At 52.0% G+C, this 112,550-nt stretch overlaps 10 protein-coding genes across 20 annotated transcripts in view; 4 read left to right on the top strand and 6 right to left on the bottom strand.

The window, feature by feature from the left end:
• Positions 1-7,513, top strand: part of ANKRD54 (ankyrin repeat domain 54) — an 8,556-nt gene extending 1,043 nt beyond the window's left edge. Inside the window, exons 2-8 of the mRNA XM_054056241.1 lie at positions 318-365; positions 2,852-2,950; positions 3,338-3,409; positions 3,809-3,856; positions 3,981-4,105; positions 4,966-5,073; positions 5,775-7,513. Of these exons, the coding sequence (XP_053912216.1) occupies positions 318-365; positions 2,852-2,950; positions 3,338-3,409; positions 3,809-3,856; positions 3,981-4,105; positions 4,966-5,073; positions 5,775-5,849 (575 nt within the window). The 3' untranslated portion in view covers positions 5,850-7,513. The remainder of the gene's footprint in view (positions 1-317; positions 366-2,851; positions 2,951-3,337; positions 3,410-3,808; positions 3,857-3,980; positions 4,106-4,965; positions 5,074-5,774) is intronic.
• A 7,411-nt stretch (positions 7,514-14,924) lies between these two features.
• Positions 14,925-23,944, bottom strand: GALR3 (galanin receptor 3). Of its 4 annotated transcripts, XM_054050616.1 has the most exons (4): positions 23,817-23,944; positions 21,258-21,446; positions 17,544-17,915; positions 14,925-16,950 (listed from the first exon to the last, which is right to left on the bottom strand). In XM_054050616.1, the coding sequence occupies exons 3-4, from the start codon at positions 17,891-17,893 to the stop codon at positions 16,071-16,073; spliced, it is 1,230 nt and encodes a 409-aa protein (XP_053906591.1). In that variant the 5' UTR covers positions 17,894-17,915; positions 21,258-21,446; positions 23,817-23,944; the 3' UTR covers positions 14,925-16,070. The 4 variants fall into 4 exon arrangements, with proteins under 4 accessions (XP_053906591.1, XP_053906584.1, XP_009566741.1 ...); XM_054050609.1 differs by lacking the exon at positions 23,817-23,944 and having other exon boundaries at positions 17,544-19,249; positions 21,258-22,681; XM_009568446.2 differs by lacking the exons at positions 21,258-21,446; positions 23,817-23,944 and adding an exon at positions 19,177-19,310.
• Positions 20,405-21,264, top strand: LOC128849316 (noggin-like). Its single transcript, XM_054050635.1, has one exon. It carries the CDS (start codon positions 20,423-20,425, stop codon positions 21,176-21,178), a length of 756 nt encoding a protein of 251 aa, XP_053906610.1. The 5' UTR covers positions 20,405-20,422; the 3' UTR covers positions 21,179-21,264.
• Positions 23,945-24,035: 91 nt separating the features above from the next.
• On the bottom strand, positions 24,036-30,113 carry GCAT (glycine C-acetyltransferase). Its single transcript, XM_009568445.2, has 9 exons — positions 29,826-30,113; positions 29,612-29,742; positions 28,975-29,076; positions 28,297-28,443; positions 27,864-28,018; positions 25,834-25,916; positions 25,283-25,454; positions 24,756-24,877; positions 24,036-24,343 (listed from the first exon to the last, which is right to left on the bottom strand). The coding sequence occupies exons 1-9, from the start codon at positions 30,100-30,102 to the stop codon at positions 24,192-24,194; spliced, it is 1,341 nt and encodes a 446-aa protein (XP_009566740.2). The 5' UTR covers positions 30,103-30,113; the 3' UTR covers positions 24,036-24,191.
• Positions 30,114-32,503: 2,390 nt separating this feature from the next.
• Positions 32,504-33,470, bottom strand: LOC104065912 (histone H5). Its single transcript, XM_009568444.2, has one exon. It carries the CDS (start codon positions 33,330-33,332, stop codon positions 32,754-32,756), a length of 579 nt encoding a protein of 192 aa, XP_009566739.2. The 5' UTR covers positions 33,333-33,470; the 3' UTR covers positions 32,504-32,753.
• A 6,256-nt stretch (positions 33,471-39,726) lies between these two features.
• On the bottom strand, positions 39,727-65,611 carry TRIOBP (TRIO and F-actin binding protein). 6 transcript variants are annotated; one of them, XM_054049653.1, is made up of 23 exons: positions 65,544-65,611; positions 64,221-64,449; positions 62,772-62,905; positions 62,280-62,391; positions 61,677-61,932; positions 60,869-61,253; positions 59,937-60,069; positions 58,174-59,571; positions 57,817-57,906; positions 50,638-50,694; positions 50,193-50,261; positions 49,651-49,740; positions 48,705-48,814; positions 48,068-48,255; positions 47,697-47,851; positions 46,813-46,923; positions 44,647-44,794; positions 44,117-44,228; positions 43,514-43,673; positions 42,677-42,790; positions 42,295-42,381; positions 41,260-41,423; positions 39,727-40,520 (listed from the first exon to the last, which is right to left on the bottom strand). In XM_054049653.1, the coding sequence occupies exons 2-22, from the start codon at positions 64,332-64,334 to the stop codon at positions 41,262-41,264; spliced, it is 4,185 nt and encodes a 1,394-aa protein (XP_053905628.1). In that variant the 5' UTR covers positions 64,335-64,449; positions 65,544-65,611; the 3' UTR covers positions 39,727-40,520; positions 41,260-41,261. The 6 variants fall into 6 exon arrangements, with proteins under 6 accessions (XP_053905628.1, XP_053905608.1, XP_053905617.1 ...); XM_054049633.1 differs by having other exon boundaries at positions 47,697-48,255; XM_054049642.1 differs by having other exon boundaries at positions 47,697-48,255; positions 64,221-64,383; positions 65,544-65,570.
• A 2,796-nt stretch (positions 65,612-68,407) lies between these two features.
• On the bottom strand, positions 68,408-74,996 carry NOL12 (nucleolar protein 12). The gene is made up of 6 exons (XM_009568406.2): positions 74,841-74,996; positions 73,974-74,079; positions 73,744-73,792; positions 73,188-73,330; positions 72,127-72,227; positions 68,408-71,489 (listed from the first exon to the last, which is right to left on the bottom strand). Exons 1-6 carry the CDS (start codon positions 74,918-74,920, stop codon positions 71,318-71,320), a joined length of 651 nt encoding a protein of 216 aa, XP_009566701.2. The 5' UTR covers positions 74,921-74,996; the 3' UTR covers positions 68,408-71,317.
• Positions 74,997-76,178: 1,182 nt separating this feature from the next.
• LOC104065873 (arf-GAP with dual PH domain-containing protein 1) lies at positions 76,179-84,478 on the top strand. 3 transcript variants are annotated; one of them, XM_054085925.1, is made up of 12 exons: positions 76,180-76,270; positions 76,963-77,176; positions 78,091-78,221; positions 79,120-79,211; positions 79,301-79,383; positions 80,088-80,200; positions 80,925-81,071; positions 81,506-81,589; positions 81,940-82,002; positions 82,490-82,561; positions 83,041-83,272; positions 83,360-84,471. In XM_054085925.1, exons 2-12 carry the CDS (start codon positions 77,083-77,085, stop codon positions 83,386-83,388), a joined length of 1,140 nt encoding a protein of 379 aa, XP_053941900.1. In that variant the 5' UTR covers positions 76,180-76,270; positions 76,963-77,082; the 3' UTR covers positions 83,389-84,471. The 3 variants fall into 3 exon arrangements, with proteins under 3 accessions (XP_053941909.1, XP_009566700.2, XP_053941900.1); XM_054085934.1 differs by having other exon boundaries at positions 76,179-77,176; positions 83,117-83,272; positions 83,360-84,478; XM_009568405.2 differs by having other exon boundaries at positions 76,179-77,176.
• Positions 84,479-84,840: 362 nt separating this feature from the next.
• Positions 84,841-87,931, top strand: LOC128852092 (urotensin-2 receptor-like). The gene is made up of 2 exons (XM_054065768.1): positions 84,841-86,663; positions 86,851-87,931. Exon 2 carries the CDS (start codon positions 86,966-86,968, stop codon positions 87,929-87,931), a length of 966 nt encoding a protein of 321 aa, XP_053921743.1. The 5' UTR covers positions 84,841-86,663; positions 86,851-86,965.
• Positions 87,932-90,434: 2,503 nt separating this feature from the next.
• On the bottom strand, positions 90,435-93,959 carry LGALS1 (galectin 1). The gene is made up of 4 exons (XM_009568404.2): positions 93,824-93,959; positions 92,517-92,596; positions 91,028-91,199; positions 90,435-90,640 (listed from the first exon to the last, which is right to left on the bottom strand). The coding sequence occupies exons 1-4, from the start codon at positions 93,830-93,832 to the stop codon at positions 90,497-90,499; spliced, it is 405 nt and encodes a 134-aa protein (XP_009566699.1). The 5' UTR covers positions 93,833-93,959; the 3' UTR covers positions 90,435-90,496.
• Positions 93,960-112,550: the final 18,591 nt, after the last annotated feature.

Raw genomic sequence — 112,550 nt, 5'->3', positions numbered from 1 at the left:
AATTAAGGGGTTATTCAGGTGCTGGCAGAGGCTGCCCAGGGAGGTGGTTGAGTCCCCATCCCTGGAGGTTTTTGAAAGACAAGTAGATGAGGCGCTCAGGATTTTTGTTTAGTAGTGGACAGGTACGGTTGGACCTCAAAGGTCTCTTTCAACCTAGTGATTCTATGAATCTCCTGCTTCTCCTTCTCCATGCTGAGCCAGGACCAGCATGGTTTGGGTCCTGCACCTGGGCTCAAGTGCTAGAATGGTATGTTTTGCTAGGGAGATGTTCCTTTTTTCCTCTGTGCTTCCCAGTAATTGCTTTCTTTTCTTCATAGCTCTGAAAAGGCTGCGTGAAGCTGCCAATGGCAACGACTTGGACACAGGTAAGAAAGACTTCTGCCCGTCCTACTTGGAACTTCTTCTAGAACAGGCAGTTGTGTTGAGGACTTTTATTTTAGGAGAGGAGGAGGAGAATGTAGGAATGTGGGTGGTTTGCAGATATGGTGCTTTAGATGCTATCAGTCTAGAAACTGCTTTTCTGGAGCTTGTTTTGCTCTCCGAGCAGAGTGAGGCTGGTTATAATATTCACTTTTTAACTGCATGAGGTTCGTATTTCAAGTTTTCCAACTGGTTCAAACTAAATCAGTACTGTGCTATTCCAGCTTTTTTGGTATGTAACTTTTGCCCAATTGTAAGCAGCAAGAGAGAAGTGTTTGGTAAAATGGAATAGTTAAGTTGTTTAAGTCGTAGCGTGGGTTATGAGACAGTGTGACTCAGTAGATCAGAACCAGGACCAGTGCTGGACTCTGCCTCTCACAGTGCCTTCAGAGAAGGCTCTGTGACTGCCTTTACCTCTCTGTATTTTACATTAGGTGGGCTTTCATATGAAGTGTCCAGCAGCAGTATTGGCCTAGATCATCTGCCCCATAGCATTGTCCCTCCTTAGACTGTACTGTCCCCTCAGCTGTGCCGGCCTCACTGTTCATCGGACCGCTCTGTGAGCAGAAATAGAAACTGATTCGATTTGTAGAAACTCCCACTTTATAAAGATAGGGGTTTGTCTGTTGTACTTCACCCTTTGGCTTCACAGTACACCTTGTTTCGTGAACTGATGGATAAAATTAACCTGTGAGCATTGTTGGTCCAGAAAGGCTTGCCTTCAGTCACCATGTCAGGGAGAAAAATGAAAGAATCAGGGTTTATGAAAGTCTTGGTTTCTATCCATCTTAGAGTTTTATACCTGTATTTGATACTTGGCTTCTCCTTCTTACAATCCTGCTATGTTTTGTGTACTTTGCAACTTGAAGAAGTATCTGACAAAGAGTTTATTCTTCATCAGCAAGTAAAAGGCTTTGCTGTTGCCTGTGGTGACACTGGGTGGGAAAGGTTGTGTCATTTCCTGCTGGCTTCAGGGAAGGACCTGGTAAAGCATTCCTCATTAATGGTTCTCACTGGTGGCACTGTCAGTTTGCTTGTCTTTCTTCTGGAGCATCAAACAACCCCTGTTAATGCCAATTCCATCTTTTCAAGTCTTGCTTTCACTTCTTTACCACTCTTAAAGCAGTCGTTGTACAAGAAGAAATAAAAATGTGTCTATAATTCAATCTCTAGAAGCTGAGATGGATGGTGACTTTCAATGGTCTGAGCTGTCTAGGTTTTTTGCCTCCAGTAGTGGTTAGTCTTGACCTTTGCAGGATATACTATCAAAGATCTCAAAATATAGTGAATCAGTCAGTATTTTTAACAGCTATGGAATGAGGTTTATTTTACACACTGACTGCTATGTCAGGGTAGTCTCAAAACAACAGGAGTAATAGCCCTTATACCTAGAACCATAGATTGGTTTGAGTTGGAAGGGACCTTAAAGATCATCCAGTTCCAACCCTTCTGCCATGGGCGATTGCACATGTTGCTGTAGATGCTACTTTTATGTCCCCAATCTTTTCAGCTTTTTCTGCTCTCTGCCTTTGTTATACCAAATACCGGAGAGTCATACTAGTTTCTCTGTGTTTCTGCGTAAGCAGGCTTTTTCTCCTCATCTGAGGAAAGGAGGCAATTCAGGTTACAAGAAGTGCCAGCGGTGGCATTGAAGAAGTAGCTGGGTGGAAAAGCAGGGGGAACAAGTGTGAGTAGATGATGGTATGGCTACTCAGGCTGTTCCATTGCTTGCTTCAGTAGATTGTCTCCTAAAGCTACGTTTGCGCTGCTGCTGGTAGGTTGGTGTAGTCACCTGCCTGCTTCCCAAACAGTAGCCACTGTTAATATGGGAAAACCTAGGAGTTTCAGATGAATCAAGAAAGTGGTGTATTCAAAACAGGTGTGAAGAGGTGTTTTCTCTCACTGCATGGAGTTACACTGTGAAACTTCTCACTGCAGGTTCATATCGATATGAAAAGTTTAGACAGATGCAGAAAATGACTGTGCAAATCCATGAAGAAAGCCCATGGAGGAGTAGTAAAGACAGAATGATAATTCTGGCTTGGGAATTGCCTGAGATGCAGCTGACTAGTGGCAGTGAGTGTTAGCCCCGCATCCCTGCCATCTTCCTATACTCTTCTGTAGGCATTTGCTGCTGCTTGTCCTAGGAGCTTGAATATTTGGCTAGCTGGATCCTTAGCTGTTGCTGCTGTTGACTTATCTTTCATGGCAGTGTATGGAAGCTGGTGAAAACTGTAACAGAGAGTGGTGGGTATGCTGCCCAGGCTGGTTCTGCTAAGCCAGGATGCTGACTGGAGCTGGTTCCAATTCAGTTGCCTTGGTAGCTGGCAGAGTGTGTATTTAACCACAGAAGAGTGGGCAGCATTACCCCTTTCTGGTCAGATGCCCCTTCAACTCACCTGCTTTCTTCTCCCTTCCTTGGCACTGTTAGTGCAGCAACTCTTGGAGGATGGAACTGACCCCTGCGCTGCAGATGACAAGGGCCGGACAGCCCTGCACTTTGCCTCCTGCAATGGCAACGATCACATTGGTGAGTGGGGAGGGGGAGTTCTGTCATCTGACTTCTCTGTGGTAGAGATTTCTTGAAGAGTACTCTTCATTTTCATTAAGAACATGGCAGAGATTGCTGGTTTATGTGTGTTTTGTAGGAAAATTGGCAACTGAACTCTGGCTCTAGGGTTTGTCATGTCCCCTTGCTGAAGAGGGAGCAGCTCTAGGGCTGTAGTGGTACAGAGACATGTTCTTAGTTCCAGCTCTTCTGCATGGCTTTTTGCTGAGTCCTTTTGCACTGCTGCACAAACCTCCTTCTCCTGTTTCTGGGAGGAAGTTGATGAGCAGAAGCAGGTACTGCGTGGGCCTGTGACCCATATAGGGGCAAAAGGAAGGGACTGATGTGTCCTTGTTTCTTTGTTTCCAGTGCAGCTGCTTCTGGACCACGGGGCTGACCCCAACCAGCGAGATGGGCTGGGAAACACCCCCTTACATTTGGGTAAGTGCCACACAGATAAGCTTTGCATGCAGAGTGGTGAGGTGAACACCACCTTGGTGTTTCTTTCCTCTCCACCTTCCTGTTTCCTGTGCATCACAGTGTGCATCCCAAGCTTTGAGTGCCTAGGAGGAACTCTGCATTCTATTATCATTCCTCATGAAGGCTTAAGGGTCAGAGTTCAAGAAAATCAATTTCCCTCTCTTTGTCAACCCCAAGGAGCACAAGATCTGTTCAAGAAAGTACTCAGGCTTGAGCATGAGGCTACCCTTAGAAGCTGGGCTGTTACTCTTTCCTGTGGCAAAGAGCCCTTTGGGAAGCCGCAAGCTCTGCTCTTGAGCAGAAACTCCTTGTTGTTTGCTAGTACCTCTGAGCTGTGTGTCCTGTGTTTTCCCTCCCCAGCTGCCTGCACGAACCACGTTCCTGTCATCACCACACTGCTGCGCGGAGGTAACATTTCGTCTATAACAATTACAACTTCTCCCTTTTCCTGCCCTGCCCTGATGGTACTCCCCGGGCACATTAAATCTTGAAGACAAAGTTTGCTTTCTGTCCTTGCTCATGCATCTTGCAGGGGCCAGAGTTGATGCCTTGGATCGAGCTGGCAGAACCCCACTGCACCTTGCTAAATCAAAGCTAAACATCCTGCAGGAAGGACTCTCCCACAGCCTGGAGGCTGTACGCCTTGAAGTGAAACAGGTAAAAGAAACAGTCCCTTCTTCTGGTAAGGTGGTGCAGCCCCAGCAGTCTCCTGCACACTTTAAGGGTCATATATCATATAGCAGCTGTTTTAAATACCTGTCTGTAGAATCTTAGCTGCTCTGGGGAGAGTTTGACGTTTTCCTTCTGTTTTCAGAGGCCTTTCTTTTCCCCAGCCACTATGAATTTTTGTGGGACCTCTCTTGGCTATGATAGGCCAAGGATGCATTGAATGTCTTAATTCTAAGGCTGTATGGAGTACTCTCTTTTCTTCAACCACCAATGTAAGACAGGCGCCTTGTGGCAGGAGAGGAACCACAGCATGGGGCTGTAGCCATGGTGAACACATTCCAGCAGGGGCTTTGCATTCCTAGCGCAGTCTGCCCTGCTCCGATACTGGGAGGCATGGGATAGGAAAGCAGTCGCGGGGCTGCATCACGAATGCATGAAGTTTGGGCCTTGCTTCGGGGGCCGTATAGGAGCTACAGAGATTTTCATTTTCAGTGAACAGGGAGATGCTGCTGCACTGGGAATTCCCTGCTGGCCGTAAAGAAGAGCTTGGTGCTTTCAGGACGAGACCTTGTGCTTCTTCAGTTGCGCCTGTCTCCCTTCCATGTTCTTAAACCAGGCAGAGGGGTCATGACCAGCCTGTCTGTGGCTGATCAGTGCCTCTGGTGGCTCACTGGGCTCTGATGCCCTCTGGTTGCTTTGCATGTGTTCTCTGTGGTTCACGTACTCCGCCGTGTACTGCGGTATCAAGGCTGTGCTTGGCAATTTAACTGTAATTTACTTTTTCCTGCAAAAACGTCCCAGCCCAGTGCAGCTCTTTGGTGTCTGTCTCTTATACCTTTTGGTTCCAGATTATCCAGATGCTGCGGGAATACCTGGACCGTCTCGGGAGGCATGAGCAAAAGGAACAGCTGGATGACCTCTGTACTAGGTTACAGATGACAAGCACAAAGGAGCAGGTAGGCAGCAGTGACTCACCTGTTTGTGTTGTGACTCCTGCATTGAGAAGAATGCAACTGCATGAGCAAGGTGACATTGAAGACATGGTTATGGAAGTGTTGAAACCAAGATGATCTTTAAGACCCCTTCCAGCCCAAACCATTCTGTGATTCTAAGTGTTCTTGCTGACCTTGGGTGAAATGGGCAAGTTATGTGGTAACTCCTTGAGGCTGGAATTCAGAATGCAGAGAACATCACTGTGCCTAGCAGCTCAGCAGGGAAGCTGAAGATCATTTGGGCTGAGGGCACAGGCATGTTAAGGCCAGGATCAGCACAACCACACAGGGTTGCAGGGCCTGTTGGGTTTTTTCCTACAAAAGATTGGCCATTAGAAACAGGCCTAGAGGACGCTGATACCATTGTTGAGTTCTGGGTAATGCAGCAAGATGCTTCTCTTTTAAGGACTGGCTAAATCATGCAAGGTGGAGGTCAAGCATTGACCTCCTGAGGAAGTGGAAGAAACTTCCCTTGCCTTAGATCAGTGCTTGTTTGATTGTGAGGACAAGAGCCCTTCTACACAACTGTGGGACCAAAGGGGTCCTGTCCTAGAATAAAGTCAGAGTGGGCATTACTGGCTGTCAAGGTGCAAGGGTGTTCCCTGCTGCATGGGAGTGTCTTCTTTAGTAGTTCTTTCTAACTGCCAGCTGTGTTCTTCTGGCAGGTGGATGAGGTTACCGATCTCCTGGCCAGCTTCACGTCACTCAGCCTGCAGATGCAGAAGATGGAGAAGAGGTAATGGGATTCTGAAGCATCTTCCTGATGCAGCAGGAGAAGCTTTAGAGAAAAAAAGAGGAAGCTGGAGCTTGCTTCCCAGATTGCTGAATCAACATGTCTGCCAGCGGCCGTTTCTGCCAGATCCCCTTGCCGGTGGTGCTCAGACTGTTCCCATTGGTGCCACCACAGTTGCCTGGCGGGGAGGCAGCGGGCTGTGGATGACAGAGACAACAGAGTGCTGCAGCTGAGACTTTTGGAAAGAAAGAGCTGCTCTTCTTTTTGTCAGATGGCCTGTCACTGAATAGGATACCCCTTCCAGAGATATTTTGCCTTCTCCTAAGCACTTCAGCTCAAAGTAAGTGGTGGCCGATGCTGTGTGCAGCCACAAGCTCCGACCAATGCACTCAGCAGCTACCCAGCATCACAGATACGAACAGTCACCTTTTGCAACTACTCATTCGCATGGGGGAGAATGTGGACACCTTGGAAAACAGAAGGCTTTGTGCTGTGAGGAGAACACGCACTTAATTCTGCATGCAAGCAGCTGAGCAAACAGACTGCCTCAAGAAACACACACCGAAGCTTAATGCTCACCTTCCCCAGAGCCTGCAGTCAGAGGGCAGAGAATCTGTCTGATTACAAATGGAATACAAAGCTTTTAATCGCTAGACTAACAGCTTTCACTGGCCCCATCTTGTAAATCACTGCTGCAAGTTAGTGCTTAAATACTACAGTGAAACCCTTACAAAAGATACCCAGGTAGACAGCTAGGTCAGAGCTGCCCTGATGCAAGAATAAGGGTTGGGAGGAGTGTCACGTAATCCTTGTGCAGTTTTAGGCAGACATCATAACTGACTTGTATTTCGTATTACTGCAGATCTCAGTCAAGAGGTCCAGTTGCAACAGGAGGTGTTGTGTATTTGTCCATATTATTTGACTGGGATGGAAGTGGGTTTAAGGCTGCCTGAGTAGCACCAAACCCAGAGCTGACCCATACCATGTTTCTTGCTTTTGTTGGAGAGATGCAGCTGCAGGACCTGAAGTGCAGCGTGAGGAGTGATTCGCAATCATTGCTGGAAGCCTGAAGTGATGCAGCTATGAAGGATGCAAGGAATTGCTCTTGCTGCTCTCTTTCTTCTGCCCCACTGTGGTTAGTAATGAAGATGTAGATAGCTTTGTTTTGGAGCAGGGATCCACGAAGTCTTGTCAGTAGGACACCACCAGCACCATGGTGACGAGAAGGTGCCCAATGAATCTGAATTCCCACCTAAATGACGTGACAGGCTGGTAGCAATACCCATCCCACAGCTTGAGAATCACTGGGCTGGATGTGTTCATTCTTGGGATTCAGTTAAACCATGCAACAGCCACAGCCTGGAGCATTCTTCAGGCATCTTCAGGTCTGCATGTTCTCTGATACCTGGTCTCTTGTCAGGAAGAGGCTAAGTGAACCTCTATGGTCAAAACTGAAATACCAGAAGTGGGCCAGATTTTTACAAGGGTTCATCCGAGGGGTGCTGGAGGCCATAGCTGGGACAAAAGGTCTTGTGGTTTGGCTGGAGCTGTCACTGAATAATGATCCTTTGTTAGGATATGCTGGATGGGAAGGATACAGAGGGGGTGGGAGACAATCTGACCTTTTTGTATTTTGAACTTCAATAAAATCCTGTCAGCCTTTTTTTGGACTCCTACCATCAAGTTCTTTTCCAGAGTGACTCATTCCTCTTTCATTATGTATGTCCCTGGTACAACAGTGGACTTGGTAACTGTGGCTGTCATACCTGGTACTAAAATCAGAAGTGACAACACAAAGTTGTTTGAATTCAAAGAGCGTGTCTGCAGATCGAAGTACACAGTTGCTGACTCACCTTTTGATCATGATTCCCACAGCCAAGAAAAGCAAACTTTTGAATCTAGTTAGATGCTGTGAAACTGTACAAATAGAGGAAGGAGAATCACAGTGGGATTGCTTATTCTGGAAGAAGAGATGTTTTTCAGAGAGGCAAAGCTGCCTTGCCCAGTCTGTGCTCCTCTGTAAGTATGGAGGTGGTGGGGAGAAGGCGTCTGAACTCATGCCTTGCCCTGTGCCAAATAAAAAGGCTGTGCTGTGAAGTGTGCAAGGGGCTGAGGTGCTAGGAAGGGACATCTGGTGACTTTTGTGTCCAGTTTTACTTAATTTGCTTCTTCCCATCTTTTCAGTCTGGTCTTGATGTCTGTGTACACCAGTCTGTCACTGCTTCTGCACTCAGTGGCTTTGTTGCTGAGGAGACCATTAAGGTGCCGGAAGAGTAGGCAGCTGAAATGCTCTTTATCACTGCAGTTACCTAAGTTGATGACAATGTCTGCTAACGAGACACAGCTTGGAAGCTGTCCTCCAAATGAGGAATATGCCTAGCTGGGACTCAGAGCAAAGCTTTTAGCCTGAGCACACATGATGCTGTTTTATACAGCTCTTCAGGCCTTTGTCTTGCCTGCAGCCAGAGTTTTCATGATCGCTCCTGACTGTATGATTGGAGTGGAAATTTTGGGGTGCTGCAGCCAGCTGGGAGCATTTGTCTTGCCTCTTTTGCAGCAATGCTCTCTCCATGGGAGGTGAGGCAGCACTGGCAGTCCCCTGGAGACTGACACAATGAGCTCAGGGAAATAAAACAAGCTGGCTTGTAGGAAGTTTTGCCATTGTTTTAGTGATAACACAGGTAAAAAAGAGCAAAGGGGATCTGGTTTTCAGGGAGTAACAAAGGCATCATGTAGAAATCACCACAGTTAGTTCTGCTTTCCTGCCTCAGGGTTGAAGCACTTGGGCTGCTGAGAGCCATGTCATGTGTTTGGCACTGGACTGAGAAGTCTCAGGTTTCTTTGCGTCAGCTTGTCATGCCAAAGCCTGGACTGCCCTGCCAAGCTCAGCAACTGCATCTTGAAAGAGGGTTAGGTGCTGGGGAGGGAAAGAAGGGGAATGTGGCTTCATGCTATGACGAGAACTGTTCACTGGCACCATCTGTTTGTAATGCTTTTTCTGGCCTAAAGTTTTTGGTGTCTCCCAGCAGATTTTCCATCTACCCTTGCACCCTGGGCTGCAGATTTCCCAGTGCGGTCGATAGGTTTGAGGTTGATGCCAGCTTTCTGCATCTCCCAGAGGTGTCTGCTGTAATAATGTAGAATGGAAACAACAGCACAAGTTTCCTCCTGCTATTTATTTTGCCATTTGTCCAACCATATCCTGGGCTGCATCAAAAGCAGTGTGACCAGCAGGTCAAGGGACATGATTTTGCCCCTCTACTCTGCCTTTGTGAGACCTCACCAGGTGTACTGCGTTCAGCTCTGGAGTCCTCAGCACAAAAAGGACCTGGATCTGTGAGAGGGAGTCCGGAGGATGACAGGGAAGTGATCAGAGGGTTGTAGTACCTCCCATATGAGAACAGGCTGAGAGAGTGGGGCTTGTTTAGCCTATAGAAGGCTGCAAGGAGACCTTATAGCAGCCTTCTAGTACTTAAAGGGTGCCTCCAGGAGAGCTGGGGAGGGGCTCTTTACCAGGGAGTGGATGAGGGGTAACAGTTTTAACAGGGGTAACAGAGAAAGAGGGCAGATTCAGGTTAGATATTAGGAAGAAATCTTTTACTGTGAGGGTAGTGAGGCACTGGCACAGTTTGCCCAGAGAAGTCATGGATACTCCACACCGGAAGTGTTCAAGGACAGGTTGGATGAGGCATTGAGCAGCCTGATCCAATGGAAGGTGTGCCTGCCCATGGCAGGGGTATTGGAACTGGATCTTTAAGGTCCTTTCCAATCCAAACCATCTCTGATTTGACCCAAGACTTTTCTTCCCCCTCACCAGTGTCTAGTCTCCAAGTACACTCCATTTTCTCTCCTCATTCAGAGCAAAGCTCTGACCTTGCTGAATCCTCACCTCCAAACCCTGCAGCAGCCTCTGCAGCTATGCCATAAGATGTAACCCAAACCAGACAGGTTGAGGATCTGGTTCATCCAAGTAACCAAAAACTGAAAGCCTGCTTGTGCCTTACCAAGGACCCACAGCAGAACCACAGCCTTGAACAAAGCCTCCCAGTAAAGCTGTATAGATGTTGTTAAGCAGAAGGACTCTCTCTGAAGTGGCCACTCAACCAGACAAGCGAATGCAGAGAGCACACTGCAGTGTGTGCAAACATCAAGAATCTGTTCAGTTCTTCAGCAGCTGAAATAATTAAACTCCAGGGTATTGAGCCAACATCTGAACTCTATTACTTCCTCCACTTTTGCCTTTCTTGCATGCTCCAAATCCATCACTGTAATTCTCTGTGCTTCTAAAGAAGCCCCATGAAGCGTCTCTGGCAAACCTACCACCGTTTCATCAGCTTCCTCTGCTCGGTCCATGAGCAAGACAGATCTCCACTGCCACAGAAACGTACTTGCAGAGAGATGCCTCCTTCATGTGCTGTGTCTGGCCAGCGTGGGAAAGCAGCCCTGGGCAGCTCCGGGGCTATGAGGTGACAGGGTGGAAGAGCCAGCAGTTTTGATTAGGAAGCTGAAAGGAGATACAGCAAATAGCTCCTCTGTTTTGGGGGGTTTGTTTTTTTTTCTGAGAGGACGAGAGAATATGTGTTTGTCAGAAGAATTATATTAATCAGCTGTGCAACCTGCTAAGGCTGGTGGTGGATTAGGAGCCAGCAGCTGAACCCAAAAGCAAATAAACAGGATTACATAGCCAACAGTGCCAGGTGCCCTGACCATCCCTGTCACACCACTACCTCTCTACCTGGGAACTGTCCTGCAGTGAGCTGCTTTGGCAGGGCTGTCCTGGCTGCTTGCCAGGACAAAGCCCTGTACAAAGTCCCATTCCCATGAGCACAAGGGGAAAAGCAGGCGGCACTCAAGTCTGTTGCTCTGCCAGGGAATTAGGAACTATCCCCATAGCAGCTCTCCATCTCCTCCAGCCTCATGTGTCTGCAAACAGGGATTGACCCCCCCTCCAGGGCTGTCAGATTGCACACAGGGCTGTAAACAGGATGAGCTTCCAAGCACCTGGGTTTAACGCCTCCCAGCAGTGTTGGACCCATGGCACGTGTGCCAGGGAGAAGCTGGGCACCAGAACCAGCACACAGGTGGCAGGACAATGTTGCTCTGCAGAGGGTAGCTATGGCCAGCTGACAGGGGAGCTGGTCCCACCACTAGCTGCAAAGCCCCAACGTGCTCTCTCACCTCTCTCTTTCCCTCTGCCAAGTGCCAGTTCCTGGCACGGCTGTGCTCAGCCGATGTGGCAAACCGGTCTCTGCAGGGTTAAAGCCGAGCTCATCAGCCTGAGTGATGCAAGTAGAAAGTAAAATATAAGCAAGGAGTAATTAATTAAGATGAGAAGCTGTGAGCAGAGACTGGAGAATGATAATCACTTTGGAGGGGAGGCTGAGTGGAAAGCGGCAGTCAAGCTCCTTCGGCTTTAATTAAACCCAGCTCTGTATCAAGGACATGACGCCTTTTCTTCACCTCTGTCTTTGAACTGTGAAACCAGTTTGAGCGTGTACGCTGTTACTGGGCAGACAGGCATCCCCTGCTTGTTCCAGAGCCTTCCCAAGCCATGCTCCGAGTCTGCCCTTCCTGCTCACATGCTCTGCAAAATCGGGGCTTAACATAATACAGAGCTTAGGGATGGGAGCTGGGGCTTGCAGATGCTTTCCGTGCTAACGCATTCTCCCCCAGTTTTTCTCCCCATTTTCTCTGTCCTGTTTCATTTAGGCTTCACCCAAACATGCAGCAGTCAGTCCTGTGCTGATCCACTCCCTTTGCAAGCTGGGACCAGGAGGGGCGGGATCAAGGGCAAGCAACAGGATGGCTGCATGCAGGCAAGAACAGACAGCATCAGGCTGTCCCGCGTCGTTGCTCATCACTGCCTTTCACTCCCTCCAGTGCTTTGGGCTGCGAAGTGGGGTCTTACCCTGAGAAATAATGCAGATATTCCTATTACCTGGATGCTCCTTGCAGCCATATGAACTGGCCACCAGCCACGGCATTGCATGCAGAGGGAATAGCCATCCCTGGGAAAGCAGGCAAAGCATGTTAGACATGTTGCCAAGAGGCATTGGCTGCAGAGAAGTGACAGCCACTACAGGGGAAGGGAGACAAAGAAATCAGAAACAGGGATAGGAGACAAAGCTGACTCCAGGTGCAAAGAGCACCATCAAATACATGAATGGAAAAATAAAACCCATTTCAAGTGCAGCACTTCGGCTGGCAACCACATAGAGACAAGGGTGTCCTTGGAGCTGAGCTTTAGCGAGGCATGCAGCAGCTTCAGTGAGGGTTACAAATAGCATCACGCCTAGGAACTTCAAGAGCAGGCAGGACAAAGCAATAAGGGAAGATTTACACAAGCAGAAGCATGGGATGGAAAGATAACAGAAATAAGGTGGGGCTTGTAGCTCTGCTCACACATGCCACAGTTCTGCAAGCCCCGTGCCGTCTGATGGCCCCCATCACCACCATACACAGCCTACAGCACCGAGAGTGTTGAAGGGCAAGGATGGGGCCAAAAGTCCTTTGCTTTGGACATAGCCTCCAGCTGCCTTGTCAAGGTCCCACTGTACATGGAGACAAGCAACACCACCAGTGGCTTCTGCAGCTCCTGCTGGACTCATACCACCACCAAAAGGGCTCCACAGACTCCAAAAATGTTGCTTTTATGGCAGGCTCACATTGGCACTCAGCTCCCAACCATCAGCAGGCTGGTAGCAAATGGCTCCTCTCTACTGGCCGGCGCTCCCCAGCATTAGCTCCCTTGCTGTTTTAATTAGCTAGAAAGCAAGCAGCGCAGTCCCTGCAGATTTCCAGGCTATGGAGACTGTTGTAGTACCCAATTCTTGAGTCTCCACCTGAAGTCAGCCTTTAGGGCTTTGCCAGGAGGGATAACTCCATGCACATGTGAGCTGTGGGCAGAGGTCTGGGGGAAGTAAACCGCCGTGGAAGGAGAATGATCTGCCTTGTCCAGTGCAAACGCGTTAACTCTGAAATCTGCTGCTGCCATGATGCTGTTTCCCAGCTTCAGCATGGAAGTCTCAAAATGTCACTGCTTTCACTAAATGCTTTCTGCCAAGCTTTCCCTCTTCTACCTACTCTTAGGGCATTGTGGGTTGAAGATCTGCTTCACATTAGGAGTTACACACTCCGGAGTCACACAGCACTAATTAAATGCCATATGTAATTAAGGAAAAGGAGCGCTGTTGCAACATGTAAAATTTGCTGTAAATATTGAGCTGGGACTGCGGCAGGTCTGATGATCTGCAGACTGGACATACTGGTTCTGGCTGCAGGACTGTGGAGAAGGTTGCCAAGGAACTCTGTGGGGCCTGAACTCAGTTTAACAGGTCTGCACGTGCAAGCTCCTCTCTTTTGCTACCAACAGAAAACTGTCCCAGTGGAGTTGAGGTGTGGCCTGATGATCCTGGCCTCTCCTAGAGGGAAGTGAACCCCCTGGGATGAGGCCAGGGAGTGTGATATTAATGGAGATTTCTCCCTCACCTCTCACCATGGAGGTCCTTCCATGGGCTGGTCTCTTTCCCTTCCTCAGGGCTTGCCTGGCCATCAAAAGCAGCCCCTTTACCCCCTTCTCAGGTCTTTTTCCCCTTCTTCCTGTACTTGTCCTACAGCATCACCAAAAGCTCCCAAGCCACAGGACTGATGCTCAGGGGCTACTCCTGTTCTGGCAAACAAACCAGGATATGTCCTGCTTGCCCTTACTAGCTATGTGGCTTCTCAGTGTTTATGTCCCCATGGCAAAGCTGTCTCATCCTCACAGACGATGACCTCAGGAAGCTGTAATTGCCTGTGGCACATGGACTTGACACACTGGGGGGAGCCGAGTACCCTACTCTTTCCCTCTCCTGTCTCCACTCATGTGACATAACCGGAGCTGTGCAAAGTCAGCCACATGCCTGGGGCCAGCCTCTGCCAGGCGCCATGGCATGTCATGGCATCGCAGCCATACAAATTCCACTGGCTCCGTCTCTCTCATTTATGCTAGACTGATCAAAAGCTTTGCTTGGGTGGTGTTTTTCTGGGCTTCTCTGGCAGCCTGATGATGCAGAAAAACACAGAGAAAGATGCCCTGGGGCCGGGGTTCAACACTGCTGAGTGATGCTCCCCTCAGTGTGACACTGCTGGGATGGGAGAAGGGCCCTGCCAAAATGTGAGTCCTTTGCCAGCACATTCCTTCCCACTTCCTTCAAGCCCCTTCATTCTCCTTCTCTCTTCCTTCCTTCTGCTTCTAGCTCCTCACTTTGCCCTGCCTTCTCACTGCCACTTTCTGTTCCTGTGGAGGGCTCTTGCCATGCATTTATCACTTATATTGCCCTATCCACTTGTCCTCTCACCATCCCTCCTTTTCCCCCTCTCTACTCTGTCTTTCCCTCTCCTACAACTTTCTCTTGAATGCCAGCAGTGCTGGATCCATCCTAAAACCCTCAGCTTTGCTTCTTTTTGTACACTTCTGCAGTGTCTGCGAAGTCAAATAAAATAAATTATGCCCTACTAGTGATTAGGGAGCACCGGACTCTGGCCAGATGGCTTGTACAGCCTCCAGACCAAACTGAAAAGTTCCACTGGCCAGAAATTGTATCCAGCACACAGCAAACACAGAAGGCAAAGGAAATCACTGGGTTTTATTCAGGTCAAGCAAAGCAGCTTCTGTTGAACATGATTTTTGTCCCACCACACCATCCCTGTGGCACTTCCCGTCCTTCCCATGGTCAAGCCAGGGAGATGCTTGGCCCTGCTGCAAGGTCATGTTGAGCTGCTACCACAGACAAAGGCTCCATCACGGCTGCTTGGGGCAGCAGGGGAAAGTTTTACTTCCAGGCAGACATGGGTCCCACAGCATCTTAGAAGATGTCCTAACCTGCTGTGTGGTGTTGCACTCACGCTCTCCTACAAACCCTCTCCATCAGGTAGAAAGGGGCACTGAGGAGATAGAGTTGAACTAAGTGCACATGGGTCTTTCTCTGCCTCACCATGACTGTCATCTGGCTCCACAGGTCATTTTCCAGCTTAGCTTTCTTCTTCATTGGTGGCAGCCATCAATTCATTCCCGATCATCACCATCATGTGCAAAAAGTCACTAAACCACACACGCAGGGTTAATATCAATGAATAATATCACTGCTCAGAGACCAACAGGTCCTTCGGCCCCAGAAGGGAAGGATGAAACCCTGAGTAGCAAGGAAAGTTCAAAGAGGAGACAGGACCGCTCAGGAATCTGCAAAAGGCAAACAGAAAGTAAGCAAAAAGGCGGGTCACAAGTGGTGGAAGGAGTTGCCAGGTTTGTTCGTGAAGAACTGAGGGTGGCTATCTGTAAAGACATTTGAACTGTAAGCAGCATTAGGAAGTGGGACAGTGCCCTGCAGGGTCTGCTTGATGTAAAGCCAGGTGGGAAAAAGCTCTGGGAAGCATTCTCCGGTGGGTATTTGTGGTGGGGCAGGGTGGAAAGAGACTGGACAGACAGTCCTTTCCTCCTTGAACTTCAGAGAAGCCACAGGTCAGAGGGGTGGTACACAGAGGTGTCAGCACACAAGCCTTTCCAATCTTCACCTGCCATGGCATAAATCATTTGAGTATGACTAGCAACTGATGAAGAGTTTGCATTGTCGAGCTGTTGGCATAGACGGCTGACTTCCTTGCCCATGAGACAGCCTGGCAAAGGCCCTCTGATCTGGATGCAGGGCTCGAGAAAGGAATGGAGGTGGGTTAGGGCTGCTCCTGGACCATGGGAAAAGCACGTGTGGGCAGGGCACAGTGTTTTACTTCTTGGGGCTGGGCACAGCACCCCAGCCCCAACAGGGAGAGGTCTCCATGGGCTCTGCCCATCTCTCCCACACATGCTGTGATGTGCCCTTAATAGCCTGGATTTCCTACCAGGATGGTTTCATTTTAATTGCCTCTCTCTTAGAGTTTCAAGGTGCTGCACAGAATTAGCAGGTTTGGAAATTGGGAAATGAAGGCCTTAAATCACGTTGCAGGAACGCCGCTCAGGTCCCTTTGCATTACGTCATGTCCCTCCACTCTGCATTTGTATGGGTGGATTATGCCATTCCTACATGAATGCTCTGGGTCAGTGAGTGAAGGTGTTTGGGGACAATGGGTTAACCATTGCCACAGAATGTTTTTGTGGCTCTATTGTGTCCATTCCTCTCTACTTCCCATTATCCTGGCCATTTTGGAATTGAGTGGCTACTCACAAGCTGGAAAACAGGCTTCTTCACTTTGTTTATCTGTGATGGACTGTAAGAAAGTCCTCGGTTTCTCTTGGAGGGGTCATTGCAAGGGGATGGCCAGCTGTTGCCAAACTTCCCTCCTCCAGCTGCTCCTTCTGCACAGAGACCATGGCATCTTGTAGGTGGTGAGTCCATACTCTGGCATCACGACTGGCACCTTTAGGGTCCCTCTTCCTGGTGTTCCTCTCTGGGATCTGGGTCACTTCAGTGTTGTTTCCATAGAAACCTTTGGTGCTGTTGGTGAAACCTTTGCCCACATGGACTTTCTTTCCAACTCTCCTCTTCTTCTTCCTGGGCTTGTTCTGGAAGAAGAGGCAGGTGAAGACCTGTTTGAAATGCTTGCGGAAATGCTTGGAGATGAGGGCATAGACGATGGGGTTGAGGCAGGAGTTGGCATAAGAGAGGCAGTGGGAAGCCAGGCGGCAAACATAAGTGGCTCGGTTGAAGGGGAAATGACCAAACCAGAAGCACAGGATGACCAGGTGGTGGGGCAGCCAGCAGAGGCAGAACAGGATGGCCACAGCCACGATCATCTTGGTGACCTTACACTTGGCCTTCCGGGACTCTGAGATCCTTTCTATGGGGTCTACAGACGTCCACAGGAACTTGATAGTCCTGGCGTAGGCCAGGCTCACCACAATCACGGGCAGGAGGTATCCAAAGACAAATGTGAGGATGTCCAGAATCTTTCGGCGCCGGTCCTCCCAGATGGGGATGCAGATGGGCACCCTGTGGTAATGGACAATCTGGTAGTAACTGAGGTAAGGCCCCGCGAAGAGCAGCGACAGTGACCAGATCGCTACAATGGCCACTCCTGCATTTCTGGAGGTACGGAGATCCCTGGACTTCAGCGGATAGCGAATAGCCAGGTATCTGGTGAGGATGGGGCAGAGAAGGAGAGATCAAACATAACATGAGTAAGATGGTACCTTGTTGTCCTACTGTCCTGTGGAGCTGCTACCCTGTGCATCCCTTTGCATGTAGCCACCCATCTCTTGGTAAGGAGGGTTATGGTGAATCACATAGAGATAGGGGTCATCCCAGCTATGTGTCCAGGTTGTCCATTGCCCACCCTGCTGTGCTAGCTTGGGAAAGACAAGCAACATGCCTATGGAACCAGGGAAGAGAAGGACAGGAGCAGGACCCAGAGGGCTCCCTCTTTCTCCTCCAGGGTAGTGCATTGCTACCCTGGGATTTTGCTGTTCTTGGTTTAGCATTGTGAATACTAAATCTCAGCATGTGCCTGCACCCCTCTTTCCTAAGAGGGGACTGGGTAACCAGGCCAAGGACTCGGCTTGGTGCTGGAAGAGGGCATGAGGAGATAGGGAAACTGCCTCTGTTAGTCCTGCCTGCTCCTTACAGAAGGCTCAATAGGGCAAGGGCTGGCTTTTTTCCTATCTTTTGGCACAAGTGTGGCAAACACATTGTCCCTGAGCTGAGGGACTCAAAGGGAAGGGGACTCTTGCCTGTCAATGGAGACAGCGGCCAGGGTAAAGCTGCTGGCATACATGGTGAGGTAGATCAGGAAATGCACAGCCTTGCAGGCAAAGGCTCCAAAAAGCCACCCATCCAGGGTGTAAATGGTGGCCTGGAAGGGGACGCAGAAGATGATGAAGCACAGGTCAGCCATGGCCAGGTTAAGGATGAAGAGGTTGGTGGTGTTGTACTTGACTTGGCCATTCCGTAGCAGCACAGCAAGCACCAGCCCGTTCCCCACAGTGCCCAAAAGGAAGATGAGGGAAAAGATGACTGGCACGATAATCCCTGCAGCTCGCAGCTCCAGGCTTTCAGAGGAGGCATTCCAGCCTGCTGGCATCTCCCCATCTGACTACGTGGACCTGCACAGGAAGAAAGGAGGACACAGCATCTGTGCATGGCCATAGGCGAGGGGTCGCTGCTTGCTGTTGACCACAGTAGCCAACAGACCTCTGGTCCCAAGGCAGCCAATCCTGGCCTTTGTCTGACACACATTTTTCTCCCAGAGATGCCATTCCCAACCAGCGGGTTAAATGATGACATCAAGAGCCTCCTGATGTCACTGGCAAGAATGCTATTGAGATCAGTCAGCCCACGTCTGCCTGGCTCGAGAGTACCCAAAACCCCTTTCTCCTGCCCTCATTCATGTCCCCACCACAGCAGCTCCTGTGCTCCCAGTCTCCTCAAGGAGCCCCTGTCCTTTCACCTGGATTCCTTTATATTCCTCTTACAACCCCAAACTTCTTGGGATTGCTTGGTTTGGCAAGCCTGAATCCTGGCTGGTGTTCAACAGGGCTCAGGTGCAAAGTCAGGGGCAGTGAGTGGTCTTGGCACCTTCACCACAGGGCAGTGCCACATCTTGCAGCAGCAGCATCCCACCAGGCTCCCTCCCCAAGGGAGGTCCTTCACCTGGGACCACCTCCTGGAACTGGCTGCACTTTGCCTTTCTTGAAGTAGTTGTGCTCCACAGAGGAGAGGCAACTAAGGCTACCTCCTCCTGATCCAGAGGGGTGGTCATGGGTTGGATGGTGGCAGCTAAGAGGGGATGGGAGGGAGCCCTCAGAGCCACCTGAAACACAACACGATTATCATTGTGAAGGAACACGTTATTACCGCTGCTCAAGGTATTGTGATTTGCTGCAGAGCTTCCTCCAGCCTAAGTAACACTGCACTCAGGCCGGGAGCACCAACGGGGAGCCTATCTCCTAACGAGCCTTCTCTGTGTTGTGCTTTGATTAGAACAAACTGTCCTTCGCTAAGCAGCAGCCAAGAGGGAAAGACACTGTTATCTAGCAACTGTTGACATGCAATTAACTTGTTTTTTGGGTTATGCGAGCTCCTTCACCCCATGCTCCCCCACCCCTTAGTTCATGCCACTTCTCCTTCCCAGAAGCCATTCTCTATCACACCAAAAGCTCATCCCAGCCTCTCTGGCTCTGTGATCCCCTATGTCCTACTGGTAACCATCTGGCTCCTCCAACCAGTCCCATAGGATCTCCTTGCTGGGGCAGAGGACCCCCTATGAGCACGCACCGCACACAAAAACTGGTCCATCTTTAGGCACAAATGTGTCCCTCCTCAGAAGCCCAAGGCCACCTCTCAGTTTGGGAAGCCAGCACTCACCTCTGTGAGGAAGGGCCTGCAGCTTGCTCCGGGGAGACCTCCAGTCCAGCAGCAGTGGCAAGGAAGATGTGGGCTAATGAAGAGTTTGTCCAGGCAGTGCCTTCACCCCTACCTAGAGCTCTGCTGCCTTCTCCACCCACTGCCAGCTCTGCTTCGTCTTCTGGCTCCCACACCTATCTCTTTCCTTGTGGAGCTCCTCTCCTCTCTCTCTCTGTCTCCCCCTTTTCCCTCTCTCTGCTCTTGCTGCTGATCCATTGATCTCTGGTTGTTTTTTTTTCCCCTCTCCCTGAGATTTGGTTTGGATTTAACTCTTCTCTGCCCAGCTTTCCTGCAGGCTCAGATACTCCCCGCTCCAGTGAGGAGTGGACAGTGGAGGAAAAGCCTGCTGCCCTCCTGTGGGAGAGGGAGGATGGAGAGGGGCAGAGTCTCATGGACCCTGGAAGGCCTTGTGGGCACCCCTCGATGCTGGATGTTCAGTACCTGTTGCCCATGAATATCCCACGACAGTGAGCCTGACCCTTGTCTCATCCTTGAGATACAGGTCTAACCCTCTGGAGCACAAACAATTAATTGCTATTACTAGCTGCTTTTAATTAATTGTTAGTAGCACAGCACTGAGCAGATCAGTTCTCTCCCACAATGTCTGACCTGGTGAAAGCAGGTTTTGGGTTCCATCCAACATAGATTTGCCCTCCACCACCATTGCTGGGGTGGTGCAACGCGGAGCTGGAGGACTAGCCATTCAGGAAGGCCATCTCCAGAGGTTCAGTCTGTCACAGCTGCCCAGGAGAGCATGTATGCTGGCTTGATGTGCCGAGAGGCAGCAGCGACCCATGCAGCCCTCCTGACCCACTGCCCTGTCCACCCCTGCAATGGGACCTATGCTGAGTGTGTCTTGGTGGTCCCTTCTCGGCAAGACCCAAAAGCCACCAGCTTCCCTTCACTGGGAAGGTTCTGGATGCCTCTTCTAATGATAGGGCAGGATGTGGAGGAGGAAGACATGCCAGCCCCTTCCCCTCCACAGCAGCGCTGATGCCCACATCGGCAGCACCCCTCATCCTGGCAGGAGGGCTGGTGCAGCCTCGCCTCTCTGGCGGGACAGAGCTGGGTGTCCCTGCTGGCTCGCTATCAGCCACTGTAACCAGGGAAAAGGGGAAGGCCATGCCTTGCGACATGGTGATAACTCGGGGGATGCGCCGGAGTGAGAACCCACAGCCTGGCACAGCCCGTCACAGCACCGCTTGCCATGGAGGGACCACACAGCGGCTGCCTCCTCCTGCTCTTCTGCTTGCTCCCACCACTGGGTACCCTGGGACCACCACCAGAGGAACGCCAGGAGCCACCACTGCTGTCCAGCACCCCTGACCCTGCTGCTCACATGCTGCGTGGCCGCCCCTCAGCCCCAGTGCGGCCATACAGCCTCTCACTCTCCCCCGAGGACTATCGCTACTCACCCAAGCCCCGGCACCTGCGGCCAGGGCGGCTGCGCCGGCTGCTGGGCTCAGCCTTCGACCCCTTCTGGATGGCAGCCGAGGAGCCCTGGAACCGCAACGGCAGCATCCCCGAGGACAACCTGGAGTCCCTGAGCCGAGACCTGGCAGAAGGGGCTGGGCGCTACCGCCGCAAGCTGTGGCGAGAGGCAGAGGGGCTGGAGATGCCCACCCTGCTGCCCCCCGGCCCCGAGCTGTCCCCCGAAGTGACGAGGGCCCTGGCTCACCGCCTGCGGCAGTGGCTGGTGGAACAGGCTGCCTGCCGCCTCACCTCCACCTGGGTGGATCTGGGACCCATCTTTTGGCCCCGCTGGGTGCGCCACACCGCCTGCCAGACCGGACCCCCCAGCTGCTCCTGGCCCCCCGGCATGACCTGCCGCGCCGCACAGGTCACCCACATCAAGCTGCTGGCCTGGCACTGCTGGGCTCCACAGCGCCCTGGACCCCCACACTGCTCCTGGCGGCAGATCCCCTACCCGGTTGTGGCTGCTTGCAAGTGCTCCTGCCGCTGAGGAGGCCGCGCATGGACACCCCGGCAACTGTTCCTGCAGCCAAACAGCCTGAAGAAATGAGTAGGTTGCCTGGACTCACCTCTGGGGCCGGCGAGCCAAGGGATAAAAACAGGAAAATAAACCTCCAGAAATGAAGCAGGAAGAGGTTGCAGGCGTTACTGTTTCTCGTCAAAGGCCTCGGAGGGTAAGGGGGATGCAGCTTCTTCACTGGGTGCCCATCAGTGCAGAGGAATTAACACTGGCAGAGGTCCTTGTGCAGCGTTTATCTCTGACAAAGGATGCCAGATGGGAAAATTGCAGCACATCACAGCAGGTTCAGACCATGTTTGTATCAGCCCCAACAGTCTCAGTCCAAGCTGGGGCATCCCTGCCTGCCTGGGCAGGGAGAGAGGGCAGGGAAAGGGGATGCGGCTGGGGAAGTGGTAAGGTGAAGTGGGTTGCAGATCAAGGTGGAAACAGTGGTATTGAGAAGGGCTGGAGGGTGTCTACAGGAATAGGGGTAGATTTGGGACTGCAAAGAGGCAGCCTAGTGAGGGTAGAAGTTGGGGGTGGGCAGGGACACAGAGCTGGAAGCATTTGTGAGGGTGGGTGTGTATGGAATTGGAATGGGACAGGATAGTTCCTATGTAGAGGTAAAATGGGTGAGATACAGGAATTCCACACCTACACCACATAGTGCAGAGAGTGACAACCCAAAACCTGGGGGGAAGCCCAGCAGAGCAGTGCACAGGATGAGTCTGGAGTGAGTCAGTGAGCCTGGCTGCCACCCTTGAAAAGTAGCATCTATCTCTACGTCCCACACAGCAAGAAGTTGTCTTGCTTTCTGGGCTGAAAGCCGCAAAGAGGTACAGATGAGATCTAAGTCAGGAGGCCTTGAAGAAACAAAGAGCTGGAGGCTCTGAGAATGTAATATTAACACAGCGCCTGCAGTCAGTCAGTGAGCGCTGCATTATTCATTTCCAGTGTGCCATCACCTGACCCTCCTGTTTTCCCTGGGCTCCAGCGTTCCCTGTGCTACTGTGCAAACCGCAGTTTGCTGCAGAGCTCGGCCTTGAAGCTGGCAGAGAAGAAACAGGAGCGCAGGGGGTCAGCTGCCAAGGGGCCTGGGAGAGATGGAGGGGAGAGGGAGGTCAGGGCTCCTGGTGAAGAGAGGAGGAGGAAGGGGGAACACATGTGTGCATGCAACTGTGCGCATCACTGGGGAGGGAAGCTGCTGCTGCTCTTGCTTGTGGATGAGCAGTGAGACACTCATATGACTGCCCTCCCATTGAGAGAGAACCTGACAGCTGGAACAGGATTAAAATGCTTGGGCTGGTTGCCCTGACTGGAGCAGAGACATGGGCAAAGCTGCCTGCAGAAGTCCAGGGGAGAGGAGAAGGCATGGGCTGGGGACCAGCAGGAGGGAGGGAGGGGAGGAGCGTGGTACAGGTGTGCAATGGAGGTGTGCAAGCAGCTGGAAGAAAGGGGGTGCACATGCATTGGGCTGAAAACAGCAGCGATTCAGCTTAGGGACTCAAACCCCCTGCACCAAAGCCCATCTGGCTGAAGCTTCATCTCTTCCAGGTTGCAAAAGAGGCCTGAGGGCAACTCCCTGCCATTTCCCCAATACCAAAGGGCAATATTTTGGGAATAGGGAGTGTAAGGGAGGAGAGTTTGCAGCACCATGAGGGCCTGATGTCACGCAGACAGAACTCCATATCACACTTTATCAGCCCTGTGGAGGTGGAAAATTAAATAAAATTGGCACACAGTTGCACTACCAGGTGCTCAGACAAGGTCTGGTGGCAGCTCCACGGAAAACGTGTGTCTCCCCTGCCTTTTGCATCCCATAGAGTGCTGCAACCCTGGATTAACTTCTGCATTCTTCTGCAGTTGCTGTGGTTCAAGTCAGATACGGTATCACCCCATAGCTCATTCCCTGACTCCCTAATGGTAGGTAGCATTTTTGGAGCAGGGCTTTGCTGACATGACCCAGTGCACCGGTATCCAAGCACAGCACAGGCTCTGGGGCTGCAGGCAGCTCGTATTCAGTTCAGCACATGGGCAAACAGCAGGACACACATGATTCCTCACCTGGAGCAAAAATGATACGAACAAAGCAATCCTGAGAGATGCTCAGGACCCATTTATTCCTACTGGAGTGCTAAATCCCTAGCCCAGCATGGCTTGGAAGAATAAATTGAGATCCCAGGCTGCTGTGCATTCTCTGCTGTGTGAAATTTGCAGCTGAGAGAGGAAAATTACAGGTTTCTGCCACCTGTTCTGCCCCCAGCCTCAGCCCCAGGCAGACGCAGGCCCTCTGCCATCTTGGCTTCCCCAGCTGCCTGACAGCCCCTCTGTCTGGGGTGAGATGCAGCTCCCAGAGCAGACTTGGGAGCAGCGCAGCAATAGGAAAAGCCTTAGAGCCAGTGCTGGGGACCAAGCAAGCCTCACACTCAACATCTGAGAGTGAGGAGGGGAGAAAAGAGCATCGGAGCTTCAGCTAGCCCTTGTTCTCCTTCACAAACCAGATGCCAGTGGCACAGGTTGCCAAGGGCTTGGGAAGGGCCCCTGCCTTGGTAGGGAATTACAGCGGCAGATCTGATGGGATGCTGGACCCACAGGAGAACATGGAGGAAGAAGGTGACATCAGGCATACCATCAATCCTCCACATCCACTGGCAGGAGAGAGCAGGAGCTGCAGCAGTTTGGCATCCAGACTAATACTTCTGCGAGGACACAGCAGAGTATCCAGTTACAGTGAGAGAGGATGGGAAAGAGCTGTAGCTCCTGGACGAAAACAAGAAAACAAGAGCCAGACAAATACCCCCTGTACCACAGGGGACCTTTAATGACACAAGAGCTGGTAAGCAGTGCTGCTGTCAGCACGCTGCAAGAACCACAGCTTCCCCCATGTCTTAGATGTCTTGAGGACCAATCCTGCTTTTGACAGCGTGCTGCTCAAGCCTTTTCCCCTGGCACAGGCACTTGGTCACAAGGAGGGAAGGTGCCACAGGAGGTGTTGGCTGGCCCCTCAAGGCAGCGCTCCGTGTTTCCGTCCCACCTCGGTGAAGGCTTCCACACAGTGGTCGATGTCCTCGTCACTATGCACAGCTGAGATCTGGACCCGGATGCGGGCCTTTCCCTTGGGGACCACGGGGTAGCTGAAGCCAATGACATAAATGCCTGGGGAGGAAACGCAGAGTCAGAGCTGGTTTGGGGGTGAAGGAAGCTGAGGTGGTACTAGGCGTCAGAAAGGCCTTCAGATACTCCCCCCCGTCTCAATAACCATTCCCAGGCTTCAGGGTTTTCAAGTGGCATCTGCGCTCAAGCATGGTAATGAGGGTTAGGGCCAGTGATGGGGATGGAGTCCAACATGGCAGGACAGGAGAGCTAATGTAAACACCCCTCAAGAGAGAAAGGACAGGAAGCCAGAAACGTCTGGGGGACAGCAGGATGACATTTGCTGCTGGAAGGTACCAAATAAATAGATTTCATGCAGGAACATCCTCTGGAGGAGGGATAGTGGTGGCATCACCATCAGCTGTCCCTCCCCTCAAGGCATATGTCTGCATCCAGAACTCCCTTCCCTATTCACCTCTGTTCAGCATGTCCTCAGCCATCACTGCAGCCAACCGAGCGTCCCCGAGCATGACAGGACAGATGGGGTGGTCTTTCCCTGAGATGGTGAAGCCAGCTGCTGTCATCTTGCTTCTGAACCTGGTGAAAAGAACAAGAGGATGACTTAAACATCACCACCCCTGTCCTTGGGGACTGCTGCCTTGCTTTCCCCTGGAAGCCCTGGCCACCAAGGGCTGGCTATGGTTCTGCTCCACCATGCATCTCCTGTGCAGGGAAGGGATATCTCTTTTTGGAGTGATCCCCCCGCTATTTCCTGTTCAGGTCCATGGGATTACAGCTGCTTGAGGGGCAGATGTGTCCTAGTACACAGAGCATCCAAATGTGACACATCTGCCCACATATCTGCCTGCACACAGAAGCACCCTGCAGCCATGATTTGCAAACTACCTTCACAGTTATCACCTGGGGCGGAATAAACCCACATGAACAACTCATTCCTAACAAACCTCTCCACCTGCTCCAACCCCAACATGGTCCCCTCACCGTTGGGTCTTGGCAGCCATGGACTGTGCAATGGCATTGCTCTCCATGAGCAGGTCCAGAGCCTTGGATGCACAGCCCACCACGGCAGGAGGCAGGCTGTTGGAGAAGAGGTACGGGCGGGAACGTTGGCGGAGCAAATCAATGAGGGGTTTGGGGCCAGTTGTGTACCCGCCTGCAGATGGAGGAAAGAGAAATGGATAAGGCATCGTAGGGTGACCTGTTTAGGACCCCCCTCCTTCCCCAATAAAGCCAACCTGTCACAGCAGGAATTTCAGTACAAACCAGGCCTCAAAAATCACAGCTGATGCGCTTTACCAAGAGTTTCTGGCTTGACCCCAAAGGCAAATGCATGGGCAAGATGACAGTGGAAGGATCACATAGCAGGACCTTCCCTGACCCTGCAGCAGGGTCTCGAACTGAGCTTCATGCCACCACCAAAAGAGGATAACATGCATTTGTTACTCTGTCATTAGGCAGAGGAAGGAAACATCAAAGCGATGCTGTGGAGCTATTCAGGGCATGGAGGGCCCTGGACAGGAAAATGCCTTCACCTGCAGCTCCTCCAAGAGCTTTTCCCAGGGTGGAATTGATGATGGTGACTTTGTCCATCACTCCTAGGAGCTCATCAGTACCCCTGTAAAAAATAAGAATCTCACATTATCAGCTGTGTCAGCACACACCACTCTACAGCTCTACACCTGAAAGGAGGTTGTAGTGAGGTGGGTGCTGGTCTCATCTCTCAAGTAACAAGCGATAGGATGAGATGAAATGGCCTCAAGTTGTACCAAGGGAGGTTTAGATTGGACATTAAGAAAAGTTTCTTTACTGGCAGGGTGAAGCATTGGAACAGGCTGCCCAGGGAAGTGGTGGAGTCACCATCCTTGGAGGTGTTCAAAAAACGTATTGACATGGAACTTTGTGACGTGGTTTAGTAGGCACAGTGGTGTTGGGCTGATGGTTGGACTGGATGATCTCAGAGCTCTTTTCCAACCTTAAGGATTCTATGGTTCTATCTGATGCCTCAAGAGGAACAGAGCACCACCAGCCAGGTCTCCGGTGTCCCCGCTTCCAGTAAAGGAAGAACAACCCCCCTGTGGTAGTTCAACCCAAGTGTTAGCCTTCCTGTGGAAAAGGTTAGACTGAGATCTCCCCATGGAAGAGCATGGGTTGTTCATCCCCTACAGATGGGAGAGCACTCACACTCCCTGTATAGAAGTTTAATAGTCCAAACAGAGCACTAGCCATCGATGTAGGTCTTGCACACAGCTCTGACGTGCTACACTGTTAGCGTACACTAGGGAAAAACAGTTGCCTGTCTGGAGTAGCCGATGTTCTCTGAGGTGAGCTGTGCACTTTGCTGATGTGCTGCCCTAAATGCACAAAGGTCTAAAGCACCTTGTCAAGGTCTATGCTAGTGGAACCAACTGGACACGGCAAATATGCTCTGCAGCTTCACATCCTCCAGCCCAAAAAGGCAGGACAGAGCACAGCCTCTTAGCTGTTGGCTCCCTCGAAACGCAGTGGTGTAGACAACAGCATCAGGTTCACACTGAAACTGGCACAACTCATGAAGCACTCAGTGACAGTTCTTACTCCCTAAAGCTGTTGTGCACTTACCTCACTGTAGTCAAACAGTTGTTTTTGCAGCTGGTGGGACCACAGAGCCCAGTGGGACAGAGCAACAAGGTCTACCTCAGCTCACAGGGCAGCTATCATGCCTCAGGGAAGGAAAATTACAAGACAAAGAGACCATCCTGTGATTTGTTCCTTAGAAAGATTTAAATTTGAGAAAGCTCAGTGCAGCTACAGGGTCTGAAATATATTAAAGCTCAGCATGAGCACCTCTCTTGTCAGTGATGAAGTGACACCAGGAGTGGCACCTCTTCTCTTAAAAGACGCCTCTTGCACCATCATGAAATATTTCCATGGCCTTTGTGAGAAAACGAGGCAAGTTTTCTTGCTTAGTCCTCACTTCCTGCCCATTTCACAGTTTGATGTGAATTTGCCAGGTTCCCACATGAGATCTGCCTAGAGAGGAGAGAGCTGGAAAGGAACTCTTTGCAGAGTAATTTTTGGCTTTTTCAGAGATGGCTTTCTCCCCATCATCTCCTGCACTATCCCTCCATTGGCAAAGGGACCCATCGTTTATTCCTACAGGCGTTGCCTCACAGGGATCTCTAGCTCCGAGTAAAAAGCAGGAAGGAGCACACAACAGAATGTTTGACGCTGATGTGCCTGGACAAAACAAGCATGTAAAGCACCTCCTCTCAACAAACACCTACAGCAAGTGAACCACTTGACACCTGGCGGATCTCCAGGGTATGAAGAGAAAAGCTGCCCTTAATTAATTAAGGGCATTAATCAATCTGTGTAAACTGAAGTTACCACAAAAACCTCAAGATGCAAGCATTTGAAACTGCTATCTGAGAGGACAAGGATTAGGAAATCAGGAAGGAAGTCCATCTGCTTGCCAGGACAGGCAGAAGAGATGGTCCACCATCCCTTACAGAAGCAGCAGATACTTGCTTCAGAAGCAGCTGGGGTCAGCAGGAGAAGAAACAGAGTTGAAAAGGCCACTAACCGGCCATTGGGTCCCAGGAAGCCCGTGGCATGGCATTCGTCAATGAAGACCAGGGCATCATACTTCTGGGCTAGCTGGCAGATCTCCCTCAGGGGTGCGATGTCACCATCCATGGAGAAGGCACCATCAGTGGCCACCAGACGCAGCCGATGTTTCTGTGGGAGGGAGAGTGGCATCCCCAGGGTGAAGATGTCACCCTGAGGAGAGGGGCTGGCAAAGAACACTAGGACATAGTCCAGCTGCTGCAGAGAGTGGATGTATCTAACCGAGATGGGGGGGTTGCATTGCAACCAGCTGCTTCCCCACCTTGCCCATCCATGCCTACCTGTGTCTATTGGCAAAAATGATGCCTATGGCATGGAAAAAGACAGAGCTCACCCTTTGGGTAGCTAACGGAGCAACCTTGTGTTGGGGTGGGAGCAGACGTCTATACCTGTGCATCCTGCAGCTTGGCCTCCAGGTCCTGCATGTCCATGTGCTTGTAGCGGTACTTGTTAGCCTTACACAGGCGGATCCCATCGATGATAGAGGCATGGTTCAGCTCATCCGACAACACTGCGTCCTCTGGGGTCAGCAGGGCCTAGTCACGCCAAACAGAAAGGATCTTCTTTGCTCTGGGGTGCCAACTTATCTGATCACCTCAATCTTCCAACATCTTTCAGTGCAGAGGACAAGGCTGCGTTTGACTGCAGTTGCCATGTCTCTCCTGGCACCACTAAACTCTTCACTTCCTACCCAGCCACCTTATTCCCCAGTTTCCTTAGGCCACACTCTTGCCTGTGTCTTCCAAGCTAAAAACCTCCCTCCCCTTCCCTAGCAAGCCTGGAGGATTACCCCTTCCTCCTTCCTACGCTTCAAGGGGAACAGACCCCCGAGGAAAAGGAAGACCTTCCCAAAACCTGGGCCTGACTGGGGAAAGGGGAGGTGAGAGCTGATTAAACAGTTCTGCATGGCTCCCCAAGTTCAAGGGCACCAAGTCAGGGTTCTCCACCACCAGTCACTGCCATCTTCTCTGCAGCACAAAGCTCACACCAGAGCCTCTGGAAGACACAGCAGGAACATCACTGTCACCTCCCTCCTCCACACCTAACATCAGGAAAGCCCTACGAACCTCAAAGATACCAGCATTGGCATCAAAGCAGCTGGCATAGAGAATGGCATCTTCCCGCTGATGGAAACGTGCGATCTTCTCCTCCAGGTCCTTGTGTATGCTCTAAAGAGAAGAGAGAAGCGAGCCACATCAGTGGGGCGGCACAAGTTCTCGCTTGCCCACTGCTGTTAGCTGCTGGCAGCCAGAGCAGCAAACAGCCAAGTTTTACCCAGAGAAGGTGCGTGGGTGTGGGAGAAATTAGTTGTGCTCAGAAAGTGTTTGTGAACGCGGCCCTAAAAGGTAGTTAAGGGTTTGGAAGCCCAAAGCACAGCAGGGAGATGGGAGCAGTTCTGAGTTTTCTCCACACTTCACTGGCTGGTGCTCTGAAAGGGCTCCAGCAGGGATAAATCGGAGTGGATTTGACAGGGCCATTGCAAGTCAGACTCGCTCTAATTTTGACCTTTAATGGTGAGAAAAAGACATTCATTTCATGTTTCTTTGCTCTCTGAGGAGCTGTAATGGTTTAAGCTGGCACATATCCAGATCTTCGGCTAGCAGGGACTCGGCCGGTGGATTTTTCCACCTGGCCACGCAGGGGGCAGGCTGAGCAGAGCTCCCGAGAAAAGCTACCCTGGAGCAGGGGATGCTGCTCCGGTACCTGAGTACCGCAGATGAAACGAACGGAGCTGAGCCCGGCGCCAAACTTCTCCAGAGCCTCCACCGCAGCTCGGATCACCTCGGGGTGGCTGGAGAGCCCCAGGTAGTTGTTAGCGCAGAAGTTGAGGATCCCTGCGGGAACAGAGAGAAGGAGAAGCACGGCTTTCGCACCGGGAGGAGAAGCCGAAGAGCCCTCCCCGCCTCCCCGCACGTACCTGCTCCTCCGCCTGCCAAGCGGAGGTGGGGACCCTGGCGGGAGGCGATGATTCTCTCGCTTTTCCAAGTGCCGGCGCCTCGGATGTCATCCAGCTCGCTCTCCAGACGCCGGCGGAGCTGAGCCGCCGCCGCTCCCGAAGCGCAACGAGGGCTCCCGGCGCCCCCGATGACCCCGCATCGCAGCACCCCCACCACGCCGCCACGCCACATTGCGCTACCCCTCCCCGCCGCCAGGGGCGGGGCCGCGGCGGCCCAGAGCCGTTCGAGAAGCGTCATTGGCCGCCGTGGTCACGCCCCCTCATTCGCGGGGCGGGGATGTGGGCGGGGCTTGGACTGCGGGGGGTGGGAGCGGGGCTTTGAGGGTGCTTGGAGCGGGACTGTGGGCGGGGCTTCGGTGAATGGTGGGCGGGACTTGGAGTTGGAGGCTCACGGGGGATGGGGAGGGGCTTGTGAATATGGGCGGAGCTTCGTCGGGGCCGCGGAGAGGACATGGATAGGCTGTGGGCGGGACTTGAGGGCTCACCGGGGTTGTGGGCGGGGCATCGGTTGGGTTGTGGGCGTGTCTTTGGTTTATGGGCGGGGCTTATGTGATTTGTGGGCTGGGCTTGGGTTTGTTTGGCTGCGGCTGTGGGCGGGGCTTCATGGGATCGATGGGCGTGGCTTGTGTGTGCACGGGGCTTCGGCGGGACTGCGCGCTCCCTCAGGTCCCGGAGGCACCATGCTCTCCAAAGGCATTTAGGTTCTTCCGTGATCTGTGAGGCTTTGGTGCAAGTGTCTTAGGAACGAGAGCCCAAAGGGATTAGGTGTCTGCAGGGCAATGATTTCAGTACCCTGAACTACATGGTTTGGCCTCCTCAGTTGGCTAAAGGCTCGGGCACCATCTGCCCAGGTGACTTAGGATCATAGGATCATAGAATCATATTATGGTTTGGGTTGCAAGGGTCCTTAAAGACCATTCAGTTCCACCCCTCTGCGATGGGCATGGACACCTCCCACTGACCAGGCTGCACAAAGCCTCATCTAACCCCGCCTTGAACACCTCCAGGGATGGGGCATCCACACCTTCCCTGGGCAACCTGTGCCAGTGCCTCACCACCCTCATCATGAAGAAATTCTTGGTAATGTCGAGACTAAATTTTCCCCCTTCCCATTTAAAACCATTCTCCCTTTCCTATCACTCTATGTCCTTGTACAATGTCCCTCCCCATCTTTTCTGTAGCTCCTTCAGGTATTGGAAAGCCACTATAAAGTCTCCCCGGAGCCTTCTCCTCTCCAGGCTGAACAAGCCAAACTTTCTCAGCCTGTCTTCACAGCAGAGGTGCTCCAGCCCTCCGATCATCTTTGTTTCCACCACCTGTCACAGATCTCCATCTGGACATCGAGCCATTGACCACTACTCTCTGAATGCAACTATCCAACAAATTCCTTATCCACTGAACAGTCCACCCACCAAATCCATCTCTCTCCAATTTAGAGAGCAGGTTGTTGTGGGGGACCATTTCAAAGGCTTTACAGAAGTTCAGATAGATCACATCCATTGCTTTTCCCGTGTCCACTGATGTGGTTACCCCATCATAGAAAGCCACTAGGCTGGTCAAGTAGGACTCACTCTTCGTGAAGTCATGCTGTCTGTCTCTAATCACCTCCCTGTCCTCCATGTGCTTTAGCATAGCTTCTAGGAGGATCTGTTCCATGATCGTCCCAGGCACAGAGGAGAGAGGAAGATCATGGAACAAATCCTCCTAGGATTATCTGGACAATGGATCTGTGAGCTGCCACCTAGGAGGGTGAAGAATTTGAGCCTCTGATATTTAGGCACAGCAAAGCAAGGGGACGGGGCACACTTGGTATTTCAGAACTCTTGGCCCAGGTGATTGGAGAACTTGACATCTGAGGAGTTTAGACATCTCTAGCCAAGGGGAATTAGGCACCTTCTCCCTGAGGCTTGGATCCTGCTGAGCTCTGGCTGTCAGGACTGCCCAGCCCTGCCTGGGGAGCAGCAGGAGTCAGGCAGAACCAAGTAGGCCCTGGAGCTGTGCCAGCCCTCACTGGGCACAAATCCAAAGCCCCAGGGTGATAGTGGGACCATACCTAGCAGTCCTACCTCACCAGGTCCTGTCCTACCTCCCCAGCCTGCCTGTCAAGCCTGTCAAGCTGCCCAGTGCTGCGCTCAGGCCCCTTCCTCCCTATGAAGCCTGCTCATAGCCATGTTTGTCCTTTCTCCTGGGTGATCAACCCCCTTCCCACTTCATGGACGCTTCCAACTCCTTGAAAGCAAAGGTGGACATATCCTGGCCCCTTTCCACCATCTCTATCCCATCCCTGCCCCAAGAGTCCTTGCCACTACCCAGCTGTGCGGCTGCGGCTCCTGCAGGCAGACAGCTCCATCGCCCAGCCAGCTGGGCCGTTATCTCCAGCACCCAGCAGACCTCGCCTTGGCTCCGTGGTTGGAAGCCCGGATGGTAGAGGAGGGAGCAGGGAGCCCCTTTTCCTCTGTGTCTCTCGCAGCCATACGTTCCCGCTTCCCCTCCAGTGTAGACAGAGTCTTTGCCCAGCCTCAGCCAATACACAATCCCCCAGGAGCTGGGAAAAGATCAGGATCTGACATCCTGTATGGCCTCAACAAACACACGGAGTCACCATCACTCCCAACACACAAGAAGCAGCCCAGCATTAAAAAAAAAAACAAGACACGCACACAAGAAATTTATGAGACGTCACAATAAAAACCCAGACCAAAAACTTAAAAAATGGAACTCTCCGTACCAAAGATGTTCCTTTTTTTCTTTCATTAACTGCCTTGTTTTAGCTATTTCCAGACAAGAACAGATCAATTCTTTATAAAACACAATAGAAAGGGGTAAAAATAAAGGCAAAAGCTATTTACAGAAACCAATGGGGAGAGCACCGAAACGCTTCTAGACTTCTCACTTCTTCTTGGGTGATTTCCGGGCGCTGGACTTGGCTCTGGGTTTCGACCGCTTTGCCTTCTTGGGCCTGGATGCCTTCAGCGACTTGGCTTTAACAGTCTTTGGCTTCTTGGCTTTCTTTGGGCTGGCCCTTGACTTCTTCCTGGCTTTCCTGGCGGGAGATTTGGGTTTCTTTGATGGTGACTTGGCTTTCCTTGGCCTTGCCGCTTTCCTGGGCGATGTGGATCTCCTGGCCGCCTTCTTCTTCTTCCTGGCTGGGGACTTCTTCGCCTTGTCAGCCTTGGCCAAGCGGAAAGAGCCAGAGGCACCGACTCCTTTGGTCTGCTTGAGGATGCCGGAGGCGAGAAGGCGCCGGATGGCAAGCCTGATCTGGACGTCAGCATGCTGGCCAACCTTGTAGTGGCTCTTCACGTACTTCTGGATGGACTGGCGGGAGGAACCACCGCGGCTCTTCTCGGCGCGGATTGCAGCCGCGATCATGTCCGAGTACGTAGGGTGGGACGCCGGCCGCCGCGCCACCCTGGCCCGCTTGGGTTTGGCAGGTGAAGACGGTGCCGCAGCCGGGCTCTCCGTCATGGTTGATGCTTCACCCGACGACGCCCTGCTTGCCCCTGGTCCACGCACGGCAGGGAGAAGCTGAGGGAAGGCGCAAACCAAGCGCCCCGGGAAGCAACTGCTGGTGCCGGTGCCGCCGCCTCTGCGCCCGCGTCCGCCGCGCCCGGGATTTTAAAGGCGCGGCGCGGACCGCGGGGAAGACTGCCCCGCGCGCGCCACCCGCCCGTGTCCTCGCGTGTCCCCCCCCTCCCCCTCCCCCGCCACGCCCCGGCCCGGAGGGACACGGTGGGGGCACCGGGAGGGGACAGGAGGGACACCGGGGGACAAGGAGGAGCACTTGGGGGAACACTGGGGGGGTCACTGAGTGGGGACAAGGAGGGATGCTAGGGGACAAGGAGGGAACAATTGAGGGATCACTGGAGGGTCACAGGGGGACAAGGAGAAGCACTTGGAGGAACACTGGAGGGTCACCGGGGAACGAAAAGGAGCACTTGGGGGGGTCACTGGGTGGGGACAGGAAGGACATTGGGAGTACACTGGCTAGGGACAAGGAGAAGCACTTGGATGGATACTGTGGGGTCACTGAGAGGGGACAAGGAGGAACACTTGGAGGGACACTGTTGGGGACAACAGCAGGAAAAGGAGGGATACTGGAAGTACACTGGCTAGGGACAAGGAGGAATACTTGGGGGGATGCTGCAAGGGACAACTGTGGGACAAGGAGGGACACAGCAAGGTGCGCTGAGTGGAGGACAAGGAGGGACACTGGGTGACAAGGAGGAGCACTTGGGGGGACGCTGGAGGGTCACTTGGGGGATGAGGAGCATTTGAGGGGTCACTGGGTGGGGACAAGAGGGACGCTGAGGGGACAGTGGTAAGGGACAAGGAGGAGCACTTGGAGGGATGCTGGGGGGTCACTGGGGGACAAGGAGGAGCACTTGAAGGGACACTGGAAAGCAGTGAGTGGGGACAAGGGGGGACAATGAGGAACACTTGGAGGGACACTGCAGGGGACAACAGTGGGACGAGGAGGGACACTGGAAGTACACTGGCTAGAGACAAGGAGGAGTACTTCAGGGTACACTGCAAGGGACAACTGTGGGACAAGGAAGGACACAGCAAGATGTACTGAGTGGGGACAACGAGCGACACTGAGGGACAAGGAGGAGCACTTGGAGGGACACTGTAAGGGACAACGGTGGGATAAGGAGGGGACACTAGGTGGGGACAAGGAGGGACACTGGGGGACAAGGGGAAGCACTTAAGGGGACACTGGAAGGTTACTGGGGTACAAGGAGGAGCACTTGAGGGGTCACTGGGTGAGGACAAGAGGGGCAGTGCAGGGACTACTGAGTGGGCATGCAGGGCTCTGGGGATGAGGAGGAACACTTGGGATACAGGGTGGGAAGAAGGAAGGACACTGGGGGGTCACTGGGGAACAAGGAGGAGCATTTGGGGGCACACTGGGTAGGGACAAGGAAGAGCATTTGGGGAAAAACTGGGTGGGGAGGAGAGACATTGTGAGGGCATGGAGGAGCTAAGGAGGGGCACTTGGGGGACACTACGTGGGGACAAGGACAGACATGGAGGGGACATTGTGGGACACTGAGGAGTGCTTGGAACACTGAAGAGACAGAGAGGAACATGGCAGGACATTTGGAACAACATCAAGATATATGAAGGCACACTTGAATGGGACACTGGGGTTCAGGGAGGGATGTTTAGAGGGGACACAAGGAGTGGAACGAGGAGAAATATCAGGGAACAAGGAGGGACACTGTGGAGGACATTAGGGAGACAAGGAGGGGGACACTGGAGGAGACATTGGGAGAGACAGCAAGGAGAAAAGGGGAGAACAGAGATCAAAATAGGCTCAGGAGCAGCATCCCACAGCTGAATGTCTCTGCCCTCCCCACCAGGTGCTTGGGGTCACCAGTGCAGCCCTAGAGTGTGTGGTGGGGGTCACAATAACAGGTTGTCCTCCTTCTGGAGACATGCATCTCGTTGTGAGGGGACAGAACAGGGACATAAGGAAGTGACAATCAGCCATCCTTCACCAGCTGGGTGAGCGGTCGGCTGTTCCTGGGTGATTAAATGTAGCCACTATCAGCGTCTTGCCCTTAGATCTGGATGATGTTTTCCCCTTTATTTCTTACAAACATGTAGGCACAGCTGCCTGGTGTCCGCCAACGTGCTGTGTGGCACTCGGAGGTGAACACTGGCACCACCAAACCCCCTGGTGCTTCAGCAAGACATTAAAATACACACAGGGCCTTCCCATAACCTCCATGAGCCCTCAATGCCCAGGGGCATGAAAACCACTGCCCAGAGACACACAGATGGATAAAAATATAAATAAGCATAGAAATAACAGAAGAAATATAAAAAAATCTAAATAGGGATAGAAACAGAAATAGAAATAGAATCATAGAATCATAGGATGATTTGAGCTGGAAGGGACTTTAAAGCCCGTCCAGTTCCAATCCCCCCTGCCATGGGCAGGGATACCTCCCACTGGACTAGGTCCCTCAAAGCCTTATCCAACTTGGTCTTCAACACTTCCAGGGATGAAACATCCACAACTTCTCTGGGCAACGTTTCAGAAGCATTTGATGCCCTCTCCCTGGTATGTATGTGTACTACATGAGGGCAGCACGTCCCTGTTCTGGGACGAGGCACTCAGTCCCGCCGTGCTTTCCCAGTTGTGGCAAGAACACATCCCACTGTGGGCATCCCTTTGTGCCTTCCTCCCTGTTGTCCCTCTTTCACGTCCTGCTTCATTTGGAGAGCAGGAAGGGTTTGCAGCACCTGCAAACCACTTCATTTTATAAAGAGCAAGAAGATACTAATTCTAGGGAACAATAACCACCCTCTAATCTCCCCTAGGAGTTGTTTTTTTTTGCTTAAGACCTAACAAATACATGGCTTTCCATCCCATATGGAGTGGGTATACAGCAAGCGCTGGTGGCCTTTGTCCACTGCTTTGACCAGCCAAAGGACCTCTCATTTTTCCTAGCTGGAAAAAACCACCATGACTGGCTGCCTGCACAGAGGCAACCCAGGTGTGTGCAGATAAGGCACCATCTGCTTTTATTCGCATCCAAGTTTTTAACCGTCAGAAGCAGCTCGCTGTACGCCGGGCTCAGAGAGCAGACAAGGAGGGAGGGTGTGAGCATCAGCTCTCAGCCCCCAGGGTTGGCACAGTGCCGCGGGCTGACCACAGAGCCTCCAGCCTTAAAAACTAAGCAGCCATTATCAGGGCAGTGCAGTGATGGGGAGGCAAGATGGGGGGGAGGCAGGGAGGGAGGAGGGCTGAAGCTGTCCCTAACTTTAGCCAGCTGAAATTTAGGGGTCTAATCTCAGCCAGTCACCTGGGCAGCTCCTGCAGCCAACCAGAGCTGCTCAGCCTTCTCTGATGGGTACCACTGCCAGTGGGCAAGCACCCCTTCCCCTCTGTGCAGGGTTCTGACCCTTTCATCCAGACCAGCTCCCTAATTTTTAGCCAGTCAAAACAGGGTGAAGACTCTGTCAGGTGCTCCCAAGTGACTCAGTGGAGGAAAGGTGTACGGGTGGTCACATTTCATCAGGCTGCTGTTGGCTTTGGACACGGGGGGATCCCAGTCAAGGTAACCTCTAAGTGCCCTTCTCGATATTGGAAAGCATCCCGTGAAGTCTGCACTATTACACCGATGCATCCTTGCACACACTGCCCAGCTTCAAGAGGGGTTTTCCAGCCCCGGATGGGATGCTGGGGCTGGAGGCAGGATGCAGATGGCACATGGCCATGCAAGCCCCACTGCGGGAGCACAGCGGAGGCTCATCCAGAAGGAAAAATTATTCCCCTGGGCCACCCAGTCCCCTGTGCCCAGCTCAGACTCGTGCCTGTGTTTGTGGCCACAGGAACATGCCACCATGCCCGAGGTAGGGTGCGTTACCCTCTGTTTTGTAGGAGCAGGATAGCTGCTCTTTGGCATGCAAGCACACCGGGGCACTTTTAACAACTAATGCGAGCATCAACATTTTACTTAAGAGTTCCATTTTCAAAGAGGTTCAAAATCCCCATCAGCAGGACTTGGCCTCACTAGCACTCAGATCCAAGCACTTCAGTGCTGTTTAGTGGCAAACCAGGGAAATTAATTGATCTTCCAGCCATGCTCGTCAGATCTTCAGCCCTGATCCCTCAATGTGCAATGCAGGGCACTCAGCCTGAGGTGAAGCCGCTCAGTCAGGTCTCCACAAACGGCAGAGTGGGCTTTAATAATGTAAAGAATGGCCAAGGGACATTGCCTCTAGCTGCTGAACTGATTACTACTGTTTTAAAAAAATTATTAGCTGTTTTTAAAGGGCAGGCTTTGTAAGTGAGCTGGGATGCAGGCTGTCATGCAACTAGGATGCCATACAGCTGTGGGCTTTCCCCATGCTCGAGACTGGGATGTTTCTCACAGCCACAATTCAGCTGTGAGCAAGGGGATGGGGTACAAGCATCGCTTTGAAATGCTTTTTGGGCTCTGCGACGTGCAGTAGAGAGCTGGCCTCCCTCCGGCCATTGCTCCTGTTGCTTGCAGGCATTTCAGTCACCTCACTTCTCAGCCCACCCCACCCCAGCTCCCCTGTACCCAGGAGATAGTGATGTGGAGACAACGGGGCAACCGTATCACCCCGCTGCAGGCGAGAGGAAGGCTGCCTGATTAACACCACGCCAGTCTGGGAGGCGGCGGTCTCTCGTCACCCCGGGATGATGGGACACTCCTATCTAGTTGGCGGCTGATCTGCAGCTGCAGAATCCCAAGGAGGGGCTGCTCAACTGCATGTCGGGTGCCTGCATATTTTACCCGTGCTTACGCGACACCGTTATCGGGGTCAGCAGTCCCTGGTCAGGAAGGAAAAATAAAACATCATGCCAACAAACCAACCCAAATAAACACAAGATACCAAACCTCTCAGGGAAGGGACTGGTAAGCAATGTACCAAACACTGTGCATACCAACAGTCTGCAGCTCACCCCTTGCTCCTCCTCTGCTTGCCCCCAGTGCCCCACTTTGGGGGGCTTCCTCCCCCAGGGATGTGTGACCGTGCAGACTTTTGTTTCAGGGGTTGTTTTTTTCCAAAAACATGCAGGTACACCCCAGCCTGTGACACCATGCCCTGAACTCTGCTTTTTTCCCCTCCTTTCTTGCTCCCTACCAAGCCCCCATGGCAAGACCAAGATCTGCAGCCTGGAAGCACTTGCCTTGAGCTGCTCTATCCCCTCTTTCCTTCCTATCTCAACCCCCCAACATTCCAAATGCTTGCCCCATCTTAAATTCGATGGCAGCAGCCATGTCCTTCTGGGAAGTGGACCAAAAAGCCTGGACTCTGGGCACAGCAGGGATGGGAGATTTTCTAGGCTGAAGGCGGGAGGGCTGAGCCCCAGCCAGTATGAGCCCCAGCTCTGCATGGGTGCGATGAGGAACCAGCAGCTGAGCTCAGCACCCGGCCTCTTGCACCATCCACCACGTTGCCCAAGGACCTCACGCATGTGATGAAACCCTGCAAGTCAATTTTACCAAAATATGTGACTTAGTGAGTAGCTTGCCTTGCCCAAGCAAAGCCGTCGCTGCAGCTGTGCCCATGGAAGACTGGGTCTGCATTTGTCTTCACTCCTCCAATCTAGAGGCCACTTGATACTGCAGCAAGGTTATCACATGCTGAGCAAAGGCGTGCTGCCCTAACCCTCCTGCTTTGCAGCTGCTACCATGTCCTTACACCCTGTTCCCATCTGTGTGTCTCACAGTACTTCAGCATCCCAGTTGATGCATCCGCCACCTCCATCCAAGGTCTTCCTTGGCCCTTTTGCTTTCAGATTATCCTGCATCCAGCTCTGGCACAAACTCACAATTATGGCCCTTTCACAACTGCCAGCAGCCTCTCTGCATAACAACAGGTCAAGTCTACACTGGGATGGCGCTGAATGAGGAGCAGTCACCCCCAGATGGTCCTGCCAAAAAAAATCAATATGTTTCACCCCCAAAACAAGAGGAGAAAACCATTTGATCTCCCCCAGAATCTATATATACTGCTTACCCTGCAAGTAATTTGCAGTGCCATCTGCCTCCCCCCCCACTACTCGATTTACTAATGCAGCCCAGGCTCAGCTCATCCTCTGCCAGGCTGAAGGTCCACATGGAATTTTCAAAGTGGTGTTGTAAAACAGATTATTTCCCGCCCTAAACCCAAAGGTGTGGCAGACAGCTATCAGGATAATGGCACTGTAGGACTCCTCTCGCTCTCTGCCCAGAGGCTGAGGGTCCTCCACTGCTTTCCCTCCCTAAATCCAGAGGGAGAGAAGCAACGGGTCAGTATGTCCCAAAATCACACAGGAACCTGGAAAAACGACATCTCACCATCACTACACTGGGTTAGGGACACATTCCCTTTGTTCAATACATTTTTTTCAGCGAAAGGGGAAGATTTTATTAATTTAAAAGTTGGAGGGCACAGCAGAGCCACCTTGGAGGGGTAGCAGGTTGGTGGGTGCAGTAGCAGCTTCACAGCTCCTCTTCCCCGTAAAGGAGACACCCTGTGGCTTTGGGCTCCTTCCAATTTGGGTTCTTGAAGGAGCCAAAGGAAAGTCATGGAGAGAGCTTGATCATGTGGACTTTCGCCATGGTCTCCTCCTTCAGAAGTCCCAGGCAAACATATCCATGGCAGACTGCCCCGGCAGCTCCCTCCTATGGCTTGCATGTCCTCTCTGCAGGTCCCTGGGGGTGGTATGGGGCTAGGGGGAGTGTGGTCCTCGCCATCTGTCCCAGGGGGGCCATGAAGACATTTGGAAGGGAGAGAATACGTGCCAAAGGTGTGTCCAGGAACAACGGGGCTGGGGAGGGGTAGAAAACCAGATCCTCCTCAGGTTATAAAATGCTGGTGGTGTAATAAAAGGTTTTCCTCTCTTCTTCCCCTTCTTCCTGGGGCAAAAAATCCTCTATAAAATATAATTTTCATATATAAAATCCTGAAGAAGGTGCATGTAAGGAGCCAGTCCAAACAACGTGCTCAGGTAGGAAGGTGAAGGGCGTTCATCAAAAAAGCTTTGGGAGGGGTGTGAGGAGGTTGGGGGTGGGTGAGATTCCTCACCAAGGCAACAACAGATGGGACTGAACCTCCCCTTCCCCGAAAGTGAGGAACAGAGCGAATACAAAACAAGAACAGATAAACAAATGAAGAGCAGACCTAGAGAGAGAGAAAAACAGAAATGGTTTAGAAAGACTCCACTGAGTGCAGAAATGCTGTCCCTTCTCCTCCCCCAAGGAGATGGCTGTCCAGTGACCTGCCACAAACCCACTCATCTCAGCAATGCTCAGTGCCCACCGTCAAGTGTCAGTGGAACTGGGTGACTCCAACCCTGATGGCCATGGCATCCAAACAAAAAGTAGAAGTGCTCTGGACCATGGGACACCCTCCATCCCATCACCCTGCTTCCCTCCCCAGCCATGGCAGGAATGCCCCACGGGCAAGAGTGGAAGGAGGGCTGATTGTAGTCAAGGCTGCTTTGATACAGACCCCAAATTTCTGCACTGTGATAGAGAAACCACTTCAAAGGAGAAAGCAGCAGAAACATCAGCTATGTAGGTCATGTACAATGGCCCCCATGTTGTCACCAAAGCTGCAGGGTGAAGGCCAGCACGCTGTCGGCTCCCACCTCTAGCCTGGTTGAGCAGTGCTCGATGCTGGCTACAGAAGCATCAAGAGCAGCAGGGCAAGAAGGGATGGGGACTTTGGGAGAACGTCATGGACGCCCTCCTCCCACAGGTGCTGAACAAGAGGATGCAAGAAGCAGAGAAGAGTTTAAGTTTCAGCACTGAGCAGAGCAGGAGGAACCAGCAGCTTCCACTCCTCTGTCAAAGCAGAGCAGCCAGGCTCAGCAACCTGCACCTGAAAGGGATGTCACGGTCCACCCTCCAGTGCTCACCGTTACTCGCTGATGCTATTGCACAGCGACTCCTTCTCTTGCAGAGCTGCCATGGCCAGGCGCAGGTGCTCCTTCAGCTGCTCAATCTCTCGTTCTGAGCGCACCTTAATGTGATTCAGCTCTGCATAGACATCCTGGTATTTCCCTGAGGCAAATCTTTTATCCTGCCAGAGGAGGGAGAGGAGTCAACAGGTTTTAGGGCTGATGTTAGGGAAGGGGTGGGAAGGAAAGCCCAGCAGGAGAAGGGCCAGCAGGTGAGGGGAGAGCCAGCCCTGTATTTGAAGCCCATCCCAACCCAGGCCACACAGAAAGCATTTAGAAGAGCATGGAGGTAGCGCTTCCCAAACTCCAGGCCAGAGAGAAAGGCAAGAGTTGTTGGTCTTGCAGGGATCTACAGCATCAGATTGAGGAGGCAATATGGGCCCTACTATGGCTCATGTGGGTTTAGGCCAGATGCATGGGAAAAGTAAAATCCACCAGAGATGCAAGCCACTGAAAGGGTTGGTCCCAGCAATTTATACGACCAAAAGCTTAAACCAGAAAGTTATAAACTTCTGGAGCATCACGGACTCTCAAAGCCGCTTTCAGGTTCCCCTTTGGCAAGGGAGTTTGAAAATCCCTCTGAAGGAGCTGCTGCCAGTGGAGGGAGCAGCACACCCACCTACGGTGCCCAAGGAAACATATCAACTAGGGGACAGGGAAGGTGGCTGGGGAAGCAGAGTGCTGGGCAAGCTTCATGCCAGGGAAAGAAGAGCTCCTGGCTTGTCTCCTCTCATACGTACACACATGTGGAGAAAGCAGCAGCGAAGCCACCATGGCATTTCCCTTGTACAAGGTAAGTCTGCGCGAGCCCATGCTGTTTGGAGCATGTGGCTGCTATGTGCTTGGGAGCAAGTAGGGATGAGGTGCACAAGTGACAAGAGGGTTTGCCTGAGCATCCTATCAAACCCAGTTGAACTCTGCTGACACACAACCACGGGGCTCCTTTCCCTCCCTCTCCTGTTGCTTTCCTAATGGCTCACAGAAAACACCAACCTTTTGCACCATCTGCAGCTCCTCCCGGAGGCACTGCACCTCTTTCTTTAGGTACTGGAGCTCATTCTCCTTCACTCGCAGCAGCACCTGGTCCGGGGAGGAAGAAGAGGAACCAGAGGTGACTCAAGAGCCACTGCCTTGGAAAGGCCAGTGGGCTGCGACGCAAGCACAGCAGTGAAAAAGGAAGGAAGGGCCAGGAGGGCTGGGGCAGGAAGCAGCTCAAGCACCCCAGGAGAGCGGTGGAGGGGAAGCTTGCGTACCTCCTTCCTGCACTGGCCCTGCTGCTCCATCCGGCAGCCACGTCCCACCCAACCCAAGCCAAAATTGCCACAAGGAGGGAGACCCTGGCACAGGGTGGGGCAGCCTGGGGCCATCGCTGTACCTCCAGCTCACAGGAACTCCGCTCGTTGTTGTGCGCAGAGCGATCCCCAGAGCTCCGTGAAGAAATAAAGCTGCGCAGTTTCCCAATCTCATCTGAGAGCCGAGTCTGCAGCTCCTGTAGGCAAAACCAAAAGATGTCAGGGTAGCCATGGCACAGGCCTTTCCACTGTCCTGACCCCTCCATCTTCATGTCAGCCCCACCCCAGTTTAGAGACCCCCTTGTAACGCCCAGCTCATATGCGATGGTGGCACCTACAACCAGCAGCAAAGAATAAAGGTTGAAAGAGTTGGGCTTGTTCAACCAAGAGAAGGGAAGGCTGCAGGGAGACCTTATAGCAGCCTTCCAGTACTTAAAGGGAAACAGGAAAGATTGGAAGGGGCTGCAGGGATAGAACAAGGGGTAACACTTCTAAAAGAGGGCAGATTTAGATTAGATATTAGGGAGAAATTTTTTCCTGTGAGGGTGGTGAGGCACTGGCACAGGTTGCCCAGAGAAGTAGTGACTGCCCCATCCCTGGAGGTGTTCAAGGCCAGGTTGGATGAGGCCTGGAGCAACCTGTTCCAGTGGGAGGTGTCCCTGCCCATGGCAAAGGGGTTGGAGCTGGATAATCTTTATGGTCCCTTCCAACCCAACCCATAATACACCTAACATATTTAACGCTACAGTTAAGGCAGACCAATCTAAAGCCTCTAAGTCTTAAATAGTTTTCTTACTGATGATAAAATCTCAGAAGGGAAGAAATATGAACAAATAGGGGAGTTTTAACAGAAGGAATGTGCTGTGCAAGTGAGGAATGTGCTCCATGGTCTCTGCTGGCAGGGAAAGCGCGTCTCTTGCCTGGTTTTTCCTGAGGAGTTCCTTCCCCTCCTGCTGACAGCGCTGCAGAGTCAGCTCCCGCTCCTCTGCCTTCTGGGTGAGCTCCCCGATTTCAAGGCACTTTTGGGAATACTGCTCAGAAAGCACCTGCAGCTCCCGCTTCAAGGAATCCACGTCCAACCTGCCAAAGAGACACCAGCTCATTGCTGCCCTGCAATCCTGGCCACTGGCATCACCTCGCTCCCTGCCACAGGCAGCCTCTCTCCACATTAGTCACTGGCACAAAATAATGTCCCCTGTGGACCAAAGCTTCAATTTCCACCCTCCCAGATACAAGCTCGGTGCTTCTAGGAGCTTCAAGCCATGCAGAAGTGGAAGAGCTTTCTGTAAACAAAATAGAGGGAAGCAACTATAAGGAAAAGGGATGTGCTACAGGGAAAATTGGCAGGCAGGGAAATAAATCTCCCTTCTCTACAGCTCCAGCAGCCCTGCCATTCACCGTTGGGCACTCACTGGCCCCATGAAGGGACCTGGTGAGGTGGCAGGGGGACAGCTGGGGCCATGGCCATAGATGGGGTGCAGAGACACCAGCACAGGGTGGCAGCCGGAGAGGTAGTTTCTTACTGGTGCTGCTTCTGGAGGGCATCTGAGATCGAGCTGCACTGCTGGAAGCTTCGAGTCCTGCCCAGCTCCTTATTCATCTCCTCCCGGTGGGCCTTCTTCAGCGCCTCGATGGCTGTGGAGGAGGACAACGGGAGATGGGGGATCAGATTGTGCCAGCTCTGGCATATCTGGGGGAAACCAAGCCAGGGAACATGTCAAACTCTTAGCGACACAGGCTCCCAGACCTGTCTTCACAGGTTCCCCCTCCATCCCTTCTGCCCTTGGGGCATGCCCCACCTTCTCCACACGCCAGGATCATGCTGATGCACCGTATACTGCCAAGGAGATAAACACAGAGCAGCGTGGGAGTTCTCCTCCCTACCACCTCTGCCAGTCCTCCCTGCCTACAAGAAGGTGCTGAGCATCAGCTTCACAATAAGTTCAGCAGTGTAGCTCCAGATGATTGGGATGATTAGTTTCTCTCAAGAGACATTTTGGAGAGGTGAGAGGGAACCACTTGAAAGAGGGCATGGCTTGGTGTCCGCTCCTACCTGCTGCTGTAGCCGCAGCCTCCTCTGCCAAGAGCCGCTCCTTCTCATGCCGCAGTCGCTCCAGCTCCCGCTGGTGGTGCCTCTGGAGCTCGTCCATCACTTGCTGGTGGGACAACTCCATCTCGGCCAGGCTGCGCTCGCAGGCCTCCTGCCGTGCCAGGGAAAGGAGGGGTGAGGAACTCAGGTCCAAAGCATGCAGAGGCTCAGGCCACAACAGGCACCCGGCCAGGCTGATGTTTGGCTTTGCAAACCTCACCCAGGTCCATGGCCATTTTGAAAGAACCAAGACCACTTCAGAAGGAAAAGACCATCCTGGGAAAGTGAGGTGGCACTTTTATCACAGAACACAACCATCTGTGGGCCACACATCTTGCAAGCACCACATGTTTTGCAGAGAATGAAATGTTCCCCCTGCTCTTCTTAAAACTGAAGGAGCAAGACAGGAACGTTTCTCTCAGGCCAAGAGCTAGGAACAACACATCCAGCATCCCAGCCCAGACCCCTCCGCCAGGCTGCACTGCCTGGCTGAAGGAGATCAACAGCAGAAACAAACATCTCGATATCTGCCTTTTAAATGAAGCAGCTTCCCCTGGATTCAATGAAAACTGAGCCTCTTCTCCTGAAAAGTGACACCCTGCACTGCCCTGTGGCCTGATGGAGGCTGCCAAAGAGCCCTCTCCAAAGGTCAGGGATCCTCCTCACACAGCTCAACCTCCTTTCTCATGGCACTGAGGCCAAGGGGATGGTTCTTTCAACACCAATCGCTGTGGTTAACTGGTATTACAGCAAAGCAAGCACTTCCTACCTCAGAGCCACACCTCCACTCTCCCTGCAGATCCTGACAGCACTGCCCCAAGCTCTTTAGAATGGACCTGTTAACACCAAACTGTGCCAGAGTATTATTTCATAAAGTCAAGGTCTCCAAGATGTCAGCAAAGAGGCAAGAAGCCACTGTGTTCCCCAACAGTCTCTTGTTATCCCATTCCTTCCACTGGTACTAAGGCAAAGGCTGATATAAAGGGTGCTGCAATACACTGTGGGAACGCAAGTCTTTGCTGGCTCCTCCTCCCTGCTGAGATGGGGAAGCTGTGAAGCTTCACAGATGAACGGAAGGAGAGGAAAAGGCAAGGGATCAATTTGTGATCTGCCTACGGGCTGGCTGTGAACCTCAGCAGACAGAGAGAAGACGACCTTGGGGAAAGGCCAAGTTTGGCCTCAAATGTGAAACACTGGCCTTTTAAGCCAAGTTATTAGGAAGATAAGGTGCTACTCCTCCCCATTCCTTCTGCTTTTTTTTTGACCATAAAGAGGCCTATGAGCTGCAAATATTAAATCAAGATGACAGAGCAACTGGTAACTGGCTGGGCTGGGTGCCACAGGACTCATGGGTTTCCTTCTCTGGGCTAGGTACAGCCAAACTGCTGCAAGGGGCTTCACCAGCCCAAATTCCACCCCCTCTTTCTTCCTCCCCGGTATCTTTCAACACGTATGGCACATCCTGAAATTTGCACAGCATGGTAGAACAGCAGCCTCCCCCCAGGAAATCCCTGCGGGATGTGACCTTGCTTGCTTTGGATGAGTCCATGGCAGGGGAAATAAATAAACAAGGAGAAGTGAGAGGCTGAAGCCTGAGCAAACTCTGCTTTGTAGCTTTCCCATGTGCCTCCCAGCAAAGGAACAAGCTGTGCTGTCAAAGTGACCTTCAGGGCTCGAGTGGCTCTGGCAGGGCCGGGAGCTCCCTACGGCCTGACAGACTGCTTTTAACAAGGGATTTGGGAGTCCTGGGTAGCAAGAAACACACGTGGCAAGCTGCAAACCGCCAGGGAATGTGCAAGCAGTTTGGCAGAAATCTGCTGACCCACTCCCGAGCCAGGGATGGCTCACCCCCACGGGTCCAGGCCAGCATCGTGCCCCCACCTAAAGCAGGGCACGGATCCTGCACCTCTCCCCTAACTCTCCACCTCCTCGTTTATACTCTGGCCCTTTAAGCCCAGGCAACATGCTCCAGCCTTTATGTAATTAATATTGATTATAAGCAGGCCCAGTTAGGGTCATTGTGGCAATGCAATGATTAGCGATACCTGCCCAGCAATGAGCAGAGTCCTGGCATTTCCCACTTTGGGGCTGGGAGAGACCTCAGTGTCCCATGTCTGGCACCTCACTCACCTGTGAGATGTACCCCCGGGGCACATGGCCATCTCCCTGGGATTTCACCACCTCCTGAAGGCTCTCATTCTGGGCCCGGCAGGACTCAAGCTGTGCCCGCAGCGACTGGATCTGTGCCAGAAAAGAGAGAAAGATGCTCTGGTAGAGGTGGGAAAGTGCCACAGCCCAACCAATGTGCCACATCTGAACCCCAGGCTTAGGAATGGGGAGGACCATGCACAACCAGCAGAGATGTCTGTTTCCTAAAGGAATAACACCCTGCCAAGGGACCAAATCAGCAAAGTCAGCCTGAGCCTGATAAGCTGGGGGAGGTGAGGAGACATCCCAACTTCCAGAGCTGGATCTGAGCTAGAGGAAGCCACCACTGCATGCATAGCCGGGATCACAGACAAACACACAGCTCCTTTTAAGGGCTGGCCGGTGAAGCACTTACAGGCTTGGGAACCGCTGGAAAAAAAGAGCCTGCAGATGTACTCCCGAGAAACACAGACTCCACACAAGCAGTGCCACCAACTAACTTATCGTGGACCAAAACGTGGCTTAGGGAACCTCTCGAAGCACATGAGAGTTGCAAAACCTCCCATCCCTGGAGGGTTGTCCCACCCCTGGAGGTGTTCAAGGCCAGGTTGGATGGGGCCTTGGGCAGCCTGATCTAGTGTGATGTCCTTGCCCATGGCAAGGGGGTTGAAACTAGATGATTTTTAAGGTCCCTTCCAACCTGAACTATTCTATGATTCTGTGTACTCAAGAGTTGCCAAATGGAGCCAGAAAGGATGAACACCTCCCTGTACTGCTGCCTTGCTCTTTGGCAGAGCTTCCTGCAGCCACGCACCATGCTAAGGGGCCAAGAGAATCACAGTTTCAGAGAGGATGGATTCTCTTACCTCCTTTTTCAGTGCTTCGTTGCTGTCTCCATGGCCCCCCTTGCTCTGGTTCAGCAGTGCTGACAAGGGCACCCGGTGCATGTCCTTCAAGGGCAGGCGTTCCAGCTCCAGCCATTTCTTCTCAATCTCCTCATTCAGCCGAACCCGCTGGTCCTCTGAAAGCGGGAGAGAAGGGAGGTCCTGCTCCTGTGCCTTGCGGGAAGAGTCCCCTGCCAGGCCATCATTATTTGAGACCCTGCTGTCAGAGGTCTCAAACCATTTCCGCCTCTCCTCTGAACGGACGGCTAGATCTCGTTCCAGCTCCTCATGCCTGGGAGTTCGGTCAGAGATCCTCAAGCTCCCTCTTGTCCTCTGTGGGGACCCCTGATTACCAGGGTCCTGCGGCAAGGGAGACAGTTCCACGTAGTCAAAGGCATGGTGCTGCCCATCTGCCTTCCAGTGACTGCCCTTCAAGTTCCCCTCGGAGCCCGAGCCTGGTCGCTGCTGCTCCTCTGTCCGGAGCGAGCCCTTTTGAGAGACGCAGTTACGGAAGGAGTTCTCTTTATCGCAGTCAGAGAGCCTGAAAGCAGAGTGGTGGCTGCTGAAGGAGAGGTGCTGCATGAGAAAGGATGCCAGCAGAGGCATCACCAACTGCCTAAGGCTCAGCCCTCGCTCAGCCCAACCTTACAAAATCCCACAGTGAATGCAGAACTGGGCCTGTAGCATCCCATCCCTTGGGGAAATGGAGTCCTACACAGGGCAGGGAGAATTCATCCCCAGTTCTGGCTACACCAGCAGCAAAAGTTGCCTAAACCAATGTGGTGAGGCAAAAAGCCAGTGTGCAAGCAGAAGCCACCAGACTCTCAACCCTGCCAGTGGCTGGTGTCTCCAGGCCACACTCCGGGGAAGAGGAGAGGGACTGCTGGGCAGGCAGGGCTGATCCAGGAGTGACTGGATTTCCAGAAGAATATTACTGGGCCCTGCCGGCTAGGGGAGGGAGGAGGCAAAGCAGCACAGGGTAGCTCTTACTTGGTGACATCTGGAGCGCTGACCGGTCGCACATTCTTCCTCAAGGCCTCAATCCAGTTGCGCCGGATGCCTGAGGTCATCGCTGACAGGGTGAAGACAGCATCCTTCGTCTGCAACAGAAGCAATGGATGCTCTCAGCGCCTGGCAGAGGTGCAGGTGGCTCCCACTCACACCTTGAGACCTCTGAGCACCCACTTGCATGGGTAGTGGACAGTGCTAGAGAGACCACGTGCTGTCTCAAAGTCTCCCATGCTCTTGCAGTCAGGTGGAGGGGTGGGAGTGGAGACATGCTCTTTGCAGGAAAGCCCGTTACATGTGCCCTGTGAGACCATCTCCAAGCAAAGGCAAAAGAAACTTAGTCAGCACGTTTGGCCAGACTTGAGCTGATGCCATCCAGTCATGCAGGTGTCGGGAACTGGGCACAAGTGCTGAGGTACAGAAAGGAAACCCAGACCACGAAGTGCCCGACCCTGCATACCCGCTGGGTTTTGCGCTGCCTCAGCAGCCATCTTCCACTGCTACAGCAATTAACCAAGGAAAGCATCGTACCAGGGCCACATCCAGGGTACAGGTTGTTACGCAGAGCATGGTCAGCCAGGTTACGCGGAGATCTGCTGTGCTTACCACTCCCTCTCCGGAGCTCCAGGGAAGCTGCCTTGGCCAATGGGTCAAGTAAACACTCTCAGTGTTTAGCTTGGCTCCTGGGCTGCCTCCAGCATGGCCTTCGGCCAGCCGTGCAAAACCTCCTCCTCCTCCTTCCTTTGTGGGCAGGCAGCACTTGTGTCCCTGAGCACTGCCACCCACGTGTCACCAACCAGCCCTGCTGGGCCACCATCCCAGTGCAAGGTTTGCACAGCTTCCCTCTTGGCAAGGGCAGGGAGCATGCATTCCCACCCTGTGTCCCTTGGTGCTGCTATTCTGTGTCCACACCGAGCCAGACACTCACGTGTATTTGGAAGCCGTAGTTGCGCTGCACTGCAAACTCTGTCACATCCGTGCAGGAGCGGAGGTCGATTTCTCCATCGAGGTCGTCAGCCTGCAAGCACAGCCACCCGCTAAGACATCAGTGCTAACCTGGCTTTGAAAAAGCCCCTGTCGCCTGCTGGCACCCTAAACAAAACATGGGCCACCTCCTACTTCATCCCCCAGTCTCAGCTCCCTGGCACAGCATGGCCTCTTTTAACCTGAGGTGCAGCCAGCAGCATGGATGGAGGGCATTAGAGATGCCCAACCACAGATCTAGACTTTCTCCTCACCTCCCACTGTCACCTCACCACTGACAGCCCCCTCAGACTTTGCCAGCCCACTTTCAGACACTCATACTCTTCATCACCCCTTGACAAAGAGCAGCTCCCATCTCCAGCACCGTTCACGAGAAGAGGGTGCTGCTGATTGTGCTGGGAGCACGCTGGTCATACCAGGGCTGTGCTCCTTTCTCCCCTGGCCACAAAAGGAAAAGAGGGCTGGACAAAGGCTGGCCGCGCTTACCTCCTCCGCGTTCGAGTCTCGGTAATACCTCAGGCTCGAGTCAGTCAGCACAAACCAATGTTTCTTCCACTGCAGGCGGATCGGGCAGGGGAGGGAAGGGAAAAGATAGGAGGGAAATAGACAGGCAGTTACCAGGGGAAACATAGGAACAGAGAGGGATGCTCTGCACTGTGACCTCTCAGCCTTCTCTTTCCCCTTCTCCACGTCCCTTCCAGCTCCCTTCCAGCTCCCCCTTGTGCCCCTCAGCTGGGAGAGGGGTGCTGCATGAATGTCTGTGCCCACACACAGAGCGAGGCACCTCCACCAAAGGCTTCCTGCTGCCTTTCCCAGTGGGAACGACCCCAGTGAACGAGGGGGAAGAAAATCACTGGGGGACCTCTAGCAGCAGAGCCTGGGGGATAAGGTAGGGGCTGGGGGAAGAGGCGGACCCCTGCCTCAGGCTCACCTCTCCTGGCTCATCCAGGATGGACATCCATCCCTTCTTGAAATTGAGGAGATCCGGCTGGAGAGGAAAGGACAAAACAGAGGATTATTGTCTGGGACTGATCCACAAAAGGGCTTTTCATGCCAGGGAATGGAAGGCAAGAACAGCAGCAGAACAACAAGTGGGAATAGCCTGGCATCGCTTTCAGGGAACCCATGGGGGTGCAGAACCTTGTGGTGAAGGAAGACTGGGTTTAGGTTTTAGCAGCAGGCAGCCATTCCTGTAAGAGGAAGCAGGAGACAAGGGAAGAGGTTTGAAAAAAAAAAAAAAAATTAAAGGAAAATATGCAGCAGGGAGGTTTCCACAAAGTGCCTCAAAGGTATTTATTCAGAGAGGGGGAGGCAGGGGCAAGGAGAGTGGGCGGACAGGAGTGCTGCACTGCCATCAATGAGGCTTGGCTCGGAGATGGAGGCAAAGTCACAAAGAAGCAGACACGCCTTGTCCAAACCCTGGCCATCTGTGCCTCAGAGTTACGTCCCTCTGGTAACTTCACCATCGATCATTTATTAAAGACACGAGTAGCTCTCTACAAAATAGCCCTTATCCACAAATGTACAGGAGGAGAGTCAACAGCTGTAAAAACACTGTTGCCTTTAAATGATGTGCCCCAGGGTAGAGATAAAATCAGTCACAACCAGCACTTGATCCTCTTGGAGATTCTACCGCCTCCAAGATTTAATTATTTCTGAGATGCTGGGGGCTCCTCTCTTACTTAGTTCTTAAAGCTCCCTGGTCTTGGCCACAGCTACTGAAGATGAGGATGAACAGATCACCCTACGTTAGAAAGAAATCTCCCCCAGCTCCTCACCTCCTCCCAACCTCACAGCACCTGTGTGGCATCCCAACCAGTTTATCTCCTTCCCAAGGAGAGCTGACTCAGCGGAACCACTGTTTCTCAGCTAAACAGGCTTGAGCCGGTCCTCCTCCCAAACCAGTTGGCTCTGGAGAAGTTGCACCACCAAATAGTACAGCTCAATGCCTCCTGCCCCCAGGAAGCCAGAGTATGCTGATCTATCCTTTCTCCTGCACCTGAACCAGGCAGGGATGGTGCCAGAGAGGTGATGGTGCTGGAGCTGGACCTCCCAGCGGTCCGCACCAGACCTGTCAGCCTCAGGGAAGCCCCCAGATGTTCCCGCATGCCACAATTACCACCTGAGACCAAGCTGGCAAGAAGTGGTGGTTCGGCAAGCCAACAGCCACTCTGCACACTTGAAACAAGCCCAGCTCCCTGCTTGCATAGCCAGGCTGAGCTTTCTCTTGCTTTCATCTCCCCGAGCTGCTGCTCTTGGGTTACACCCAAGGTTAGGGGACAGCAAGAGCAGAGCATGTGCCGCCCACTCTGGCGCTCTGGCTATTGGTTCGAGCAGGCACGGGGAGTCCCGCCAGCGGGAGGGTCACCGGCTGCTACAGCTTCAGCCCTGGCCAGAAACATCCAACTGTGGCTCCAAGCTGCCCAGGAAGGGAAGTAAACCACAGTGAAAGTGCACAGGGGACTCCCACACCTCATCTCCTGCCAAGGTGATGGGCGCTGCCAGTGGCCGGGCAACAAGGGGGACACATGCATTCCTACGGACCCTGATGTCCCACCAGTCCCGCTGCTGCCCTGAAAAAAATGCCCCAGAAATTAATTCCTTCCCCACAGCAGCAGCTCCACCCTTTTTCCCGTTATCCCTTCCAATCCAGTGACTTCAGCTCCGGCTCCAAACTGGGAGCGGCGGGAGGGAAGGAAAGGAGGTGAAACGTCAAAGCGCAACCTCCTCCGCTCCCAGGACACACGTGCATTCAGCAGAAAAGAGTTGCGCAGGCTCCACGGAGGCGGAAAAACAATATAGGGAGAGAGGGAGTGACAGGACTCCTAGCTGGGGTTGTCTTACAGACAGATCAGCTGGGTCTTGTCTTACCGAGGATTTACATTCCCAAAGCATTAGGTGCCAAACTAAAAAACATTAATGGAATGTATCCTGCTGGGAAAACCAGCACCAAGTTCTGCCAGAACCACTGCCCCTGATGCAGTTCTGGGGCCATGAAATCCCCTCCCCTAGAGGGCTTCTCCCAAGCGGGTGAATGCACAGGGCTCCTGTTTCCTCCATGAACCCTGTTTTCCCTGCCACCCTGAGACATGGAGCTACAGCTCTGGAACTGACCTTGAATTATTCTCCCTGAATAGTTGAGGGGCTGATAGCGTAAGACAAGGCATCAGTTGATGCACAGAGCTTAAAGCCATCCTTCTTCTCCTCCTCACAACCAAATGCAGATTCCTCACTCAGCATTAAAGAAATCAGGATACTGGCAGAGAAGAGAGCAGGGTTCAAACCAAACCCCTTCAGAGGAAACGGCCTGGCAATGGGAGGAGGAAACGTCCAGGAAAGCTCAACCGCTGGGAGAGATCCGGAGATGCAAGGATGCAGCAGGATGCATCCTTGAAAAAATGCACAGCCTTGCAGGACAACTCCGGGCTGTGCATAGTGAGGCTTTGGCTGGGGAAGTGGCAGCAGCAATTTTACCTGGTTGCATCCACAGCCACCAGAGTTGTATGTTCAGCCCCACAGCTGGCCAGGCAGAAGCACCAGAGGGGGCCCCTAGCAGTCAGGGACATAGTGACATTTGGAAGGACTAGCTTACAACAGCAGGTTAAGGAGAGGCAGCTGCCTGCTCTGGCTGAAGAAGGGCTACAGGGGAGGTGATAACAGCCTGCAAGTATCTGAAGAATGTAAACACCAAAGAAGGAAAGGGGTTGGAGTGGGAGTGAAGAAATGGCTCCTGGATGGTACTGAGGCACTGGGATGAAGAAGCAGAGAAGAGACTGTGGCGGGCTGAGAAAGCTTGGTGTCTGAGATGGGACAGTCAGGTGTGCTCCTTCCATTGCCTCTGCCATTGCCGTGCCTTTCACTCTTCCCGCTCCCGAAAGCTCCTCAGAACCACAGGTCCTGGAGCACCGCTTCCTCTCACCTCTGAAAGATGGTGCGAGGGGCTCTCAGCTGCCTGGAAAGCACAATGTCTCCCGTCCTCCAAAAACGGAACCTGCTCCACAAGGCGTGGGCCCCAGGCCAAAACACAAAGCAAAACCGCTCCAGCTCAGTTTGGTGGAAATAAAAATTGCTCCCAGGCTGGAAGCACACATGCGGCTCCCAGATCTATATGTACTGCAAAAGCAAGGAGGCGACAGGCTCTCCCTTTCCCACCATCCTCATGTGAAACGCCGGCGGGCACAGCCTGGGCTGTCACCTCCATTACCGCACTGTGCTCAACAGCCTTCCTCTCGGGCTGGCAGACGTCCGCACTAAGGAAGACTCGCCTCAGGGGTGGGATGCTCCCTGCCCGAAACCACATCTGGTTCCCACAAGAGTTCCCCGTGCCCAGGGGGATGTGGATTTCACATTAGTGTGGTCATCAGTGTGGTGAGCTTGGCAGGCCTCAGCCTGGTCCACGCTTGCATGCTGTGTTACAGATGTCTATTTGGATGGGGTGGGGCCCACTGCTAATGAAGCCAGCGGCCACGGGGAGCCCTGAAGAACATCCCCAGCAGTGATGGAGAAGGGAGGCAAAGCCAAGGGGAGCCCAGAGAAGAGCCTGGTAGTAATGGGGAAGGGAGGCAAAGTCATGGGGAGCCCTGAAGGGGTCCCCAATAGTGTTGGGAAAGGGAAGCAAAGCCACGGGAGCCCTGGAGAGGAGCCTGGCAGTGATGGGGAAGGGAGGCAAAGACAAGCAGAGCCTGGAGAGGAGCCTGGCAGTGATAGTGAATAGGAGGCAAAGCCATGGGAGCCCCGGAGAGGAGCCTGCAGTGATAGGAAAGTATGGTAAAGCCATGGGAGCCCTGGAGGGCACCCTGGTAGAGATGGGGAAGAGAAGCAAAGCCAGGGGGAGCCCGGAGAAGAGGCTGGCATTGATGGGGAAGGGAGGCAAAACCAAGGGGAGCCCAGAGAGGAGGCTGGCAGCGATGAGGAGTGGAGGGAAAGCCACAGAGAGCCTGGAGAGGAGCCTGGCAGCAACAGGGCAGGGAAGCAAAGCCAGAGGAGCCCTGGAGAAGAGCCTTGCAGCGACGGGGCAGGGAGGCAAAGCCACAAAAGCCCCGTAGAGGAGCCCTGGAGGGACAGGGCAGAGGGACAAGGAGGCACGAAGCCTCCTCCACCGCCCGGGACCCGCGGCGCAGCAGTGCGGGGACTGCGGGGTGACCCGGCGTGGGGGGCTCGGGGGTGGCGGGGCGGTCGGAGGAGGATCCCCCACCCCATCCCCGGGTTCGATCCCCACTCACCGTCATGGCGAGGCCGGTGCGGGGCCGGGCGGCGGCAGCCAGGGCGGCTTCAGCAGCCGGGCGGCTCGGGCAGCCCCACCATCACCGCTCCCCGCCCGCCTCTCCCCGCCTCGCTCCTCTTAATTTACAAAAAAAAAAAAAGGAAAGAAAAGGAGGAAAAAAAAAAAAACCCAACCCAAAAAAAAAAAAAAAAACCAAAACCAAACTTCTCTTTCCTCCCCCTCTAAACTTCCTGGGAGGGCCCCGAGCCGCCAATGGCAGCCGCAGCCCCGCCCGCAGCCGGGGCGATGCCGCGGGACCCGCCGCGCTGTCCGGGCAAAGTTGAAGCGCAGGGAGGGACGCGCTGAGCCGCTCCTGTCCCGGGAAACAGCCCTGCTCCGGGCGGGGGGAGTGGGCTGGAGAACGGGGAGACCTTATCGCTCTCTGCAACTGCCCGAAAGGAGGTGGTGGTGAGGCCAGTGCTGGTCTCTTCTCCCAAGTAACAAGAGATGGGGGGAGAGGGAACGGGCTCAAGCTGCACCGAAGGGTGTTCAGATTGGATATTAAGAAAAAATTCTTTACTGACAGAGGGGTGAAGCGCTGGAACAGGCTGCCTAGAGAAGCGGTGGAGCCACCATCCCTGGAGGTATTCAAAAAGCGCGTATATGTGGCACTTTGGGACACAGCATCATAGAAGAGTTAGGCTTGGAATGGACCTTAAAGATTATCCAGTTCCAACCCCCCTGCCATGGGCAAGGACACCTCCCACTAGATCAGGCTGCCCAAGGCCCTGTCCAACCTGGCCACCTCCAGGGATGGGGCATCCACAACTTCCCTGGGCAACCTGTTCCACTGTCTCACCACTCTCATGGTGAAGAAATTCTTCCTAATGTCTAGTCGAAATCTGCCCCTCTCCAGTTTGTACCTGTTCCCCCTCATCCTGTCACCACAAGCTTTTATGAATAGCCCCTCTCCAGCTTTCCTGTAGCCCCCCTTCAGGTACTGTAAGGCAGCTGTAAGATCTCCTCTGAGCCTTCTCTTTTCCAGGCTCTGGAACAACCCCAACTCTCTCAGCCTGTCTTCATATGGGAGGTGCTCCAGCCCTCTGATCATCTTCGTAGCCCTCCTCTGGACTTGTTCCAACAGCTCCATATCCTTCTTACGTTGAGGATTCCAGAACTGGACACAGCATTCCAGATGAGGTCTCACAAGAGAGGAATAGAAGGTTTAGTAGGCACGGTAGTGGTGGGCTGATGGTTGGACTGGATGATAGGATGGTTTGGGTTAGTAGGGATCTTAAAGATAATCCAGGTCCAAGCCCCCTGCCATAGGCAGGGACACCTCCCACTGGATCAGGTTGCTTAAAGCCTCATCCAACCTGGTCTTGAACACCTCCAGGGGTGGAGCATCCACAACTTCTTTGGGCAGCCTGTGCCAGTGCCTCACCACCCTCACAGGAAAAGTTTTTTTCCTAAAATCTAGCTGCTTTCAGCTTAAAACCATCCCCCCTTGTGCCAGCCCTACTCTCCACGGAAAAGACACCCTCCCCAGCTTTCTTGTAGGCCCCTTTAAGTACTAGAAGGCTGCTATCTTTTCCAGCCCTAACGATTCTATGATTTTTTTCTGGCAAGGATTGACTTTAAGCAATCCTGACAAGCGTGTGCACTCAGCAGGGTCCTCACCTTCTCTCCTGAAGCTGCTCAGTTTTATCCTCCCCTCCCTGAAATGAACTCCCAAAGCAATGATCTGCAATCTTGGCAGAGGTTGTAGCAAGTCAAAGGGGGCTGCTGGTGGCCTCAGGACTCCAGGTGGCATTGGGAAGGGGAATTGCAAGAGACAGTTCCAAAGAGGGCTGCACACCACAGAATGCCAGGCTCTGCTGCATCATTATGCCAGGGTGATGCGTGTTGCCACAAACCAAAGCAAAGTGCTTGACCCAGAGCTCAGCACCAAAGAAACCTGGGATAGGTGGGGTGAACCAGGGCCAGTTGTGCAGGGGAAGCTCAGGGCTTTGAAACCCTCTCCAGCCTGGGGCAGCAAGGGACATCACCACTTTCAAATGTCAGGTTGGGAACCTCCTGCCTGGCTGCAGTTTGTCATAGAATCATAGAATAGTTTGGGTTGGAAGAGATCTTAAATATCATCTAGCTCCAATGCCCCTGCCATGGGCAGGAACATCTCACTAGATCAGGGCACCCAAGGCCCCATCCAACCTGCCTTGAACACCTCCAGGGATGGGATACCCACAACTTTCTCGGGCAACTTGTGCCAGTGCCTCACCACTCTCATGGTGAAGAAATTCTTCCTTACATCTAGCCTAAATCTGTCCTTCTACAAAGCCTAAAGTCAGGCCCCAGTCAGGGGACAACTTGGCCAAGATGACTGACACGCATGAAGGCAATGGAGGCAGGGACACGGGTTCAGTTGCTAGCTACATGGGCTCCCAGAACACTTTCTGCAGCATTCCAAAGCCGCTCTCTTGCCATTTTTGGTATCCCAGGAACACGCCCACCACTGACTGTATCTACTTTCATGCCACTAAAGCCTGCTTCATCCCTGCAAAATCCTCAGTGCCATCTTATCACTCGGCAACAATAAAGGGAAGGAAAGCAGCTACCGAGATTTTAGTACCAGGACTGCCAGTCACACTTTTCTGGCTTTAAAGGGAAAAAAAAAAAAAAAAAAAAAAAAAAAAAGGCTCCTTGGGCTCCTTGCCTCTTTTCCCCACCTGAGGAATGGATTAAGGACAAAGTGTAGTGGAGTATTAGTGAGTGTGGTAGGAGGTCACGGGAAGGCCACACCATGCTAAGCCTGCTCAAACTGAGCACTGGAGACCCAGGTGCTGCCTGCACTGACCTCTGGGAAAGGGAAGCTGATCTTCCTCACCATTCCCAGGGCCTGGCCCCTACCTTTTTGCGCTTCTCACTGGCATTCGAGTGTGGCTGTGTGCTTCCCGAGGAGCCGCTTTGTGGTGGGAAGGTGCCTCCACCCAACTGGGACTGCAAGGACAGAAAGCAGGAGCTGAAGCCACGGGGGTTTTATCCTTACCATGGCTTCCCAAACATCTGCTTCCCGGTGCAGGCCAGGGAAGAGAAGCATCCTCCCTCCTCCCAGTGCCAGGCAGGCAGCGTGGCTCCCCTGGAGAAGCAGAGGATCCAGGACAGCTAGGGTGTGTAGAATTGCAGCCCAGGGGACCCACCCGCTCTGTGCTTCCCAGTTTTATGCCTAGCAGGTTCCATATCATCTCTGGCTCCTGCTCTACTCACGTGATAAATGAGAAGCCCCTTGTTCTCCCAGTTGCTTTCCAATGGCTTTTCTGCGTTGTTTGTGTCTTGGGTGTGCTCGAGACCCTTCCAGTCATCCTCGAGCTGCTCTGTTGGACTTTCTGGCCTTTTCCAGCTGTCATCAGGCCGCAGTCTTACATCCAGACATCTAACAGGGCTTTTCCAGTTCTTTTCCAACTGGTGCATCATGTTTGCATGGCACATGGGCTTCTCTTGGCGCTTCCAGTCCTTCTCCCATGACTGCCCTTGGTGGGCATCCCCTCGACCCCTCCAGTCCTGCTCCAGTGGTCGTGTTGGGCTCATGGGGCGCAGAGGCTTGCCTCGGCCTTTGCAGTCACTGCCAGTGGCCTTCCCGGGGTGGGAGGGTGGCAGCTTTTCCTGGAGGCTCTGCCAGCTGCATTCAGATGGCTTCCCAGGACCCATGAGGTGCAATGGCTCCCTTGGCTTCACCTGTTGCCTCTCTGCCCCCCGCACCAGGCTGGGAGGCGATATCTCCTTTTGGCTTCTCCATGTACTCTCTGTACATCTCCCAGGACTGAGGGACCGTGGTGGTGGTGAGACCTCCTTTTGACTTCTCCATGTACTCTCTGTACATCTCCCAGGACTGAGGGACCGCAGCGGTGACGAGATCTCCTTTTGGCTTCTCCATGTGCTCTCTGCATGTCTCCCGGGACTGATGGATCGCGGCGGTGACGAGATCTCCTTTTGACTTCTCCGTGTGCTCTCTGCACGTCTGCCGGGACTGATGGACCGCGGCGGTGACGAGATCTCCTTTTGGCTTCTCCATGTGCTCTCTGCACGTCTCCCAGGACTGATGGACCGCGGCGGTGATGAGATCTCCTTTTGGCTTCTCCATGTGCTCTCTGCACGTCTTCCAGGACTGAGGGATCGTGGCGGTGATGAGATCTCCTTTTGGCTTCTCCACGTGCTCTCTGCATGTCTCCCAGGACTGAGGGACCGTGGTGGTGGCCCTGCCTGGCTCAGCCCAATGTTACCCAAGCCCTTCCCAAGGCCCATGGGGTACAGGGAATCCCCTCGGTTCTTCCTCTCCGGGGCTTGCCCTGTACCCCTAGCCTGCCCAGTGGTTGGGCCCCTCTCTGAGTTTGAGGGGCGGGTGTGCTCCCCTTGGCTCCTCCAGCTTTTGTCCAAGTGCCAGGGAGGACTCACAGGTTGCCCTGTCCTCCTCTCCGATTGGCGGGCTGGGCTTGCAGAGCGTGGGCTCCGTCTGCCTTTCTCCAGCAGACAACTGGGGCTGGCAGGGCACAGGGGATCCCCCCGGTTCCTGCTGGACTTTTCAGGGTGCCGAGCTGGGCTAGGGGAACGCAGGGACTCCCTGGGGTCTTTGCTGCGCTGCTCAAGGGTCCAGGAGAGCCGCTGACCCTAGGGACACAGGGAAGCAAGAGCAGGAATTCCTCTTAAAAAACCCATACCTACCAGTGAGTGGGAACAAGATGGGATTAGGGCTGGGAGACAGTTTGGTTAAATAATTCCCCAGGCAGCAATTCCATTCCCGTGCATGGAGCCAGCCCACACTGAAGAGAGGACTTACACTCAAGGAGTGAAAGAGCTGCTGCCATTTAAGAGCTAAGTGTCCCAGTCCACAGCAGGGGAAGGGCTGAGAACAGAGGGAGAGGGAAGCAGAGGAATGGAAGAGAAACACGTGGCAGAAAGAGGAAAATGTGGCAGGGCAAAACAACTCAGCTTGGGAAGTTGAGATGGGATCCCGCCGTGCAGCCAAGCCTCACCTCCCTGGGCAGGCTGGGGCTGGACTGCCTCCGGACTAGGCCGCCTTTGCTGGGTGGCACCGGGGTCTTGCCATCGAGCCGGTCCACGCGGCCTTCCTCCAGGGCCTGGAAGGCCTCCAGGGTCTCCGATTTCCTGTAGGCACACACAGTTTGTTCAGCTGTTGCCAGGCTTTGCTCGAAGACAGAGCCTCCGAAGACTCTGCTGCACCTAAGCCTGATGCCGCAGACCTCCCAGACACTGTGTGCACTGTAGCCCCTCCCTGTTCCCATCACTTCAACCACCCCAGCTTTCATGTCCTACTGCTTCATCCATGACTTCTTCACATTTTTCCTTAGGCTTTCCTCCATCTGGTCTTTCACATCACAGCCACCTGTCCAGGATGCTTCCCTGGTCCCCACTTATGCCTTCTCCTGCCCTGTGCCACTGACACTCAAGCCACTCTCACTTCTCCAGCCAACACTCAGTCAGCACCAGGTACTTCTTGGCATCCCCAGCCCTTTCCTGAGTGGTTCCTACAGTGGACCCTGGATCCCTGGGAGCCACTGATGCTAGGAGAGGGGAAATACCTCTTTCCTTCCCCCTTTCTCTGGATTGCCCTGCTTTGCAATACGTCCCACAGATTCCAGGAGGTGACTCTGAGGATGAGGAGGGTGGGCTGCTCCCTCTGCTTCCAGCAGTGCGGCTTCACTCTACCTTTCCAATGACCTCAGCTGCCTGTGTGCTGCAGTGGGGGAGCCCCACATGCTGAGTGGTGCTAAGCCTAAACCTAATCCTTGCTTTAAGGGAAATTTAAGCATAGCTGAAAGCTGAGCTTTACCATCTACTCCTGCTTTCTCCCTGAGGGACGGTGATTCAGAGGTGGGAGCCCACTGACAGCATAGAGGGAGCAATCCCCCACCCCTGACAACTGTGGAGACCCATTTTCTCTTACCTGCGTTCGGAGCCAAATATCCTCTCCACTTCCACCCGGCCGGGGCTGAGCGTGCGGGAGCTGCAGCGGTCGACAGCATCCCGCTGGCCGAGGCGCTTGGGCTTGGGCAGGTCTGCCAGCACCGTGTACTCCTGCCTCTCCAGTCCGTGCCGCCCTTCCGTGCCTCCAGTACCAGAGTGCCTGTGATGCTCCTGAACCTGGGAGCTGGTGAAATGCCCACTGCCAACCGATGGGTTGCTGCGGGCTAGCGAGGAGCTGATGGTGGCACGCGGTGGGTTGGATGCCCAGGGAGGGTTGGTTTTCTGGCGCTCCAGGGAGAAATAGCCGCTCTCTATGCGGTGCTTTGGCCAGCTCTCCTTGGGCTTCTGGCTGGCAGGACGGTGCTCTGGGACGGGGAGAAGGCCATTACTGGGGGAAGCATGAGCAATGCGGGATGCCACCACGTCCACGGCAAAGCAGGTCTTCGGAGGAGAGCTAGAAATGGTCCAGGAGGGCAGAGATAAAACCCAGACTCCCTCCAGGTGGGGTGAGAGCACTGGGACACAGCACTGCAAGCAGAGGGCACACCAAACCATGCAGACAGAAAATACCCAGGAGACCCACAGTTCATGGTCAGCACACACATCTCATGGACTCTGGGCCTCATCCCATCCACATATGCCAACAGAGGTGTTGAACGCCTCCTGGAACCAGAACTTGGTAAAGAGATGCTAAATCTAAAAAGAAATCTGCCGTGAACTTCAGAGAACCCTGAGTGAAAAGCAAGCCAGAAAAACTACCATCTCACATGGGAGCAAACCAAGTGTACCTGCTTTCAGTGGGCAGATTTCTTCCCTAAAGCCCTGGGCCTCAGTTCTCACCCAGGATCCAGAGGGAACGGGCTGAGCCCACCTGGGTCTGTCTGCCTGTGGGACTCGCGGCCACACCTCTTCCTTGTGGCCCATGTAGCTCATTATGTCTCGTTTGCCTGATCCCAAAGTGTTGTCCCACAACCAGGTCATTTCCCCCTCCTGGGAGACAAGATAAGGCAGATCTCTGCAATTGGGAACTGTAGTTTTTGTAGGCTGGAAGAAGGTAAGAAAATATACAAGAAGTCACAGCCTGTTCAGCCCAAAACTGCTCGTAAAAAGAAACCAGGAGAGGAGCTGGGTGAGCATAAGATAAGCCCAGCCCAACATCAATGGACATGGCAAGAAACAACATAGGAAAGTCCACACGGGGGAATTCAAGAGCAAATTTCGTATGCTCTTTATGGGGAGAGCCTCCTTTGTGGGGACTAAGGGTCTCAGCCGATCTTCCCCTTGCATCTCACAACCTTCTGAACGCGTCTGTCAGAAGAGGCACTGAAGGGCTGGGGAGGGGGGCGCGGGGAGACCAAAATAACCCAAACCATGAGAGATCCCCATCTCACCCTGGCAAGCGCTGAGTTGGCTTCGGCACAGGCGCTGGGGTCGGTGCCAGTTTCTCTGTGCTCACTCTCAGCTCCGGGGCTGAGTGGGGGATACCCTCTGCTCTCGTGCCAGCTGTGGGGCAGGGAGAGAGGACAGCTGGTGATCAGCACAGCCCGCAGAACCCAGGGGCAGGCGGCAGCACGCAGCCCAAGCCACACTGTCTTTCTCTCGACTGGATGGGCAGTGGCTGGCAGAGCCCATCCTGGGACCACCAGCCTTGCTCTAGAAGCAGTGAAGAGGAAGGAGACTCTGGTGGGCTCCTGACCTCTCCTGGGACAGCCAAGAGGAACTCAGTTAGGGGGCAAGGCGGGTAGGTGGCTCAAACCATTTTCCCAGGCACAAAGCATCTGGGAGAAGGCATCTGATTTCCTGCTTGGCTTCCCACTTCCCCTCCTCCATTCTTCCCACCAAGGGGGCTCGTTGGAGCAGCACAGCACCCAGCTGGTACTCACCTCTCTGTCTCCTCCACTGGGCCCACGGACACGTATACCTCGCACTGGGGGGCTAAAATGTGAAGGGCATCCCAGGGCCCGCTTGAGTCTGCATCGCTGCCAGCATTGCACCCTGTGACATCCACAACATGCTCCTGCGAGGAAGAAGGGGATGCAATTATGCCGTCAACATGTTGAGGATGAGAAGGAAGGCTGCCCTTTGGAACTGCCTGCTTCTTCTACCTCCTCCAGCAGCAGCCTGGCCTTCTGGGCTCTTGATACCGCTTCCAACACACTGTTGAGATTTTTCTCCTACTTCAGAAGCCAGAGAGACCCAGTATGCTCTTACTTGATGCTGAATGCTGCAGACATCCCAGAGACAGCACGTGTCGATGAGGGCTCAGGGAAACTGCTCCCTGCACGTCGGCATTGATGCTGCTGGCAGCCACTCTCCCTCCCCACCCAGACAGCCTGAGGAGCAGCTGAAGAGCCAAGAGGGAGAGAGATTTTTGCAGAGAAGGCTGTAGCCCCAGTTGCTGCCTCTCTCTCTGTCAGGGCTTGCAGGTGTCTCAGCATCCTCTACAGCCCCGTTACCTCCGGAGCTTATAAGCAGCAGAGGGGGAGGCTCTGGGGAGCCTGCTGTCTGAGCTGCCTTCCCTCCAGCATCTCACCCGTGCTGGGATTCGCTCAGAAGCAATGGCTCTGAACAGATCGCTGACGAAGGACCGAGGTAACATTAGAGGGCCCAGGGCCAGGGGGAGAGAAGGAGAGGGTGAGAGAGAGAGGGAGGCTCATTAATATTTCATCATTCCAGGCAGTCACTCCTGGAGGATGCCAAACAACACGAAACCCTCCGTGAACATGAAACCAGCTGTCGCCCGGTCAGAGGCAGTCAAAGAGTTTGCGCATCCAGCCCTGTGTGGAAGGACCGTGTTGGATCAAGGTATTTGTACCCCAAAGACCCATGAGATTGATCCCTCTCCTGCCCTCCCCTCGAGGAAGAGCTTGCTGCAACTTCCCCAGGGACAGCCCTAAGCCACATCTGGAGGCCATAGGGACATCCACCAGAACCATATTTTAGACGAGGCAGGCTATAAATGCCAGGAGGCTTTAAGCAAAGATTAATCCAAGGTGGGTGCCCTGCTCTGTCAGTCCTTACTTCCTTCCTCATAACTTAGCATCTGTGATACCTCTAATTTCCCTTCTAGCATCTCTTGAGCTCCTTGTACCCTTCATCCAGCCCTTCTCTGCTAAGGTGGCTCGCAGCTCAGGTCTGGGCACAGTTAAATGATGGATACCCATGCCTGGGAACTCATTCCCTCTGCAGCCATCCACAAAGACATCTAGAAAGCCCAGCTGACCCTTTGTGTTAGGGATTTCCATCTTTAAAAGGGCACACAGGGTCCCAATGTCGAACAAAGGGGTCTTAATGAAGTATTCATAGCCTCCAGGTGAGATGGAGGAGCTCACCTGGAGAGCATGCTGGTGAGCTCCTGCAGCTCGGAAACAGTGCTGGCACAGGCTCTTTGCAAATATGTTGGCTTCAAAGTTCACACAGGGCACATCATCTACCAAACCAGACATTCTCCAAAGCAGGGATGAAGAAGATCTTTGGCTTCTGGGCTGCTGGCAGCTGGAAGGAAAAGGAGGAAGGAACAGAAGCAGAAGACCAGAGCTTTTGGTTCCCAGCCTCAGGCTCCTGTGGAAGCAGGAAAGTTATTCTCAGACTGAAGGTTGCTACTCTCAGCTGGCAATACTTGAATCAAAGGGCATCCAGGTGCAAGGCCATCAATATGACCCATGTAATTATAAACAATAAAAGGGTATGCTCGGGCAGGGACTTCTTTTAGAAGGGGTAACTGCACCGCATCCTCAAATGACCGCTGATGCCCCCTAATTCAGGAGTCTCTGCAAACAGGGGGAATGATGCTCATATCACGCTGTTTTGTTTGAGAGAAGTTTTCTTCCCTCAAGCTTTCTTAAAAGGCACAAATAGGAAACCTTTCTTCTTGACTGTGTTGCTCATAAAGGGATACCTATAAGCAGCTTTGGAAATTTGGAAACTCACTAGGACATTTCCTAAACTTGATCCCACCAAGATTTGTGAGACCTGCACGACAGTTGACTGCAAAACTGTGAAGAGCAACAAGCATTTCTAGCACAGCAGCTGAGCTCCATGCTTCCATCCTGTTTTTTTGCAGGCATTCTTGCCCACCATCACTGCCTTTGTCCCACAGGGTTTGGGAGCAAGGCACTGGATTTGAGGATGTGATCTGTGCTAGGAGGGCTCTGTTTAATTTGTCCAGAGGAGGCATCAACAGAAGGACAGGAAATCAGTGTGGGATGAGTCCAGCATCCCTGATGTGAACACGCCACTGCTCCCCTAAACGTGGACACTTAATTCAGAGCAGCTGAACAAGACTACAGCTGCTCCCTAAAACATCCAGGGCCAACTGCGAATGCCAAGACGAAGCCGTAACTTTTGTTCCTCATCTCCTCATCTTGCTCATTAGCAACACAGCAAGCTGCACTACCGCCAGCCTTGCAGCCTCCATCCTCACATCAGGCCACGTTGTCTTGACTCATTCACACCAAAAGCCAGACGAGGGCTTGAGCATTCACCTGCCAGGGATGCACACGGAACGCTCCAACACCGCTGCCCACCCACTGCCTGATGGGCAAATCATTGCTTCCCCACATCCTTACTGCCGGGATAACGCTGAGATCCCTAGAGCGTCTGGCACGCGTGCATGCGTGCCCAGTGCTACCAGTGCCTCCCAGTTCCCCCAGTACCTCAGCTTCCCCACGGCTCCCAGCGCCTCGCCGCCTGCCGCGCTCCCCTCAATGACCGCCCGTGGGAACCGCGGGGCGCCCGGCACCGCCCCCCCCCCCCGCCCCCATTGGCCGCCGCGGGGCACGGCGAGGGGCGGGCGGGGCGGCCACGTGTCGGTACCGCGGGAGGGACATTGACCGGTCAGGCTGCGGGGGAGGGGGCACCGCGGCTCGTAGAGCCAGAGAATGGTCTAGGGTGGAAGGGACCTGAAAGATCATCCAGTTCCAACCCCCCTGCCATGGGCAGGGACACCTCCCACCAGACCAGGCTGCTCAAAGCCCCATCCAACCTGGACCGGAACACCTCCAGGGATGGGGCATCCACAACTTCCCTGGGCAGCCTGTGCCAGTGTTTCATCACTCTCAACGTGAAGAAATTCCTCCTCATGCCTAGCCTAAATCTGCCCCTCTCCAGTTCATATCCATTGCCCCTCGTCCTATCACTACAAGCCTTTGTAAACAGTCCCTCCCCAGCGTTCTTATAGCCCCTTCAGGTACTGGAAGGTCACTATAAGATCTCCTCCGAGCCTTCTCTTCTCCAGGCTGAACAAGCCCAACTCTCAGCGTGTTCTCATATGGGAAGTGCTCCAGCCCTTTGATCATCCTTGTAGCCCTCCTCTAGACCCATTCCATATCCTTCACAGCTCCATATCCTTCTTACGCTGAGGATTCTAGAACTGGACACAATACTCCAGATGATGAGGTCTCACAAGAGAGGAATCGAGGGGCAGAATCACCTCCCTCACCCTGCTGGCCACACTTCTCTTGATGCAGTCCAGGATACAGTTGGCCTTCTGGGCTGCGGGTGCAGATTGCCGGCTCATGTCAAGCTTCTCATCCACCAGCACCCTCAAGTTCTTCTCTGCAGGGCTGCTCTCAATCACATCATCCCTCACCCTGCATTGAAATCGGGGATTGCCCCGACCCAGGTGTAGGACCTTGCACTTAGCCTTGTTGAACCTCATGAGGTCCCTCAGAGCCCACTTCTCCAGCCTGTCTAGATCCCTCTGGATGACATCCCATCCTTCTACTGTGGCAATTGCACCACTCAGCTTGATGTCATCTGCAAATTTGCTGAGGGTGCACTCAATCTCGCTGTCAATATCATTGAAGAAGATATGAAACAGCACCAGTCCCAGTATGGACCCCTGAGGGACATCACTTGTCACAGATCTCCATCTGGACTTTGAGCCATTGACCACTACTCTCTGAATATGACCATCCAACCAGTTTCTTATCGCCTCTTCCCAACTCTACCCCTGGGATGCATCTCCTCCAGAACCACAGCATTGCCTGCTGAGGGTCTGCCACGGTGTTGCCCCAGAGGCATCATCTCTGGAGTTAGTGAACCCGAACCCTAAAGAGGTGCCAAGAGAGGCAAACATCACCATGTCCCCAGCATAGCTCCAAGAGGAGGTCATCCCTACCCACAGCACTCTCCAGAGAGGTTTGTCTTGCCTGGGCTTTACCTGCCAAGCGCAAGCCCTGCCTGAGCCTCACTATTCCTGGTGAAAAGTGTTTAACGTCTGTCCGCCATCATTCCTGCTACCATTGACTTCCTTCTCTTCCTGGTCCTAGTGAGCATTAAAGACAGTTTAATTTCAGGTTTTGTTCACCGTTGAAGGCAGTTTGCAATCCACTCTTCAAACCTGCTTTTCCCAGACAACCCCAGTGTGCTGCGCTGTGGCCAGCAGGTTGAGGGAGGTGATTCTCCCCCTCTAGTCCACTTTCATGAGACCCCACCTGGAGTATTGTGTCCAGTTCTGGAATCCCCACCATAAGAAAGATGTGAAACTGCTGTAACGGGTCCAGAGGAGGGCTACAAAGATGATCTGAGAGCTGGAGAACCTCTGCTATGAGGACAGGCTGAGAGAGTTTGGATTGTTCAGCCTGGAGAAGACAAGACTGCGGGAAGACCTTTTAAGCGACCTTCCAGTACCTGAAGGGGCTACAGGAAAGCTGGGGAGGGACCTTTCACAAGGGCATGTAGTTATAGGAGAAGGGGGAATGGCTTTAAATTGAAGGAGGGAAGACTTAGTCTAGACATTACAAAGAAATTCTTCCCGATGAGGGTGGTGAGGCACTGGCACAGGTTGCCCAGGGAAGTTGTGGACCCCCCCTCCCTGGGAATGTTCAAGGCAAGGATGGATGAGGCTTTAAGCAGCCTGGTCCAGGGGCAGGTGTCCCTGCCCATGGCAGAGTGGGTATAACTGGATCTTTAAGGTCACCCAGCTCATGCACATGCTGCAACGATGCCTCCTTTGCACTGTGCTCCCATTTTTCCCCAACTGTCTGACCATTTTTGCTCCCAGTATGGTTTTGATCCTCTGTAATCCCAATTACATTTTTACGCGTGCATGTGTGCAGAACCGTGATCTAGCCAGCGAAAGCCATCATGCATGGAAACCCCAGCATGGCAGTCCACGTCAAAGCCTCGCATCTCTCCGTGCGAGCCCTCAGGCGCAAGCACGAGTCACACACAGGTGCCCGAGGTGGCCTAGCTGCATAGCCAAGCGTGAAAAGCGTGCACAGGCCATGAAAAGAGGAACACATAGGGGAGCTGCTTTTACTTTTCGGAGCAGCGGCTAAGCTAGCACATAGATTTTTGCAGGTACCTTGTATTAAGAAGCAGCTTCCTCCTAAACAACTGGAACTCGTTTGTGAGCAGCTGGTGGGAGTGTGTGTAAAACCAACAAAAATGCTCAAATCTATCTTGAAAACAAAGGGAAGCGGCCAACAAGACTTTAAAGCCACAGCTTGGTATGAACATGAGGAGACATTTATTGTGATGGGATATTGGAACAGGCTGCCCAGGGAGGCTGTGGATTCTTCTTCTCTGAAGGTATTCAAAACCCACCTGGACACAGTCCTGTACAACCTGCTGTAGGTGAACCTGCTTTAGCAGGGGGGTGGACTAGATCATCTCCAGAGGGCCCTTCCAATTCCTATGATTCTCTGACTCTGTAACTGTGATGTGTCCAGCAAACAACGCACTAACTTGTTTGTGGAAGCTCAGATCCTTGATCCAAACTATGCTGGGGCAGCCTGACTGTGCACCCTGTGCATAACAAATGCAGCAGACTCGGGCTGAGTCAGTAATTTACATTACAAAATAAAGCTTTAATCGATCAAATGGAGAAATCAATAGCACAGCGAACAATCTCAATGTTAACACTGTATAGGATTTAGCAGTTCTGTTCTCAGTTTTTCCATATGTTTTTTTTTGTTTGTTTACCACTTCCAGCAAGAACTGGAAGAGACCTTTGGACATTTCAGCTGACACTTGAGAATGGCTTAGAAGTTATTAATGCCAGGGAAACAAACTCAAAGAGAGATTCTTCTAGATCACCTGGCAGCAAAATAACAAACACTGGAATGCTATTGAGGTCACTCTTAACATCCCAGCAGGATTATAAAGAGGTAATCCAATGCTGTCCTAACTACCATGCCAGGCTGTCTATGGGCTGCAGAAGGCAACCCAACCCACAGTTCACACTCCACACTTCAGCAGATTTTACAAACACATGAACTGCATGTTTCCTTTACAGCAGCCATTCCAGCTCCAGAGCAAACTCCTGGGGCAAGGGCAAGTGCAAGTCACCTTCTGCCTATGGCACTTGGCAAGAAACTACATCTTGGGGAGAAGAGAAAGCTCTGTAGAACCCAGATCGAGGGTGTCATATAAACTGTACTTCAGCTTTAAGCCACAGGTCCCTTGCTGTGGTACACCACTCCAAACAGAACTTCCCTTTCCTTCCCTCCTACATCCCTCTCAAACCCAACAACCACAGAATAGCTCTAGAGCATGTAACTCCCAAACCAGCACAAGAAACACTCTATGCTTTGCAAATGGCACCACTTGGAAACTTTGGATGCGTCAGACTCCTGACATTGCCCCCAAGTTGTATTTCTGGAGTTATGAAACACCCAACACTCCGAGGTGAAACAGGAGGATGGGCAAGGTCATGCATTAAATCCTGTGAGCTTTCAGGAGTGGCCTTTAAGGCAGAGCAAGAAAAGATCACCACAGGTATTGGAGGTGAGAAAACACACTACACTTTCATGATGCGACCAGGATTATTCAGAATCAGTGCCTGAGAGCACTAAGCCTCAGCCCAGGACAGGACTCAAGGAGTCCAAGCGTAGCAGGTATCAGTGGCACATGGAACAAGTGTCCACTTCCCTGCCATTTACCTTCTTTGGAGGAGAAAGGGAGGTGCAAAAGGACCCCATTCCTCACAACCATGTGTTACACAGGTCCCTCCAGAGGAACGTGCTCTAGCAGAAATTGTGTAGCTGCTATCAATGCTGAGATCAGACCCCCTCTCAAACACACTCTGAAAAACTTCTGTGTATGTGTGTGCTTGCTCTAAGAAACAATGAGAGATGCATCAGGCTGGTGCTGTTAGCTTTAGCAGCTGCTGGCCATCAGCATTGCTCTGATGTTCCTCCATGAAGCCGCAGGCACTGGTTTACTCTTCCCTCCCCCCTTTTCTGGCACAAAGAATCTACATATTCATGCACTGCTTGGTTGCCAGTTTTCTGGTGTGGGTTTTGGCCACACAGACCTTTTCTTCTTTTGTCATTTCCTTGCCAGTACACATGTGGCAAGGGAGGAGGCTTGGCTGCCAGAGGCAGAAGAGCCACCATTTTCTACAGATACTCCAAGGCAGGGGCCAGCATGCCTGGATTCACTCCCAGTTCTGCTACCAGTATTCCTCAACCACGCAAATGTGTGGGGTTCTTTTTTTTCCCCCTTCCTTGCTGAAAATATCCATACAAAAACCCATATATTGAGGTCCCAAAAAGAAAGGCAACTAACTGCTGATGACTGGCAGCAGCCCTGAGGTGAAGGGCTGCCTCTGCCACTCCCACTCTGGAGAGGGCCACACACATACACACCAAGGGCATTAGGGCATTTCACAGTTCTCTGAGCTATCACAATTAAGATCAGCACATGCAGATGAGCCATTCCTGCTCTAGCTGGTTCTGTACTACCAGAGAAAGAGCTCCTGGCTATTCCCTTTTCCTGAGCACCACTGGATTTCAACAACCCCTAAACAACAGGAATCACCTCCCCTCTTCCCAGCTGGTACTGTCATTAACACAGTTACACTGTTATGCTTCAAGTCAGTCACAAATATTTCTCTCTTAGCAACATGACTTCATAAAGATTTATTCACAAAGTTACCAAATTTCACCTGGCATGGGTACCAGTCAAAAAGCAGCCCTGCTTTTTTTCAGGTGTGGCACTGGAGAAGAAACCCATGAGAAACGATGACACCGTGTCTCCATGGAAAAAGGATTTACTGCACAGCAGAAATGCCAGGGCACTGACGCACGAGTGGAAGAGGAGCTCTTCCTAGTCACATAAATTGCCCTGATGATATGCCTGTTGCATTCAGCCCCAGATACTCTCCTTTGATAAAGCAAAGGATTAGCTCTGGAAGGGAAGGCCCAGAGACAGAAGGATTATGCCCAACAGAGAATCTGACCCCCAGCAGAAGTTAATTTAGAGACTTTGTGGCACCCAGACATGTAGCTGGAGATCACTGCAGAAATAAATGGGGAGAGCGTCTAGTGATCCTGGCCAGTGCTCAGAAGCTCACTGAACTGGGCTCACTCCTTGTCAGAGAATCAAGTAAACAAGGCCCTTGTCCACAACAAAGGGCCACAAAGAGCAGCAGGCCAGATGTGGAGTGCTGTCCCAGCTGCTGGAAGCAGTAGTTTCTCTGTTAATCTTGGTCGCGGCCCATTTTGCCTGTCAGCCTCCGTCGCTGAGTCTTAGTGGTCCGCCCCGTGCTGGATTTCTGGATTTTCTTGTGTGGGCCCTGCCCACGTTGGGATTTCTTTCCTTTTGTCTTCTTCCGGCTGTGCATATGCAGTGTGGCAGTAAGAGAAGAGATCCTGTACAGGGCAGGAAGAAAAAAATATTAGGGGACTAAAGCCTGCAGGAGAAAGGCAACATCACAGCAACAGCAGGAGAGCCCTGTGTGGCCCAGCAGGAGTGGACGGCAGCCACGGTAAGACCCAGGTGAACTTTGCTGTGCTGGGCATGATCCTGTCAGGGCAGGAAACCTGTGAGTCTGCACGTGCAATCACTACTAAAATGAATTTTCTGAGCAGTGTGCTGCCCAGCCACCAGAGAGTTAAGTAGACCTCTGAATCCTCAAAGCAGCTGTAAATCCTGGATACTGAAAAATGTGGAGAATGCCAAAGCTTTAGGGTCTTTGGACCTTCAATCCCAGAGACAAACTCTGCACCCTGCAATACACCCTTCCCTTCAGTATCGGGAGAAAGACAACGTAAACAGTTCAGGGCAAAGCCCGCCCTGCACCACACTCCTCCTCGTGCTGCTGTCACCAAGTGTCACTGAGATGGGAACGGAGAGTCTGGGACGCTCCTGTGCTTTGCCAGTGCCCTCTGCTGGCTGCTGCCCACCAGCGCCAGGCAGCACAGCATCCTCTGCCTGCAACCACATCTACGAAGGAAAGATCCTGGATGCCCAGCCTAGCAGCAAAGAATTGAATGAATTCATACATACTTTTCAGAAAGAAAGGGGTTTCTGGACTTCTTGGGCATTGCTCTTACAGGCTTTTCCACTGCTTCTTCCCCTTTCTCTTCTTCTGATGCATCGCTTTTTCCCTTAAAAGGAAACAAAAGAGAAAAAAAAATCCCTATAGCTACATTGAAACAGTTTTGCAGTTCTGGTGTTTGTGCTGCTTTCCTGGTTTCATCCTGTTTTGAAAACTATCTAGTCATGGATGAAGGTTTTCTTTTTAATTGTCCACATCCTTTACCGTCCAGATCTCAAGGTTCCTTATCGTAGCCCCTCAGAAAGGGATGACCAGTGACAAGTCCTACAGTAATCCACCCTAAGATCCAAAAATTTCAACATGATCTTAATGGCTATGCAATTGAAGTCTCAACTATGAACTGAAGTTTTCACTTTGTTTTTTCTTAAATTCTTATCAAAATTTTCAGACTAGAAGATCACCTTAGAAATGCAAAAGGTTAACACAGATACTTCCCCAAAGAGCTCAAATCCAGACACAAGTCATGAAGATCAAAAGGATCAAGTCAATCAGTGCCTAAAAGCCACTAAGAAACAAATATGAGATCCCAGCCACAATATGTTTTGAGAATAAAAGAAACCACAACTAGAACTGAATGGTTTCCTTATTTGCGTTCCAAGCACAGGATGACAGAGTCACACTAATAGTAATTTTTCCTGGACAGGACACAGGAAAGAGGTTGAGGACAGTCCATACAGCAAAGTCCAAAATCTTGCTGCTCCTGTTGTATATGCTTTTAAAATGCTACTCTCCTCAACCAGTCCTGTGGCACCTTTCACTTACACAAAGTCAGCTGGGACTAATGAAGGATGCAGAGAGGTTTGAAGTGAGCTGTTCACAGAAGGCCTTTCTTCCTCTTTAGAAGCCCAATATGAATTGTAGAGGAATGTGAAAGTTACGAGTTGCCCTTTTCATTCCTGCTCCCTGACAGCTGCACATCTTTGGGCATATTCAGGGAGTACTAACCCTATCCAAAGAGACCAAGAATGCTTACAGCTGATACAGTCAGAGAAGCAATAGGAGGCTTTACCACAGAGGTGGTCAGTCCCAGTTGGCGTGCCCCCGAGAAGTCCAGGTCACTGATGGTGGTCACCGTTACAATGTGGTTTGGGTGGTCGATGTTCACAGACTCTGTCTGCGACGTCACTAAGTGCTCCAGTTCATCAGCCTCCTCTGGGAAAACAAGAAATCCCGCACTGCAAAATGCTCAGCTTTTCACAAGGTGTGGTTGCTCATTCCTGGGGGTGGCAGACCCAGCCTTTGCATGCAGGGTTAGAGGGCAGAGGGGCGTGAACACTGGCACTACAAGCGTGAAGGACAAGCTCTTTCTCCCAGCAGAGGGGGTCTGGTTAGTACTTTAGGAAAGTCCTCCTGCTCATTTCATTCTGTACAACCCACGTGACCCCCTTCCAACCAGGGATAGAAGGAGTCACTACTCAGGCTGCAGTCCAATTTCCCAGGAGGACACACAAGGAGCTGACCCCACAGGGTGATGTGTGAGCATCCCCACTTCATCTCCCATCCCCCGGCCAAGGGTGCTGAGCCAGAGGTGCCCACCTCCCGCATTTCCCGCTGCCAGCACGTACCAAGTGCCGCCTCCCTCTCGCTCAGCATCTTCAGGTACTCCTGGTGCCGCTGTGGGAGGGAAAAGATCACTGCAGCACCCCTGCTGCTCCAGCTGCCCTGTCCCCCCACAAACAGGGCGAGGGGAGCCCCCTCACCCCTCCCGCCCCACGTTCTGCTCTGCTCCCATTCTGCCATGGCAGGAGTTGGAGACCCAGTGTGTGTGTGTGTGTGTGTGTATATGCGTGTGTACCTCCTCTTTCATCTTCCTTTGCTCCTCCTTCAGCTTCCGCTTGATCTCATCCAGCGCTGCTTTCCTCCGCTCCACCTTCCGCTTGTGGAAGCCAGTCAGGTACTCTCTGACACAGAACACCCCTAGGCGTTTAGGCACCCCATCACTGGGGGATGCCTCCCTCCCATCACCACCATAGAGAAACACACCTTGGCTTTTAGCCACCCCATCACCAGGGGACGCCTCCCTCCCACCACCATAACCATCACCACCATCATCACCACCACCACCACACAGAAACACCCCCAGTCTTTTAGCCACCCCACCACTGAGGGATGAATCCCTCCCACCACCACCACCAACACCCCATCACCGGTGAATGCCTCCCTCCCTCCCTTCCACCACCACCACCACACAGAAACACCCCCAGGCTTTTAGCCACCCCATCACCACGGGGATGCCTCCCTCTCACCACCCTCACCACAAGAATCATCATCATCCCCATTTCAAGGCCAGATTGGATGGGGCCTTGGGCAGCCTGACTTAGTGGGATGTCCCTGCCCATGGCAGGGGGGTTGGAACTAGATGATCTTTAAGGTCCCTTCCAACCCAAACTATTCTATGAGTCTATGATCACCACCATCATCATCACCACCACCACCACCACCACCCAGAAATACCCTTGGGCTTTCAGCCACCCCATCACTGAGGGATGAATCCCTTCCACCATCACCACCCCATCACCATGGGATGCTTCCCTCCCACCACCACCACCACCCCCCAGAAACTCCCCCAGGCTTTTAGCCACCCCATCACCGGGGGATGCCTACCTGCCTGCCTGCCTTCCACCATCACCACCCCCTCCCCCTCGGGACTTGCCCGCATCACCTCCGCCTCTCCTCGTCGAAATTCACCACCAGCCGCCCCTGGCGCTCGCCCGAGCCCTGTTTCTTCTTCTTGCGCCCCATGGCGATACCCCCACACGCGCTGCCGCTCTCGCCCTCCCCTTCCGCCGCCAAGAGCCGCCCCTTCCCTGTGCCGAGCAGGGATGTCCGCGTCTGTCAGCACCCGCGTTTGCAGCCTCTCCCCATCTCACAGGCAAGGTCAGGCAGAGCTGGAGCCAGCTCCAAATCAGCAAGAGATTTGGCTGTTGTGAAGTCCATAATAACATTAAAATCGGCCCTTGGAAAGTAACGGAATATGCATAAGATTTCTGGGAAAATTTATACGTTTGCGTGTGAGTGGGAAATCTGTTCTGTCCCAGCCCTTGTCTGGCTGCGCGCAATTGATGGAGATCCCTCCTTTGTGTTACCCAGCCCTGATAAAGGATGCTCGCTTTCTAAAACTCCAAAACGAGTCTTAGAGTTTATTTGCAGGCATGTTCAGTACCTGGGCAGAGCAGCCTCGGAGTGTGGGGGAGCCCCGGGGGGTCTGGGGGCTGAAAGGGAGCGAGGGCACACAGACACACATCAGTTTCTCTGCTTCAGCTGTGGGCTGGCTGAAGGAGAAGAGGTGGGGTCCTCCTTTTCAACCAGTGTGTGGGACGTGTGTGTCCCCAGTCACACTTTTGATCCTTTCCCCCTACCTTGAGCTGGGGCCGGGAGAGAGAAGCTGCTCTCGTGGACCTTACAGGTGTCTCCTTCCAGCCGTGGCATTGAATCATTAAGGCTGGAAAAGACCTTTAAGATCATCCGGTCCAGCTGTCAGCCCAACACCACCGTGCCTACTAAACCATGTCCCAAAGTGCCACATCTACACATTTTTTTGAACGCCTCCAGGGATGGTGACTCCACCACTTGTCTGGGCAGCCTGTTCCAATGCTTCATCACTCTATCAATAAAGAAATTTTGCCAATTATCCAATCTAAATTGTTCCTGATGCAACTTAAGACCACTCCCTCTTGTCCTGTGAGGCATCCATCCTGGGCTGGGCAGTGGAATTCTTCAGGCTTAGGGGCCTCCAGCTCCCACTCCTCTTCAGCTCCCTCCTGATGAATAGCTTTTACAGCAGTGCCCTGTGTGGCCAGCATAGCACAAATCATAGAATCAGACAATCTCCCACCCTAAGACCCACCCTGCCTCTCGAGTATTTTATATCTGCTTCTCTTTAACAGTGCTTGTTCCTCCAGATATTCCGCATCTGCGTTTCTTCAGTAAAGGTTTGGGAGTATATTTCAAGCTATTGTCAGTGCTTGGAGTCAGTGGCACTTGTGTTCCTCTTTGCTGGGGGATTCAAGGGACAGATCTCTGCTCTGACACTGTCTCCAAGATGCAGGACCTTGCTGAAGAAGCTCCATCCCGGGAAACATTCAACCTCAGGTTGGATAGGGCTCTGAGCAACCTGATCTAGTTGAAGATGTCCCTGCTCATGGCACGGGGGTTGAACTGAGTGGCCTTTAAAGGTCCCTTCCAACCCAAACTATTCTATGATACTATGAACACCCACAGTTTCTGTGGTCGATGGTGAAGAGAGGTATGGGCATGAGTAGGTGTGGGCATCAGGACTACTGTATTCTTGGCTGCTGGCTTGAGTCACTTTGGTTGAACTCTTGAACCTTTCTTGCCTTCTGGCCTTCACCCTAAAAATGAGGGTGACGCTTGCGTGGTGGCCAGCTGACTTTGGTGGAAGCTCCCAAAGGGCTGCGGGGGCAGCCAAAGCCAACCCCTCCAGCCCACAGAGCGTGATGGGTCCTGACATGTCCTGGCGGCCGCTAGTCCAGAGCTGCCTCGCCTTTATCAGCTCTCTTGCTGCTTGCCCTCTTTTCCTGGCCTGTCCTTTCAACAGCAGAAATGCGGAAAAACCAGTTCTGTGGTTAATTGCTGAACTTCCCTCCACGCCCATGGGGCAGGTCTCCTCCTCCTCCTCACTCACTCTCTGGGTGCACTTCAGCCTCCAGCCACTTTGGTCCTGCCTGTGCTTAGCCAGCTCAGGTGCACCTTCTGGCCTCTGTGCTCCTTCCATTAATCATATGGCTTCTCCTGCCTTCCTCTTTTTCCTCTGTCTATAAAAGCTTCTGGCTCTCTGGTGGCTCCCTCTCCCTTGGGCAACCCAGTGGGTTAGCCCACAGGTGCAGAAGGTTCAGGCAGCTGCCTTCCTGGCCCTGCCCTGCCCAAAGGGATAACATTTGGACATGATGGCTGGAGGCAACGAGAGGAGCATCAAGGCCCTGAGGGAGGTGTGGAGAAGAGTGGAAAACTCTTTGTGTGCAGACTGCGGGAAGCCAGGTGAGTCCCTGAGGGTTGCTGGAGGAAGAGTCAGAAGCAGGGAGCTGAAGCTGGTCTCTGGCAGCAGTTTGGTGCCAGCTATCTGGACTGCGCCGAAGTGTTGGGTGGAAAGGAAGGAGAGACATTGCTGTGTATATTTGCTTCTTCTCCCTGGAGGTGAGTTGGCAAGGGAGGAGGAAGAAGATGCTGCCACAGCACTGGTGGGAAGAAAGACCAGGTGAGGGTAGTGCCAGATGAGCATGAGCTGTGTATCTGCAGCATTGTGGGTTGTAGTCATGTCAGATCTCAAATGCAAATCAAGGTCATGCCCAGTCAGGACCTGACAGGTAAGCTCCTGATGAAATCCTAACTATTCCCGTAAGAAGGCATGATTCAGGAGAGCATTGTCTCCTCTGTGACTCAGCTTTGAACTGACAACCTGCCACAGGTGCCTTGGAGACTTCTTTTACTGAAGGGCTTGTCCTCTTGAAAAGGTACTGAATTTGAGGTCCTGCGAGCGATGCTAAAAGTGCCTATTGTACTCCTCCCAAAAGGGTCATGTGGAGTGTACCATCCAAGACAAACTGAGACTGAGCTAATTAGTACTGCTTTACCTTCTTAAATTTTCCCTGGAGAGTTTTGGATACAAGGCCGCTTTCCACTTCCTGAACTAAATACCGCAGGGGGGGGTTGCTGTGTTGCACTAAACACCTCCTGGAGTCTTTTCCCAGAGGTGGTTTCAGTTTCACCTTGGGTGATGAGGAGGGAGTGAGGAACTAATAGCTATTCTTTTTGCAGTCTGTACCTTGGGTGTTAATTAATCAGCTGAGAGGAAACTGTGGTCACCTTGCTCTGTGTTTCTCCCACCTGTGTTCTCAGTTGAGGCATATCTTTCAAGGGCATTTACTAGTCATACTCCTTTTTCATACCCTCAGATCCGGACTGGGCATCCTCTACTTTGGGTGTCTTCATATGCCTCAGCTGCTCAGGAATTCACCGCAATATCCCTAGCATCAGCAAAGTCAAATCCCTGAAGATGGACCACTGGGACGATGCTCAGGTGCAGGTGAGATCTTTATCCCTGCTAGCATGTCAGATGGGTTGGGTGTAGGCCACGTGCTAAGAAAATCAGCCCTTTGGACTCAGAGAGTTGGAGATTAAATCTGATATGTAGTTCCTTTGCTACTCTTGCTCTGGATACTCAAGCAGGGATAACTCACCATAAGCCACTGGGAGAGGGAGGATGCACTTGACTTATGTGTCTCTCTTTGTCCTGTTATTTTTTGGGAAGTCCAGGGCTATTCCAATGTATCTTGCCAAAGCTCGGGGTCTTTGTTGCTCCAGATTACTCGTTTCCCACTTGCCAGCATCTTCCAGCCTCAATGTCTCCTCTTGATTTCAGCAGTCCAAGGGGAAAATCTTGGGTAATTCCATGCTCTGAGAAGAGTTTCCAGATATAATGTGATCTCTTGAAGAAAACATTTATGGAAACTTGACTTCTCTACGTTACACTCCTCTCAACCCATTAATCTTCAGAGGACTGAAAAATAATTCTGGAGAACCAAAGAAAATAATCTCTATCTTGCTGCTTTTTGCAGAGGAATGAAAAGGATTTGGGGTGTCTTCCTAAATGGCATTCTGGAGCTGCTGTTGAATTCGATCTCCCTGGAGATGTGGGGTGTGGCAGAAAATCCACTGAATGTGTGTGCACCCAGCCCCACTGAAGCAACATTTATGGCACTCTGTTGATTGAGGTGCAATCAGAGTAGCTTCTGAGAGCAGACAAGACCTTTGAGACCCACTTTTCTGTAACTGGGCATTGCTGGGTTGCAGCAGTCAAGGGGAAAGAGGGTGATCTATTAGAGCCCAATGTGCATCTAGCCCTGTCGTGGGCCAGGAAAGAAAAAGGTCCAACATGAGTCAGCTTCAAAAAGAAAGCACTAACACTCTGTCTAACTCTGCAGTTTCTGGCCAAGCATGGGAATGCTGTGACTAAAGCCACATATGAAGCTCACATCCCTATTTACTATTACCAGCCAACCTACCATGACTGCCAGTAAGTTGCTGCATACAGAAGAAAAGGGGGAAGGGCAGTTCTGGGTTCCTCTAGGTGGTTTCTGAGCTACCTGTCACCTCTCTCCCCAGAGTGCTGAGAGAACAGTGGATACGGGCCAAATATGAACGCAAAGAGTTCACTGAGCCAGGAAAACATCTGCCATATGCTGATGGTAAGACCAGAGCACAGCATAAAAATATCCCTCCTACTGCAGTTCCTGGAAGCTTATGGGCACCATGAGGAGAAAGCGTCACAAACCCCACATGCAGTCCTGAGAACCTGTGGACCATTGTTAAATTGTGGGCAGTGTAGATTGGTGCTGTTATGTGTTGCTTACAAGTCTGATATGAACTAGCTGGCATTGCTCAAAGGTATTCGTTATCCTGGTGCAGGCAGACCTCTGTGGTGAGGAATTTCTGTCCTGCTGCCCGCCATCTCCTCCAACCTCTGCAGCTGTCTTTGAAATGTCACTGCCAGTGCTGTGACAGAAGGCACCAGAGCCCAAGGGCCTGCAGAGTCAAGTGGGAAGGGTTCTGGTCCCATGCCAGGGTCTGCATAGGCCAGTGCTCTGCTGTTCACTGGAGAGACAGGTCTCATGCTGTCAGAAGCGATAGTGGGAGCAGGACTAGGAGGTTGGAAGCATCTGGGAATGCTTTTGGTGACCATTTATCTGTGTTGCAAACCCAGGAACACTACCATCTTCAGTTCTAAGTCAGAGATAAGACCTTTCCTTCTCAGGTGTTTGTTCGTAGCAACAGTCCATCATGTGCTTTATCCCAGAGGTGTGGCTGGGACACCAGGCTGCATGCAGCTCTCTGGTGCCTACCATGCCTGGGTTTGGGGGGATGGTCTTCAAAGTGTTTTTTCTGCTCCTAGGGGTGAAGGAAGGCATCCTCTGGAAGCGAGGCCGAGATAATGGGCAGTTCCTGCCCCGCAAGTTCCTCTTGTCTGAGAGAGAGGGATGTCTGAAGTATTTCACCAAGCAGGATGTGAGTATGGTGGTCAACTCCCACCTCAGTGCATACTCCACCCAGGGAAGCAGGATCACAGAGGCGGTTCTATTTCTGAGGTTGCTTTGCTCATTCCAGTCCAGGAATGATAACAGAAACACGTCAGTGAGAAGAGGGGTCTCCTTCCTAATGTCAGGGTGACATTTCCCCCATGAACTGCCTTTGTGCTTCCCTACAACCTTCCCTCACTGCAGACAAAAGGACTGATCTTTCACTTTGTCCCTATCCATCTGCCCAGCTTTGTTATCCTGGATCACCCCTGGAACCAGCCTCATCCCACTGTGAGCCAGATTGTCATTTGGTTTGTTTCGAGAAGGGCTGCACTTCTGGTAGCTCATGTCCCTGAAAGGAATGGGGCAAGTGCTAATACACCATCGCAAGGGAGGGAATGGCTCGGGGTAGGGACGAGCAAGAGTGAGGGGTTTCCTTTTGAGGTCAGTCAGCCTTTTGACTGGCTCAGCTGCAAAGTCAGATGTGCTCTCAGTGTCTCACTGGCAGTTCCAGAGTAGGCACAGCTCAAATGTAAATTGGAGGGGCTGGGCCACTGTTTGGTCTCAAATGAAGGGATTGTGTGCTACAACAGTTTTTTTGGGAAGGGGCAGTTGATACCTTTACATACCTCTGATTGTCATAGTCCTAAGTCAGTAGCTCAGGTCTCTTTCCTAGGATTGCTCATAGATGACCAATGCTGTTCTGTTCCCAGGCCAAAGAACCCAAAATCAATATTAAAATAGATGTCATCAATGCTACGTTCCAGCCAGTGAAGATTGGGAACCCTAATGGCCTGCAGATCACCTACCTCAAAGACAACAAGACCCGGAATATATTTGTCTACCATGAAAGTGGAAAGGTATCTTGTTTTAGCATCAAACCCTGCAAAGCAATTGAGGTGATTCGAGAAGCTGCTGGTGTTCAATAGTCTAAAGTGCAAGTAGGAGAGGGTGTGCGTGTGTGAGCTGCTGTAGGTAACAGGGTTGGAGTTCTGGCTTCTCTCCTGTTCGTGTGTCTGTGAGAAAATGCTCCTGCAGGGAGCAGGGCTGGAGCGCTGGCTGAGTCAGTTTGTGTGGGAGGAGCTGCTGTAGAAGATGTGCAGATGTGCTGCCTGTGCATGCAGGGAATGGGGCAGCCATGCTGGCCCTGTGTGTGTGAGGGAGATGCGGTAGGTGTGGGGAGGGACAGCTGGCTGTGTTTGTAGTTAACATAGGGTTGTGTGCATCTGGCTGAATTTAGGTGGCTCACTGTTCCTCTGGCTAAGCTTTCTCTCCTGTCCTTTTCTGTTCTCAGGAGGTAGTGGACTGGTTCAATGCCATTCGCTCTGTGCAGTTCCATTATCTGAAGGTAGCATTTCCCATTGCCAGCGATAATGAGGTAAGGCAGCAGCAGAACACAGTGCTGAGTCTCCTGCTGGTACTCGATTATGTGATAAAAGAGTCTGTTAGCTACTGTTAGATCCCCAGGTACAGAATTGGAAATTGCAATATTTAGATGGAGGGATGAGAAAGTGTGTGTACAAGGGCCTGTGATGACCAAAGAACATCCAGCCTCTGCTGTTTCTGGGCACTTTGTAGGCAGAAGTGACTCCTGGCTAGGCAGTTCTGCAAACATGAATTTAAAATGCAGTTGAATTTGGGGGAATAGAAGGAAGGGCAAGGAATGAAAGCGAATAGCAAGGAAACATGGCTAAGTGAATGTGACTCTTGCCTTTTCTTTTTTGTTAGATTAAAAATCGGCTGACAAGAAACTTCCTAAAAGAGGGATACATGGAGAAGACTGGTCCCAAGGTGAGATGCTGTGGGAGAAAAAAGTCTTAACATGGACCTGCCACAGAGCCACTGACCTTCTCTACTTCAGTGTTTTTCTCCTTCTGTTTCCTCATTGCCCCTGACTCCTTAGACACCCGTGGGAACAAACAGTGTGTGTGCACCAAGGGAGAGAAAGGACACAAGTGAAAGTATATGAAGCCAGGGTCTCTGCTTTCTCCTGGAAAAAGAGATTTCACTGAATGTGTCTGTGTGTGCATGACCTTACGGGTATTTAGTGTCTAGATTTCTCCTGTCTCAACTCTGGGGTCCTTCATAGAAGTCCAAGACAGCAGCTGGCACTGAAAATCCCGATATTTATCCCCAGTCTCAGCTCAGAAAGGGTGAGGAGGAGGTTGCTGTTAAGGCAGGGGCTTGGTTCAAACCGTTGGGATGAATTTTGGGTATCCATTCGCACTGCTCACGGCAGAGGGCACTGTCACCTTACATATGTCTCTTCCTTTCACAGCAGAGAGAAGCGTTTAAGAAGCGCTGGTTTACCCTGGATCACCGCAGGCTCATGTACTTCAAGGACCCTTTGGTGAGGAGGAGATCTGACCTCTGGTATCTGCAGGCAGCAGTGCTGAAGGCAGAGTCTTTGCTCTGCATAAGGGAGGCTCGCAGGTTCCCCAGCTGCTCTGAATGGACTCTAGGTCTTTCCCTTTCCATGTCACTTGGTTCAGTATATGCTTTGTCTGTTTGTTCGCTGCCTGTGAACAATGGGAACAGGAAGGGCAGCGGTGCAAAGGTGTTGATGGGGAGGAGAGCTGCATGTGGGGTGACATAGAGAAACAGGAGCAGCACTTTCTCTCTCATACCTCTTGAGACCTATGCTCTTAAATTTTCCTGTCCAGCACTACTTTTGAGTATAGCCTGCCTGCTCTTCTGAATCCCTTGACCACTTCAAAATATTTTTGCTGCTGGCCCTCACCCACTCTCCTCCTGTCCTTGGTGCACTGCTATTATTCCCTGGTTCTTTTAGGATTCTATAAATCCCTCTCTCTCCTTCCTGATGTGCAGGATGCGTTTGCTAAGGGTGAGGTATTTGTGGGCAGCAGAGAGAATGGGTATAGCGTCCAAAAAGGATTGCCTTCAGGGACACAGGGCAACTTCTCTTGGCACTATGGCATCACCATCGTCACGCCTGACCGGGAATACCTCTTCACCTGTGAGACAGAGTCTGACCAGCTGGACTGGATTGCAGCCTTCACTAGTGTCATCAACCAGGCCATGACACCACAGGAATATGCAAGTAAGTGTCTGGATGCTGCTTCCTTACCTTCTTACCAGTCTGGTTCAGGATATTGCCCTAATGCGCCATCTTTTTCATTCACTACAGTTGAAGCCTACTTCAAGTTTAAATCCTAGGAAGCCAGGCGGAAACCCTGATATGACTCAACTCTACCTGGTCCTGTGAGACGGGCTGTCAGGACTGAAGATTGACATCAGAGAAACACAGTGCTCTTGAAGCACCCTTTGAAGCACTTTTTTTCCCCTGTAGATGGTCCACTTTGTTCTGGGGGCCAAATTAAGCTGCTTCCTTTCAAGTGCAAGATTTCGTGAATCTGAATCCTCAGTGCAACCTGCCAGTGTTAAACTGCTGTGATCTGACTGGATCTTGACAGGCCTTGCCTGTCAATCAGGTCTTGAAAACTTGGCACTTGCTGTGTTGGACATGGGACCTAGCATCACTCCTCCATGAAACTGCGGACAGCCACCTGCCTTATGCAAGAAAACAGCTGCCTGGCTGGAGCTACACTTCAGTGGGTTGCAGGGGCTGCTGGATTAGAAGAGACTGTTCCTTTACAAGAAATGGCTTCTCTGCTGGTGACAGAGATGTGAGACATTGAGATATTTAATCAGTTAGATCTGTAGTTGAGAAAGGTCACTTAAAAGATGTAATCTAACAGACAAATGTGAGGCCTGCTTCCTCCTGCCATGAATGAGCTTGAAAGCTTCTTCAGACCACGTTTGTGTGGACACCTTCCTTTGATTGCTACAGAGAAGATTAAGGGATCAGCTTGAAACAATATGTGTGGATATGTGTGTGTATGTGGATAATGAGTATGTGTGCATATAACAAAAAGCAGTGGGAAGCGGAATATTGCCCTAGGGAAGACAATGTGAGGGATATTCATGCCATTAAAGTTCAGATGTCAAATCTGAGCCTCTAGTCAAACCCAAATGAATGAGTCCTGCAGAGAGCAGCTTGTGGCATCTGATACAGAGTTCAGATTCTCTGTTGTCTTTACCAGAGCCTGCGGGTTGATGTGTGAAGCAAGTATCACCTGAGTCTCTGCTCCCTCATTCTCTGTGTCGAAGGCCTGGCACTTTCATTCTCCCCTATACATTACATTTGTATGTATACTGTATTTCTATTCAGTAGTATAAAAGGGAAGTGTGTATGCTTATGTCCTTCTAGTAACAGTTGATCCTAACTACTCAATCAACCCGTGATTCACATCTTAAAAATCATCTCTTAAAGCTGTCATGGGAGAGCTGTGTTTCACATGCTGGGAGGGTCAGCTGACTTCTGCTGATGGCTGTAGAACCTGATGTGTCTGCAGATTTACACGGGCAGTGTGAGAGCAGGCAGCTGGTGTGTTAAGGGGAGGTAACTGGAATTGATGAGGCAACCAGCTTCTAAAGAAATGAATTAAAAAATCCCACTGTAATTTATTTTAACTTCCTAAACAAGCTGAGCTGCTAAAGTATGAGGTTGTTTTTTGAAAAAAAGTGCAGGCAGTTACAGCAAGGAGCCATGGCTATTCATTGCATTTCTCCGGGCATGTGGAGTGTGAATCTTCCCATCAGAGCCAGATGGGAAAAGGCATGGTCTGCCTCTGCATCTTTGGGGACTCGTGTCTGTGCTGAGACACAGACGCCACAACCTGTTGGGAGCATCAACCTCTTGCATAAGAAGCAACATCACTTGCCCTTCTGCCATGGCACAATGGGCCTTTCCATCCAAAAGTGTATTTTCACCACAGTTTGCTGATCTCTCCCAGTATGGAGCATGACTGTCCTAAAAAATGAAAGCCATTGCAAGGCTTATGTTACAAAACTAAGTGCCTCTTGGTTCTGATAATATGGAAATGGGGCAGTCTAATCCATCTAAACAACCTGCACATTCAGTTCTCCTCTGGGAAGATGAACAGTGAGAGTGACCCAGATGTGCCAAGAGCTGATAGAGATAACCCAGAGGGTGGCCTCTCAAGTTGCCCCCATGAATGCCCTATGTTCTATACGCCCAGACTTGTGGCACAGTCATGCTGAAGCCTTGGCCTGCAGCTTATTGCTTGGGAAGGTGCTTGGATCCTACTGCAATGAGGGCACTACCAATGGGATGCTACCTTCTCCTGTTTGCTGCTAAGTTGTCACTGCTGGAGATGAGTGAAGGCATTTGATTCAGCCACAACAAAGCTGATACAGTCATGATGCAAGAGAGCGTGACTGGAGTGGCCTGAAAACCCCTGTGAACCAACACCAGAGCACATTTAGTAATGGCACATCTGTCTGTGCTCTGCAGATTCTGTCCCGTCACATCTGCTTCTTTAGATGGATGAAGCTCAGATGTGGGTGAAGAAAGATCGAGGTAGCATTGTGTGCAGAAGCATGAGAGCGTAGGTGTCATGCAGTCATGGCCCATTAGAAGGCAATGGTGCCTACCTAACAGACTCCTGCTCCCAGGTCCTGGGGGGTTCAAGGGAAGAAGGGGGAAAGCTTAGAGGAGGAAGATGGTCTTTGGGGAGATTAGAGTGGGTCTAAAATATCCAGCCCTTTGAGTATCTTGGAGCTTGCTGCTGGCTGAGGGACAAGGGTGGAACAGGGCCAGGTCATAGAAAATGGGAAACGTCCTACCATTTGGTGGCTTTGCTTGCAAACCAAGGGCTGCATCCATTGTCTACACCTCAAGGGATCCTGAGCGGGGGTCGGGCCCTCTCAGCCCAGCTTTGCTAAGGGCCAAGGAGAGCAGTGTGATACCTCCCTGCTTATTGTGCTTCTAGGGCTGGCCATTGTTTCCCTTCTAAAGCCACAGAACTATGCTTTCAACATTAAGAATGTTGGCTTTCAGCTATATCCTCTTTCAAATGAGGAAAACCTTGCAAGGGGAAATGAGAACAAGATAGGGAAAAAAGAACAAGAAGGAAGAGGGAGCTGGAAGAAGGCACTGGGGAAGGAGTTGTCTGCAAGAAATTGGAGGAAGCCAGCATAGCTCCTCAGCTAGTGGCTAAGAGCCCGGTATAAACTGGGAATGTATTTGCACCGGTGTGTGAAGCTGTGAGTCAGACACATTCCTCTGTGCAGTAGGCAAGACAGCTCTCCAGGGGCTGGTTCAGGGGGGCAGAGCCGAACTCTCCAGAGTTCCTCTGAGCTAAGAGGATACAGACTTGGGAGAAGGAGAAACCCACCTGCCTACTGGGACTGCTGGTTTCCATGAGTCCAGTGAATGCTGGAGAAGCAACAAGTGAGGAGCTGGTGAAGACCAGAGACATACCCTGTTGGCTGGTGGAGGTTGTTTTGCACCTCTCAGTCTTGAAGGGGAGAGAAGTGTTCCCTTCTCAGCCCTTTGGTTGTTAAAGAAAACTACTGGATGGAGCCTGTGATGGACAAGATCAGCAGAATGTACTGGGCAACTTGAGGTGAGAAATAGACTTCTCTGGAGTACCCTGTGTCTGCTGATCTCTCACTATTCTTCCTTCTTGTGTTAAAGCTAGACATGTCCCGTACAGCACGGAGGGAAGGCAGAGGGAAAGAACAGGTTTCTGACAACCTGACTTGCTCTTTCTTGCCCTTCCCAAAGATGTCTTGTGATCCTTCCCCCATCAGCGCAAGACTTGGAGAGGATCCTGAGGGCAGCAGCTTCTTGGACGAAAGCAGTGGTGGTGGTGATGACAATAGTGTCCTGGGAGGGGACAGCCCAGTCACAGGGCTGCTGGGTGTGATGCTGCTGATCATGTGCCTCGTTGGGATGGCAGGGAACATCTACACAGTGGTGGTGGCTTCTGGCAGGGTGGCAGGGCGCTCAGCAGGCTCCTTGGGGGTCTATGTGATCAACCTTGCTTTGGCTGACCTCCTGTATCTCTCCACCATCCCCTTTGTGGTCTGCACCTACTACGCCCATGACTGGTTCTTTGGGGATGTGGGTTGCAGGCTTTTGCTCAGCCTGGACCTCCTCACCATGCATGCCAGCATCTTCCTGCTGACTGCCATGAGCCTGGAGAGATACTGGGCAGTGGCCAGACCACTGCAGGCCAGGGGGGCCAGCAACGCTTACCGCAAGCTGGCAAGCGCCATCCTCTGGCTGCTGTCACTGCTGCTTACGGCCCCCATGATGGTGATGACTCAGCTGCGGGAGAGAGGTGGCCCCCACAAGCGCATCTGCGTCCCCACCTGGATGCCAGCGTCTTTCCGGCTCTACCTGACAGTGCTCTTCACCACCAGCGTCCTGGCACCCGGTGTGGTGCTGGGCGTCGTCTATGCCCGCCTGGTATGGGTGTACCAGTCTTCTGCCTGGGGCTTGGGGCTGCCAGTAGCTGGCCGAGCCCCTTCCCGGTGGCTTTTCTCCAGGATCTTCACCATTGTGCTTGCATACTGGACCTGCTTCCTCCCCTTCTGGGCTTGGCAGCTGGCTGGGCTGTACTGGGGAGAGCGGCTGGGCATCAGCCCTGCCGCCCGGGTGTATCTCAACTTCGGCGTCACCTGCCTGGCCTATGGCAACAGCTGCATCAACCCGTTCCTCTACACCCTTCTCGCCAGCAGCTACCACCAGCGCCCCAGCCACAGCAGAATGGACACGGTGCAGCCCCCAGCGCCCTCCCAGGAGGCAATGAGTTGCCAGAGAGAGGGCTGCGGCATTCCTCTGGCTTTTGGGGACTCGCCGAGGTCTGTGGGGGAAGGTGAGGGGTGAGCAGTGCCCCAGGTTTGGAACATCTCCCAGCATCTGCCTGGGGTTGAGTCTAGAAATAAAAATGCATCACCTTCCATGGTGGCATATAGTGTCTTCCATTGTTGTTGTTGCATTGCCTTTCCCTTCAGGTCTTCCCTTTGCAAGGTGGCTCACCCTCCTCAGCTGCAGGAAGGACACTTATCTCGGGGATGCTGACTCCATCCTCAGGTCCTTCAGCCCTCGCACACCAGCCTCCACCTTGCACAAGGCCAGGGAGTGGGTGGAAGGGAGCAGTCAGCCTTGATACATCTAAATTATACAGTGGGGAAACCCTCACCATCCCTCACCTCTTCACCTCCTCGCTAGCAACGGGTCAAGCCATAACACAGTCAGGACAACAGTGAGTCACAGATTTCACAGGACCAGTGAGTCACTTCAAGAAGCAGCCACGCTAGTGGGAGACCTGAATAAGGTTTATCCTCTTGTGGTAAATCTCACACTCAGATTTCTTCCCCCACCCTCCACCAAAAAACCCTTTGAAGAGTCTTTCTAAAAAAAGACTCCCAAGTGCAGTTAAGAGACATTGTGGGAGTGCCCAGAAGTACAACTCAAAGAGGTCAGCACATTTGTTCAGTTTTCAAGATCAGCCCAGCAGAGGAAGCTGCAAGGAGAGAACTCCACTATGTGTCCATTATCACAGCTCATGGAGAGGGCCCTCACCACCACCATGTCCCTGCTGTTGTTGAGGAAATTCCCAAGTGTCTGGCCTACCAAATGTACTCCAGTCTACCAGGTTGGGGTGTCAATGCCACTGCATAAACTGGGCCAGGTCTCTCCTTAAGGCCATCTAGCCTAGCATGGCTCACTTTCTTCTAAAGTCTTTTCATGGCTAAACTCTCTTCTTGTCACCAGGATGTTCTCATCTGTATTGCCCCATGAGAAGAGTTTCTAAGCTATGCTGTCCCCCAGCCACATCTAAGCACAGGGTGGCAACGTTGGGTGTTGTGTTTGCTCTTATAGATGTAGCTCTAAAGAGCAAGATGTGATTATCCAGAGGAGACTGGCTTTAGGCAACGTGAACTTCAGGAGAGATGCAGCTGCAGAGCCTTAAGTGTCTTGTACGTTCTGTGATCCTGCTCTCCAGGTCAAAAGCCCACCCTGAGCCCTTGTCTCCAGCTTGTCTCTTCCTCCTCAGCTCTCCAATTCCCAGCAGCCAAGCCTCCCTCTGCACGAGTACCTGCGACACAGGACCTGGCAGAGCCTCATGAATTATGGAGCAAGAACAGGAGGTGCCCCTGCCATAGGAGAAAGTTCTTGTGTGCCAGCTGCTCTGCAACTGCTTAATGGGAAGAATCAGCCCAGCCAGGCCTGCAGGGAGTCCTTGCAGGACATCAAATTGTTTGTGCTCCATATTACTCATAACCAGACCTGGAAGTAAGGAACCAAAGACTGGGTCCTTCCATCCCAGCCCTACCTGGTAACTGCTGTGTGCTGTGGAAAGGGCAGCTCCCACCTTTCCTATACCCTTCAGGCACAGGGTGCCCAACAGCAGTCATCATTGCTTCTGAAGTAGCATTAGACAGAGAACTTTCCAAGGGAGCTGCTGGCTCGCACCTTGGGTAACAACACACGGGCCAGGGAGAACTATGTTGCAACATCAAACACACTTCATCATCTCCAGACTCCTCAGAGATAAGCCTCAGTTTAGACTGAGAAGTGCTCAGGCTCATTGGGGCTAATACAAATGAAGGGGTAACAAAAACGCAGTGCATACATGCTTAGCATTCCACAGCCCAGGGTGGGAACTACTACCTGTCCCAGCTATAGATGGACCAGGTGAGGTACAAGGGGCAGTACAAAAACAGACCCCTCCAGGTTACTGCTCTCATGTGCCACACAAGATATGGCCCTGCAGTATTTGTTCCTTTGCAGCTATTGGAAAAAAGGATTTGGATGAGGACTCCACTGCATACTTTGCCACACCCAGCAAGGCATCCTTTTCCACTGCTGTCCCCATGCAACAGTAATGGGGCCCAAGAAGACATACAGTAGCTGTCCCAAGTAGGACCAGTCTCTACAGAGAGGTGCATACCACAGCTAGCACAATTGAGGACTTTTTCCTCACTTTATACTCCATTAGATTTGCCTAGCACAGCAGCTCAAGGCAGCCAGGGATCCTTAGTGTAGGGACAGATAGAATTTATCAAGTCATTTTACTCAGGCAGTGTAAAGCATCAGTCTAGACCTCCATAGCGGGTGACTCCTAAGGGACCCTTCTACTCTCCTCCCAGTCACGTTTAGGCCTAGTACTTCCTGCAGAGACTCTCCTTCAGTTTACCTTCTGCCTTCCTAGGTTTTTGACCTTCATTCTTCTTTCCCTCCATGATTTTTAAGGGCCAAGGCTGACAATTCCACCTGCATGTGTTACTCAAGCAAGGTTAGCTACCCTCCTCCCCTCACCCCTGCAGCAAGGTCACCAAACAATGCACACTTGCAGTATGAAACAGATTAGATTGAGACTAGGTAGACCAAAACTCTTTATTGATTGCTTTTTCTGTGTCTTTGAGATGGAGGTGTCAGAGGAAGTTATTCCCAGCTAAGGGACTGGAGTGTGAAGTCCCCTTGTGTATCAAAGTAGTCAAAGACAGAGAGTCCAAGCCGGTTAGGGAATGTGAACTGGTGGCCTGGCAGGTGGACTGTCAGATCATTTTGGTTGACAGCAAAAGTAATCTGCAAGACAAATGAAAAACTCAGTTTCCATCAAGATACCACCAAGCTTTTCCCCTTTGCACCATTGCTGTGCACCCTCCACTTTCAGGAGTGAACAAGCAGCAGCATAACCTGCTCTTCAACAGCAGGAGTGTTATTCTGGTCTCCTAAGAGATGCCTATTCTCTGCTCAGTTCAATAGTAACATTCCTATGAGCTAGATGGAGCTTGCATGATTGATCCCCACCCTCCATCAATCCTCTCCAGTGCCCTGGATGGTGGCACTGGCCAAGTAGAAGCCAGGCATCTTCGGTACAGAGAGCCCTAAGACAGCCCTGCAGTTGGGTGCCCTGTGGCAAATACCTTCTTTTCACCAGGGCATATATAGCGAGCATGTTCAAGGCCTCACCTCTGCTGTGCCCCCCTTCTGGAAAGGGAAGTTAGACTCCCTGTGCTCCGCACCCCACTCTTCCACCTTCTTCGAGTTACACACAATGGTGTTCACATCACCATGAGCATCAAAACGGGGGTTGAAGTGAAGCCCAAGGGTGGAAGCATCCTTCCCTAGATTCATCACAAAGCTGTGGAGAAAGGAGACATCAACACTACAGAAGCACGTTGCTCATTACAATGAGCATCTCTGGATCTGTTGCTTCAAGCCCAGCTGGGGGTGGCCAAAGAGCACGCCTTTGCTAAACTGCACAGCTTCCCCAAGAAGATGGTGCTGTGCCAATAAGGGCTCTCTCTTCTGCTGAGGTGATAAGCCCCATAGTGCCATCCCTGGAAGAGACACCACTTAGTTTCCACAAAGATTTTAACAATAGAGGTTCAGCACTTAGAGCCCTGAACTGGAAGTCATCCTGCACACAAACCAGCTCCCAAGGAGCCAGTTGTGGTTCACAGGTTTCCTTCCAGCCCCAAACAGTTAGCTGGTGCTGCACCTTGCCTGACAGCCACTGCCTTCCCAACCTGCAGGCAGCTGCAATATTACCATGTCATTAGTTATCCCAAGCATCTGCAGCGGCAGCAGAAGGAAGCTGCTTCCCAGGTCAGTGTCCACCTTGCCTCCAGGCCTCTTACTCAGACGAGAAGAGAGGCGGCACTTTATTTGGCAAGAGAAAGCCTAGAAGGCTTCACTCCGATGCTATCAAACTTCAAAGACGCTGGGAAGAGCTGGGACATGTTTCCTGGAACACCGCTAGTGCTGGTACAGCGGCTATGGGCTCCACCAGCCACAGACCTGCACAAGGGCTGGAGGCTGCTGCAAAGGCTCCCCTGGGGACCCCATCCACCCTGATCCCTGCAGAGTTAGGAACATATTTGTACTTACCCCCACCTGCCCCTTCACCACCTTACCCTCTAGCACCTGACAGGCATCTCCACTGGGTGAAAGAAAGCTTCAATAGCCCAAGACACTCTGCTGCAAAGTGCAGTCTTTCCCTTTGTACCACTAGCTGAAGCTGGACCTCAGAGCATTCAAGACCTCCAACCTGTTTGGGCTATAATCCCCTTCTGCTCAGTGAAGCAAGACACTGCAGAACGCATGTCTAATCCCAGGCCATCTTCATACAGGAGAGAGGATGTGGCTGCAGGGATGGTCTCAACCCAAATCTCAGTATAGACACAGCTTCCATTTCCTTTACTATGCAGTACAGAGGATGTGGTCACTGCCAGTGCGTGCAGATGGAGCTTCACATCTGCTTTAGCTTAGCCCCTTGGCAGTAGCCTGTGTCTGCAATGTGCATTAGGCAATGACTAATAAGGAAGCACTGCTGGTGTTAACCCCTTCCAAAACTGTTCCTCTCCCACTCAAGGGAGGGATTTCTTCTGTCCTCCACCAGCAGAAGACAATGCAGTGTGGTGCCTTGGCCATGCCTAGGCAGCACAGCACAACTTACCTCTTGGCATTTGGTGCAATTTTTCCCTTGACAGTGAGGCGCTGGCCAGGCTTGAGACCCAAGTTGGTGCACACTGGTCCCTGCAGAACACAGAGGCATATATGTTTGCTCATTACCTGCTGGCTCACTTGCTCTGTCTTGGCAGCAATTTCTGCTGCCTTGCAAGACAGTGCATTGCTTTGGATCACTGAAGAGACAGGGAAGCTCCTTTCCCCTAGGGTGCTGCACCAGGGACAACCCAGAGAAGTTACTCCAGACACATGGGACATGTGCCCAATTTCCCAACCTTTCTCCCGCTGCTGTCATCAACATATCTGTATTGCACAGCCACGAAGTTTAAGTACCTGCAAGATCCCATCACACCCACTCTGTCCTAAACACACCCATGTGTCTTGTGGGTCTCACATCATCCCACACAAGTTTTTCTGTGCAGGGATGGAGCCTCCACTCCCTTCTCCTGGCTTGGATTTGGATTTCAAGCCTTGCCCAGGTCCAGGGGCTCAGACACTTTGCTCCCCAGCTCCAAAGGGCATGGTGATTCATTTTGTATGCTCAGTCTTTGCAAAAGCATTCTCCTGCTCCACATACACACCTTTCCCCACTTTCTCTCTAGAAATAAAATACCCCCATAAATCCATAAATACTTATTCTTTAGCACAGCAGAGGGAAGATCCAAGAATACTAAGAATCTTTCCCCCATCCCACTTTAATAAGTAAGCCTGTACTTCAGACAGTCCCTGATTTATCACCTTCAGTTTAATAAAACAAATTAATCAAAGAAGTGGAATTGCTCTTCTGACACAAGCATCTCCCTGCCTGTCCTCATTGACACTCACAGAAGGACACTTACATTTAGCCCATCTCCTTACCAGAGAGGGATAATGATTCAGTGACTCATGAAAACTTCAGCCAAGAAGCAAGCAGCAAGGCTCTCCAGAAGAGGAGATGCTCAGAGAGCAATAAACATTACCGCAGCTGCTTTCCCAGAGCGGAGTGGCTGTAAAACAGGTTACCCCAGCTTGGGAGCCAACTCAGCAAGGACCCCCCCCACATATCTCCCCAAAGGGATCCTGCAGGGGGGGGAAAAAGCCCAAAAAACCACTCCTGCCAGAACAAGAAAGAGCAGCCACCCCTCTGTAATAGATGCAGCAGGCACTCAGATCCAGCAGACCCTCTGACACCAGGAATGACGCACAGATGGAGGAGAATAATGCAAGTACCCTCACACCAAGCAGTCACATTCCTCCCAGTCCCACTCCATCAAACGCCTCCTCCAGCAAAGTTGCACCATCCCTTTCACTACTCACGCAAGACATGGTGCTGCTCTGACAGGCTAGTGCTCCTCTTCACCAAGGTGCAACAATCTCCAAGAGGTAGCTAAAGAGACCCCACCCTTGCCTTTAAATAGACGGAGAGCTGAGTTGTCCCAGCCCTTCTCCACCCCACCCACCAATGAGACTGAAGAAAGAGGGGGAGGAGCTGGTTTTGGGGGGGAGGGAGAGCCTATCAGCCAGGCTGCCTCCTCCCACCCTCACCCAGGCTCTTCTCCAGGATGCTAAATCCAACCCTTGCAAGCTAGCTGCTCCAGGAGGAGATGCAGCTGTGTGTGACCATGAAGCCCATGGAAAATAGTTTTACAATGAGTGTTTTACTACCCAAGGCTTCTATCCCACACGGAAAATGATAGATGGAGACTTGGCAGGAAGGGTTGGGGAGGAAAGCTGGGCTCTTCAGCTCTGGCTAAATTAGGAGCAGAAGAACCATCACTGAGCATGCACAGCACCTCAGAAACTCTTAGATGTTCAGGTGAAACCCCAGGAGCAGAGGACTGAAGCTGGATCTGAGTTCACTCGGATGTGCTATCAAGGCTTGCCAATCCCAAACATTGCCCAGCTGCTGACCCAGCCCTGACCACTCACTCTTGAAGGTTCAGGAACTCGAGGAGGGAAAAGAGTCCTTATTCTGCAGAACCCCTGGACACTTTCAAAACCATGCAGTTTGTCTTGGCTGTAGATCACAGCAAGCCAGGAGGAAGCTGTCTTGGAGGAATGGGAAGGAGTTATCCAGGAAAACCCAGTGCCTGGCTCTTGCGCCTACCCTGGGCCCATCTAGGGGTCTGAGGAACAAGGGGATGATGGCAAAACACTGTCACAAATAGCCATAGGATCTATATGTCTTTTATCTGCCTCTGTGTTCTTTTGTGGCAAGTATGATTCACTCTGAGTGAAAGGATTCCTTTGGAAAAAGTTACCCAATTACTATAATACATGGCTCAACTGTAATTGCAGTGAAAGAGGAGGGAAAAAATTCAGGCAGTGGGCCAAGCCTGTGGCTTAAAGCTCTCCTTGTCTTGCATATTTGTCTCTAAATCACAAGACGCTCTGTGAGGCCCAGAACTGAAACTGACTGAAATACTTTCTTCCTGCTTTCTATGAGGCCGATCAGTTCCCTATCTCCTGGGGATGTGGTAGTCCTCGTACCTCTTGCTCCCATAAAGCACAACCCCAAAGGTTGTCACTCCTGGATGTTTCCAGTTGGTGACATCAATGCCAACAAAGAAAGGAGGGAGGCACTCCTGCCTGGAGACAGGGAGGTCTTGGAAAGGCTCCAGCCTTCGGCCAGGCCACCGATCATCCTGTGACACAAGGGGCATGCAGCAAAAGCCAAAATGCCCTTCTCTGCTCCGATGTGCTTGTTCCCTCTTTACCCCTCTGGAAACCTGTCTCAGGTTTCAGCCCTTGAGCCTGATCCCTTCCATATGGTGCGGGACAAGGAGGAGTGCTCCATATCAGCAGGATATATCTCTTGCTTGGGATGCGTGTGTAATTAAATGAATCCCTTTCAATGGTAAGAATCCGTGAGACGAAAGCGCTGCAAAAGACCCCAGACATCTCTCCAAGGAGATGAGCTGGTGCTGGAGCCACTGTCTAGCAGGTTGCAGGGGTCGGACTAGGAGAGACAGTTCCTTTGCAGGAGATGGTGGATGAAGAAAGGAAATGTGTAGATACTCACTGCCTTAGAGCTGGAGATGGGGCAAGCCATTTAAAAGGTCAGGGGTAGGTTCTGTGTTTCCTGCAGTTTTTCTGGCGGTTGGGCACTGTAACCCAGCAGGCACCAGCTCCTTGAGTTGCACCTATCCAGGGACCTTCCTCCAAATGCTGCCCAGAAGATTAGAGACCAGCTCATGGGTAACAAGCGATAATGAGGGAGGGAATACCATCCCAGAGGAGATGCTGGAAGGGCTATTCACATCAAGGAAATTCAGCCTTCAGGCTTGACACTACCTCAGGCAACTGGTGTTTGTCTGATAGAATTCTAGGTGTCTCAGCTGGCTTTCAAGGAGCCTTGAATTAAATAGCATTAGCACTACAAGCTAATGCCACAGCCATGGGGCCCGTGAGGTGCCCCATTGCCTGTAGGCCATGGGCTACCTCCATCGGTACAATGCAATAGTACAGTATAACCCCTGCCTTTGAGTTGGGGCCACCATAAAGAGGTAACAAAATGTAAAGCTCCAGGATCAGTGTCTTCACAAAGTATGTCTGAATTTCAGGGAGTGAAAGGTCCCTGCTCACCATGGTGGCACACCAGAAAAGGGATAGTATCCCCAGCCACACTGGCATCTGCTCCACCATGCTGAAGATGCAGAGTTGCTAGCCCATTATTTCCAGGAGGAATGTGGTGTAGGAAGAGCCATTGTGGGCTGGGAAGGCCAGAGCCAGACTGATTAGGGCTGGCAATCCTCACATCCTGTCACCTCATTCAGTGTTTGGCTCGTCTGCCAGCTAGGGCACCAGCAGATTATCAGCCCATCCAATCTGCAAAGGATGGAGATGAGGAAGATGAGGACGGATCACAGCAGACCTTGGTGGCATGGGCTCTTCCTGCCATGGGAGAACTCAGCAGTGGGATAGGGCTCTTCTCCTCCACCCTTCCAGCCAGGCTGTTCCTCACCAGGAGAGCTCTCCAGCATCACACTGCAAATCCTCTCTTTGTATTACAGGGAGAGACACTGGTCTGCGTTGTACCTTGGGAAGAAAAAGGTCTTCTTTGTCCAAGCCAAAGGCAGTGAGTGGACCTGACACTGCTGCTGCAAACAGTGTCCTTGACCATGGCATGCTCTTGGCCAGAGGGAGCCACAAGTGTGGAGAAGGGAGTAGCGTCTGTGCGATATTATTTCAGTAGTGCCTCATCTCTGGTTATGAGGGTGAGGCAGGTGGAGTTTGCATCTGCTCCCACATTCTGCAAGTTGGGATTGTGTGTCCCAGGCAGTATGGGCCCAGCAGAGCCAGCTGCCATGGCAAAAGCAGACCAAATTCATAGCCAGCACAGGTGTGCAAGGTCCCAGTTCATAGCAGAGACCCCCACCAAGCATATCCTATGCTGGGGCTTAGGCATCCTGCCGAGGTCCTGAACCTGGGCACCTCTTCTGTGGCCTGCACTCTAGACACAGCCTGGCTGCCCTCTCACTAGCCTTTCCTTGCACAATGTCCCTGTTTGCTCACTGCTTCTTGGAAAGTGCAAATTGCCCTTGTATGGTGAGCTATCCCAGACAGTCCTCAAAGAGCCGCTGCTGCCTTTGGGGCCTGAGTTAATCCCCTGATGCTGGCTGGAACCCATCATTCCTGTAGAAGGGACCAGACACCCACATCTGTCGACAGGGCTGCCCATAATTTTTGTTTTAGCTCTTCTGTCAGTGCTCAGCCTTCTTCCTGCACTCACCTTGACAGCCAAAGAGCCCGTGCTGATCTCTCCATGCTGACACAGCAAGGTTTCTTGAGCTCCCGGCTTTTCTCATGGACATCTCCACACCACCTCCACCCCCCCCAGCTGCCAAGCTGTAATTCAGCTTCGGTTGAAGAGGGAAAAATGATTGCTAAGGGTGAGTTTCTATATTGCAACTAGCTTTGATATAGAGCCTGCCTTCTGGTCTAGCTGATAGGCACCAGTATGCCTCAGCATACCCAAGCTGGTCCTATGTGCTGAGGGCTGGAGTCCAGCTACTGAATGTTGTCAGGTTGCCTTGAACTGCTGGCTGAGCTCTTGGGTTGCTCTTACCAAGGTGGTTTGGCAGCTGCCAGACAAATAGCCCAGTCAGGAAAGTGTCTGAAGCAAAAGAAGGAAGATCTTCCCGCAAATCTTCTTGTAAGGGATGCACTGATAGACAGGGCATTGCGAGTCATGACCTTGGAGGACTGGGAAAGGGCCGGGCTGAGAAGCCCATGGACTACGTGACCAAAGTCCACCTGTATATATTGCTCTCCAGCTGGCAAAAGCCTGCTTTGGCTGCAATTACTCCTTCAATGATTTGCAACATCTTTCCACTTGGGAGAGTGTCTGTGTACCTGTTCAGCCACTTTGTGTAATGTGGGTTGTGGTATTTTAAATTCAGGTGTACTAAACTCAGGTTTATCATCTCATGGACACAGACCCTCGCATCAGGAATGAGCCACAGCAGGATCTTCCAAGCTTTGCCTGCTGAAACATTTCCAACCGCATCCACTTTCCTGGACTAGGAGCCGTCTATGAGGCTCCAGCTCCTGCTGACTCCAGAATCTCTGCTTTCATTAAACCATTATGGAAATAAGTTCCCCAGTGGTAAAGATAATCCTGCAAATGTTATCAAAGGGTACCTGGACAAGGTGATTTATCTGGGCAAGTTTGAAATTACAGCTTAGGGAAGCAGGAATAACTCCTGCTCATGCTAATGACAACAGGATGTGTTAGACACACTTCAAAGTGCATCCCGTGAGCTCCTCAAATCTGTGATCCTCACCTCCTCGCTTGCACCTCTGGCTGCTCATGTTGGGCTCCATTTTGCCTCTGGGGTGTAAAGCCTCCCTAGGCATAGAGGGTAAGGGAGTGCTCCTGGTCTGCCAGCCAGAGTAGAATCCATGTGGCTGCGGGATGTGCACAGCACCCTGGCTAGGAGAGCAGGGAGGGATCCAGGTGCTGGGTAGCGGCCATGGGCAGATTGGATGCACACGTGTCAGCCAGTGGAGATGGTTGGCCCGAGCCACTCAAGTTTTCTTCTAGCATGTGAGAATGGCAAGAATCTATCCACTGATCTGGGTTATCTCCTCTGCCTGGGTGATAAGCAGGAAGAGTCCTTGCCTAATGGTGATAGAAATACTGACAGCACAGCAAAAAATCACCAAGCCTTTGATTAACTTGAACGTGAAAGATCCTTACTGTGTGACTAGAGCAGTGGAGTTAGCAGATCTTTAATCTCAGCCATACAGTGACTGGTTGGGAAGGCTTTAGGCCATTTGCATTTCACTCTAAAGGTACTTAGAGTGAAGGCAAATCAAAGAGGGGCAGCCTGATGCTTTAGGAATACACGTTCTTGGCTTTGACACAGAAAGGTTGCAAGCAGTGACACAGCCTGGACTGGGTGGTCGCTGCATGTAGAGGATTTCCAAGAGCTGCAAATGCATGTTAAGAAAAGCCTTGCAGCATATCAGACAATTGCTGCTGAGCCAGAGGGGAACAGCAGACCAGGGAGAGCTGGAAGGCGAATGGAGTAAGGCTTAAGTTCACACTTAAGGTGTGTTTAAGGTGAAACACAATTAGGGACCTTGTACAACTCTGCTACACAGTTTGAAACTGATAATACTTTTCTCATCTAAAGAAAATGGGAAATCGACTTCTGACCAATGGTTTGAATTCCCAGTTGTCTTTAAATAAATCAAACTGAAGAAAAAGGAAGAAAGAAAGAAAGAAAGAAAGAAAGAAAGAAAGAAAGAAAGAAAGAAAGAAAGAAAGAAAGAAAGAAAGAAAGAAAGAGAAAGGAAGAAAGGAAGAAAGAAAAAGGTAGAAGTGAAAATGAGTTGCAGCATGCATTGTCCAGGTTGTGCAGGCACTGCAGGCAATGCTTCAAACTTAACTTTGAAGAAATGACATGTTTTGAAAGCAGAGCTACAAACTCAGCAAATACTGACTATAGAGGAGAAAACATTGCTACTGCTTGTCTGGACATTGGCTAATGACTTCCAGAGGGCCTGCAACATAACCCCAGTGCCACCACTGCAGGAGAGAAAGACAATATTGTACTAAAATATGACACTAAGGAATATTCCTGGGCTACTGGTTAGGGCTGGGAGTTCAAGGGCAAGGAAATGCAGCTCCAAGCAGGACGGTCAGATGTTTCATCACTGATGTGCCAGAGCAGAAGAGCTGCAGGCTATTGACTGATTGTACCCACTGGCTTTGCACGGCTGTAATACTGAAATCAGTGTCCTTGCAGTGCCTTAGAAACCTGCCATTTATAATTGAGCCTATTCTGAGCCTAGAAATAACCTGCTGAGGCATATTGCCTGTCTCGAGTTGTTGTCTATGAAAGCAACTTCTGAGACATGCTGAGCAGAGGTTTGTTTCCTGTACTTAATATGCAGACTGTAAGTGGATGCCGTGTTTGAACATGTTACAGCAACCCAGATGTTGATTTCAGCTCTTCCAAGAAACAGTGCTCGCGAGATGCGTGTTCATGGAATACAGGCACGTTCTCCTGCAACACCCTTGAGACCGAAACTGAGCCGCATGACATTTTTTACTGAGTGAACCAGACTGGAATGAGAATCCTGAACGAGAGGTTTGTCTTGAATAGATTTTGCTGGCAGGAATGACAAATAAGCCTGAAAACACCTGTTTTTTTGTACAAGGTGGGATGTGGTATTAGTCTCCACACACAACAGAAATGGCATCAGAGCTGCTTGAGAGGTGAGGCTGTCAGGGAGCCTGTAGCACTTCAGTTTTTTCTCACTGAGATGTACTCTGCATGGACCATTGCATCTGCCTTGGCAAAAATGTTCATCTGCAGCCAGCCCACGAGCCAGCATTAGGGGCACATCTTATGCTTGGAGACCCTCCAAAGCGCATTGGACCACAAGACATAAGCACAGCTGAGCTGAAGCCAAGGCAGGCAAAATACCAGCTTGGCCTGTCTGAGGGGCAATGGGGCCCTGCTAGGCAGCAAGAGCTGGAGAAAATGCGTTGCCTTGGGCAGACAGGCTCCTGCCCTCCTTTGGGGTCTTGCAGGTGGCACAGCTCACCACTCCCCAGCAGGGACACATCCTCCTGGCCCCAAAGCCAGTGCAGCCCAGGACTCCTCTCCACTTCTTGGCTGCGGACCCCACAAAACTCTCTCAGGGGTTTCAGCTGCACATGCCATCCCTCACTTGGTGCCCTAAAGAGTTAGGTGGTACTGAGCCTTGTTAGGCAGTTGCTGTCTGCCACCCTACAGCCAGCTGTAACAGTTACCCTCCCACTAGTAAGCTGTCTGTTATCCACCAGGATCAGCTGCTGAAATGGGAGGGTATTTTGGCAGGGCTTGGCACCCTCCCTTCCCTGAGGCTCATACTATTTGGGGAGAAAAAGCACAGGATGCTCCTTTCTGACGCTATCATAGTTTGGAGGCAGTGGAAAGCTCTGGGATGTGTCATCCCCTGTAATGCTGTTGATTCCCACCCCCTTGCAAAAGGGTCCAGGCACCCTCTAGGGCTGGTGATACACGCACATCACTGCTGTGGTGAGGCTGTGTTGCTCTTTTGGGAGTTTTGCAAGAGGATCTTCCCAAGGAAGCCCTTTGCAGAGGGTTTATCTACCCCTATCAGCAAGCACGCCCATCCCTCATCATGTCCCACACAAGAGCTTGCTCTTCCTCACGTCTGGTTTCTCTGGCTTGCTTTGCTCCTTGGGCAGACAGCAGGCGCTGAAGCACCCACCAATGTAAAAGCTGGGCTTTGCCTGCCTGTAGCACTCAGGAAGAGCCAGCTTTGGGTGCTCAGTGCAGTCCAGGTGTCAACTGTCTGCACCTTATGGCAAAGTATAGGGTCCACACTTGGGATCGTCTTGGTTCCTTCCTCCAGACCTGGACCTGGGGCAGGTTGACAACAGCACCCACTGGTGGGATGGGAATACAGGCTGTTTCATCAGGAGCACAAACTCACTCCCCAGCACTGGCAGCACAGACGTACTGTCCCTATGTTCCGCCTGTCTCCAGGGTTGGGCTCCTCAACTTTTCCCAAAGGACATCTCATTTTTCTGGAAGAAAGCCAACGATCAGCTCCCATCCCAGCAGAATTGGGTGGCTTGGGAAAAAGGAGGGAAGTATGCGGATGTGCTAAGTGCCCAAGTAGACAACACGGCATTGTTCTACATGATCGCAGTCTTGCTCTCATTATGATGGACATTGAGGCTTAGCACTGACTAACTCCTGACTTTGGCTGGAGGGGTAGATATTGATGTGCCAACTGACAGCATGACCACACGCAGGGGTGGAGAGCTTTTCTGTGGGACAACTTAGAGGATTTTGTGAAGCATTTTTGGACCATATGCTGCTGGTTGACAGAAATTTCAGTACGGAATAGGATCACAGATGGGACAAGGAATTGGTTAGACATAGCGTTAGCTTCTGCTTAGCCTCTTTGCAGCAGAAGTCTGGGAGAAGAGGGATGATCATTCACTTGCAGCATCTGTGTGACTGATTTGGTGGCAAATGCCGCTTAAGTAAGCATGAAGCCTACTCTTCTCTCCCAGCACAGAAGGTAAGGGGAAGTCCACCAGCAAGCCAGGTACTTTGGGGTGTACCCTATATATCCCATATATGTAATACATATATCTGTGGAACATGCATTGTGGGGCATGCTGCCTGTTCAGCCACAGCAAGTCCACCAGGTATGCTGTGACGCTAAAAGGCTGTTGCCTCAGTAGAAGACTCAGCTTCTACACCCCACGGGAAAGACATTAATGTGTTTAGCTTATCTTTTGGCAAAAACAAAGTATGTGGCTGCAAGGGAGTACAGCCCAGAAGGGAAGGGCAGAAGGCACTGCATGAGGATGGAGGAAGGCGCTGAGCACTTCTCCATGGGTATCACAAGGCAGAGGCATCAAGAAACAGAAGCAGGACCTCTGCAAAGCTCCTTCCAATACAGAGAGGAATGTATCACTTCCCTTTGGCTCCAGCTACTGAACACAGTTACCCAGCAGGGCTACTAAACCTGCCCAACTTCCCCTTCCACCCCAAACCCCAATGTTCCAGAGACCACATTGACATGGTTCGTATGGCATTCCCTGAACTCCTGGCTCCAGGACCCTTGTTCACGCCTGTTCATCCTTACCCCAAAGGTCCACACCTTAAGTCCTACAGTCTAAGGGTTTTCATGTGCAGGGGTGTATTAGCTTCAAAAAACCCTGGATGTCTGAGTGGTACCTGCTTCCAGGTCCTTGAGCATTTACTTCAGAAGCAAGTGACAGCCAGGATGTGTCATTTCTGTCCCCAACAAAGCAAGCAGAGAAAACCAGGAAAGTTCTCCTGGCCTCTGCACTGGCTAAATTTAGTCAGGCAGGTTCAAGCTGTTATATAATGCACCTCATCCCATTCAAATGATGAGGAGACGAGAGTAGTCCCTAGGTCAAGCCCATGAAAAGAAGGTAACCTTAGAGTGAAAGCAATGTCCCTACAGGGTCGGCTGTTATATAAACTTGCCCCGAGCAGGACAGACCCTTTGCAGGACCAGTCCTAAGCCAAGCTCTGGGACAGGTGCCCGACAACTTGGGCAGGGTGAGCATCCTGGGCTTGTTTCACCACTGCCATCTGCAAGCTCCTGGAAGGAGCAATCCCTGGGGCCTTGCTGGGCACGAATGTTGGGTTAGAGCAGTGTGAGCTCAGTGCTAGGCAGCTCCAAGAGAAGACCACTTCTTTTGAGCTCAGCTTTGGCACCCTGTGGGGTGCCTGCCAAGCCAGGGGCACATGGAGAGGTCCAGAAATGGGGGCCTCCCTGCACACGCCTTGGTGACTGCCACGCTGGTGTCTGTTCAGGATAAGAGCCGTCAGCAAGGGAAGTCTCTCTGGGCAAGCAAGCATCCGCCGTGAATTTCCTGAAGAGAAATAAGTATGGGGTGAATACTCCGGCTCCCCACAAATGCACCCCTTCTTAACAATAGGTCTGTCAGCAAGGACTTGTGCTGTATGGCAGGGCTCCCTGTGGCCCTCAGGGACTTATCTCACCCCTGACGAGACACAGGGAGACGTGCCATTCTGACAGTCCTTCTTGCTTTGGAAACAAAGGCGTTTGTCTCTCTTTGTGGTGGCCTGTTTATTTGGGGCAAAGGGAAGGAAAAACAGAAGAGAGCAGAACAGGGCCTTGCCCCACATGATGCTTTATTTGGTTGCCCTAGGGATGTGAGCTTGGCTTCGTGGGCAGGGAAGGTTTTACCTGCCAAGCAAGTTGAGGACGACCTGTGCCCATAAGTGGGGATGAGTGGTGCAGGAGGCAAAGCAGTGGTTGGGAGAGGGACCCATTTGGGCTAGTGGGACAGGGTGCCTGGGGCCAGCCCTACAAGGGGACAGGACCGCTTCTCTAGCTGTGAAGATCTGAGTCCAAGAAGAGTGGCCAAAACCACAAGCAGCCTCCCCAAAACTGCTAAGGCATTCAGCGTTCCCTAGTTGTCTCTCTGTTGATGATAAGAGTTTGCCCTACTTGGTCCAGGTGTACATCTCCCCTTCCTTAGGGGTTGGTCCCTTCTTCAAATGGCCCAACTACTCTGTCAGCTTGGATGCCAGAGAGAAACCAGAACTGTTTCTCCTTCTCCTCCTTCCCTTCTCCTCCTTCTGCTGTGCTAAAGGCTATGGTGGGAGGACTGCCTGCTTTGCCTCCCCGCGGTGCTCAACACTCCCAACTGGTGGGCGAAGGTAGTCTGGGACTTGCTCAACAGGTAAAACCTTCCCTCCCTGAGAAGTATCTACCTGCTTTTATGACTGTCTGCCTTTGAGCCAAGGATGCCTTTTTGGCTGCTCCCAGGAGTGGGCTCGGCTGGGTGCGGAGCACTGTTTTTCTCCAGGATTTTATTACTTGCTTCATTTCTCATGGTGTCTCAGTTGGACTTCCTTCAAACTCTCCATTGCTTCATCGTTATCTGCTCTCTTCCTTCTCCCAGCCCTGTAGACCCTATGCATGGCAAGGAAACCACAGACAGCACTTGGCATCTCCCAGAAAATTCTCTGGTCAAAACACCTGCTACTGAGTTTCACTACAACCTCCATATAGACTGAGCTGTGCAGTATCCTTGTGACTGGTGGATTGAGGAGGGGGATGGGGCCTCATGCAGCTTCTGCTATGCTCCCATCTGGTCCTGCTCTCTGGCTGTGCTGGGAGCCCATCACGTCAGTGTCATACTTTCTCTTGCTGGGCAATGGTGCTGAGTCTCTGGCACTGGGCCACCTAGCTGCATGTCCTGGGCTACCTGTTACCTGTCCATCTTCTTCAGGATTCCTGTTTGCCTGCAAGGATCCTCAGGGGAAGGTAATGGGTTGAGCTCCCTGGGTCCAGGCAAGACCCTTCGAGGAGCACCACCAAGGCCATTGCATCCATCCTTGCTGCTTAGACTCTCCAAACACAACCTTGGAGCTGAATCAGAAAGAAAGGAGCAGAGACCCAAGGGCTGATCACTATTTCCAGGTGTCTTGGGCAGCCCTCTGGCAGTGCAGAGTACTGTGCTACATGGATCTGGTCTCACTGGACACTAGCCTGCATCTCTTCTTGCACTGTGCAATGTCCATCAGGCTGTGGCTTCCTGAAAACCACTTTCTTGAGTTTCCAAGACTGTCCAAGGAAGTCCTATGTGCTGAGCCTGGACTGAGAGGATCTTTAGGTACTACAAGCTATTAAAGAACTTGCAAAGACACAAAAGGGGATGAGCTGACAGCAGCCCATCTTGCTTTGGTACAACTCTGTCTTTTGGGAACAGCTAACCCATTGCTCCTGGGTCCTGCATATATTGTGGCCTGACTAAGGTCAGGGTCTGTGCTGGGACTGGTTCACTCTGTGCGATGGGACTGGATGGATAGCTTCAGGGTTGTCAAACACTTGGCTGAGGAGATGGGCAGGCCAGGTCACTGCAATCACTTGGTTAGGCTGCAACCAACTGCACGGGGTGGTGGGATGCTGGGGGAGCCATCAGGTATCTCTGGAGATCTGCTCCCATAGCTCCCCAGGCCTGTTGGGCACATAACATGATTTGGGATGAAGACTACGAGGTGGGCTACTCCACCTGTAAAACTGTTAGTGGTTGTATGAAGGAGGTGGCTTGTGGAAAGCCTGTATCTCCTCTGAGAGCAATGCCTAATGTTGAGAAGCCATCACCCTCCATGCTTTGAGATGCAGGAATGGGGGATGAAGAGAAGTGCCATTCAGCCCTGGAGAAAAATGTCCATGGAAATGGGGGTAAAACCTTGTCCCCAGAACCAAGGCCTCCTTCTTCCAACCTAATAATAAGCCCCTAGTCAAGCAAGGGTAATCCCAAAGTGTGCCTGTACAGCTTTGCAGTGAAGCCACTGGGCCAGATGGAGTAGCCCTGCCAGAGGAAACTCAACCGCTCCACACACATATCCACCCTTGGGGACCACAGGGTTGCTACAGTTTGAGCCTGACCAGCTGCAAAACCACCAGGCTCAGCAAGAAACATAAGTGAAGAGCATTGCTACTAAAGCTGGTGGGCTGTAGCTACCAGGAGGGTGCCCTTGAGGACGGGCCCTGGATGCTGAGCAGCTCCCCACCAAGTTACCATTTTCCCTTTGGAAAACTTGTCCTCTCCCAGATCAGGAAGGTCAGGCTGTGTCCATCACATGGCAATGTCTTCCTCAGTTAGGGGACAGGTTTACCTCTCAGAGTGAAACAGACTCTGTGCTCTGTGCTGCTATTCCCAGAAACAGAAGCGGGTGAGGATGCTCAACCAGCAAGCTGGCCGTTCCTCTTGCAGGCAGGAGGGTGGCTGGCCACTGGCTCATAGTGATACTCCCCACAGGGAAATGGGATGCTTTCTGAGAAAGCTCTTGGCAAGCAGCATGCCACCAGCACCCTGAGGGCAGGGGTAAGAGCTGCCAGAGATGAGGTAGCCCAGTTTGCTGGGCATGTGCTCATCCTTATCAAGGGAGATGTGCAAATGGCTCAGAAAAGTTTGCTTCTTTGGGGCTTTTTTTGCCTAGCATGGGTCTACACAAGGTAGAGCAATACACCTATGTGTTTGCAGGACCTCTCTCTGTTGTCAGTGCCCAGGGAAGGGTGTCTGCCTTGTAGAAGCCCAGCACCGTGCCAGGGTGCGGTAACCTGCAGGGGGCAGGGAAGGATGAATCCCTGGGGAAGTCAGGTGGCAGGACAAGCACTATGGTTCACAGCCAAGCTTAACTTCATTTTTTTTTAGACCTTTCTGAGGGTATTTCTAAGGACTGGTTATTCTTTGGTCCCTCCAAGAGGCTGAGATGTGAAATGCGCTGTTTTTCTTTACTGCTTTCTCTTTTAATGCAACACCGTTCAGTCTTCTGGGTTGTGTGCGCACACTTTTGGGAACACCATGGTATCCACTAGGGACAATCAACCAGCAATGTAATACCATAGATCAGGCTTCAACAGCACCAGCAGAGCTGATGGGAATGTGTGTAGCACAAGAGGCAGAGTCAGATCTGGATTGGCCAGAGGGACAGAGGATAGTGCATGTCAGGCAGTGCCTTGAGGATGAGAATGGGGATTCTGAGACCTCTCAAGGCATCTCCTCCCTGGGGGATGTGCCACACTGCACTGCTCCTGCCTCCACTGAGCTGAAGGGTTAGGATGCTCAAGGTATGCCAACATCCACCACTCCTTTTCTGTAGCTACAGCATCTTCTCCAGCTTTGGGTCCCCATGTCACCCCCTAGAGCAATTTTGAGTGGATGTTTTGCATAATAGTGGCACATATGCCTTTATCACAGCAAAGCCGGGTGCCTGGAGGAAGTCCTGCCTCTCCTCAGCACCTCATGAAGGTGGCTCCCCGGACTCTCACTGCTGGTAGCATCTCAGTGTCACAGCAGCTATGGGTGGTCTGAGTCCCTGACCTCCTCCAACTGCAACCAGAACAAGAACTGACAGGCCCCAGCTTTCCAGCACACCTTTGCCAGACTGGTATGTTTCAACTCTACCTGCAGAAGACCTGAGAGTTCCCTTTCTGCATTGCACCAGGGTGCCAAGCCCAACTTTGCTACCAGCTGTACCTGCTGGCCCTCTGATGGCATCTCTGGCTCTTCTGTGGCTGGGCTGGCTGGGCACACGGTGGTGGCAACCTTACTAGTGTGGCGGCTGCCCCGCTCTGTGTGAGCTTCTGTGGCCTCCTCCTGTTGAAACATCACCCCTCAGGGGCAAACCAGATGGACGCCAGTGAATGAGCCAGGCTTGGTGTGAAGGATGCCATTATGACAGCATTCATTAGCAAGGCTGCAGACATGCAGCTTCCCAGAACCACGCAATCACAGTCCTGGGTGGTCTTCTTCCCCATGCCTGGCCAGGCCTGTGTAGCTGCAGAGGAGAAGGGGCACTGCCCAGCTGTGCTGTGAAATCTGGCTGCTCACCCACCTGGCATCAACTGCCCACCATGTGGGTCTGGAAGCAGGCACTGAATGTGGATTTGCTGCACAGCTCGGAAGGGGCTATAGGTCATAGAATCATAGAATAGTCTGGGTTGGAAGGCACCCTAAAGATCATCCAGTTCCACCCCCTCTGCGATGGGCAGGGACATGTCCCACTTGATCAGGCTGCCCAAGGCTCCATCCAACCTGGCCTTGAACACCTCCAGGGATGGGGCATCCACAGCTTCTCAATGCAACCTATGCCAGTGCCTCACCACCCTCATCGTGAAGAAATTCCTCCTTATGTCTAATCTACATCTGCCCCTCTCCAGTTTATACCTATTGCCCCTAGTCCTGTTACTACAAGCCAAGACTAAAAATGGATCCCGCTGCTTCAAACTTCAAGTCCCATTCATAGAGATTTATGCATCTGAAACTGCAGGTAAGGGTTTTACAGCAGTGCCTGAAGAGAATGGATCTTCCTTCACTTTGGCTTTGATAGGCCAAAAAATGTGCCACAGGCCTGGAACACAGAAAATGTGATCCTTGTGGTGGTGCAGCAAATGGAGTGAGTAAAGCAGCAAGCAGAGTGCCTGGTATCCATCAAGGAAGGATGAAGAACTGTGTAAGACAACTATTGAAGGGAGGATGGTGTGCAGAATAGAAAACATTCATCTAGTATTGAAACTATAGGGCATAGATGGAAGGCCTAGCCTTGCTAAGAGCAACTGTAAGCATGGACAGTAGATGCCAAGCAACAGCACGGCGCAGCCCAGCGCAGAAGGATCTGATTAAGTGTGCACAAAAGGGAGCCGTGACTTGGATGAGGACTGCAGGGCTGTCAGCCACATTGTGTGCTGTTTGCTCTCCAGGACACAGACTTTGCTCTCCAGCGTCCAGGCTCTTCTGAGTAGAGAAGCTTGCGTGACCAAGCCACTGCCGACTGGAGCTGTGGAAGGAAGCAGGGATGAGCTGTGATGAGAAACAGCTCCAGAGCTGAGATTTACAACCGTGGGGTGGCTGGCTGTACCCGGGGTGCCAACAGTAGTTAGGGGTCCTGCAGTGTTGACAACAGCCGATGAAAGAAGCTGATGCCATGAAGAACTGCCAGAACTGTCTGTGGTTTTAAATCTGTCTTTTCAGCCCTCGGGAAGGGAGCTTGTTCAACAACTCAGAGGAATGCAAGTTTTGAATATATGAAGGGACGAAACAACGCACTGTTTTCCCAGCCAGCTGCCGTTTATCAACTCATATTTCTGTGAGTGAGCTCACATTGGCAAGGATGACACCCAAAACCAACCCATCTGCTTCTCAAACCTTTAGCTGTTCTCCCCTGCCTGGCACAGCCTCCTCTCTTGTGGTGAAAGCGTTCCTGTTGCTGCACATCAGCCTGATGTGAAAATAACTGAAAATTTTGCAGGCAGCACCAGCTCACCTTGGGTTTGCAGAGCTCTGGAGCAACTCTGACATGGAATCTCTCACTCCTTCCCTTCTACTGAGACAGACAGGGAACAGGGAAAGAGAAGTCTGCTGGAAAACAATTTCAGCTGCACTTCTTCCTATCCAATTGCGTTTTTTCCTCTTACCGTGCCAAGTAATGAGGCCTCTAGGTATTGTCCAGCTGTGTGTTAAAGGACAGGGTAACGACTGGTCCTTGGTGGGGTGGATGGTGGCGAGAATGCACAGCTCACACTCCGTATGAGGAGCTGACAGGTAGTAGAGATCCCGGTAGTTGAAAAAGGGAAGAGAAAACTTCACATGAATGTTATGAAATGAAAGAGAAATCTGATTTCAATTCACTTTGGGCAGCATAATGGGAACACAAGGCAGAAGCCTCCAACTTCCAGATTTATTTTCAGAAAAACAGTCCAGGAGATTGGAGAATCAGACCCCTAGACAGAGGACTTACTAGAGATACCTAATTTACTTTCTGCACCCGGCAGACTATCCAAGTTCAAGAGACAGGAAGCAGGTAAGAATGATCCTTTGTGGGTGCTTTACTCTCCTGCATTGCAGAACATTGCCAGGGCAGGAGGAGGAAATACAAGTAGAGGACAAGATGCCTCCACATTACTGAATTCTGAAGTCTTCTTCCACAAGGAGTCCCAGGGTAACTCACAAACATCGTTTCCAGGGAGTTCTATCTCTTCCTTAGTCACTAGAAGGGATCAGATAGATTTCCCCACTGCTCTTTCTGTCTCGTTGCTGGAGATGCTGTTCTGGAAAGCTTACAAATCACCATAAGCAATAATGGCTGAGGTTTGTATGGCATCAGCAAGCAGTGCCGGGATGTCTGCCTCAGGTCCTGCTGCTTCAGAGATGTGCCAGTCAGGACCATGTGCTGCTTGCGATGATCAGCCGTGTCCATCCCTGGACTGACCTGAGGAATAAATGTGCTCTGGCTGGAAGGACTGCACTGCTGCTGCTGCTGGGGCCATCAGCAAGTGACAAATGACCTTTGGGATGTGGAAGACCACTTCTGTAGAAAGTTGTTCTGAGCATGCTTAACATCAGAATGCCTGAACAAGTAACTGAGAAGAAAGCAGTTCAAAAACCTGCACCAACAGGTAGATTTTCAGCAATGTTAGCTCGAGGGAATCAGAGTTGCCTGTGGCCGAATGGGAGTCAAACATAGTGTGGGGTTGCTCAATGAGGACCTGTGTCATTTCACCTTGAAATTGTCGAAAGAAGGCAACTAATGAAACTGCAATGGATTACAAGTGCACATCAGGAAGCTCAGCCTAAAAACATCCTAAGCTCTGCACTGGAGTAGGACGGCCACCCCATCTCATGAGATGTGTCGCAGTCCAGCTGGACTATGGAAGCACATAGGCCCCTGGTTATACTGGAGCGTTGAATGGGAGCACATTCTTCACACCTCCCCCCCCCAGACTCTACAAGTGCACAAATAGGGACTGGCATTGCTCCACATTGCTCTGAGGCCCTGCTCAAAGTCAGCTGAATCAGCAGCCTCCACGCACTAGGCCAGAGAAGGACATCAAGTCAGGAACACCTCTCCTCTGTGAGGAAAGGGCATCTTGCCAGGGCCACAATCATTGCTGGCCTGGCAGGTGGGAAATCTCTAATCTATCGCCCAAGAAGACTCAGTTTCCTCTGACATCTGTGCTGCAGACAACAACTAAACTTGCATGCAGGCAGCTGTAGTTCAACAGCAGAGTGCACGTGCAGGAAACAGAAAAGTCTACCTGAGTTGTTTTGGGTTACTTACAGTTCCTACCCCTGGATTTTAACGAGGTACCACTTTCTGTGCATATTCTGTGGGAGCCAGACTAGAGGTTCAGCAAAGGCTGATGAGCAGAAAGGCTGGCTTTGGGCAACCTGATTTACAGCGTGATGGACAACACTGTCCATTTAAAGGACAGGTTTCTTTTACCCATAACAGGAGAGAGAGCATCTCAGTGCTCAGCAATATCCTATTTACAGAATAGAAACTGCTGTTTGCTGGAGCTGCACATCTCGCAGACTAAATCACAGGGCAGAACAACCTAGATGGTTGTAGGCAGCTGCCCTGTGATCTGGGAATGTTTCTGGCATCACGTCTCCCTTGTCTCCACGCTGAAGGCTTACAGAGCTGACAATGCTTTGCTGTGGTGGTATACTGAAGCTACAAAGACCGGTGTAACACTCGGAGTTTGTGGCGTTATTAATGGCTTTTAATTGCTCCAGAAGGTTCAGCTGTTCAGAGTTTCCCAGAGATTATATGGAGCACCATAATGGCTTGTCTGCCAGGAGCACTTCCAATACAGCATCTGCACACAATTCCCAGGCAGAGTCCAACAACACAGCAGCAGTTCCTGGATATGCACAGCCATGCTAGTCTCCTGGGCTGCTTGGCAAGTTTGCTGGGGTCAGGGTCCATAGAACAAGCAGGCAACAATAATGAAGGAAAAAAAGGATGATGACACGTGAGATGGCAAAAGGGCACCTGAAAGTCCATGTTGAGACAGATGCAGAGCGCAATGCTTTGTGTAAGGAGTGAGGAGAGGGAAGCTGTGCTGCAGAGGAAGGACTTGTACACACACTGCTACTGGAGGAAGAGCAAATGCTGGCTGCCTCCCCAAGGCAGGCAGTAACAGGCTGCTGCTCCTCACCTTCTCCTCCTCCTCCCTGCTCCAGCTGCTGCGGGACAGGGTGGTGCCAGAGGTGCCTGCCTTGGCAAAGGGGGACTCTTACATCAGGTTGAGCAAGTATCGAGCAAGTTCCTAGGATCATGATCCTTTCTTGGCTCTAGAAGCACTTTCCCATGCAAAAAATGCCTTTTCTGTCCTGCCAGTCCCAACACCTTGCAGATCCTCCCAGTGCTTTTACGATGTCATGTGGCTGAACACCAACAGTTTTCCAGCCTGGGTGATCATTAGTTCCTCATATCAAAGTCATCTACTTACTGATTAATATTTTTGTTGTCTTCCTGAAGTATCAGTTGCTTAACCAACTTGATAAACTTCTATGATGAAATGGCTGGCTTGGTAGATGAGGAGACAGCAGTGGACATTGTCCATCCTGACTTCAGTAAGGACTTTAAGAGTGCATCCCATAAGATCCTCATAGAGGAACCAAGGGAAGTATGGGCTGAGTGAGGAAACAATGAAGTGGATTGAAAAGTGGCTAAATGGCCAGGCCCAGAGAGTGAGATAAAGT

Source organism: Cuculus canorus, chromosome 1 (genome assembly GCF_017976375.1).
Source record: "Cuculus canorus isolate bCucCan1 chromosome 1, bCucCan1.pri, whole genome shotgun sequence".
Taxonomy (NCBI): Eukaryota; Metazoa; Chordata; class Aves; order Cuculiformes; family Cuculidae; genus Cuculus; species Cuculus canorus.
The sequence above is the reverse complement of the archived record's forward strand: the minus strand, read 5'-3'. Positions and strand labels throughout refer to the sequence as shown.

What these genes read in the sequence shown, in the direction of transcription:
- TRIOBP (XM_054049633.1), bottom strand. Translation starts at nt 64,334, where the DNA reads ATGTCTGGTTTGGTAGATGATGTGCCCTGTGTGAACTTTGAAGCCAAC. An exon ending in CCAGTGAGAAGCGCAAAAAG is followed by an intron (nt 50,695 to 57,816) that starts GTAGGGGCCAGG and finishes TTTCCTCTCCAG; the next exon opens with CCGGATCTCCTCAATTTCAA. An exon ending in AGCGCTCCAGATGTCACCAA is followed by an intron (nt 48,256 to 48,704) that starts GTAAGAGCTACC and finishes CTCTGCTTTCAG; the next exon opens with GCTCTCTGACTGCGATAAAG.
- LOC104065912 (XM_009568444.2), bottom strand. Translation starts at nt 33,332, where the DNA reads ATGACGGAGAGCCCGGCTGCGGCACCGTCTTCACCTGCCAAACCCAAG.
- GALR3 (XM_054050616.1), bottom strand. Translation starts at nt 17,893, where the DNA reads ATGCCAGCAGGCTGGAATGCCTCCTCTGAAAGCCTGGAGCTGCGAGCT. An exon ending in GCCGCTGTCTCCATTGACAG is followed by an intron (nt 16,951 to 17,543) that starts GCAAGAGTCCCC and finishes CATCCTCACCAG; the next exon opens with ATACCTGGCTATTCGCTATC.
- LOC104065873 (XM_009568405.2), top strand. Translation starts at nt 77,083, where the DNA reads ATGATGGCTGGAGGCAACGAGAGGAGCATCAAGGCCCTGAGGGAGGTG. An exon ending in GGGACGATGCTCAGGTGCAG is followed by an intron (nt 78,222 to 79,119) that starts GTGAGATCTTTA and finishes CTAACTCTGCAG; the next exon opens with TTTCTGGCCAAGCATGGGAA. An exon ending in TCTACCATGAAAGTGGAAAG is followed by an intron (nt 81,072 to 81,505) that starts GTATCTTGTTTT and finishes TTCTGTTCTCAG; the next exon opens with GAGGTAGTGGACTGGTTCAA.
- LOC128852092 (XM_054065768.1), top strand. Translation starts at nt 86,966, where the DNA reads ATGCTGCTGATCATGTGCCTCGTTGGGATGGCAGGGAACATCTACACA.
- GCAT (XM_009568445.2), bottom strand. Translation starts at nt 30,102, where the DNA reads ATGACGCTTCTCGAACGGCTCTGGGCCGCCGCGGCCCCGCCCCTGGCG. An exon ending in CTTGGCAGGCGGAGGAGCAG is followed by an intron (nt 29,743 to 29,825) that starts GTACGTGCGGGG and finishes CTGTTCCCGCAG; the next exon opens with GGATCCTCAACTTCTGCGCT. An exon ending in CCAATGCTGGTATCTTTGAG is followed by an intron (nt 28,444 to 28,974) that starts GTTCGTAGGGCT and finishes TGGCGTGACTAG; the next exon opens with GCCCTGCTGACCCCAGAGGA.
- NOL12 (XM_009568406.2), bottom strand. Translation starts at nt 74,920, where the DNA reads ATGGGGCGCAAGAAGAAGAAACAGGGCTCGGGCGAGCGCCAGGGGCGG. An exon ending in AAAGGAAGATGAAAGAGGAG is followed by an intron (nt 73,793 to 73,973) that starts GTACACACGCAT and finishes TCCCTCCCACAG; the next exon opens with CGGCACCAGGAGTACCTGAA. An exon ending in TGGGACTGACCACCTCTGTG is followed by an intron (nt 72,228 to 73,187) that starts GTAAAGCCTCCT and finishes TTTCCTTTTAAG; the next exon opens with GGAAAAAGCGATGCATCAGA.
- LGALS1 (XM_009568404.2), bottom strand. An exon ending in ATTGCACCAAATGCCAAGAG is followed by an intron (nt 91,200 to 92,516) that starts GTAAGTTGTGCT and finishes CTTTCTCCACAG; the next exon opens with CTTTGTGATGAATCTAGGGA. An exon ending in AGAAGGGGGGCACAGCAGAG is followed by an intron (nt 90,641 to 91,027) that starts GTGAGGCCTTGA and finishes TTTGTCTTGCAG; the next exon opens with ATTACTTTTGCTGTCAACCA.
- LOC128849316 (XM_054050635.1), top strand. Translation starts at nt 20,423, where the DNA reads ATGGAGGGACCACACAGCGGCTGCCTCCTCCTGCTCTTCTGCTTGCTC.